Source organism: Lepidochelys kempii, chromosome 28 (genome assembly GCF_965140285.1).
Source record: "Lepidochelys kempii isolate rLepKem1 chromosome 28, rLepKem1.hap1, whole genome shotgun sequence".
NCBI lineage: Eukaryota > Metazoa > Chordata > Testudines > Cheloniidae > Lepidochelys > Lepidochelys kempii.
This window is the reverse complement of record NC_136407.1, coordinates 686,295-809,407: the sequence shown is the minus strand read 5'-3', so window position 1 is coordinate 809,407 and position 123,113 is coordinate 686,295. Positions and strand designations below refer to the sequence as shown.

Below are 123,113 nucleotides of genomic sequence, written 5' to 3'. Positions count from 1 at the left end.
ACGCGCTATCTCAGAGTCCCGCCGGCACCCGCCAGCTCCCCCCACGGCGCCCGCCAGCCCCCCACGATGCCTGCCAGCCCCCCACAGCATCGACTGCACCCGCCGGCACCCGCCAGCCCCCCACAATGCCTGCCAGCGCCCCCATGGCACCCGCCAGCCCCCCACGGCATCGACTGCACCCGCCAGCGCCCGCCAGCTCCCCACATGGCGCCCGCCAGCCCCCCATGATGCCTGCCAGCCCCCCACGGCATCGACTGCACCCGCCGGCGCCCGCCAGCCCCCCACGATGCCTGCCAGCCCCCCACAGCATCGACTGCACCCGCCGGCACCCGCCAGCCCCCCACGATGCCTGCCAGCGCCCCCATGGCGCCCGCCAGCCCCCCACGGCATCGACTGCACCTGCCGGCGCCCGCCAGCCCCCCACGATGCCTGCCAACCCCCCACAGCATCGACTGCACCCGCCGGCGCCCGCCAGCTCCCCCCATGGCGCCCGCCAGCCCCCCACAGCATTGACTGCACCCGCCGGCACCCGCCAGCCCCCCCACGATGCCTGCCAGCCCCCCCATGGCACCCGCCAGCCCCCCACGGCATCGACTGCACCCGCCGGCGCCCGCCAGCTCCCCCCACGGCGCCCGCCAGCCCCCCCACGATGCCTGCCAGCCCCCCACAGCATCGACTGCACCCGCCGGCACCCGCCAGCCCCCCACGATGCCTGCCAGCCCCCCCATGGCACCTGCCAGCCCCCCACGGCATCGACTGCACCCGCCAGCGCCTGCCAGCCCCCCCCCACGGCGCCCGCCAGCCCCCCATGATGCCTGCCAGCCCCCCACAGCATCGACTGCACCCGCCGGCACCCGCCAGCCCCCCACGATGCCTGCCAGCGCCCCCATGGCACCCGCCAGCCCCCCACGGCATCGACTGCACCCGCCGGCGCCCGCCAGCTCCCCCCATGGCGCCCGCCAGCCCCCCACAGCATCGACTGCACCCGCCGGCACCCGCCAGCCCCCCACGATGCCTGCCAGCGCCCCCATGGCACCCGCCAGCCCCCCACGGCATCGACTGCACCCGCCAGCGCCCGCCAGCTCCCCCCATGGCGCCCGCCAGCCCCCCACGATGCCTGCCAGCCCCCCACAGCATCGATTGCACCCGCCGGCACCCGCCAGCCCCCCACGATGCCTGCCAGCCCCCCCATGGCACCTGCCAGCCCCCCACGGCATCGACTGCACCCGCCAGCGCCTGCCAGCCCCCCCCACGGCGCCCGCCAGCCCCCATGATGCCTGCCAGCCCCCCACAGCATCGACTGCACCCGCCGGCACCCGCCAGCCCCCCACGATGCCTGCCAGCGCCCCCATGGCACCCGCCAGCCCCCCACGGCATCGACTGCACCCGCCAGCGCCCGCCAGCCCCCCACGATGCCTGCCAGCGCCCCCATGGCACCCGCCAGCCCCCCACGGCATCGACTGCACCCGGCAGCACCCGCCAGCCCCCCACGATGCCTGCCAGCGCCCCCATGGCACCCGCCAGCCCCCCACGGCATCGACTGCACCCGCCGGCGCCCGCCAGCTCCCCCCACGGCGCCCGCCAGCCCCCCCCACGATGCCTGCCAGCCCCCCACAGCATCGACTGCACCCGCCAGCGCCTGCCAGCCCCCCCACGGCGCCCGCCAGCCCCCCACGATGCCTGCCAGCCCCCCACAGCATCGACTGCACCCGCCGGCGCCCGCCAGCCCCCCCCATGGCGCCCGCCAGCCCCCCACGGCGCCCGCCAGCCCCCCACGGCATCGACTGCACCCGCCGGCACCCGCCAGCCCCCCACGATGCCTGACAGCCCCCCCATGGCACCCGCCAGCCCCCCACAGCATCGACTGCACCCGCCGGCACCCGCCAGCCCCCCACGATGCCTGCCAGCGCCCCCATGGCACCCGCCAGCCCCCCACGGCATCGACTGCACCCGCCAGCGCCCGCCAGCTCCCCCCACGGCGCCCGCCAGCCCCCCCACGATGCCTGCCAGCCCCCACAGCATCGACTGCACCCGCCAGCGCCTGCCAGCCCCCCCCACGGCGCCCGCCAGCCCCCCACGATGCCTGCCAGCCCCCCACAGCATCGACTGCACCCGCCGGCGCCCGCCAGCCCCCCCCATGGCGCCCGCCAGCCCCCCACGGCATCGACTGCACCCGCCGGCACCCGCCAGCCCCCCACGATGCCTGCCAGCCCCCCACGGCATCGACTGCACCCGCCAGCGCCTGCCAGCCCCCCCCCACGGCGCCCGCCAGCCCCCCACGATGCCTGCCAGCCCCCACAGCATCGACTGCACCCGCCGGCGCCCGCCAGCCCCCCCCATGGCGCCCGCCAGCCCCCCACGGCATCGACTGCACCCGCCGGCACCCGCCAGCCCCCCACGATGCCTGACAGCCCCCCAGAGCATCGACTGCACCCGCCGGCACCCGCCAGCCCCCCACGATGCCTGCCAGCCCCCCCATGGCACCCGCCAGCCCCCCAAGGCATCGACTGCACCCGCCGGCGCCCGCCAGCTCCCCCCATGGCGCCCGCCAGCCCCCCACGATGCCTGCCAGCCCCCCACGGCATCGACTGCACCCGCCAGCGCCCGCCAGCTCCCCCCACGGCACCCGCCAGCCCCCCACGATGCCTGCCAGCCCTCCACAGCATCGACTGCACCCGCCGGCACCTGCCAGCCCCCCACAATGCCTGCCAGCCCCCCCATGGCACCCGCCAGCCCCCCACGGCATTGACTGCACCCGCCGGCGCCCGCCAGCTCCCCCCATGGCGCCCGCCAGCCCCCCACGATGCCTGCCAGCCCCCCACGGCATCGACTGCACCCGCCGGCACCCGCCAGCCCCCCACGATGCCTGCCAGCCCCCCACGGCATCGACTGCACCCACCGGCACCTGCCAGCCCCCCCTACGGCGCCCGCCAGCCCCCCACGATGCCTGCCAGCCCCCCCATGGCGCCCGCCAGCCCCCCACGGCATCGACTGCACCCGCCGGCGCCTGCCAGCCCCCCACGATGCCTGCCAGCCCCCCACTGCATCGACTGCACCCACCAGCCCCCCACGATGCCTGCCAGCCCCCCACAGCATCGACTGCACCCGCCGGCAACCGCCAGCCCCCCACCACAGCACCCGCCAGCCCCCCATGGCGCCCGCCAGCCCCCCATGGCATCAACTGCACCCGCCAGCGCCCGCCAGCCCCCCCACGATGCCTGCCAGCCCCCCCCACAGCACCCGCCAGCCCCCCACCGCATCGACTGCACCCGCCAGCGCCCGCCAGCCCCCCCGGCGCCCGCCAGCCCCCCCGACGGCATCGACTGCACCCGCCGCCGGCCCGCCAGCCCCCCCCACGGCACCCGCCAGCCCCCCCCGGCATCGACTGCACCCGCCGGCGCCCGCCAGCCCCACCCACGGCGCCCGCCAGCCCCCCACGGCATCGACTGCACCCGCCGGCGCCCGACAGCCCCCCATGATGCCTGCCAGCCCCCCATGGCATCGACTGCACCCGCCGGCGCCTGCCAGCCCCCTCACAGCACCCGCCAGCCCCCCACGGCATCGACTGCACCCACGGGCACCCGCCAGCCCCCCCCGGCGCCCGCCAGCCTCACCCACGGCATCGACTGCACCCGCCGGCGCCCGCCAGCCCCCCACGGCATCGACTGCACCCGCCGGCACCTGCCAGCCCCCCCCACGGCACCCGCCAGCCCCCCGCGGAATCAACTGCACCCGCCGGCGCCTGCCAGCCCCCCACGATGCCTGCCAGCCCCCCACGGCATCGACTGCACCTGCCAGCCCCCCCCATGGCGCCCACCAGCCCCCCACGATGCCTGCCAGCCCCCCACAGCATCGACTGCACCCGCCGGCAACCGCCAGCCCCCCCCATGGCGCCAGCCAGCCCCCCACGGCATCGACTGCACCCACGGGCGCCCACCAGCCCCCCACGGCATCGACTGCACCCGCCAGCGCCCGCCAGCCCCCCCCACGGCGCCCGCCAGCCCCCTCCACGATGCCTGCCAGCCCCCACGGCATCGACTGCACCCGCCAGCGCCTGCCAGCCCCCCCCATGGCGCCCGCCAGCCCCCCACGATGCCTGCCAGCCCCCCACGGCGCCCGCCAGACTTCCATGGCATCGACTCCATCCGCCAGCGCCCGCCAGCCCCCCACGGCATCGACTGCACCCGCCGGCGCCCGCCAGCCCCCCACGGCATCGACTGCACCTGCCGGCACCCGCCAGCCCCCCACGGCATCGACTGCACCGGCTGACGGTGGACTGGGACCCCCAGCACCAACCAGCCCCGCCCGCGACAGAGAGTCAGCCCCCTGGACACAGCCCGCGCCTACCGCCAGCCCCCACAAGGACCCTGCAGAGGACTCTCGGCTGGGGGGCGATATGGGGCTGGACTCAGGGAGGGGGGTGTGGGGTGGCTCCTGCCTGGGGTTTTGTCGGCGGGGAGGGGAGGGGAGATTGCACCAGCACGGCCATAAAGGAGGGTTCAGAACTCAGGGGGGTTTGGTGTCTGACCGGGGGATCCGGGATCAGAACCAGTCGGGTTCCCCCCGGGCGCCAGTCCAGCCCCACGGCCCAGCTGGGGGGCGGGGCACTGACATGCCCTAGAGGCGCTGGGCGGGGGCTGTGGCTGGCAGGCGAGATCCTGGCGCCCAGCCCGGCCCGCACACAGAGCCGGCCCAGGCGGGGGAAGGGAGGCCGGGGCAGCAGCTCCCTGCGATACCCCTGGCAGGGCCAGGGCGGAGCTCGCGGCTGAATCCCCGCCCCCCGGCCCCCATTTGCTCAGCCCAGCGCCCTGCCCCCCAGCACAGGGGCTGGGAAAGAGCCGACAGATACAGGGTGCAGGCAGAAACGGGGCATGGCCTGCCCCAGAGGAACCCAGGAGTCCTGGCACCCAGCCCCCCCCACTCTAACCCACCAGACCCCACTCCCCTCCCAGAGCCAGGAGAGAACCCAGGAGTCCTGGCTCCCAGCCCCCCCCCCCCGCTCTAACCCACCAGCCCCACTCTCAGAGCCAGGGAGAGAACCCAGGAGTCCTGGCTCCCAGCCCCCCCCCCCGCTCTAACCCACCAGCCCCCACTCTCAGAGCCAGGGAGAGAACCCAGGAGTCCTGGCTCCCAGCTCCCCCCCCTCTAACCCACCAGCCCCCACTCCCCTCTCAGAGCCGGGGAGAGAACCCAGGAGTCCTGGCTCCCAGCCCTGCCCCCCAGCACAGGGGCTGGGAAAGAGCCGACAGATACAGGGTGCAGGCAGACACGGGGCATGGCCTGCCCCAGAGGAACCCAGGAGTCCTGGCTTCCAACCCCCCCCGCTCTAACCCACCAGCCCCCACTCCCCTCCCAGAGTCGGGGACAGAACCCAGGAGTCCTGGCACCCAGCCCCCCCACTCTAACCCACCAGCCCCCACTCCCCTCCCAGAGCCGGGGAGAGAACCCAGGCGTCCGGCTGGAATGACAGAGGCCGGGTGCGGGGTGCGATAGTTTATTCCGTCCATCGCCCGGGGTGGGGGGCGGCGTGTGGGTGGCGCCCCCCCTCAGGCGGCGGCGAAGCGCGGCAGCTGGTTGCCCAGGAGGACCTTCCGCTCCACGCCCTGCTCCGTGATGGCGGCCAGCCGGATCACCCCGCCGCTGGATCCGTCCCGGTCCATGGCCAACGCCAGCGCTGCAAGGGGAGGGGAGAGCAGAGCGCCGTCAGGGGGGAGGGGCGCACCCGGACTCCTGGGTCCCCCCCTCTGCCCAGCGGCTGGGAGGGGCGGGGGCAGGACGTACCGTTGGCCGTGAAGCTCAGACATTCCTCCTGGCTCATGCCCGGCTTGTAGGAGGCGTCGACGAAGCCGTAGACGTAGGAGCTGCCCGAGCCGCCCACCGAGAAGGGCTGACGGACCATCATCCCGCCCATGGGCACCGAGAACACCTGGGGAGAGAGAGACAGCGAGCACCTCTGGGGGGCGGCGGGCGACCCGGGGCCCCTCGCCGAGACGCGCCGTGCTCTGGGGCGGGGCGCCGGGCGACCCGGGGCCCCCTCGCCGAGACGCGCCGTGCTCTGGGGCGGGGCGCCGGGCGACCCGGGGCCCCTCGCCGAGACGCGCCGTGCTCTGGGGCGGGGCGCCGGGCGACCCGGGGCCCCTCGCCGAGACGCGCCGTGCTCTGGGGCGGGGCGCCGGGCGACCCGGGGCCCCTCGCCGAGACGCGCCGTGCTCTGGGGCGGGGCGCCGGGCGACCCGGGGCCCCTCGCCGAGACGCGCCCAGCTCTGGGGCGGGGCGCCGGGCGACCCGGGGCCCCGCGCCGAGACGCGCCCAGCTCTGGGGCGGGGCGCCGGGCGACCCGGGGCCCCGCGCCGAGACGCGCCCAGCTCTGGGGCGGGGCGCCGGGCGACCCGGGGCCCCGCGCCGAGACGCGCCCAGCTCTGGGGCGGGGCGCCGGGCGACCCGGGGCCCCGCGCCGAGACGCGCCCAGCTCTGGGGCGGGGCGCCGGGCGACCCGGGGCCCCGCGCCGAGACGCGCCCAGCTCTCGGGCGGGGCGCCGGGCGACCCGGGGCCCCGCGCCGAGACGCGCCCAGCTCTGGGGCGGGGCGCCGGGCGACCCGGGGCCCCGCGCCGAGACGCGCCCAGCTCTGGGGCGGGGCGCCGGGCGACCCGGGGCCCCGCGCCGAGACGCGCCCAGCTCTGGGGCGGGGCGCCGGGCGACCCGGGGCCCCGCGCCGAGACGCGCCCAGCTCTGGGGCGGGGCGCCGGGCGACCCGGGGCCCCGCGCCGAGACGCGCCCAGCTCTGGGGCGGGGCGCCGGGCGACCCGGGGCCCCTCGCCGAGACGCGCCCAGCTCTGGGGCGGGGCGCCGGGCGACCCGGGGCCCCTCGCCGAGACGCGGCCAGCTCTGGGGCGGGGCGCCGGGCGACCCGGGGCCCCTCGCCGAGACGCGCCGTGCTCTGGGGCGGGGCGCCGGGCGACCCGGGGCCCCGCGCCGAGACGCGCCCAGCTCTGGGGCGGGGCGCCGGGCGACCCGGGGCCCCGCGCCGAGACGCGCCCAGCTCTGGGGCGGGGCGCCGGGCGACCCGGGGCCCCGCGCCGAGACGCGCCCAGCTCTGGGGCGGGGCGCCGGGCGACCCGGGGCCCCGCGCCGAGACGCGCCCAGCTCTGGGGCGGGGCGCCGGGCGACCCGGGGCCCCGCGCCGAGACGCGCCCAGCTCTGGGGCGGGGCGCCGGGCGACCCGGGGCCCCGCGCCGAGACGCGCCCAGCTCTGGGGCGGGGCGCCGGGCGACCCGGGGCCCCCGCGCCGAGACGCGCCCAGCTCTGGGGCGGGGCGCCGGGCGACCCGGGGCCCCTCGCCGAGACGCGGCCAGCTCTGGGGCGGGGCGCCGGGCGACCCGGGGCCCCTCGCCGAGACGCGCCGTGCTCTGGGGCGGGGCGCCGGGCGACCCGGGGCCCCGCGCCGAGACGCGCCCAGCTCTGGGGCGGGGCGCCGGGCGACCCGGGGCCCCGCGCCGAGACGCGCCCAGCTCTGGGGCGGGGCGCCGGGCGACCCGGGGCCCCGCGCCGAGACGCGCCCAGCTCTGGGGCGGGGCGCCGGGCGACCCGGGGCCCCGCGCCGAGACGCGCCCAGCTCTGGGGCGGGGCGCCGGGCGACCCGGGGCCCCGCGCCGAGACGCGCCCAGCTCTGGGGCGGGGCGCCGGGCGACCCGGGGCCCCTCGCCGAGACGCGCCCAGCTCTGGGGCGGGGCGCCGGGCGACCCGGGGCCCCTCGCCGAGACGCGCCCAGCTCTGGGGCGGGGCGCCGGGCGACCCGGGGCCCCTCGCCGAGACGCGGCCAGCTCTGGGGCGGGGCGCCGGGCGACCCGGGGCCCCGCGCCGAGACGCGCCCAGCTCTGGGGCGGGGCGCCGGGCGACCCGGGGCCCCTCGCCGAGACGCGCCCAGCTCTGGGGCGGGGCGCCGGGCGACCCGGGGCCCCTCGCCGAGACGCGCCCAGCTCTGGGGCGGGGCGCCGGGCGACCCGGGGCCCCTCGCCGAGACGCGCCCAGCTCTGGGGCGGGGCGCCGGGCGACCCGGGGCCCCTCGCCGAGACGCGCCCAGCTCTGGGGCGGGGCGCCGGGCGACCCGGGGCCCCTCGCCCGGCGGGCGGCTGTTTCAGACGCGGCGCAGGGCTCTGGACAGGAAGTGAAGGACCCTGTATCTCAGGGACACTCCATGGGGGCAGAGATTGGAGGATGCAGAACGGAAGGGACATGGGGCCCAGGTGCCGGCCCTGCCTGCCAGGGGAGACCCCCCAGCGCCACCGGGAGCACCGGGGCAGCCCTGGCTCCGCAGCGCCCCCGGTGGCCGGGCCCCGGTACCCCGCCCGCCGGGCTCACCTGCCCCCCCTTGCGCCTGTCCCAGCCGGCGACGATGACGCTGGCCATGAGGTCCTCGCGGTACCGGTAACACATCTCCTTGAAGAGGCTGGCGGCCGTGTGCACCAGGGGCGGCTCGTCCAGCTCGATGCTGCGGGGCAGGGAACCGCCGTCAGGGGCCTGGCGGGCTGCGGGGGGCGGGCCTGTCCCCTCCAGCGGGTTTGGGGGGCCTGGCGGGCTCCGGGGGGCGGGAATGGGGCACGGGCCTGTCCCCTCCAGCGGGTGTGGGGGGCCTGGCGGGCTCCGGGGGGGGGCGGGGAATGGGGCACGGGGCCTGTCCCCTCTAGGGGGTGCCGACTCCCACCGGCCGCAGGGGGGCCTGGCAGGCTCAGGGGGGCGGGGCCAGTACCTGTGGAAGCCCAGCTGATAGGCCATGGTGTTGACGATGGTGGGCGGGGAATGGACCAGGGCTGAGGGGGCGGGGCCAGAGCCGGGGCGGGGCCAGTACCTGTGGAAGCCCAGCTGATAGGCCACAGCATCAGCGATGGCGGGCGGGGAATGGACCTGGGGCTGAGGGGGCAGGGCCAGGGACCAGGGGGCGGGGCCAGGGACCTGTGGAAGCCCAGCTGATAGGCCACGGCATCAGCGATGGCGGGCGGGGAATGGACCTGGGGCAGAGGGGGCGGGGCCAGGGACCCAGGGGGCGGGGCCAGGGGCCCAGGGGGCGGGGCTGGTACCTGTGGAAGCCCAGCTGATAGGCCACGGCATCGGTGATGGCGGGCGGGGAACGGACCTGGGGCAGAGGGGGCGGGGCCAGGGGCCCAGGGGGCGGGGCCGGTACCTGTGGAAGCCCAGCTGATAGGCCACGGCATCGGCAATGGCCTGGGTGTCGGCGGCGGAGCCGGAGCGGCAGCAGAAGATGCGCTCGTGGATTGGCGTCAGTTTGTCCGTCACCCGATTGGCTACGTAGGAGCTGCGGGAGGCGGAGCCGGATCATGCCCCGCCCCCGGGGACCCCCCCCTAACCCGGCCCCCGACACCCCCCCGAGCCCCGGGGACTCCCCCAACCCGGCCCCCGACACCCCCCCGAGCCCCGGGGACCCCCCCCAACCCGGCCCCCACTCCCCCCCCCCAGCCCCGGGGACCCCCCCCAACCCGGCCCCCACTCCCCCCCCCCAGCCCCGGGGACCCCCCCCAACCCGGCCCCCACTCCCCCCCCCCAGCCCCGGGGACCCCCCAACCCGGCCCCCACTCCCCCCCGAGCCCCGGGGACCCCCCCCAACCCGTCCCCCACTCCCCCCCCCGAGCCCCGGGGACCCCCCCAACCCGTCCCCCACTCCCCCCCCCGAGCCCCGGGGACCCCCCCCAACCCGTCCCCCACTCCCCCCCCCGAGCCCCGGGGACCCCCCCCAACCCGTCCCCCACTCCCCCCCCCGAGCCCCGGGGACCCCCCCCAACCCGTCCCCCACTCCCCCCCCGAGCCCCGGGGACCCCCCCCAACCCGTCCCCCACTCCCCCCCCCGAGCCCCGGGGACCCCCCCCAACCCGTCCCCCACTCCCCCCCCCGAGCCCCGGGGACCCCCCCCAACCCGTCCCCCACTCCCCCCCCCGAGCCCCGGGGACCCCCCAACCCGGCCCCCACTCCCCCCCCCCGAGCCCCGGGGACCCCCCCAACCCGGCCCCCACTCCCCCCCCCCGAGCCCCGGGGACCCCCCCCAACCCGGCCCCCACTCCCCCCCCCGAGCCCCGGGGACCCCCCCCAACCCGGCCCCCACTCCCCCCCCGAGCCCCGGGGACCCCCCCCAACCCGGCCCCCACTCCCCCCGAGCCCCCGGGGACCCCCCCAACCCGTCCCCCACTCCCCCCCCGAGCCCCGGGGACCCCCCCAACCCGTCCCCCACTCCCCCCCCGAGCCCCCGGGACCCCTAAGGTCACGAAGCCCCCGCGGACAGGGAGCTAGATCCAGCCGCCGACGGGAGCCCGCCCGCCCCTCGGACGCGGGCCCCGGGGGGGCCGGGGAGACCCCTTGCGAGAACGAGGGCCCGGCCCGGGCCTGAGACCGACACAAACCCATCGGCGGGGGGGGGGGGAGCTGCGGACCAGCCCCCCCGCCCCCCACCCCCCCGCCCCGCTCACCCCGTGGTGGTCCGGGAGTCGGCGCCGATCACGACCCCCCCGTCGAACTCCACGGCGATGATGGTCGTCTGGGGGGAGAAGGGGGAGTGAGTGCGGCCCCCGCCCCGGCCCCTGGGGGCCAGACAGCCCCGGGGGGGGGCCTTGAGTCCTCCTGAGACCCCCCCTCGCCCCACAACCCCCCCACGCACCTCCCACCCCCTCTGCCCCCTGTCCCCACCCCTCCAAACCCCCCCCGGGACTCCCCTCTGCCCCCCCAGGGGCCCCCCAAACACCCCCGCCTCCACCGTCCCCGCCCCTAACCCCCCCGGGGACCCCCCCCGCCCCCCTGCCCCCCCACCCCTAACCCCCCCGGGACCCCTCCTCGCCCCCCTGCCCCCCCCTCTGCCCCCCAACCCCCCGCCCCTAACCCCCCGGGACCCCTCCTCGCCCCCCTGCCCCCAACCCCCCCGCCCCTAACCCCCCGGGACCCCTCCTCGCCCCCCTGCCCCCCAACCCCCCTGCCCCTAACCCCCCCGGGACCCCTCCTCGCCCCTCCCACCCCCCCTGCCCCCCAAATCCCCCCGGGGACCCCTCCTCATCCCCCTGCCCCCCCTCTGCCCCCCAACCCCCCCGCCCCTAACCCCCCCGGGACCCCTCCTCGCCCCTCCCACCCCCTCTGCCCCCCAACCCCCCCCGCCCCTAACCCCCCCGGGACCCCTCCTCGCCCCTCCCAGCCCCTCTGCCCCCTAACCCCCCCGGGGACCCCTCCTCATCCCCCTGCCCCCCCTCTGCCCCCCAACCCCCCCCGCCCCTAACCCCCCCGGGGAACCCCCCGCCCCCCCGGGATCCTCCTCGCCCCTCCCAGCCCCCCGCCCCCTCTGCCCCCCCGGGGCCCCCCCGCTCACCCCGGTGCTCAGGGGCCGCCCCGCCCAGTCCGGGAACCGCCCCGCGGGCCCGACCCCGACCCCGGCCACCGCCGCCGCCGCCATGTTCCCCGGCACCGCGCGACACTGTCGCAAAACCGGCCCCTGCGCGCGGCGGGGAGGATGGCTAAGCGGTTTTACGACACTTCCCACTTACCCGACCCCCCACCGCGCGGCCTCGCTTTACGGCAGCGCGAGACGGCTCTTTTTTCTCCGGGCGGGGGAAGGGGAGGACGGCGACGCTTTACGGCAACGCGCAGCCCTCGCGGCTTTGCCGTTTTACGGCAGCCGTCGGCGTCGCGCTTTACGGCGGGGAGGGGCATTCCGCCTTCGCCCCGTCTTTCCGACACCTGGCCCTTGCGTCACAGCGCCGAGGCGGAGTTCACGACACATGGGGCGGTGCTGCTTTACGGCGGTGGGGCAGCCAGGCTCCGGCGTTGCTTTACGGCAGCGGGTCCGATCCCCCCTTGCGACGCCAGCCGGGTCCGCTTTACGGCAGAACGGCCGCCGCGCGGGCCCCGCGCCCCGTAACCTCTGGCGGTGACGTCAGCATTTGTGTCCCTGACGTCACCAGGCTAGATTACGTCACCGAGCACGTCGTCGCGGCGTGATGACATCACACCTCACATGTGATGTCACAGTGATGTCGCCAGTGAGCCTGGCATCACCGTGATGTCACCGTTGGGGCTGTGATGTCAGCGGGGCCAGGTATGACGTCATCACGTCACGAGTGATGTCACCACCCCCCTCCCTAGCGTCTGGGGAGCCCCGGCTGAGCCGCCCCCATCTCTGCCCCACGGCCCCACCCCCGCCCTGCGTCCCCCCCCGTCCCTGCCCCACGGCCCCACCCCCGCCCTGCGCCCCCCCCCGTCCCCGCCCCGCGGCCCCACCCCGCCCTGCGTCCCCCCCCAGCCCCGCCCCACGGCCCCACCCCCGCCCTGCGTCCCCCCCACCCCCGCCCCGCAGCCCCACCCCCGCCCTGCGTCCCCCCCGTCCCTGTCCCACGGCCCCACCCCCGCCCTGCATCCCGCCGTCCCTGCCCCACGGCCCCACCCCCGCCCTGCGTCCCCCCCCAGCCCCGCCCCACGGCCCCACCCCCGCCCTGCATCCCCCCCCAGCCCCACCCCGCGGCCCCACCCCCGCCCTGCGTCCCCCCCGTCCCTGCCCCACGGCCCCACCCCCGCCCTGCGTCCCCCCCCAGCCCCGCGGCCCCACCCTGCCCTGCGTCCCCCCCGTCCCTGCCCCACGGCCCCACCCCCGCCCTGCGTCCCCCCCGTCCCTGCCCCACAGCCCCACCCCCGCCCTGCATCCCCCCCCAGCCCCGCCCTGCGTCCCCCCCCAGCCCCGCCCTCCCCCGTCCCTGCCCCACGGCCCCACCCCCGCCCTGCATCCCCCCCCAGCCCCGCCCCGCGGCCCCACCCCCGCCCTGCGTCCCCCCCGTCCCTGCCCCTCGGTCCCACCCCCGCCCTGAATCCCCCCCGTCCCTGCCCCACAGCCCCACCCCCGCCCTGCGTCCCCCCCCAGCCCCGCCCCATGGCCCCACCCCCGCCCTGCGTCCCCCCCGTCCCTGCCCACGCCTGGCGGGGGCTGCTCAGTTCACGAAGGGCAGGAGGCAGCCGGGGAGCGCGGCGCCCGCAGGGGTCACACGGCCCCCCTGAGACCCCCCCCGTGTCGTGCCTGGGGCTGCCCTGCTTTTCCATGGGGTGGGGGGACCCCTACACGATACTCCCCCCGAGGAGGCCCAGAGACCGGCCTGGCTGGGCGGCGAAAAGCGTCTCGTGACAAAAGACTCCAGCCACCACGTCGAGCTCGGGGCGTCTCTTTACTTGGCCCCGTTTCCGGGGCTTCTGGTTCACAACCGCGCCCAGCGCCCTGCCCAGGAGAGCCCAGCCGGCGCCCCCTAGAGGGGACAGGCCCCTGCCCCATTTCCTGCCTCCCCCGAGCCAGCCAGTCCCTGCCCTAGGGCCGGGGGGAGCCGGCGCCCCCGAGAGGGGTCAGGCCCCTGCCCCATTCCCCGCCCCCCTGAGCCAGCCAGTCCCCGCCCTGGGGCCGGGGGGAGCCGGCGCCCCCTAGAGGGGACAGGCCCCGTGCCCCATTCCCCGCCCCCCTGAGCCAGCCAGTCCCTGCCCTGGGGCCGGGGGGAGCCGGCGCCCCCCAGAGGGGTCAGGCCCCTGCCCGTTCCCCGCCCCCCTGAGTCAGCCAGTCCCCCCACCCTGTCCTCTCCGGCGCCCCCCGGCGACCACTCAGGGCAGCTCCAAGAGGCCACGGGCGGCGTAGAGCCGCTGGGTGACGTTATAGACTCCGGCGATGACGCCGACCGCGTCCAGGAGCACGGCCCGGGCCTCCCGCTCCCCCTCGGCGCAGACGAGCCCGTACAGCTCCTGGCGCGAGGGCAGGGCCAGGAAGGCCAGCCCGGCCGCCTGGCGCACCCACCAGCTGTGGTACGGGGCCAGGGCCGCCTGGTAGGCCTCGGCGCAGAGCTGGGAGGGGTCTTCCTCCGGCCCACTGCGGCTCAACTTCCCCAGGAACAGCTCCAGCCACTTGAGGGCCCGGTGGAGGCGGAGCAGGGTCCGGCAGCCCGAGGGGGGCCGGCCCGGGGGCAGTGCCCGGAGCCCCACCAGGCTGCGCCGCAGCTCGAAGGCCACCATGGCCTGCAGGGTGCGGTAGTGAGGGGCGTGCGGCCCCGCACGGTGCCCCTGCAGGATCTCCATCTTCGTCTGCGTCTCCCGGGCCAGGAGGCCGAAGGCAGCCCCCAGAGTGTCTATCAGTCTGCGGGGGAGAGAGAGAGGGGACAGCTGAGCCCTGGCCCGGCGCCGAGATGCGGCCACCTCTGGGGCGGGGCGGCTGGTGACGCGGGGACCCCTCTCCCGGCGCCGAGATGCGGCCACCTCTGGGGCGGGGCGGCCGGTGACGCGGGGACCCCTCTCCCGGCACTGAGACGCGGCCAGCTCTGGGGCAGGGCTGCCGGTGACTTGGGGACCCCTCGCCCGGCGCTGAGATGCGGCCACCTCTGGGGCGGGGCGGCCGGTGACGCGGGGACCCCTCTCCCGGCACTGAGACGCGGCCAGCTCTGGGGCAGGGCGGCCGGTGACGCGGGGACCCCTCGCCCGGCGCTGAGACGCGGCCACCTCTGGGGCAGGGCTGCTGGTGACTTGGGGACCCCTCGCCCGGCGCTGAGATGCGGCCACCTCTGGGGCGGGGCGGCCGGTGACGCGGGGACCCCTCGCCCGGCGCTGAGATGCGGCCACCTCTGGGGCGGGGCGGCCGGTGACGCGGGGACCCCTCTCCCGGCGCCGAGATGCGGCCACCTCTGGGGTGGGACAGCCGGTTGTACGGGGATGGACTCACTTGATCAGTTCTTTCCAGCCAGCCAGATACTCTCCCAGCAGGATTTCTCCGTCCGGAGTCACGCAGGCCCTGAAGGACGCCAGGAGGCGGCTGATCTGGAAGGCCTGGCCTGGGCAGCGGGGGGCCCGGGCCGGAGGGGGGATCCCATGCCTGGGGAGGGGCAGCCGGGAGCCGCTCGTCCGGGCGAGAAGGGGCGGCTGCAGAGGGGACACAAAGCAGACAGGTTCTCTGTGGGGCAGGTGCCGGGGGGGGGGGGCGAGCAGGAGGGGGGTCGGGATCAGGAAGTGGGGCAGGTGGAATGGGGAGGATTTGGGGTAGGATCAGGGGAGGAGCCGAATTTGGGACGGGGGGCAGGAGTCAGGGCTGGGAGGGGGGCAGGGTTTGCGGGGGAGGAGGACAAGGGGGGGGTCTCACCTTCCCGTCCTCTTCGGAGGGGGGCGTCTCCCCTCTGCCCCCGAGCCAGCCACAGGGCCACCCGCCCCGAACGCAGGCCGAGAGGTGCACCTCTGCTATTCCGGGGGGGGAGGACAGAGCTCAGAGACGCGGACAGACGGACAGTGCCCCCCGCCCATTCCCAGTGGTCTCCCCAGTTTGCACGGGGGGGGGCGCACACGCTAACGACACGCATGACACACACGGGGAGCTGCAGGCCTCCGGGTTTGCACACGCGAACCACGCACAAGCCTGCGGCCGGTGTGCTCGGCACGGGGGCAGGCCACACGCTAAGAACACGCCTGGTACATATGACAGCCCGCGCCGCCCCGAGCGCAGCCCCCCCACCCCGCCGTCCCACGGACTGACACAATCCGCCCCCCACCATGCTCATACAGAGCCCGGGGGACCAGGGGGGAGCCCGTGGCTGGGGGGCCCGGGGAGGGGGGGTTGACGGGGGGAGCAGGTCTGTGGGGCCGTCCTGCTCCCTCCCGGAGCCAGAGGCCGGTGTGGGTGCTAGGCGGGGGGTGGGGGTTGCTGAGGGGGGTGTCACCCAGTGGGGGGCCTGAGGGGTGGGGGTTGCTGAGGGGGGGTGTCACCCAGTGGGGGGCCTGAGGGAACTGGAGCAAGTGGGGGGGGGGGAGTCACACAGGGCCAGAGGTCAGCAGGGTGAGGGAGGGGGCAGTGGGGAGGCAGGCGGAGTTTGGGGGGTCTATGGGGCACGTGGGGGGCGGGGCTGGGGCAGTGCGTGTCCGCTGGGGTGAGGGGGTCACTTGTGGAGCTGGCGGCTGGTGGGGGGCAGTGGGGTGGGGGGCAGCGGGGTGGGGGGGTCACTCACGGAGCCGGAGGCTGGAGAGGAAGAGGAGGCCAAGCACGGCCGCAGTGGGGAGCAGCAGCCACGGCAGCCGCTGGGGGCCCATCCCCGCACACCCCGGCCCCACGGCGCCCGGCCCCACGGCCCTGAGCCCTGCCCCAGCCCGGCCCAGCTGCTCACCAAAGATAAGGGCCTGTTATCTGGGGCGGGGCTCCCATCCCCCCCCCCGGAGAGCCCCCCCCAGCCCCCTCCCGAGGGGAAATGCCCCATGTCCCTGTACCCTGGCCAAAGCGGCACTGGGCGGGGGGCTGTCGCGGGCTCCCCTCAGCCCCATGGATCAAACCCAGGGTGGCTGGAGGCCAGATGGGGGGGCGGGGAGCTGGTCGGGTTAAAAATTAACAGCTGAAGGGACTTTGCCCGATGGAGCGGAATGGGGGGAATGTGGGGGGAGAAGAAGGCTGGAGTATGGGGGCTCCCAGCCCCCACTCCCCTCCCAGCGACGGGGAGAGAACCCAGGTGTCCTGGCTCCCAGCCCCCCTGCTCTAACCCACCACCCCCCACTCCCCCAGAGCCGGGGAGAGAACCCAGGAGTCCTGGCTCCCAGCCCCCCTGCTCTAACCCACCACCCCCCACTCCCCCAGAGCCGGGGAGAGAACCCAGGAGTCCTGGCTCCCAGCCCCCACTCCCCTCTCAGAGCCAGGGAGAGAACCCAGGCGTCCGGGCTCCCAGCCCCCCCTGCTCTAACCCACCAGCCCCCACTCGCCTCCCAGAGCCGGGGAGAGAACCCAGGAGCCCTGGCTCCCAGCCCTGCCCCCCAGCACAGGGGCTGGGAAAGAGCCGACAGATACAGGGTGCAGGCAGAAACGGGGCATGGCCTGCCCCAGAGGAACCCAGGAGTCCTGGCACCCTGCCCCCCCCCACTCTAACCCACCAGACCCCACTCCCCTCCCAGAGCCAGGGAGAGAACCCAGGAGTCCTGGCTCCCAGCCCCCCCCTGCTCTAACCCACCAGTCCCCACTCTCAGAGCCAGGGAGAGAACCCAGGAGTCCTGGCTCCCAGCTCCCCCGCCCTCTAACCCACCAGCCCCCACTCCCCTCTCAGAGCCGGGGAGAGAACCCAGGAGTCCCCAGTTGCACAGACTCACCCGGGGGCGGCAGCTGGGGGGCAGCGGGAGGGCAGGGGGGGGGCTGAGGTTCCCCGTTGCACAGACTCAGTCCCACAGGGGTTGGTTAAGGTTTTATTCAGCAATAGCCTAGCTCGGTGCGGGTGGGGGGCCGGGGGACGGTTAGCAGGGGCTGAGTGGGGTCAGCTCTCCAGCTGGCATGGGACAGCCAGGGTGGGGGCTGGGGGGGGCAGTGCAGGGGCGTTCCCGGTCCCCAGGCGGGGGTACGGGGGGGACCAGTGGGGGGGCCGGGGAGTCTCATTTGAAGCGGCGCTCCTCGCCGGCTCTCCTTCGGGGCGCTCTCTGCCAGGCTCCTGGAGGGGGTGGGGGTGGCCCCGGACGCCTGGGTTCCTGCTGCCCCCGCAGCCACCGCAGCCCCACGAGGAGGGAGACCCCCAGGCCGTAGAGGCAGCTGGCGGCCAGCGACCCCAGGTAGCACCACCAGGCCGTCATCAGGATCCGGCCCAGGCTGGGGGCCCCTGCGGGGGAGAGGGGACAGTTAGGGGGGGCTGTGGCTGTGACCCCAAAGCGGGCCCAGGGGGAGGGTTGGGGGTCCCGTACCGGTGCTCTGGGGGGCGGCGCTCCCCGCGGTCCCATTGCCGAGAGGGTCGGGCGGCGAGACAGGGTCTCTGGGGGATACCAAGCAACCTGTGGGTGTGGGGAGAGACGAATCGGGGGGTGAAATACCGTGGGGGGAAGGGGAGAGTTTGGGGGTTCGGGGGGGGTCTCACCTTGCCGCCCGGCCCCCTTCAGCTTGGCGCTGCTCTGCTGGACCCGGGTCTCGTGCTCCACCCGGCAGGTCACCCGGGCTCCGTCCAGCCAGGCCCGGGGCAGGAGGCTGAGCACGCTGGCGGCTCCTGCCCCATCCCGGCCCTCCGCCGGCGGGGAGGCCTCCCCAGGGCCCGGCTCCCGCCCGTCCACCTGCCAGCGCAGCCGGACCGGCTCCGGGGAGAACCCCCAGGCCAGGCACAGGAAGGCCGGGCCGGCCGCCCACGCCGGGCCCAGCAGCGCCACCTCCGGCGGGCGCTGCTTCCCGGGGTCACCTGGAACCGGAGAGGGGAGAGGGTCAGGGCGGGGGGCGGCATCGGTGGGGCTCGGTTCTAGGTGGGTCCTGGGCTGCTCTAGGGACTTGGGGCTTGGTTGTGTGTGGGATCAAGACTGGGTTCGGGGGGGCTCCCAGTGTCAGCCTTAGGCTGGATCGGACCCAGAATGGTTCGGCATGTTCTCTAGATCGTTTCGGGGTGGGTTCTAGATCAGCCCGAGGCATTTCCCCCCGGCACGGCCCCCACGAATCACGTGCCAGCTCCAGAACATTTCCACGGCTCTGAGCTGGAAGGGCTCTGGGCACGTTCCAGGTCGAGTCGCGGCAGGTTCTAGATCGATTCGGGGTGGGTTCTAGATTGGACATGGGTGTCCCTCCCCGCCCGGCCCCCACGAACCATGTGCCAGCTCCAGAACATTTCCACGGCTCTGAGCTGGGCACGTTCTAGGTCGAGTCGCGGCAGGTTCTAGATCGATTCGGGGTGGGTTCTAGATCGGACGTGGGTGTCCCTCCCCGCCCGGCCCCCACGAACCACGTGCCAGCTCCAGAACATTTCCACGGCTCTGAGCTGGGCACGTTCTAGGTCGAGTCGCGGCAGGCTCTAGATCGATTCGGGGTGGGTTCTAGATCGGACGTGGGTGTCCCTCCCCGCCCGGCCCCCACGAGCCATGTGCCAGCTCCAGAACATTTCCACGGCTCTGAGCTGGGCACGTTCTAGGTCGAGTCGCGGCAGGTTCTAGATCGATTCGGGGTGGGTTCTAGATCGGACGTGGGTGTCCCTCCCCGCCCGGCCCCCACGAACCACGTGCCAGCTCCAGAACATTTCCACGGCTCTGAGCTGGGCACGTTCCAGGTCGAGTCGCGGCAGGTTCTAGATCGATTCGGGGTGGGTTCTAGATCGGACGTGGGTGTCCCTCCCCGCCCGGCCCCCACGAACCATGTGCCAGCTCCAGAACATTTCCACGGCTCTGAGCTGGACACGAGCTAGGTCGAGTCGCGGCAGGTTCTAGATCGACTCCGGGCGGGTTCTCGATCGGCCGTGGGTCTTCCCCCCCCGCACCGCCCCCACTGACCGCCTGCCAGCTCCAGAACATTTCCGTGGCTGGCTCTAGATTGATTTGGGGGCGGGCTCTCATTGGCTCGCCCGCTCTCGCTCTCTCTCTTCCGGCCGCAGCCCCGGCCGGCCCTGGGGGGCGCCGCTCCGGAGCCCGCTCCGGAACCCGCTCCGGAACGCCCCGCCGGGCTCTAGCCGGGCTCCGGGCCGGTTCCGGCCTGCTCACCTCCCAGGAGCAGGCGGGTGCCCTCTCCGAAGAGGTACCGGTTGGCGTACCAGACGGCGCAGTAGTACGTGCCGGCATCGGCGGGCTTCGCGTTGCCGATGGTGAGGCTGAAGGAGTTGGTGGCGCGCTCCAGGTCGGCGATGAAGCGCTCGGAGACGCCGGCCCCGTAGACGGGCTTGTTCCCCCCGGCCCGGTGGCTCAGCAGGAAGACGGGGCCCTGCCCGGGGGCCTGGTGGTACCAGGACAGGACGTGGGTGGTGATGTTGCTCCCCGACATCCGGCAGCGGAGCCGCGGGATCTTCTCGTCCACCACGTGGGATGGGGACGGCTGGGTCAGCCGGAGCGGCTCCCCCAGGGCCCCTGCGGGGAGCGGAGAGGGGTGAGATGGGCCTTGGGGGGCATGGATTGGGGGGGCTCACACACAGACCCCGACACTCGCACACACAGCCACTCACTAGTGGGTCAGAGCAGGGGGGCTGGGAGCCCGGACGCCTGGGTTCTCTCCCCAGCTCTGGGAGGGGAGTGGGGGCTGGTGGGTCAGAGCAGGGGGGGCTGGGAGCCCGGACGCCTGGGTTCTCTCCCCGGCTCAGGGAGGGGAGCGGGGGCTGGTGGGTTTAGAGCAGGGGGGCTGGGAGCCCGGACGCCTGGGTTCTCTCCCCAGCTCAGGGAGGGGAGCGGGGCTGGGGGGGTTAGAGCAGGGGGGCTGGGAGCCCGGACGCCTGGGTTCTCTCCCTGGCTCTGGGAGGGCAGTGGGGGCTGGGAGCCCGGACGCCTGGGTTCTCTCCCCAGCTCAGGGAGGGGAGCGGGGGCTGGTGGGTTTAGAGCAGGGGGGCTGGGAGCCCGGACGCCTGGGTTCTCTCCCCGGCTCAGGGAGGGGAGCGGGGGCTGGTGGGTTTAGAGCAGGGGGGCTGGGAGCCCGGACGCCTGGGTTCTCTCCCCGGCTCAGGCTGGTGGGTTTAGAGCAGGGGGGCTGGGAGCCGGGACAGGGGGTAGGGGCCCGAGGAGCCGTTACACAGGGCGTGTGTTCAGGGCTGCAGGGCGAGCTCACTGCGCACCCACCTAACCCGCCCCCCGCCGCTTCGCACCCCCCCCCGCGAACCTACATCTGCTGAGCCAGCCCCTTCCAAACCCCACAAGAGTCCAGCCAACCGTGGGGGGGGGCAGGCGGGGGCGACGTGGGCAGCCCTGGTGCCTCCACAGACAGAGAGAGGGGGGTAGAGATATCGACGGGGTTCTCCAGCATCCGTCCGTCCATCCGCCTGACCCTCCTGCCAGCCTTCCCTATGTCCCCCCCATCCATCCGTCTGCCCGTCTGTCCATCCAGCCCTATGTCCCCCCATCCGTCCGTCCGTCCCTCCTTCCATCCTTCCCTATGGCTCCCCATCCGTCCGTCCGTCTGCCTGTCCCTCCATCCATCCAGCCCTATGTCCCCCCTACCATCCATCTGTCCGCCTGTCCACCCATCCCTATGTCCCCCCATCCATCCGTCCGTCCTCCTGCCCCTCCTTCCTTCCTTCCCTATGTCCCCGCATCCATCCGTCCATCCATCCATCCAGCCCTTTGTCCCCCCATCCATCCATCCATCTGTCCAGCCAGCCAGCCAGCCCTATGTATCCCCATCCTCCCATCTGTCCATTCTTCTCTATGTATCCCCATCCATCCATCCATCCATCCATCCATCCATCTGTCCCCCCACCCATCTGCCTGTCAGTCCATCCATCCAAGCCAGCCCTATGTACCCCCATCTGTCCGACCGCCCATCCATCCGTCCTCATGCACCCCCTCTATCCATCCCCATAAAGCACCCATCCATCTATGGCTCCCCATTTCCCTGCTGGGGTGGGCCGACTCCATTTGTTCCATCCAGGCGCTATCCATCCCTGGGGTGTCCCCTCCCCAACTCCCGATTCCCCAGGTTTGGGGCTCCCCTGCCCTGCAGCGGCCTCACCCCCGAAGCAGAGAACGAGGAGGAAAAGGCCCATCGGAAGCTCCATGGCACCTCGGTCCCCGGGCGATTCTGCCTCCGTGATGGCGTTATGGGGCGGGACCCATTTCCTGACCCCCCCACCAGGGACGGGGTGGGGGTGGGGGTGACGTCAGAGGCGGCAGCGGGATGGACCCATCTCAGATGCAGACTCACCTCCTTCCGGGTGCTTCTGCCGCATCCGTCGCAGGCCTGGGTGGGGCCCCGGGAAGGGGAAACCGAGGCACAGCGAGCTGCTGGAATGGGCACAGGGTCAGCTGGGAACAGGACCCAGGCCTGCTGAGCCCCAGCCGGGGGGGGGTCAGGACAAGGCCAGGCTGGTGACAGTCAGATCCCAGCCGGGTAGCGGGACGGCACAGACGCACCCTCAGCCGGCTACACCCCGCCGTCCGCTCGGCTACAGCTGCATCGGGGTGAGAGGGTCGGCAAGGGCTGTCAGCGTGTAAAAGAGACAAAGCCCCTTCACGCACACTTGCAAACATGCACGCTCGTGCGAGCAGGTTCACACGTGCGAGCAGATCTGCACACATGCAAACACACTTGTGCAAACAGATTCACACACACAGAGCCATGTACGCTCAGACTCCCCCTCCCCCTCTCCCCTCAAACTGCCTGGCACCCGTCGCGCTTGAAGCTGAGACCCAGGTGTGATCAGAGGGGCCCAATACCCCACCTCCCCCCCAGCCTGGGAGTGTGTAGCCCCCCCCACTGGGGCCACAGCTCCCGCCGCTGTCTGGGTCCGGCTGGGGGAGGGGAGGAGACCGGGTGGCTGGGGCCGTGGGGCCGATCCGGAGGGGACCTTGGGGCCGATCCGGGGAAGGGGAGGAGACCGGGTGGCTGGGGCCGTGGGGCCGATCCGGAGGGGACCGTGGGGCTGATCCAGGGGAGGGGAGGAGACCAGGTGGCTGGGGCCGTGGGGCCGATCCGGAGGGGGCCGTGGGGCCAATCCGGGGAAGGGGAGGAGCCCGGGTGGCTGGGGCCGTGGGGCCGATCCGGAGGGGACCTTGGGGCTGATCCAGGGGAGGGGAGGAGACTGGGTGGCTGGGGCCGATCTGGAGGGGACCTTGGGGCCGATCCGGGGAAGGGGAGGAGACCGGGTGGCTGGGGCCGTGGGGCCGATCCGGAGGGGACTGTGGGGCCGATCCGGGGAAGGGGAGGAGACCGGGTGGCTGGGGCCGTGGGGCTGATCTGGAGGGGACCTTGGGGCTGATCCAGGGGAGGGGAGGAGACCAGGTGGCTGGGGCCGTGGGGCCGATCCGGAGGGGACCTTGGGGCCGATCCGGGGAAGGGGAGGAGACCGGGTGGCTGGGGCCGTGGGGCCGATGTGGAGGGCAGCGGCGCGAAGCGTCCAGGCACAGCCCCCAGACAGACCCGGGCCCCGAATATCCCCTCCCTGCACCCACACGCCCGGCTGCTCTGGCGGCTTCTCCGGCGGCTCAGCCCAGCGCCCCTCGGGGGTCCCGGCCCCACGGCTGGCTGGAGAAGGGCCGGGGGGCACCCCAGGGACCCTCGCCGCGCCCGCTGGCATGTGACGGGGGCGCCCCGCGGGTCCCTGGGGTGCCCCGGCCGGAGTGGCCCCATCGCCCCTCGACCGGGGCGGGGAAGGAGGTGGCGTGTGGGGCGTGGGAAGGTCCAGCGCCCGGGGCACCATTTGCAGCAGTGAGACGGGGGGGACGAGCCCGGAGCCCCGTTGGCATCATGCCAGCGTTCCCGGCCCCGGGGGGGGGGAGCTGCCGGTCTGGGGGGGATACGGGGGGGGGCAGCCGTGTCTGAGCAGCGCGAATGCCCCACTTGCCACCTGGCTGCATCTCGGTGGTTTCCTCCTGGCCGGGTCTTTGCACCCTGCTCGGCGTGGGGGGGACGGGGGGCTGGCTGGGGAAGGCGGGGGGGCGGGGGGGGGAAGTGGTTGGTGGCTTTATCGCAAGCACCTCGTTATCAGGAAACGAGCAAGGCTGAATCAACAGCGATAAGGAGGCCGAAATCTCTCTCTCTCTCTCGCCCCCCGCCCGTCTCTGTTGCTGTGGGGCACCCTGCGGGCCCCTCTTCCCCTCCCATAGCTCCCCCCCGCCCCCCAACCCCGGTGTGTGTGTGGCTCAACACCAAGTCCCCCCCCCTCGGCCTTGCCGCTTCCTCACCCACTCCCTCCGTAAGTCACCCCCCCACACACACACCGTGCACCCCGACTCCCCGCCCCCCTCGGCCCTTCGGCTCCCCCAAGGCAATTCCCCCCTCCCCCCTGCCCATGTACCTCCCCCCCTAATTCACCTCCCCCCTCCCACACCGCAGCCCCCCTCGGGCGGAGATCTCAGCTGTTCAGATCCGTTAGCCATGCGGGGTCCCCCCCCCGCCTCTCAACCTGCAAGCTCCCCACAAACTCCCCCCCCCACGCCCCCCAGGATGGTAACAGCAGCTGCTATCAGACCCCCTCCCCCGCCCAGAGCTACGGGCTTGCCGAGAACCACTGAGGCAGGGGGCTGCGGGTCGGGAGTGAGGGGCACCCCCTGCAGCGGGGACACCGGGTCCACGGTGCAAGGGGGGCGGGAGGGGGACAGGGCGGCCTGGGTCACGGTGACCCCGCCCCGGGGAGATAAGGCCCCTGTGTGCCTTGGCGTTGGCCCAGGGACCAGCCGGGATACAAACGCCCCCTCGGCGCCCAGCCCGCAGACCCCGAGTCCGGCCACGGCCGCCATGCAGCTGCTGCTCGGTGCCCTGCTCTGCCTGTTGCTGGCCCCGGGGGCCGTGCCGGGGGGCCAGGCCGAGGCGCCCGCCTCCCGGCCCTACAACCAGGTCATCATGGCACCCAACGGGGCCCCGCGGGGGGCGTGGGGGCCTGTGGAGATGTGCCCCCCGGCCAGCTACGTCAACGGCTTCGCCTTGAAGGTAGCAGCCCCCCCCACCTGTACACCCCCCTTTTACATCCCCTGTCCCCCTCTGCCCCCAACAGCCCCCTTATTTCCCACCCCCATTTGCCTCCTCCCATCCCCCCTCTCAGTGCCCTCTCTCTGACCCTCGGGGCCCCCCCACCTCACCCCGTCTCTGCCCCCCCGCCCCCCAGGTGCACCCCTACCAGGGCGACGGGCCGGGGGAGGATGACACGGGGCTGAACGGGATCCGTCTGCACTGCTCCGACGGCTCCACCATCCAGTCCAGCGTGGGAGCGTGAGTACCGGACGCCTGGGTCCCTAACGGCAGCCCTGCACGGAGCCCCCCCTCCCCCGTACCCCACCAGCCATGGGCCTACCCCGCCTTGTGTCAGCCCCCAAGCGCTGGGCCCTTTCTGAGCCCCCCCCACCCCCGAGGAATCCCCCATCTGGAGAGGGAGGGAGGAACAGATGGGGGTCTGGGGACGGACATGGGGGTGAAGGGGGGAGGAAGGGATGGACAGATGGGTGGATGGGGGAGGGATGTGTAGACAGATGGGTGGGTTGATAGGTGGATGGGTGGATGGACGGATGGATGGACGGATGGGTAGGTGGGTGGATAGATGGATGGACGGGTGGGTGGGTAGGTGGGTGGAGGGATGGACAGACGGATGGATGCATGGGTGGGTAGGTGGGCCGAGGGATGGACGGACGGATGGGTGGGTAGGTGGGTGGGTGGATAGATGGACGGATGGGTGGACAGGTGGGTAGATGGTTGAGTGGGTGGATAGAGGGATGGACGGGTGGACAGGTGGGTAGATGGGTGGACAGGTGGGGGGATAGATGGATGGACGGACGGGTGGAGGAGTGGATGGAGAGACGGATGGTTGAGTGGGCGGGTGGGTGGTTAGATGGGTGGAGGGACGGACGGGTGGACAGGTGGGTGGGTGCAGGGACGGGTGGGTAGATGGGTGGAGAGATGGATGGACAGATGGGTGGACGGGTGGAGGGATGGATGGACAGACAAGTGGACAGGTGGCTGGATGGTTGAGTGGGAGGATGGGTGGATAGATGGATGGAGGGACGGACGGACGGGTGGGTGGATGGACGGACGGATGGATGCATGGGTGGGTAGGTGGGCTGAGGGATGGACAGACGGCTGGGTGGGTAGGTGGGTGGGTGGACGGATGGTTGGACAGGCGGGTAGACGGGTGGACAGGTGGGGGGATAGATGGACGGACGGGTGGACGGGTGGGTAAGTGGAGGGGTGGATGGAGAGATGGATGGTTGAGTGGGAGGATGGGTGGATAGATGGATGGAGGGACGGACGGACGGGTGGGTGGATGGACGGACGGATGGATGCATGGGTGGGTAGGTGGGCTGAGGGATGGACAGACGGCTGGGTGGGTAGGTGGGTGGGTGGACGGATGGTTGGACAGGTGGGTAGACGGGTGGACAGGTGGGGGGATAGATGGACGGACGGGTGGACGGGTGGGTAAGTGGAGGGGTGGATGGAGAGACGGATGGTTGAGTGGGAGGATGGGTGGATAGATGGATGGAGGGACGGACGGACGGGTGGGTGGATGGACGGACGGATGGATGCATGGGTGGGTAGGTGGGCTGAGGGATGGACAGACGGCTGGGTGGGTAGGTGGGTGGGTGGACGGATGGTTGGACAGGCGGGTAGACGGGTGGACAGGTGGGGGGATAGATGGACGGACGGGTGGGTAAGTGGAGGGGTGGATGGAGAGACGGATGGTTGAGTGGGAGGATGGGTGGATAGATGGATGGAGGGACGGACGGGTGGGTGGCTGGCTGGAGGGACGGGCGGACAGACGGATCTAACCCCTCCTCTCCCCCGCCCGGCTCAGCTGGGGCAGGTGGCTGGGCGCCCGGTACTGCCCCCGGGGCTACCTTCGGGCCTTCTCGCTGGGGGTGCAGCCGCGGCCGGACGCCGGGGACGACGTGGCCGCCACCGGCCTGCGCGTGGCCTGCTCCGACGGGGAGCTGCTGGCCGGGGACGCCGGGGGCCAGGAGGGGCCCTGGAGCCGCCCCTGCCTCTCCGGCTCTGTCTGCGGCCTCCAGACCCGGGTGGAGGAGCCCCGGGGCCAGCGGGGGGACAACACGGCCCTCAACGACGCCCGCTTCTTCTGCTGCCCCCCCTAGGGCCCCCCCCGGGGGCGCCCGCCCATTAAACCTGCCTCGCAGCCTCTTCCCAGCTGCCTCGTGTCTTTATTGGGGGCTGGGATTGTGGGGGGAGCCCGGCCTGCGGGGGGGGGGGGCGGGGGCGGCAGGCCCAGTGCACCGTGGGGGAGTGGGAGTGGGTCCTGGGGGGATCCGGGGTTCAATGGGGGGTCCCCAGTCCTGTGCCCCCTGGTGGGGGGAGGATTTGGAGTGGGTAGAGGGGAAGCCAGGCGGGGGAACCCGCTCAGCCCCCCAGCCCCTCTGCTGTCAATGTCCCAGTGTGGGGGGCCCCCCCAAATCAGGCTGCCTCTCAGCCTGTCCTTTGGGGGGCACCGTAGCCCCCCCCCCCGCCTGCTCCTGCTGGCGCCCTGGACCCAAACTCAGCTCCCTGCGGGGTGGGGGGGGGGTGTTCTGCCAGCGTCTGGCTGGGGTGCAACAGGGCAGCCTGCCTCAGTTTCCCAGAACGGCTCCCTTGTCTGACAGGACCCCCTCCTTGTGGGGCAGGCATGGGGCGAGTTGGTTTATTACCAAGCCAGAGGGCAAAATAATCCAGAACCGCCCCTTCCCCCCCGGCACAATGCGGCCTCCAGCCTCCCCTCCCGCGTGACGTCTTGTCTCCTGGCGCCCCATGCACCCCACTCCTGGGCTGTTCGTCCGCCCCCAGCCCCCCATGTTCCTCCCCCGCTTGGCCCCACCCCGCCCTGCCCGCGAGCCCCGCAGCTTCCCCCGCCCGGCTTCACGGGATCCCCTGCGGGCACCCTGGCTGGGCCGGGGTCTCTCCCGGGCCCACCTCCGCCCCGGCGTCGGGGTCGTACCTTTGAGCCCTGAAGTCTCCTGAGTTCCCGGCCCCGATTCACTGCGGCAGCTCGCTGGCCTTGCTCGGGACAAGTCAACCGCTCCAGCCCGGGTGCGGCTCCTAACAAGTTGCTAGCCCCAGCCCTCCGGGAGCTAGCCACCCGCTTCCCCAGCGTGAAACAGGTTGAGGGACCCGGCCCCGGGGGGCGGAGGGGGGGAGATTTCTTTCCCATGAACAGCTCAGCCGCTTGCCTGGCTACAAGGTCCACGTCTGGCTTCGACAAACCCAGGGAGTCCCCTCGCCCGGGACCCCCGGGGCCGCCACTCCCAGAGGGAATAATCCCCCCCCCGTTCTCTAGCCCGGAGCGACTCCCCGGCAGCCTGAAACAGGAGGGGTTAGTGAGCGTCTGAACCCAGCCCAGGAAACTCTCCGGGCCCCCAGGGGTAGTAAAATGCTATGTTGGTATTTTGGGCCGTTGACAATAAAACCTAACAATGTGGCATGTCTGAAATGTGCCGGTGTAGACGGATAAAGCATACGATGTACAAACTGTCCGGGTACACGCACCCCCGGGCGCAGAAGTGCCGGGCCCCAACGGGGAGGGTTAGACTCCCCGCTCCGCCCCGCCTGTCGGGGGGAAATTGCACCGGTGAATTTACCGGCGGCCGTAGAGGATCGAGCCCAAAAGGTAGGGGGCTCAGCGTCCCCCTCCTGCCCTGTCAGGCAGAGCTCTCAGATTTTGTGTACAGACGAGGACGGGCACGGGAGAGTTATAAAGGGAAAAGAGATTCAAAGATTTTCTCTGGGAGACCCAACTCTGAAGGGCAAATAGGGGTAGGGTGTCCCGATTTTATAGGGACAGTCCCGATTCGGGGGGCTTTTTATTATACAGGTACCTCCCACCCCCCACCTCCTGTCCCGATTTTTCAGACTTGCTGGCTGGTCACCCTGACTCGTGGAAGCACCTGGGTGGGAAATGTTTCAAGGGCAGCATGCCGCAGCCGAAACTGTAGTCAAGAGGTCGCGCCTTTGAAACCGATCTTGCTCTGGTCAGTCAGACTCAGACGGACAGAGGAGTCTGGGCAGCGTAGGATTTTGTGTGAGCGATTTCCCAGTTGTGAAAGAAAGGGACCAGGAGGGGTGGGGGTTGGTGGAGGCTCACCCTCCCGGCTATGGGAAAGGACAGTTCGGCGAGGAGAGCAGGATCAGGCCCAGACAAGCAGGCAGGCAACAGATAAAATAATTGGAAAACAAGTTGGGAGCCCTGAGGGCCCAGTGGCAAAAGTAAAAAATGTAAGTCCAGGCCTGGGGAGTTCAGAGCCCGGGGAGGAAACCTGGAGTCCTGAGCTGGCAGAGGACTCGCTCTGTGAAAACGTTAAAAAGGAAAAGTGTTATTAAAAAACCATAATTCTTGGTTTCTTTGCAGCCATTGTGATGGGCAAATGGGCCAAAGGAGTGTCTGTGAAGAAGCCAGGCACGGAGACAATCTGATTTAAAACAATTTAGTCAAATTTGCCAAAAGAACAGAAGGGAACTTCACTGCCCCCAGATGTATACAGGTGTAATAATGAAAGCCACGTAAGAGACGTTACAAAACCAGAACATGCGTGTGTAACTATATTGTGCAAATACGTGGCGCGTTTAGAACCGACAAACCAACACTCCCGGTTTGTAAAACTCATGTTCTGTAGGTTTCAGATGAATCGGTTTGGGCTGGTTTTTAAATAACACCGCTAAAATCCATTTGAACCTTTCACTCCAAGTTGCAAAACCAAAAAACACTTTTTGCCGGGCGAGTGATGTTTGGCTTGGGTGTTTGGTGTTTAACTCTCAAGGTACGTTAATGCTTTATACGTTTAATATTTTTTTAAAAGGCCACAGTCGTGGCTGCAGCAGGCCGTCAAAACCAGGAGAATGGGAAAAGATTCTAGAGTTGGGTTTTGGTAACAAAAGAGCAGATAAGAGGTGCAGTGAAAGACCGGGCCCCACGCTGAGCCTTAAGGCGGCTCTGTGTAATCAGACGGTCACTTGGATGAGGGTACATGGAAACTCTGTGAGTACAAAAGAACCAGTTACACCCTTATGTAAGACTCGCCATGGCTAATGTGATTAACCTATGGAAGGAAAGTGCCTTTTTCCCAGCACACGCGCAGGGTGTATTGTCGAAGGGGTAAAAGAAACGCGAAACCATTACAAACCGGGTCTGCTGTGGGAAACTGAGGCACGAACTCAAACACTAATGGAAAGCGTTTGGGCGCTAATTCAGGAACCGGGGTTCAAAGCAGCCGTGGACAAGGCACAGCGGGTGCTACCTCCGGTTACCTACCTGGGCGTCGTGGTGGTGGGAGACAGGTGGATCAGGGGAAGGTACGGGCACCTACTGATGCCCACTCCTGCTAGAAGGATTCCATTTTCTCCATGACTGGCTGGCAGGGAGTGAAATATTCCTTAAATATTGGCTGCATCATCTCCCAGCATCTTCTCCCCTGCATCTTCTGAGCGCTCTAGTTATCCGGGCGCTGAAAGTTCCCAGAAGCATTTATAAATGTGCTGAAATCACTCACCCCTTGTGGAAACTGCTAAAGCAAAAGACAGAATGGGAGTGGGGAACAGACTCGGCTTTAACCCTGCTCAAACAGACGGCTCTGTTTTCCCCTGTGTTTCCCTGATGAATTACACGCTTTTGTTATTCGTTTGGCAGCTAAATAACACGGCCTTGGCTGCTGCACTGTTACAAAATATTAAAAAAGGGAACCGACACGAATGTCCAGAGGTCACTGCCTTGGCAGACGCACCCCCACCAAAAAAATTAGATCCCGTGGGCCAAGAAAAGCACGTCTGGTTTACTGACGGGAGTGCATGGTAGTGAAAGGGAAAAGGTGTAAAATACCCGGCCCTTAACTTAGAAGAGGAAGTCATTCAGGGACGTCTGGATCATGGATCGTCTCGGGCTGTCGAGGCGTTTTAAGGCCATGTGAAAATCCCCCGCGGCCGGTGGATCTTTATGCTGACTGACGGTGATGGCTGTGTAAAAAGAAAATACAGTTTGGAATAGAGGATTGGTGTCGGAACGGGGAAAAGGCGGCGCATAAAGAAAAACCCTGCACAGTTCCGTACAAGGGAAGCGCGGGTCTGTGCTCACACGTCTAAACAATGCACCGGAGGGTAACCAAGAACCCGAAACAGCTAAAGGTGCGACGTGTAAAGGCACTCGGCACAGGAGCGGGTAGGGAGGGAACAATCGGGCGGCTACACTAACCCGAGAGCTTGACATAGCCGTTGTAATAGGCAGTCCGAAAAGGGACGTCCGTGCTGACACATCTGAGCCAACAAACGGCCCTACAGAAGGCCCGAACCGAGTTCCGGGAAACGCAGAGAGCCAGGAGTCAGCTGAGGCATGAAGGAGCGGGAAGGAGTTGAAGAAGGCTGAAGCAAGCAGCCGAATGGGAGAAGGATGTGAAAGCGTGAGTGCGAAACAGCGTGCGGTGTGCTCAGGGCAACGCTCGCCCTCCACACGGGCAACCCAGGAGGCGCCAAGGGCGGCTCGGGCCGCGGCCCAGGGTTCAAATCGATTTTTCAAATCCCAGCATTTATTGGTAATAATTCATGCCTTTGCAGGGTGGGCAGAGGCATTTCCCACGAAAAATAACAGCACCAGCGTAGTGGCCAAAAAGCTTTTTTACTGAGGTAGGGTGTAAATATGGCACCCCCGAGATAATGGCTTCGAACAACGGGAGGCGTCTTTATAAAGAAACTTCTTCCCCACAATAACACAAGGCTTAAAAATTAAACAAAGGCTCCAGATGCCATACCGGCCTCAGGCCAGGGAGCGGGGGAGCCGCCCTGTTAAGGAAGCACGCCAGGAGGTAGTGAATCACACAGAGAGAAAAAAAGCCGGCTAAATAAACAGCCTCTGATGTTGGTGGCCAGCCAGAGCAGTCACAGACTAAGACCAGAAATTCCACCCTTCCAGATTCTGTCTGGACACCCAGCGCCCCATGGCGGAGCCTCGCTACCCGGCGCAGGGTGAAAACGAAAGCGGTAACAGACCCGGCATAAGTATTTGCCACGGCCGGAAGAGTTACAGGAAAATGAAACCACCCTCCCGTATCGGGGTAATCCAGCCGTCGGACACAGGATTCGGAAACAAAGGCCCACAAAGGGCAGCCCCGTGGGAAACAGAGGACCAAGCCATGTACCTTAAAATGAAAGAGGGGGCCCCTCACTGGACTCCAAATGGGTAGACCCTTATTCCACCAGGGACCGCCTTAGCCCACTGGTAAAGCTAAGCCCACATTGAACAGGCTGGAAAAGGGAAACGGGTCCCACGTGTCGCAAATTCAGCGGTTTACAGCGATAATGATGTTTGGATTCTTTGCAGAAAAGGACGTCCCGGCACCCGAGCACAAGGCGCTGCTTTGCCACCGCAAATTTAATCCACAGAGAAAGAGACTCCGGTGTAAGGTCTGTCTCTACCTGCTTCTGGGAACCTTCAGCGCCCGGATAACTAGAGCGCTCAGAAGATGCAGGGGAGAAGACGCTGGGAGAAGACGCAGCCAATATTTAAGGAATATTTCACTCCCCGCCAGCCAGTCATGGATTCCTACCCGTGATCCTCGTGGCATATGCTGTGATAAAAGCAGTAGCCAGCTCTGAAAACCCTTAAAAAATACCAATGTGTGCACCGGGGAAGGGGAAGTGGGACTTAAAGTTCACCTTATAAACACCACAGGAATACCAAACCACTGGGAAATAGGGGTTAAAATAGAGGGTCCCTATGGGGATGCCATCTGACGTTCCAGCTACCCACAGTTCCCATATCCGTAAAATAAACCTGTTTAGGCAGGAACAATCCTGACCGTTCTTGTAAAGTACTGTCCAATACCCCGTAGCAAATGGGAACCTAAATGTTCACCCTACTCCCTTCCAGTTATAACGGCCTACATAAAAACACATCAACCCTCCAATGGCCGAGAAAAACGACGATGTAGCAGACGCCATATTAGGAGGAGTTAAATTTAAAGCCGGAATGATAAACAGTAGAGACCTGGAAGTCATGAAAAATAAGTTAAGTTTCTTGTCACAACTGCAAAAGCAGGCAAATAATCCTATAAATTTGCTCCAGGTAAAATTAAAAAAGAAAACGGCCATGGCCCTAAAATGTACCAAGATGCAAATTCTTCGTTTAGCATCAGTGGAGCACAAAAATGTTTTGGATAACAGCTGGGAATGTTCAGGTATTAACGCGTCTTTTAAAACATCACGAAAGATCCTCGGATTCTACAACAGACACAGAGGGGTACAGGGAAGCGGGTCATTCAAATATTACGTGCAAATAAAGACATGCTAAAAATCTCTAGGTCTGAAAAAGAACTGACAGCCTATCACGGATATGACATTTTTACAGCCTGGCCCCCCACCTCTTATGTTCCCCCCGTTACTAGCTGTGCTAACACTGTCCTGTGTTTGCTTGCTAGGAATGTGTTGTAAGTGCTGTTAAACCAAAAAAAAGTTTGTTAAATTACAGCCACAAGCTCAAATGGCCTCTCAGTCTATTGCTATGAAAGAGTTGCCTAAAATATGACCCACTCAAGAATTGTTCTTGACGGGTCAAAAGGGGGACATGTAGTAGTCAAATTTTATGTTTATATTTTATAGAATTTAAAATAAAAAATAATAACGTAGCATGTATTAATGTATGATTTGATCAAATGCTGTTCCACATCCAGGGGGGCTCTGCCTGTTCCCTCCCTCCAGCCCCGAGCCCCCCCCTGCTTCCCAGCTGGGCATCTCCTATCATCTCCCCCGAGCCCCGCCTCTGTCCATTGTCTTCTCTCCAGGTAAACAGGGTCGCCTGGGCCCCCTCTCCCCTCGTCTGTCCTCTGGCCCCCCTGGCTGGGACTGGCTGGTCAGGTCACCGGGGTCCTCTCCCCGCAGCCCATTGTCCCCCCACTGTCCCGAGCTGGGCCTCCCGGTCCCCAGGTCACCAGTCGCTAAGGTCTCCATTGTCCAGGCCATTGGCCGGGGTCCCAAGTTCCCTCGCCGGTCCTCTGTAACAACAAACTCTTCTCCCATCCCCTCATTAAACCAGTAACACCCAGGGAAACTGAGTCCCTCCCCCTCTGCATGCAAACCATTGGGAAAACAAGAAAACTTCATTTCAGGGGGCTAGACACAGGGAAGTCAGGGTGTGGGGAGGGGAGCGGGATACCTGTAAGTTTGGGGCAGAACTGAATTGTGGCTCGAATCTTTTCCTCTCGGATAAAATCATGTTGGAAGCAGTTAACTGGAAGCTGAATCGATCTGTCGGGCTTGCGCTAACAGTGGCTGAAAGACGAGGGCTGGGAAAATGGAAACCCGGCACCCGAGCACCGACTGGAGAGTGGCGCATCGCCAGCGTACTTTCAGCCACTGCGGAGAGGCTCGGGAACCTGAGCACAACTACCTCAGAGTTGTGGGATGTTTTCTGGGAAGAGCTTTCCCTTCCCGGGCCTGGGAGCGACTGCGCATTGGAAACGATCCCCGGCACGACCTGTAGCCCCATTGCATGACAACCAAATGCACCGGATCAGGGGGCAGGAGCCCTGGGAAATCACAGAGCAACGATGCGACCCAGCCCGGGAAACTCGGAGTCCCAGTTCTGCTGCGTGACCTCGGCCACGTCATTTTACAAAAGTCAAATTACAAAGGATGAAACTACACAGGATGAATACAAACAAATAACACAAGTATGTAGGGACAAGGCACTAAACGAGATCAAACGAGCTAGGGACATAGAAGGAAACAAGAAAACTTTCTACAAATACATGAGCAGCAAGAGGAAGAGACCAAGGACAGGGTAAGCCCGTTACTCAATGAGGGGGGAAAAGACAATAACAGAAAAGGTGGAAATGGCAGAGGTGCTGAATGACTTGTTTCGGTTTTCACCAAGAAGGTTGGTGGCGATTGGACATCTAACGTAGTGAATGCCGGTGAAAATGAGGTAGGATCAGAGTCTAAAATAAGGAAAGAACAAGTCAAAAATTACTTAGACAAGTTAGATGTCTTCAAATCACCAGGGCCTGATGAAATGCGTCCCAGAATACTCAAGGAGCTGACTGAGGAGATATCTGAGCCATTAGCGATTATCTTTGAAAAGTCATGGAAGACGGGAGACATTCCAGTGCCAATCTATAAAAAGGGAAATAAGGACAAACTGGGGAATTACAGACCAGTCAGCTTAACTTCTGTACCCGGAAAGACAATGGAGCAAATCATTAAGCAATCACTTTGCAAACACCTTGAAGATAATAAAGTGATAAGTAACAGTCAGCATGGATTTGTCAAGAACAAATCATGTCAAACCAAGCTGACAGCTTTCTCTGACAGGGTAACAAGCCTTGTGGCTGGGGGGAAGCGGTAGACGTGGTCTATCTTGGCTTTAGTAAGGCTTTTGATACTGTCTCGCGTGACCTTCTCATAAACAAACGAGGGAAATGCAACCTAGATGGAGCTACTATAAGGGGGGTGCAAAACTGGTTGGAAAACTGTTCCCAGAGAGTAGGAATCAGCGGTTCACAGTCAAGCTGGAAGAGCATAATGAGAGGGGTCTGGCAGGGATCAGTTCTGAGTCCGGTTCTGTTCAATATATTCATCGATGATTTAAATAATGGCATAGAGAGGACACTGATAAAGTTTGCGGACGACACCAAGCTGGGAGGGGTGGCGAGTGCTTTGGAGGACAGGATTAAAATTCAAAATGATCTGGACAAACCGGAGAAATGGTCTGAAGTAAATAGGATGAAATTTAATCAGGACAAATGCAAAGTACTCCCCCTAGGAAGGAACAATCAGTTACACACACACGCAATGGGAAAGGGCGGCCTAGGAAGGAACAATCAGTTACACACACACGCAATGGGAAAGGGCGGCCTAGGAAGGAACAATCAGTTACACACACACGCAATGGGAAAGGGCGGCCTAGGAAGGAACAATCAGTTACACACACACGCAATGGGAAAGGGCGGCCTAGGAAGGAGTACTGCGGAAAGGGATCCGGGGATCACAGGGGACCACAAGCTAAATATGAGTCAACAGGGTGACGCTGTTGCAAAACAATGTTGCATCATTCTGGGATGTCTTAGCAAGTGTGTTGTAAGCAAGACGCAGTAAGTAATTCTTCCACTCTGCTCCGGGCTGATTAGGCCTCAGCTGGAGGAGTGTGTCCAGTTCTGGGCGCCACGTTTCAGGAAACATGTGGACAAATTGCAGAAAGTCCAGAGAAGAGCAACACAAATGATGAAAGGTCTAGAAAACATGAGCGATGAGGGAAGATTGAAAAACTTGGGTTTGTTTAGTCTGGAGAAGAGAAGCCTGAGAGGGGACATGAGAACAGTTTTCAAGCGCATAAAAGGTTGTTACAAGGAGGGAGAAGAATTGTTCTTCTTAACCTCTGAGGCTAGGACAAGAAGCAGTGGGCTTAAATTGCAGCGAGGACGGTTTAGGTTGGACATTAGAAAAACTTCCTACCTGTCGGGGTGGTGAAGCCCTGGAATAAATTGCCCAGGGCGGTTGTGGGATCTCCATCATGGGGGATTTGTAAGAGCAGGTTGGACAAACACCCGTCAGGGATGGGCTAGAGAATCCTTAGTCCGGCCACGAGTGCAGGGGACGGGACGAGAGACCTCTCGAGGCCCCTTCCAGTTCTATGACTCTCTGATTCTGCTTTGCCTCCGTTTCCCCATGGGGAGAATGGTGTTCCCCTCCTTGGTAAAGTGCTTTGAGATCGGGCGGGAGTGACGGGCAGTTTAGCCCAGATTTGATGTCAAAGGAACTGATGACGCTTCGCAGCGTAAGCACGAGCAGGACCACACGCGGGGGGAGACGCTGCCGGGGAGACGTGTTTGTGAATGGATGTGCTGCAGTAGGGAGAGATCCTGAGACATAAGTGTCACGGGGTCCCCGGGCGATGCTCTGGAACTGCTCCCCATGAAGCCAGGCAGGACTCTGGGGGAGTCTCCTCTCGGGGAGCAGCCTGTCTGCAGGACACACAGCTCACCCGGCTTCCACCTTCCTGGGTCTGACCTCGGAGCCTTCAGCCTCCTCTGCCCCTCCGTGCGCTTCCCACAGCGAGTCCGCTCAGGCAGGGTCCTGGGGAAGCCAGAGGGTCCTGCCCCCCAACTCCGCAGTCAGCCGGGACTCTCCGCCAGCCAGTAACACAGAAGGTTTATTAGACGACAGGAACATGGTCTGACACAGAGCTTGCAGGTGCAGAGAACGGGACCCCTCAGCTGGGTCCATTTTGGGGGCAGTGAGCCAGACAACCACGTCTGCCCTTCACTCCATGTCCCAGCCAGCCCCAAACTGAAAACCCTCCAGCCCCCCCTCCTCTGGGCTTTGTTCCTTTCCCGGGCCAGGTGGTCACCTGATTCCTTTGTTCTCCAACCCTTTAGCTCTCACCTTGCAGGGGGGGAAGGGCCCAGGCCATCAGGTGCCAGGAAACAGGGTGTCGGCCATCCTCTGTGTCCAGACTCCTGCACACACCTGCCCTCTAGGGCTCTGCAATGATCATACACCCTTCTCCCACCCCCTAAATACTTAAGAACTGCCTAGAGGAAACTGAGGCACCCCCACACTATTCAGAGGAAACATTAAGAACAGTCCCACTTCGTCACAATAAGCCCTTGTATCAGAGGACTGGTATGAGGCAGGACTTGCCCACAGAATTGGGCAAGAACAGGGCTGATATTGCAGAAATTCACATTCCTCGGAAGTGCTAGTCACACGGCGCTGAGGGAAACACCTCCCGATATCGAGTGGTACCAGAGCATCCTGATAGCAAGGATGGGACAAAAACATTCCCCAGGGATAACAGGGGACACACTGACCCCGCCTCAAAGAGAAGGTCAGGATGGCAGTGTGATGAATAGAGATGTTTTGTTCGAACCAAGGTGGGGGGTGATAACTAGCCATGTCACGGGGGCAGTACATAACTTGTTTGTATCAGGGTACAAAGCTGTATCTCAGAGGGATTGACTTTGTCTGGCCTAGGGAGGAACGGAAAGCCCGGCTGTTCACTGAGCGGGTCATTGTTACAGGCATACATGTCTTAGCAGTCCGGGAGAGTCTGTGGGATATTAGTACCGGGCTTCGTCGGCAATAAACCTGGACGGGTGCCTTCGTCCCTGAACGGATCTTATGGTCATTGGGAAGTTCGCTCAAGGTCTGTGCAGGGCTAGGCCGACACACACATGCAGCCAAACATCGATCAACCTCTAATCACACCTGCTAACCCAAATGCGCTGGTGAATAGAGTTGGCACAAAACTTGCACTAACCCAGGTCAATTAAAGATCGACATCAAGAAGCTCATCTGAACGCACCAAAGCCACGGGATAAAGCATTACAGTGAACGTAGAACACTACCAGCGAGGGAGACAAATATTTCACAGTGGGCTCGTCAGTCCGGGACAGGCAGGCACTGGCTGGCTCAGTGGGGCAGGGAATGGGGCACGGAGCCAGAGGTTACTGCCTCTCTGATGCCTACCCCTTGATCTCTTCCAGCTGATCCTGGTCGATGCTTGAGCAGCCAGGGCCAGGCTGGTTCTCCACAGTCTCTCCTGCTTCGCTGGCCCAGCATCTGGAACCCGGTCGGACCGGTCCCTGCGACGTCCCCAGGCTTGTTCCTCGCTGCATTAATTAGCCAAGCGACTCCCATTCCCAAAGGAAGCCTCGTTTCACCGCCGGGCTGGGCCTGGGGCAGGATCATCGTCAGCCAGCCTCTAACGACGCCCTCCAGGTGGCCGAGGTTGGCTCAGGGTGTCACACGCGTTCCAGGCATCCGGGGTGTCTCTCCCCATGGCGTGGGACGCGGCTGCAATCCTCCCAGGTGTCTGTCACGGCCTCTGGTCCAGCCCCAGCCCTGCTCCCGGCTCTCCCCGCCGGTCCTGGCTCTCATTCACCTTAACCGCTCCCAGCACCACTCAACCCCTTCCGCGCCCGTCCCCCCGCAGAGCAGTCGCCTCCCTGCGTCCATTCAGGAGGCCCTCGTGGGGGGTTGGCTCACTGTGCCCGGCCCCGTGGGGCCCTGGCAGCGACAGATGGGGCACTTCACTGCCCGGAGCGGCGGTTTCAAGGCCACGCGGTGCAACGCTAGGAAAACTTGCAAAAAACCCACCGCCGATGTCAGGGTGGCGTCAACCAGGCTGTTCCTCTGCGTGCGAGCAAGTGCTGAGGCTTGGGAGAACTGCTGCGTGGCTCTTAGTGAGTTTGGTGATGCAGCTGTCTTTTGGGGGAAGCCCTTGCTGCCAGGAGGCCAGATTTCTCCTCGGGCCGGGGCTGGGGGGCCGAGTTGCTCCCTGGGAAGCGGGCGCTGGTGTCCGGGTGAGATTTCCGACGGAGGGGAATGGCCTTAGGCCCTGTTCCAGGGCAGGGTCTAGAGGGTGAAATACACCAGTTTGGAGCAGAAAGGGGGTAATATTTGCTCCCTGCGTAGGTACTTAGAGACGAGGATCAAGCCACCGCTTAGCCGTCCCTTTGTTATGGTGAGAGACAGCGGCCAGTGCCGGGTGCCCCAGAGGGAATGAACCGAACAGGGAATCATCCAGTGATCCATCATCCCCTGTCACCCATCCCCAGCTCCTGGCAAACACAGGCTAGGGACACCATCCTGGTAATAGCCATCGTTGGCTTGTGATCCACACCGCTCAGATCCAGTGCCCCGGTCTCTTCCTTATTCCCCTCTCCTCTGATTCTTTGGGTCATCTGCAAACTTTCTCCGGGGTGGTTTTATGTTTTCTTCTGGCTCTTCGAAAGCTGTCGGGCCAGGAACCAAGCCTTGCGGGCCCCCACTGGGAACACCCCGGCTCGCAATGATGGCCCATTTCCGATTCCGTTTGGAGATCCATCAGTTAGCCAGTTTTGAATCCATTTCCTCTGTTCATTCAAGGCCACTCTAGGTTCTCAATCTGAACGCCGTGAGGCACCCAGTCACACGCCTCCCAGCCATCTCTGTTCCTTACCACAACGCTATTATCTTGATCACCCAATTTTGTAATTACTCCGACAAAAAGCCCCAAAATAGCAGGACGGGCTCCACTTTCCACCTGCTCCTGCGGAGCGGTATTCACTGCATTACGCTCGCTTAATTCTTGATTAATTGAGTCCCTGTATCAGCTGCTCCATTATCTCACCCAGGAACTATGGCAGACAAAGAGGCCTATAATTATAACGAATGATGCTGATATCTGCGTGTACTAGGTGTTTCTGAGAAATGGGAAGGGTGGGGCAGCCGCCAGCCAACAGGGGAGAGAATATGTCAGGAGTGCAGAACGCAGGGATTGCGGCAATTTCAATGGGAACCAGCGGCATGACTCAGTTTCCCCACTTTAGTATGCATCGCCACCCGGCGGGTGCAAGGGAGTGAAGTGCCCTCCGGGAGGGAGACGTCAGTGGAGGTCACCCTGAACGGCTGCCTGGCTCTGGGAATGACCCCAGAGGTGCAGAGACATTGAACCCGTAATGGGCGGTAGGAGTGCGGGGCAGGGCGTGAGCAGACGGGCTTTGAAACCATGATGGTGCCCTGGGTGCGGCCACAATTTAACACTTGTCACTGATGGTGAATCCGCCGTGACTCTGGGGGACAAGCCCCCTTCACCGTTAGACGTTTTGCATTTTGTTTCCAGTCCGAATTCGCCTGGTTCCAAATCCCGGCCCGGGTGGGACCTGCCTCGGCCAGTCTGAGGAGCCCGTTGTGAACATTCGCTCCCCGCGCTGGCCCTCACAGCCCGGGATCAGTCACCCCTTCGCCGCCGCGCCGTGCAGCTAATTGAGCTCCTGGAGTCTCTCACTCGAAGGCAGGGTTTTGAATCCTTCTCGCGGCTCTTCTCTGACCCCTCTCCGATGTACTCGCCCCCCGGCGGGTCGCCTCTCTGCCCGAAGCGAGACTCCCGCTGACGCAGGCCAGGGTCGCATTCGCCCCTTTGCTCACAGCGTCGCGCCGGGAGCTCACGTTCCGCTGATTACCCACCACGCGCCCCCCAAATCTGCTTCAGAGCCGCTGCGCCCCCGGAGAGACTCCCCTTCGTTCCTTGTTGTGTACGTTGACATTTAACTGCATTCAAACCACAGTATGGGGCTGTGACCCACATCGCTCTGAACCGGGGACACGGCCTCTTCCTCATTTCCCACTCCTTATTTCCTACAGTGATGTAACGGCATAGTGGTGGGAGCGGTGGGATACCACGTCTGAACTGGCAAGAGTGGGGTCAGCGGTGGGATCCTGGTGCCGTAATGGCATAGTGGTGGGAGCAGTGGGATACTATGTCCCAAGAGGTAACCGTGGGATGCTGGCACCGTAAAGGCACCCTGGTGTCAGCGGGGACAGTTGCATCGTTTGGCATGAGGTCAGAGGTGTTGTCACATGACGTATTTGCTTTGGGTGTTTCCGAGAGTCGGGCCGATCAGCAGAGCCCTGGGTGGGTGGCGGCAGGAACCTTGCGCCATGCGCCCTGGGGAAGCCGGGGGCAGGATTAACCTAATGATAGCCTTGAACCTGAGCGAAGAGAAGGTGAGGCCGGCCCCTTTGCACTGCCCACACAGGCCGGAACCCAGCCCAGCCCACCCTCCCCCGGTATAAAACACCCCTGCCCCGTGCCAGGAGCTGCACATCTGCTGCGGGCTTCCTTCACTCACCTGCCCAGCCATGGATACCTCCCTGCATGCTACGCTTGGCCTTGTGCTCGTCTGCTGCCTCTGGGGCGCGTGGGCCCAGACCAAGATCGAAGTTACCAATGGAGGAATATGGGGCAAGTGGGGCGAGGAAGAGACCTGCCCCAACAAGAGCTTCGCCATTGGGTTCTCCATGAAGGTAAAGATTCACACCCACCAGCCCGGCTCCCCCTTACCCCACTCCCTGCCCCATTCACCCTCCCCATATCCACTGCTCCCTTCCCCAGCCCGGCTCCCCCTACCCCACAACCCTCAGCCCCTCTGCCCAATCTCCCCCTTTCCCCATGCCCCTCTGACCTCCATCTCCTTGTACTGAAGTGATGGGGGACCAGTCTAATGCCCAGGCTTGTTGCCCCCCACCCCCTATTGCAGGTGGAGCTGCCCCAGCTCTCTGGGGACGACACGTCGCTAAACGGGATCCGGCTGCTCTGCTCCAATGGCAGAACCATCCAGTCCAACGTGGGGCCGTGAGTACCGTGGGGAGGGGCCCAACGGAGGGTGCGGGCAGGTGGCTGAGGGGGCACCGGGCGCCGTGCACACGAGTGGAATACGGGTCTCACCAAGAGAGCTGGGGTGGGTGGGAGGTTAGCAGTGGCAGAGATGGGAGGGTGGCATCAACGGTGGGACACTGGTGTCAGCAGTGGGTTAGCGGCGGCAGGGGAGGGATCGTGGTGGTGACGGAGGGTTAGCGGTGGCAGGGGGGGGATCGTGGTGGTGACGGTGGGTTAGCGGTGAGAGGGGAGGGATCGTGGTGGTGACGGAGGGTTAGCGGTGGCAGGGGGGGGATCGTGGTGGTGACGGAGGGTTAGCGGTGAGAGGGGAGGGATCGTGGTGGTGACGGAGGGTTAGCGGTGGGAGCGGAGGGATCGTGGTGGTGACGGAGGGTTAGCGGTGGGAGCGGAGGGATCGTGGTGGTGACGGAGGGTTAGCGGCGGCAGGGGCGGGATCGTGGTGGTGACGGAGGGTTAGCGGTGGCAGGGGGGGGATCGTGGTGGTGACGGAGGGTTAGCGGTGGGAGCGGAGGGATCGTGGTGGTGACGGAGGGTTAGCGGTGGCAGGGGGGGGGATCGTGGTGGTGACGGAGGGTTAGCGGTGAGAGGGGAGGGATCGTGGTGGTGACGGAGGGTTAGCGGCGGCAGGGGCGGGATCGTGGTGGCGACGGAGGGTTAGCGGCAGCAGGGGAGGGATCGTGGTGGCGACGGAGGGTTAGCGGTGGCAGGGGAGGGATCGTGGTGGTGACGGAGGGTTAGCGGCGGCAGGGGGGGGATCGTGGTGGTGACGGAGGGTTAGCGGTGGGAGGGGAGGGATCGTGGTGGTGACGGAGGGTTAGCGGTGGCAGGGGAGGGATCGTGGTGGTGACGGAGGGTTAGCGGTGGCAGGGAGGGATCGTGGTGGTGACGGAGGGTTAGCGGCGGCAGGGGAGGGATCGTGGTGGTGACGGAGGGTTAGCGGTGGCTGCGGTGGGATCGTGGTGGTGACGGAGGGTTAGCGGCGGGAGGGGAGGGATCGTGGTGGTGACGGAGGGTTAGCGGCGGGAGGGGAGGGATCGTGGTGGTGACGGAGGGTTAGCGGCGGCAGGGGAGGGATCGTGGTGGTGACGGAGGGTTAGCGGTGGGAGGGGGGGGATCGTGGTGGTGACGGAGGGTTAGCGGTGAGAGGGGAGGGATCGTGGTGGTGACGGAGGGTTAGCGGTGAGAGGGGAGGGATCGTGGTGGTGACGGAGGGTTAGCGGCGGCAGGGGCGGGATCGTGGTGGCGACGGAGGGTTAGCGGCAGCAGGGGAGGGATCGTGGTGGCGACGGAGGGTTAGCGGTGGCAGGGGAGGGATCGTGGTGGTGACGGAGGGTTAGCGGCGGCAGGGGAGGGATCGTGGTGGTGACGGAGGGTTAGCGGTGGCTGCGGTGGGATCGTGGTGGTGACGGAGGGTTAGCGGCGGGAGGGGAGGGATCGTGGTGGTGACGGAGGGTTAGCGGCGGGAGGGGAGGGATCGTGGTGGTGACGGAGGGTTAGCGGCGGCAGGGGAGGGATCGTGGTGGTGACGGAGGGTTAGCGGTGGGAGGGGAGGGATCGTGGTGGTGACGGAGGGTTAGCGGTGTCAGGGGGGGGATCGTGGTGGTGACGGAGGGTTAGCGGTGGCAGGGGAGGGATCGTGGTGGTGACGGAGGGTTAGCGGTGGCAGGGGGGGGATCGTGGTGGTGACGGAGGGTTAGCGGCGGCAGGGGAGGGATCGTGGTGGTGACGGAGGGTTAGCGGTGGCTGCGGTGGGATCGTGGTGGTGACGGAGGGTTAGCGGTGAGAGGGGAGGGATCGTGGTGGTGACGGAGGGTTAGCCGTGGCAGGGGGGGGATCGTGGTGGTGACGGAGGGTTAGCGGTGGCAGGGGGGGGATCGTGGTGGTGACGGAGGGTTAGCGGTGAGAGGGGAGGGATCGTGGTGGTGACGGAGGGTTAGCGGTGGGAGGGGAGGGATCGTGGTGGTGACGGAGGGTTAGCGGCGGGAGGGGAGGGATCGTGGTGGTGACGGAGGGTTAGCGGTGAGAGGGGAGGGATCGTGGTCATGACGGAGGGTTAGCGGTGGGAGGGGAGGGATCGTGGTGGTGACGGAGGGTTAGCGGTGGCAGCGGTGGGATCGTGGTGGTGACGGAGGGTTAGCGGCGGGAGGGGAGGGATCGTGGTGGTGACGGAGGGTTAGCGGCGGGAGGGGAGGGATCGTGGTGGTGACGGAGGGTTAGCGGCGGCAGGGGAGGGATCGTGGTGGTGACGGAGGGTTAGCGGTGGCTGCGGTGGGATCGTGGTGGTGACGGAGGGTTAGCGGTGGGAGGGGAGGGATCGTGGTGGTGACGGAGGGTTAGCGGTGTCAGGGGGGGGATCGTGGTGGTGACGGAGGGTTAGCGGTGGCAGCGGAGGGATCGTGGTGGTGACGGAGGGTTAGCGGTGGGAGCGGAGGGATCGTGGTGGTGACGGAGGGTTAGCGGTGGCAGGGGAGGGATCGTGGTGGTGACGGAGGGTTAGCGGTGGCAGGGGAGGGATCGTGGTGGTGACGGAGGGTTAGCGGTGTCAGGGGAGGGATCGTGGTGGTGACGGAGGGTTAGCGGTGAGAGGGGAGGGATCGTGGTGGTGACGGAGGGTTAGCGGCGGCAGGGGAGGGATCGTGGTGGTGATGGAGGGTTAGCGGTGGCTGCGGTGGGATCGTGGTGGTGACAGAGGGTTAGCGGTGGCAGGGGAGGGATCGTGGTGGTGACAGAGTGTTAGCGGTGGCTGCGGTGGGATCGTGGTGGTGACAGAGGGTTAGCGGTGGCAGCGGTGGGATCCTGGTGGTGACGGAGGGTTAGCGGTGGGAGGGGAGGGATCGTGTTGGTGACGGAGGGTTAGCGGTGGGAGGGGAGGGATCGTGTTGGTGACGGAGGGTTAGTGGTGTCAGGGGAGGGATCGTGGTGGTGACAGAGGGTTAGCGGTGGGAGGGGAGGGATCGTGTTGGTGACGGAGGGTTAGCGGTGGGAGGGGAGGGATCGTGGTGGTGACGGAGGGTTAGCGGTGGGAGGGGAGGGATCGTGTTGGTGACGGAGGGTTAGTGGTGTCAGGGGAGGGATCGTGGTGGTGACGGAGGGTTAGCGGTGGGAGGGGAGGGATCGTGGTGGTGATGGAGGGTTAGCGGTGGCTGCGGTGGGATCGTGGTGGTGACAGAGGGTTAGCGGTGGCAGCGGTGGGATCCTGGTGGTGACGGAGGGTTAGCGGTGGGAGGGGAGGGATCGTGTTGGTGACGGAGGGTTAGCGGTGGGAGGGGAGGGATCGTGGTGGTGACGGAGGGTTAGTGGTGTCAGGGGAGGGATCGTGGTGGTGACAGAGGGTTAGCGGCGGCAGGGGAGGGATCGTGGTGGTGATGGAGGGTTAGCGGTGGCTGCGGTGGGATTGTGGTGGTGACAGAGGGTTAGCGGTGGCTGCGGTGGGATCGTGGTGGTGACAGAGGGTTAGCGGTGGCAGCGGTGGGATCCTGGTGGTGACGGAGGGTTAGCGGTGGGAGGGGAGGGATCGTGTTGGTGACGGAGGGTTAGCGGTGGGAGGGGAGGGATCGTGGTGGTGACGGAGGGTTAGTGGTGTCAGGGGAGGGATCGTGGTGGTGACAGAGGGTTAGCGGTGGGAGGGGAGGGATCGTGGTGGTGACGGAGGGTTAGCGGTGTTTGCGGTGGGATCGTGGTGGTGACAGAGGGTTAGCGGCGGCAGGGGAGGGATCGTGGTGGTGATGGAGGGTTAGCGGTGGCTGCGGTGGGATCGTGGTGGTGACAGAGGGTTAGCGGCGGCAGGGGAGGGATCGTGGTGGTGACAGAGGGTTAGCGGTGGTAGCGGTGGGATCCTGGTGGTGACGGAGGGTTAGCGGTGGGAGGGGAGGGATCGTGTTGGTGACGGAGGGTTAGTGGTGTCAGGGGAGGGATCGTGGTGGTGACAGAGGGTTAGCGGTGGGAGGGGAGGGATCGTGGTGGTGACGGAGGGTTAGCGGTGGCTGCGGTGGGATCGTGGTGGTGACAGAGGTTTAGCGGCGGCAGGGGAGGGATCGTGGTGGTGATGGAGGGTTAGCGGTGGCTGCGGTGGGATCGTGGTGGTGACAGAGGGTTAGCGGCGGCAGGGGAGGGATCGTGGTGGTGACAGAGGTTTAGCGGTGGTAGCGGTGGGATCCTGGTGGTGACGGAGGGTTCGTGGTGTCAGTAGTGGGATACTAGGGCAGCAGGCTCCCAGCCCAGAGCGGCAGAGGGGTGGCGGGAAAGCAGCACCCCCTGTGGCCTGTACCCAGCTGACCCCTTCTCTCCTCCCAGGTGGGGCTTCTGGACCCCCGTGATGAAATGCCCCTCGGGGCAGCGCCTAACCCAGTTCCGGCTGCGGGTGGAGTCGTGCCAGGGCCTCAAGGACGACACGGCCGCCAACAACATCGAGTTCGTCTGCACGGGTGGGGTGGAGCTGAAGGGGCACGGGCGGTGCTGGGGCAAGTGGGGCCCCCAGAGCCGCTCCTGCGGCCAGCGGGGCATCTGCACCCTCGCCACCAAGGTGGAGGCCCCCCAGGGCAAGGGGGACGACACGGCCCTGAACGACGTCTACTTCAAATGCTGCAGGCCCTAAACCCTGCCCCCCCCCCCGCCTCATTTCGACTGGTGGCCCCGGGTCTGGTGGGCGCTGACTGCTCCCCACTGCCCCCCTTAACCCTGCTACTCCCACTCCCCGCCTTCCCCCATGAACCCTGCTCCCGGCTATTGCCCCGCCAGCCCCTGTGTGCGACCCCCCCAATAAACAACGTACTTGGGACCCGAGCGGAACGGCCTCTGCCTCTCATTGGCCGGACGCAGCCCTCGCCAAAGGGCCCCCAGCTAAGGTGGGGGGGCAGAGGGTGGGAATTGGATGGCGGGGTGTAACGAGGCTGGTTCTGGCGGGACCCCACGAAGAGGCAGTCCCCACCATTCGGGACACATTGCTTCGAGCAGGGCAGTCACCGCCCCAGGCTGGGGGTTTCCCACCTCTAAGGCAAACCCAACCAGACAGGCAGAGAGGACTTCGGTCTCAGCCCGCTGGCTAACCACACGTCACACGAGCAATTCCCTCTGACACCCCAGTTTCCCAGTATCCCCACCAGGGCCCCTCGTTATGGGGACAGATGGTTGTGAAAACCAAAAACCCCAGTAAAAGAACAAAGGTTCCCTCGACCCCCAAAGGACCAAGCCCCAGACCCGGGTCAATGTACAGATCAGATCTTACCCGCAAATCACGCTGTGGCCAACCCTTTAGCATCTCAAATCTAGAGGTTTAGTCACAAGAGGAAAAGAGATCGATGAGTTGGGGAAAGGGAAGCTCTGACATCCAGGAACGGCCAAGTTCTCGGGTCAGGCTTGCGGCAGCGATGGACTAAACGGCAGGTTCAAATCCCGTCTCTGGAGAACATCCCCAGCTGGGAGGGGTCCTTGAGTCCTTGGGTCAGAGCGTCAGGGCAGCCAGGTCCCTCCGGAGGCCAGACGCAGGGCTGAAGACAGGATGGAGGAGCCGCAGCTGCTCTGTATACTCTCTTGCCATGTGGCCTCTGCTTTCTGTGTCCCGAGGCCAAGCTGCCCATCCCATGGCCTGGAAACCCCTCAGCGTTCGGTCCATGGGCTGGTCCCGGCACACCTGGCTGAGTCCCCAGGCGTGTCTGCCTGCTCTCCATGGGTCAGGGGTGTCGCTGATGGTCCTTAACGGGCCACCCAGCAGGCTCGGCCGAGCTGACCCCAACATGTCTGGGGGTCCCCCAGAAGCAGAGCACACGTTTGAAATACAGACAGGACAGAGCCAATATTCATAACTTCAACTTCAAAAATGATACCCACAGACAGACAGCATCACCCTAACCAGCCAGCCACCACCTCGTCTGAGACACCTCATTCGAGCCCCTTTATACAAGATTTGGTGCCACGACAGGACCTTGGCTGCAACAATGATCTCTACGGTCCCAGTTTAAGTCAATAACGTCACAGGGGGGTTGGGTGTGCAATTCCCTCACCCCCTGCAGACAGACTGCCTGGCTCAGGGGTGCCGGGAATGGAGCAGGGGCCTGTTCCCTCTAGGGAGCGCCGGCTTCCACCTGGCCCCAGGGCCAGGCTGGTTCTCCACAGTCTCTCCTGCTTTGCCGGCCCGGCGTCTGGAACCCGGTCGGACCGGTCCCTGCGACGTCCCCAGGCTTGTTCCTCGCTGCGTTAATTAGCCGAGCGACTCCCGTTCCCGAAGGAAGCCTCGTTTCACCGCCAGGCCGGGCCTGGGGCAGGATCATCGTCAGCCAGCCTCTAACGACGCCCTCCAGGTGGCCGAGGTTGGCTCAGGGTGTCACACGCGTTCCAGGCATCCGGGGTGTCTCTCCCCATGGCGTGGGACGCGGCTGCAATCCTCCCAGGTGTCTGTCACGGCCTCTGGTCCAGCCCCAGCCCTGCTCCCGGCTCTCCCCGCCGGTCCTGGCTCTCATTCACCTTAACCGCTCCCAGCACCACTCAACCCCTTCCGCGCCCGTCCCCCCGCAGAGCGGTCGCCTCCCTGCGTCCATTCAGGAGGCCCTCGTGGGGGGTTGGCTCACTGTGCCCGGCCCCGTGGGGCCCTGGCAGCGACAGATGGGGCACTTCACTGCCCGGAGCGGCGGTTTCAAGGCCACGCGGTGCAACGCTAGGAAAACTTGCAAAAAACCCACCGCCGATGTCAGGGTGGCGTCAATCAGGCTGTTCCTCTGCGTGCGAGCAAGTGCTGAGGCTTGGGAGAACTGCTGCGTGGCTCTTAGTGAGTTTGGTGATGCAGCTGTCTTTTGGGGGAAGCCCTTGCTGCCAGGAGGCCAGATTTCTCCTCGGGCCGGGGCTGGGGGGCCGAGTTGCTCCCTGGGAAGCGGGCGCTGGTGTCCGGGTGAGATTTCCGACGGAGGGGAATGGCCTTAGGCCCTGTTCCAGGGCAGGGTCTAGAGGGTGAAATACACCAGTTTGGAGCAGAAAGGGGGTAATATTTGCTCCCTGCGTAGGTACTTAGAGACGAGGATCAAGCCACCGCTTAGCCGTCCCTTTGTTATGGTGAGAGACAGCGGCCAGTGCCGGGTGCCCCAGAGGGAATGAACCGAACAGGGAATCATCCAGTGATCCATCATCCCCTGTCACCCATCCCCAGCTCCTGGCAAACACAGGCTAGGGACACCATCCTGGTAATAGCCATCGTTGGCTTGTGATCCACACCGCTCAGATCCAGTGCCCCTGTCATAAATATAAAGGGAAGGGTAAACCCCTTTAAAATCATAGAATCATAGAATCATAGAATATCAGGGTTGGAAGGGACCCCAGAAGGTCATCTAGTCCAACCCCCTGCTCAAAGCAGGACCAATTCCCAGTTAAATCATCCCAGCCAGGGCTTTGTCAAGCCTGACCTTAAAAACCTCTAAGGAAGGAGATTCCACCACCTCCCTAAGTAACGCATTCCAGTGTTTCACCACCCTCCTAGTGAAAAAGTTTTTCCTAATATCCAACCTAAACCTCCCCCACTGCAACTTGAGACCATTACTCCTCGTTCTGTCATCTGCCACCCCTGAGAACAGTCTAGAGCCATCCTCTTTGGAACCCCCTTTCAGGTAGTTGAAAGCAGCTATCAATCCCTCCTGGCCAGAGGAAAAATCCTCTCACCTGTAAAGGGTTAAGAAGCTAAAGGTAACTTCGCTGGCACCTGACCAAATTGACCAATGAGGAGACAAGATACTTTCAAAAGCTGGGCGGAGGGAGAGAAACAAAGGGTCTGTGTCTGTCTGTATGCTGGTTTTGCCGGGGATAGACCAGGAATGGAGTCTTAGAACTTTTAGTAAGTAATCTAGCTAGGTACGTGTTAGATTATGATTTCTTTAAATGGCTGAGAAAAGAATTGTGCTGAATAGAATGAATATTCCTGTCTGTGTGTCTTTTTTGTAACTTAAGGTTTTGCCTAGAGGGATTCTCTATGTTCTGAATCTAATTACGCTGTAAGGTATCTACCATCCTGATTTTACAGAGGTGATTCCTTTTTACTTCTATTAAAAGTCTTGTAAGAAAACTGAATGTTTTTTCATTGTTCTAAGATCCAAGGGTTTGGGTCTGTGGTCACCTATGCAAATTGGTGAGGATTTTTACCAAACCTTCCCCAGGAAGTGGGGTGCAAGGGTTGGGAGGATTTTGGGGGGAAAGACGTGTCCAAACTACGTTTCCCAGTAAACCCAGTTAAAGTTTGGTGGTGGCAGTGGAGATCCAGGGTCAAAGGATAAAATTAATTTGTACCATGGGGAAGTTTTAACCTAAGCTGGTGAAAGTAATCTTAGGAGGTTTTCATGAAGGTCCTGCACATCTGTACTCTAGAGTTCAGAGTGGGGAAGGAACCTTGACAGCCCCGGCCTCTTCCTTATTCCCCTCTCCTCTGATTCTTTGGGTCATCTGCAAACTTTCTCCAGAGTGGTTTTATGTTTTCTTCCGGCTCTTCGATAAGTGGTTAACTAGCGTCGGGCCAGGACCCGAGCCCTATGGGACCCCACTGGAAACGGCTCGCCGACGATGGCCCATTTCCGATTCCGTTCGGAGATCCATCAGTTAACCAGTTTTGAATCTGTTTCCTCTGTTCCTTTGAGGCCGGCCTAGTTCCTCAGTCCGAAGGCGGTGCGGCCCACAGTCACACGCCTCCCAGCCATCTCTGTTCATTACCGCAGCGCTATTATCTTGATCACCCGATTTTGTAATCGCTCTGGCGAAAGGCCCCATTTTCCACTGTGACGGTGCTGTCCGTGGGAGCCAGCTGAGGTGACTCAATCAGGGCGTACTGCAAGGGCCGGGTTCAGTACACAGGGGTTCCCTCTCACCAAAGCAAATGCAAAACTGGCTCGAGCCCCCACCCAGTGACCTGGGAAAATCTTACCCACCCCCGGGCGCCTCAAAGAGGCAATACTTCCCTTCTCGCAAGCACAGAGTCTCGGTGGAGCAGAGAATCTTTAATAACATGAGGTAAACGACATCAGCATTAAATTGGGGAAACACCCCAACTAGGGTTCATCAACCAAACCATGAGCAAAGACCCACCCCAGCACATTGGGCCGCGTCCTTTCCCTCGGGTTCTTGAGTCCCAGAACCCAACCGTCTCTTGAGTCCAGCAACCCACAAATCACCCAAAGTCCAAAAAGCCCAGCCCCAGAGTTCAAAAGTTCATCTGCAGAGTGTTACTCCCCAGTCCGGCTAAAAATGTGCCTGTGTGTGGGGGGGAAAGAGGTAAGGGGCACCTTCCGTGACCCGACGCTGACTGCCCCGCAGGGCTCCGCCGTCTCACGAACGCTCCGCCAGCCTATCCACGAACAGCACCGCTGCACGCTCGATCCTCCGGCTCCCCACCACTCGACACAGCGCTCGGTGATTTCAGCTCATAGCCGTGGGACCCTTAGTGCTGGTGCACCATGAGGCCAAAGTGAAGTCAGCACAGTACCTGTCGCAAGACTCTTAATAGACCCAAATTTAGCTCTGGCATTCCACAGATATAGCCAGCAGATCGAGGGACGTGATCCTTCCCCTCTATTCGACATGGGTGAGGCCTCATCTGGAGTACTGTGTCCAGTTTTGGGCGTCACACGACAAGAAGGATGTGGATAAATTGGAAAACGTCCAGCGAAGGGCAACAAAAATGATTAGGGGGCTGGAACACATGACTTACGAGGAGAGGCTGAGGGAACTGGGATTGTTTAGTCTTCAGAAGAGAAGAATGAGGGGGATTTGATAGCTGCTTTCAACTACCTGAAAGGGGGTTCCAAAGAGGATGGTTCTAGACTATTTTCAGTGATAACAGATGACAGGACAAGGAGTGATGGTCTCAAGTTGCAGTGGGGGAGGTTTAGGTTGGATATTAGGAAAAACTTTTTCACTAGGAGGGTGGTGAAACACTGGAATGCGTTACCTAGGGAGGTGGTGGAATCTCCTTCCTTAGAAGTTTTTAAGATCAGGCTTGACAAAGCCCTGGCTGGGATGATTTAATTGGGGATTGATCCTGCTTTGAGCAGGGGGTTGGACTAGATACCTCCTGAGGTCCCTTCTAACCCTGATATTCTATGAGTGGGGAGAGACAGAGGCGCAATTGGTGTTTCAAGCCCTCACAAAGGGGCCCATATCACCAGGTACTAATACCTGTCCCAAGCCTCTCTCCATTCACAGACTTTTCGAACCCATGTCCCTTGCCTAGCGAGTGCTACTTAGTTGATGGTGAGTCCCTCCATCATAACAAAAGGCCAAGTACAGTTCCAAGCACAGTTCCCATAATCAGGGTAATAACAATTTATTCTTCCTGCTCCAATAACAGAGACACTGGGGATCCAACAGCAGCCAAAGTGACCGTTTGGGCAGCTGTGGCCTCATTTTAGGCGGGGTGGGTGTGCCTATGCAAATGAGATTGGCCCCTGAAGTTCTTTTCTACAACTTGCCACACCTCACCACCAGATGTCAGGGTGGAGCTCATCCTGACTCTGCTTACACTTAGATTTCCCCAAACAGCCTCTCTATCACCTCCCTGGGTCCTCAGGAGTCCAAACAACGCAGTTCCCTTCAAGTGCCCGGCCTCCGGCCAGACACGCACCTCAGAGATGATGAGGGTTACTGAAAATCTTCTCTCCTCTTGGAAAAGAAACGGGTCTTCCGACCCCAAAGGATCAGGCCCCAGAGCCAGGTCCAGTGATAACTTAGATCTTACCCACGCTCGAGTCAATTCTTGTTAACGAAACTAACATGTATTAAAAAAGAAAAGAGAGGAAGAGTGGGTGGAAAGATCACTCTACAAACAGACTTGAGTTCAATTCTGGAGGTTCAGATACACGGCAGAGATGAGCTTGCAGTTGACAAAAGTCCTTTTAGAAATCGCCCAGGGGTGATCGTCCAATGTCCATATTCAGAGTGACTAGGGATCTCAATCCTTATGGCTCAGGGTTTCCCCCTCTTGAAGCCCAAAGCAGATCTGAGATGAAGAAGGATCCTGTCCCAGGGTCTTTATACATTTCCAGCAGCCTTTCAGCCTGAGAAAGCAACTGGCTTGACTTTCCTTCTCCCAAACATCCTGGCAATTAGCCTAGGGTAATTTATCCATTACACAGTTCAGATCCAGGTTATGACAACCTTCCAAGAGACATAGACAATGAAATTATTTCACTCAAGTGTCTTCCTAAATGTTTTAATTTTGATCTTTGATCTTTGAATCAAAGCCATGGGAATAGACAAGTCTCGTCTGCTCCCATCAGGAGCCCAGAGCCAGCACCTCCCCTTCTCTCTCTCACCAGGCCAGCTGCATTTCAAACCTCTGTTCCTTTCCATTGTTGGGCCCTGGGTCAGGTCAGTCTGGGAGTTAATTAACTCTTTCTGGCCCCGTTCACCGTTCAATGGATATTATATTACACTCAGCACGTCACACCCACCCAGCCACGCGGGGTGGCATTCATTGCATTCCACATTCTTGATTAATTGACTCCCCATATCAGCCGCTCCATTATCTCGCCCTGGATCTATGGCAGACGAAGAGGCCTATAATTATAACGAATGATGTTCATATCTGCATGTACTGGGTGTTTCCAAGAAATGCGAAGCTGGGCAACCGCCAGCCAACAGGGGAGAGAATATGTCAGGAGTGCAGAACGCAGGGATTGTGGCATTTTCAGAGTGAACCGGACCGTGACTCAGTTTCCCCACTTTAGTATGCATTGCCACCCGGCAGGTGCAAAGGAGTGAAGTGCCCCCCAGGAGGGAGACGTCGGTGGAGGTCACCCCGAACGGCTGCCTGGCTCTGGGAATGACCCCAGAGGTACAGAGACACTGAACCCATAAAGGGCGGTAGGGGCAGCAGGGCCGGGCGTGAGCAGACGGGCTTTGAAATTCTGCTGGTGCCCCGGGAGCGGCCATAATTTAACACTTGTCACTGATGGCGAACTTGGGGACAAGCCCCCCTCACCGTTAGACATTTTGCATCTTGTTTCCAGTCCGAATTCGCCTGGTTCCAACTCCCGGCCCGGGTGGGACCTGCCTCGGCCAGTGTGAGGAGCCCGTTGTGAACATTCGCTCCCTGCGCCGGCCCTCACAGCCCGGGATCAGTCACCCCTTCGCCGCCGCGCCGTGCAGCTAATTGAGCTCCTGGAGTCTCTCACTCGAAGGCAGGGTTTTGAATCCTTCTCGCGGCTCTTCTCTGACCCCTCTCCGATGTACTCGCCCCCCGGCGGGTCGCCTCTCTGCCCGACGCGAGACTCCCGCTGACGCAGGCCAGGGTCGTATTCGCCCCTTTGCTCACAGCGTCGCGCCGGGAGCTCACGTTCCGCTGATTACCCACCACGCGCCCCCCAAATCTGCTTCAGAGCCGCTGCGCCCCCGGAGAGACTCCCCCGGCCCCTGTGTAGGGCTGACGCGCTTCGTTTCTTGTTGTGTACGTTGACATTCAAACCACAGTATGGGGCTGTGACCCACATCGCTCTGAACCGGGGACACGGCCTCTTCCTCATTTCCCACTCCTTATTTCCTACAGTGATGTAACGGCATAGTGGTGGGAGCGGTGGGATACCACGTCTGAACTGGCAAGAGTGGGGTCAGCGGTGGGATCCTGGTGCCGTAAGGGCATAGTGGTGGGAGCGGTGGGATACTATGTCCCAAGAGGTAACCGTGGGATGCTGGCACCGTAAAGGCACCCTGGTGTCAGCGGGGACAGTTGCATCGTTTGGCATGAGGTCGGAGGTGTTCTCACATGACGTATTTGCTTTGGGTGTTTCCAAGAGTCGGGCCGATCAGCAGAGCCCCTGGGTGGGTGGCGGCAGGAACCTTGCGCCATGCGCGCTGGGGAAGCCGGGGGCAGGATTAACCTAATGATAGCCTTGAACCTGAGCAAAGGGAAGGTGACACCAGCCAACGGAGGGTGTGGGCAGGTGGCTGAGGGGGCACCGGGTGCCGTGCGCACGAGTGGAATTCGGGTCTCACCAAGAGAGCTGGGGTGGGTGGGAGGTTAGCAGTGGCAGAGATGGGAGGGTGGCATCAACGGTGGGACATTGGTGTCAGCAGTGGGTTAGCGGTGGCAGGGGCGGGATCGTGGTGGTGATGGAGGCTTAGCGGTGGCTGCGGTGGGATCGTGGTGGTGACGGAGGGTTAGCGGTGGGAGGGGAGGGATCGTGGTGGTGACGGAGGGTTAGCGGTGGCAGGGGGGGGATCGTGGTGGTGACGGAGGGTTAGCGGTGGGAGGGGAGGGATCGTGATGGTGACGGAGGGTTAGCGGTGGCAGGGGAGGGATCGTGGTGGTGACGGAGGGTTAGCGGTGAGAGGGGAGGGATCGTGGTGGTGACGGAGGGTTAGCGGTGGCAGCAGTGGGATCGTGGTGGTGACGGAGGGTTAGTGGTGTCAGGGGAGGGATCGTGGTGGTGACGGAGGGTTAGCGGCAGCAGGGGACGGATCGTGGTGGTGACGGAGGGTTAGCGGTGGCAGGGGAGGGATCGTGGTGGTGACGGAGGGTTAGCGGTGAGAGGGGAGGGATCGTGGTGGTGACGGAGGGTTAGCGGTGAGAGGGGAGGGATCGTGGTGGTGACGGAGGGTTAGCGGTGTCAGGGGAGGGATCGTGGTGGTGACGGAGGGTTAGCGGTGGGAGCGGAGGGATCGTGGTGGTGACGGAGGGTTAGCGGTGGCTGCGGTGGGATCGTGGTGGTGACAGAGGGTTAGCGGTGGCAGGGGAGGGATCGTGGTGGTGACGGAGGGTTAGCGGTGAGAGGGGAGGGATCGTGGTGGTGACGGAGGGTTAGCGGTGGCAGCAGTGGGATCGTGGTGGTGACGGAGGGTTAGTGGTGTCAGGGGAGGGATCGTGGTGGTGACGGAGGGTTAGCGGCAGCAGGGGACGGATCGTGGTGGTGACGGAGGGTTAGCGGTGGCAGGGGAGGGATCGTGGTGGTGACGGAGGGTTAGCGGTGAGAGGGGAGGGATCGTGGTGGTGACGGAGGGTTAGCGGTGAGAGGGGAGGGATCGTGGTGGTGACGGAGGGTTAGCGGTGTCAGGGGAGGGATCGTGGTGGTGACGGAGGGTTAGCGGTGGGAGCGGAGGGATCGTGGTGGTGACGGAGGGTTAGCGGTGGCTGCGGTGGGATCGTGGTGGTGACGGAGGGTTAGCGGCGGCAGGGGAGGGATCGTGGTGGTGACGGAGGGTTAGCGGTGAGAGGGGAGGGATCGTGGTGGTGACGGAGGGTTAGCGGTGAGAGGGGAGGGATCGTGGTGGTGACGGAGGGTTAGCGGTGGCTGCGGTGGGATCGTGGTGGTGACGGAGGGTTAGCGGCGTCAGGGGAGGGATCGTGGTGGTGGCGGAGGGTTAGCAGTGGGAGCGGAGGGATCGTGGTGGTGACGGAGGGTTAGCGGTGAGAGGGGAGGGATCGTGGTGGTGACAGAGGGTTAGTGGTGTCAGGGGAGGGATCGTGGTGGTGACGGAGGGTTAGCGGTGGCTGCGGTGGGATCGTGGTGGTGACGGAGGGTTAGCGGTGGCAGGGAGGGATCGTGGTGGTGACGGAGGGTTAGCGGTGGGAGCGGAGGGATCGTGGTGGTGACGGAGGGTTAGCGGTGGCAGGGGAGGGATCGTGGTGGTGACGGAGGGTTAGCGGTGGGAGCGGAGGGATCGTGGTGGTGACGGAGGGTTAGCGGTGGCAGGGGGGGGATCGTGGTGGTGACGGAGGGTTAGTGGTGTCAGGGGAGGGATCGTGGTGGTGACAGAGGGTTAGCGGTGGCAGGGGAGGGATCGTGGTGGTGACAGAGGGTTAGCGGTGGCTGCGGTGGGATCGTGGTGGTGACGGAGGGTTAGCGGCGGCAGGGGAGGGATCGTGGTGGTGACGGAGGGTTAGCGGTGGGAGGGGAGGGATCGTGGTGGTGACGGAGGGTTAGCGGTGGCAGGGGAGGGATCGTGGTGGTGGCGGAGGGTTAGCGGCGGCAGGGGAGGGATCGTGGTGGTGACGGAGGGTTAGCGGTGGGAGGGGAGGGATCGTGGTGGTGACGGAGGGTTAGCGGTGTCAGGGGAGGGATCGTGGTGGTGACAGAGGGTTAGCGGTGGGAGGGGAGGGATCGTGGTGGTGACGGAGGGTTAGCGGTGTCAGGGGAGGGATCGTGGTGGTGACGGAGGGTTAGCGGTGGGAGGGGAGGGATCGTGGTGGTGACGGAGGGTTAGCGGTGGCAGGGGGGGGATCGTGGTTGTGACGGAGGGTTAGCGGTGTCAGGGGAGGGATCGTGGTGGTGACAGAGGGTTAGCGGTGGGAGGGGAGGGATCGTGGTGGTGACGGAGGGTTAGCGGTGGCAGGGGAGGGATCGTGGTGGTGACGGAGGGTTAGCGGTGGCAGGGGGGGGATCGTGGTGGTGACGGAGGGTTAGCGGTGGCAGGGGAGGGATCGTGGTGGTGACGGAGGGTTAGCGGTGAGAGGGGAGGGATCGTGGTGGTGACGGAGGGTTAGCGGTGGGAGCGGAGGGATCGTGGTGGTGACGGAGGGTTAGCGGCGGCAGGGGAGGGATCGTGGTGGTGACAGAGGGTTAGCGGTGGGAGGGGAGGGATCGTGGTGGTGACAGAGGGTTAGCGGTGGGAGCGGAGGGATCGTGGTGGTGACGGAGGGTTAGCGGTGGCAGGGGAGGGATCGTGGTGGTGACAGAGGGTTAGCGGTGGGAGGGGAGGGATCGTGGTGGTGACGGAGGGTTAGCGGTGAGAGGGGAGGGATCGTGGTGGTGACGGAGGGTTAGCGGTGGGAGCGGAGGGATCGTGGTGGTGACGGAGGGTTAGCGGTGGCAGGGGAGGGATCGTGGTGGTGACAGAGGGTTAGCGGTGGCAGGGGAGGGATCGTGGTGGTGACGGAGGGTTAGCGGCGGCAGGGGAGGGATCGTGGTGGTGACGGAGGGTTAGCGGTGGCTGCGGTGGGATCGTGGTGGTGACGGAGGGTTAGCGGCGGCAGGGGAGGGATCGTGGTGGTGACGGAGGGTTAGCGGTGTCAGGGGAGGGATCGTGGTGGTGACAGAGGGTTAGCGGTGAGAGGGGAGGGATCGTGGTGGTGACGGAGGGTTAGCGGTGGCAGGGGAGGGATCGTGGTGGTGACGGAGGGTTAGCGGTGGCAGGGGGGGGATCGTGGTGGTGACGGAGGGTTAGCGGTGGCAGGGGAGGGATCGTGGTGGTGACGGAGGGTTAGCGGTGAGAGGGGAGGGATCGTGGTGGTGACGGAGGGTTAGCGGTGGGAGCGGAGGGATCGTGGTGGTGACGGAGGGTTAGCGGCGGCAGGGGAGGGATCGTGGTGGTGACAGAGGGTTAGCGGTGGGAGGGGAGGGATCGTGGTGGTGACAGAGGGTTAGCGGTGGGAGCGGAGGGATCGTGGTGGTGACGGAGGGTTAGCGGTGGCAGGGGAGGGATCGTGGTGGTGACAGAGGGTTAGCGGTGGGAGGGGAGGGATCGTGGTGGTGACGGAGGGTTAGCGGTGAGAGGGGAGGGATCGTGGTGGTGACGGAGGGTTAGCGGTGGGAGCGGAGGGATCGTGGTGGTGACGGAGGGTTAGCGGTGGCAGGGGAGGGATCGTGGTGGTGACAGAGGGTTAGCGGTGGCAGGGGAGGGATCGTGGTGGTGACGGAGGGTTAGCGGCGGCAGGGGAGGGATCGTGGTGGTGACGGAGGGTTAGCGGTGGCTGCGGTGGGATCGTGGTGGTGACGGAGGGTTAGCGGCGGCAGGGGAGGGATCGTGGTGGTGACGGAGGGTTAGCGGTGTCAGGGGAGGGATCGTGGTGGTGACAGAGGGTTAGCGGTGAGAGGGGAGGGATCGTGGTGGTGACGGAGGGTTAGCGGTGAGAGGGGAGGGATCGTGGTGGTGACGGAGGGTTAGCGGTGAGAGGGGAGGGATCGTGGTGGTGACGGAGGGTTAGCGGTGAGAGGGGAGGGATCGTGGTGGTGACGGAGGGTTAGCGGTGGCTGCGGTGAGATCGTGGTGGTGACGGAGGGTTAGCGGTGGCAGGGGAGGGATCGTGGTGGTGACGGAGGGTTAGCGGTGGCTGCGGTGGGATCGTGGTGGTGACGGAGGGTTAGCGGTGGCAGGGGAGGGATCGTGGTGGTGGCGGAGGGTTAGCAGTGGGAGCGGAGGGATCGTGGTGGTGACGGAGGGTTAGCGGTGGCAGGGGAGGGATCGTGGTGGTGGCGGAGGGTTAGCGGTGGGAGGGGAGGGATCGTGGTGGTGACGGAGGGTTAGCGGTGGGAGCGGAGGGATCGTGGTGGTGACAGAGGGTTAGCGGTGGGAGGGGAGGGATCGTGGTGGTGACAGAGGGTTAGTGGTGTCAGGGGAGGGATCGTGGTGGTGACGGAGGGTTAGCGGCGGCAGGGGAGGGATCGTGGTGGTGACAGAGGTTTAGCGGTGGCAGGGGAGGGATCGTGGTGGTGGCGGAGGGTTAGCAGTGGGAGCGGAGGGATCGTGGTGGTGACGGAGGGTTAGCGGTGAGAGGGGAGGGATCGTGGTGGTGACAGAGGGTTAGCGGTGGCTGCGGTGGGATCGTGGTGGTGACAGAGGGTTAGCGGTGGGAAGGGAGGGATCGTGGTGGTGACAGAGGGTTAGTGGTGTCAGGGGAGGGATCGTGGTGGTGACGGAGGGTTAGCGGTGGCAGGGGGGGGATCGTGGTGGTGACGGAGGGTTAGCGGTGGCAGGGGGGGGATCGTGGTGGTGACGGAGGGTTAGCGGTGTCAGGGGAGGGATCGTGGTGGTGACGGAGGGTTAGCGGTGGCAGGGGAGGGATCGTGGTGGTGACGGAGGGTTAGCGGCGGCAGGGGAGGGATCGTGGTGGTGATGGAGGGTTAGCGGTGGGAGGGGAGGGATCGTGGTGGTGACGGAGGGTTAGCGGTGAGAGGGGAGGGATCGTGGTGGTGACGGAGGGTTAGCGGTGGCAGGGGAGGGATCGCGGTGGTGATGGAGGGTTAGCGGTGGCTGCGGTGGGATCGTGGTGGTGACGGAGGGTTAGCGGTGGGAGGGGAGGGATCGTGGTGGTGACGGAGGGTTAGCGGCGGCAGGGGGGGGATCGCGGTGGTGATGGAGGGTTAGCGGTGGCAGGGGGGGGATCGTGGTGGTGACGGAGGGTTAGCGGTGGGAGGGGAGGGATCGTGGTGGTGACGGAGGGTTAGCGGTGGCTGCGGTGGGATCGTGGTGGTGACGGAGGGTTAGCGGCGGCAGGGGAGGGATCGTGGTGGTGACAGAGGTTTAGCGGCGGCAGGGGAGGGATCGTGGTGGTGACGGAGGGTTAGCGGTGAGAGGGGAGGGATCGTGGTGGTGACGGAGGGTTAGCGGTGGCTGCGGTGAGATCGTGGTGGTGACGGAGGGTTAGCGGTGGCAGGGGAGGGATCGTGGTGGTGACGGAGGGTTAGCGGTGGCTGCGGTGGGATCGTGGTGGTGACGGAGGGTTAGCGGTGGCAGGGGAGGGATCGTGGTGGTGGCGGAGGGTTAGCAGTGGGAGCGGAGGGATCGTGGTGGTGACGGAGGGTTAGCGGTGAGAGGGGAGGGATCGTGGTGGTGACAGAGGGTTAGCGGTGGCTGCGGTGGGATCGTGGTGGTGACAGAGGGTTAGCGGTGGGAGGGGAGGGATCGTGGTGGTGACAGAGGGTTAGTGGTGTCAGGGGAGGGATCGTGGTGGTGACGGAGGGTTAGCGGTGGCAGGGGGGGGATCGTGGTGGTGACGGAGGGTTAGCGGTGGCAGGGGGGGGATCGTGGTGGTGACGGAGGGTTAGCGGTGTCAGGGGAGGGATCGTGGTGGTGACTGAGGGTTAGCGGTGGCTGCGGTGGGATCGTGGTGGTGACGGAGGGTTAGCGGTGGCAGGGGAGGGATCGTGGTGGTGACGGAGGGTTAGCGGCGGCAGGGGAGGGATCGTGGTGGTGATGGAGGGTTAGCGGTGGGAGGGGAGGGATCGTGGTGGTGACGGAGGGTTAGCGGTGAGAGGGGAGGGATCGTGGTGGTGACGGAGGGTTAGCGGTGGCAGGGGAGGGATCGCGGTGGTGATGGAGGGTTAGCGGTGGCTGCGGTGGGATCGTGGTGGTGACGGAGGGTTAGCGGTGGGAGGGGAGGGATCGTGGTGGTGACGGAGGGTTAGCGGTGGCAGGGGGGGGATCGTGGTGGTGACAGAGGGTTAGCGGTGGCAGGGGAGGGATCGTGGTGGTGACAGAGGGTTAGCGGTGGGAGGGGAGGGATCGTGGTGGTGACGGAGGGTTAGTGGTGTCAGGGGAGGGATCGTGGTGGTGACGGAGGGTTAGCGGTGGGAGGGGAGGGATCGTGGTGGTGACGGAGGGTTAGCGGCGGCAGGGGAGGGATCGTGGTGGTGACGGAGGGTTAGCGGTGGCAGGGGGGGATCGTGGTGGTGACGGAGGGTTAGCGGTGGCTGCGGTGGGATCGTGGTGGTGACAGAGGGTTAGCGGTGGGAGCGGAGGGATCGTGGTGGTGACGGAGGGTTAGCGGTGAGAGGGGAGGGATCGTGGTGGTGACGGAGGGTTAGCGGTGGCAGGGGAGGGATCGTGGTGGTGGCGGAGGGTTAGCGGCGGCAGGGGAGGGATCGTGGTGGTGACGGAGGGTTAGCGGTGAGAGGGGAGGGATCGTGGTGGTGACGGAGGGTTAGCGGTGGCAGGGGAGGGATCGTGGTGGTGACGGAGGGTTAGCGGTGGGAGCGGTGGGATCGTGGTGGTGACGGAGGGTTAGCGGTGGGAGCGGTGGGATCGTGGTGGTGACGGAGGGTTAGCGGTGGCAGGGGAGGGATCGTGGTGGTGACGGAGGGTTAGCGGTGGGAGGGGAGGGATCGTGGTGGTGACGGAGGGTTAGCGGTGGCAGGGGAGGGATCGTGGTGGTGACGGAGGGTTAGCGGTGGCAGGGGAGGGATCGTGGTGGTGACGGAGGGTTAGCGGTGAGAGGGGAGGGATCGTGGTGGTGACGGAGGGTTAGCGGTGAGAGGGGAGGGATCGTGGTGGTGACGGAGGGTTAGCGGTGGGAGGGGAGGGATCGTGGTGGTGACGGAGGGTTAGCGGTGGGAGGGGAGGGATCGTGGTGGTGACGGAGGGTTAGCGGTGAGAGGGGAGGGATCGTGGTGGTGACGGAGGGTTAGCGGTGAGAGGGGAGGGATCGTGGTGGTGACGGAGGGTTAGCGGTGGCAGGGGAGGGATCGTGGTGGTGACGGAGGGTTAGCGGTGGGAGCGGAGGGATCGTGGTGGTGGCGGAGGGTTAGCGGTGGGAGCGGAGGGATCGTGGTGGTGACAGAGGGTTAGCGGTGGCAGGGGTGGGATCGTGGTGGTGACGGAGGGTTAGCGGTGGCAGGGGAGGGATCGTGGTGGTGACGGAGGGTTAGCGGTGAGAGGGGAGGGATCGTGGTGGTGACGGAGGGTTAGCGGTGGCAGGGGGGGGATCGTGGTGGTGACGGAGGGTTAGCGGTGGGAGGGGAGGGATCGTGATGGTGACGGAGGGTTAGCGGTGGCAGGGGAGGGATCGTGGTGGTGACGGAGGGTTAGCGGTGAGAGGGGAGGGATCGTGGTGGTGACGGAGGGTTAGCGGTGGGAGCGGTGGGATCGTGGTGGTGACGGAGGGTTAGCGGTGGGAGCGGTGGGATCGTGGTGGTGACGGAGGGTTAGCGGTGGCAGGGGAGGGATCGTGGTGGTGACGGAGGGTTAGCGGTGAGAGGGCAGGGATCGTGGTGGTGACGGAGGGTTAGCGGTGGCAGCAGTGGGATCGTGGTGGTGACGGAGGGTTAGCGGTGAGAGGGGAGGGATCGTGGTGGTGACAGAGGTTTAGCGGTGGCAGGGGAGGGATCGTGGTGGTGACGGAGGGTTAGCGGTGAGAGGGGAGGGATCGTGGTGGTGACGGAGGGTTAGCGGTGGGAGCGGAGGGATCGTGGTGGTGGCGGAGGGTTAGCGGTGGGAGCGGAGGGATCGTGGTGGTGATGGAGGGTTAGCGGTGGGAGCGGAGGGATCGTGGTGGTGACGGAGGGTTAGCGGTGGCAGGGGAGGGATCGTGGTGGTGACGGAGGGTTAGCGGTGGCAGGGGAGGGATCGTGGTGGTGATGGAGGGTTAGCGGTGGCAGGGGAGGGATCGTGGTGGTGACGGAGGGTTAGCGGTGGGAGCGGAGGGATCGTGGTGGTGATGGAGGGTTAGCGGTGGCAGGGGAGGGATCGTGGTGGTGATGGAGGGTTAGCGGTGGCTGCGGTGGGATCGTGGTGGTGACGGAGGGTTAGCGGTGTCAGGGGAGGGATCGTGGTGGTGACGGAGGGTTAGCGGTGGCAGGGGAGGGATCGTGGTGGTGACGGAGGGTTAGCGGTGGCAGGGGAGGGATCGTGGTGGTGATGGAGGGTTAGCGGTGGCTGTGGTGGGATCGTGGTGGTGACGGAGGGTTAGCGGTGGCAGCAGTGGGATTGTGGTGGTGACAGAGGGTTAGCGGTGAGAGGGGAGGGATCGTGGTGGTGACGGAGGGTTAGCGGTGAGAGGGGAGGGATCGTGGTGGTGACGGAGGGTTAGCGGTGGCAGGGGAGGGATCGTGGTGGTGACGGAGGGTTAGCGGTGGCAGGGGGGGATCGTGGTGGTGATGGAGGGTTAGCGGTGGCTGCGGTGGGATCGTGGTGGTGACGGAGGGTTAGCGGTGAGAGGGGAGGGATCGTGGTGGTGACGGAGGGTTAGCGGTGGCTGCGGTGGGATCGTGGTGGTGACGGAGGGTTAGCGGTGAGAGGGGAGGGATCGTGGTGGTGACGGAGGGTTAGCGGTGGGAGGGGAGGGATCGTGGTGGTGGCGGAGGGTTAGCGGTGGCTGCGGTGGGATCATGGTGGTGACGGAGGGTTAGCGGTGGCTGCGGTGGGATCGTGGTGGTGACGGAGGGTTAGCGGTGGCAGGGGAGGGATCGTGGTGGTGACGGAGGGTTAGCGGTGGGAGGGGAGGGATCGTGGTGGTGATGGAGGGTTAGCGGTGGCAGGGGAGGGATCGTGGTGGTGACGGAGGGTTAGCGGTGAGAGGGGAGGGATCGTGGTGGTGACGGAGGGTTAGCGGTGGCTGCGGTGGGATCGTGGTCATGACGGAGGGTTAGCGGTGAGAGGGGAGGGATCGTGGTGGTGACGGAGGGTTAGCGGTGGCAGGGGTGGGATCGTGGTGGTGACGGAGGGTTAGCGGTGAGAGGGGAGGGATCGTGGTGGTGACGGAGGGTTAGCGGTGAGAGGGGAGGGATCGTGGTGGTGATGGAGGGTTAGCGGTGGCAGCGGTGGGATCGTGGTGGTGACGGAGGGTTAGCGGTGAGAGGGGAGGGATCGTGGTGGTGATGGAGGGTTAGCGGTGGCTGCGGTGGGATCGTGGTGGTGATGGAGGGTTAGCGGTGGGATCGGTGGGATCGTGGTGGTGACGGAGGGTTAGCGGTGGGAGGGGAGGGATCGTGGTGGTGACGGAGGGTTAGCGGTGGGAGGGGAGGGATCGTGGTGGTGGCGGAGGGTTAGCGGTGAGAGGGGAGGGATCGTGGTCATGACGGAGGGTTAGCGGTGGCTGCGGTGGTATCGTGGTGGTGACGGAGGGTTAGCGGTGGCAGGGGAGGGATCGTGGTGGTGACGGAGGGTTAGCGGTGGCAGGGGAGGGATCGTGGTGGTGACGGAGGGTTAGCGGTGGCTGAGGTGGGATCGTGGTCATGACGGAGGGTTAGCGGTGGGAGGGGAGGGATCGTGGTGGTGACGGAGGGTTAGCGGTGGGAGGGGAGGGATCGTGGTGGTGGCGGAGGGTTAGCGGTGAGAGGGGAGGGATCGTGGTCATGACGGAGGGTTAGCGGTGGCTGCGGTGGGATCGTGGTGGTGACGGAGGGTTAGCGGTGGCAGGGGAGGGATCGTGGTGGTGACGGAGGGTTAGCGGTGGCAGGGGAGGGATTGTGGTGGTGACGGAGGGTTAGCGGTGGCTGAGGTGGGATCGTGGTCATGACGGAGGGTTAGCGGTGGGAGCGGAGGGATCGTGGTGGTGACGGAGGGTTAGCGGCGGCAGGGGAGGGATCGTGGTGGTGACGGAGGGTTAGCGGTGAGAGGGGAGGGATCGTGGTCATGACGGAGGGTTAGCGGTGGCTGCGGTGGGATCGTGGTGGTGACGGAGGGTTAGCGGTGGCAGGGGAGGGATCGTGGTGGTGACGGAGGGTTAGCGGTGGGAGCGGAGGGATCGTGGTGGTGACGAAGGGTTAGCGGTGGGAGGGGAGGGATCGTGGTCATGACGGAGGGTTAGCGGTGGCTGCGGTGGGATCGTGGTGGTGACGGAGGGTTAGCGGTGGCAGGGGAGGGATCGTGGTGGTGACGGAGGGTTAGCGGTGGGAGCGGAGGGATCGTGGTGGTGACGGAGGGTTAGCGGTGGCTGCGGTGGGATCGTGGTGGTGATGGAGGGTTAGCGGTGAGAGGGGAGGGATCGTGGTGGTGACGGAGGGTTAGCGGTGGCAGGGGAGGGATCGTGGTGGTGACGGAGGGTTAGCGGTGGCAGGGGAGGGATCGTGGTGGTGACGGAGGGTTAGCGGTGGGAGGGGAGGGATCGTGGTGGTGACGGAGGGTTAGCGGTGGCAGGGGAGGGATCGTGGTGGTGACGGAGGGTTAGCGGTGAGAGGGGAGGGATCGTGGTGGTGACGGAGGGTTAGCGGTGTCAGGGGAGGGATCGTGGTGGTGACGGAGGGTTAGCGGTGTCAGGGGAGGGATCGTGGTGGTGACGGAGGGTTAGCGGCGGCAGGGGAGGGATCGTGGTGGTGACGGAGGGTTAGCGGTGGGAGGGGAGGGATCGTGGTGGTGACGGAGGGTTAGCGGTGGGAGGGGAGGGATCGTGGTGGTGACGGAGGGTTAGCGGTGAGAGGGGAGGGATCGTGGTGGTGACGGAGGGTTAGCGGTGGCAGGGGAGGGATCGTGGTGGTGATGGAGGGTTAGCGGTGGCAGCGGAGGGATCGTGGTGGTGACGGAGGGTTAGCGGTGAGAGGGGAGGGATCGTGGTGGTGACGGAGGGTTAGCGGTGGGAGGGGAGGGATCGTGGTGGTGGCGGAGGGTTAGCGGTGGCTGCGGTGGGATCGTGGTGGTGACGGAGGGTTAGCGGTGGCTGCGGTGGGATCGTGGTGGTGACGGAGGGTTAGCGGTGAGAGGGGAGGGATCGTGGTGGTGACGGAGGGTTAGCGGTGAGAGGGGAGGGATCGTGGTGGTGGCGGAGGGTTAGCGGTGAGAGGGGAGGGATCGTGGTGGTGGCGGAGGGTTAGCGGTGAGAGGGGAGGGATCGTGGTGGTGACGGAGGGTTAGCGGTGGGAGGGGAGGGATCGTGGTGGTGGCGGAGGGTTAGCGGTGGCTGCGGTGGGATCGTGGTGGTGACGGAGGGTTAGCGGTGGCTGCGGTGGGATCGTGGTGGTGACGGAGGGTTAGCGGTGAGAGGGGAGGGATCGTGGTGGTGACGGAGGGTTAGCGGTGGGAGGGGAGGGATCGTGGTGGTGGCGGAGGGTTAGCGGTGGCTGCGGTGGGATCGTGGTGGTGACGGAGGGTTAGCGGTGAGAGGGGAGGGATCGTGGTGGTGACAGAGGGTTAGCGGTGAGAGGGGAGGGATCGTGGTGGTGATGGAGGGTTAGCGGTGGCAGGGGGCGGATCGTGGTGGTGACGGAGGGTTAGCGGTGAGAGGGGAGGGATCGTGGTGGTGACGGAGGGTTAGTGGTGTCAGGGGAGGGGTCGTGGTGGTGACGGAGGGTTAGCGGTGGGAGGGGAGGGATCGTGGTGGTGGCGGAGGGTTAGCGGTGGCTGCGGTGGGATCATGGTGGTGACGGAGGGTTAGCGGTGGCTGCGGTGGGATCGTGGTGGTGACGGAGGGTTAGCGGTGAGAGGGGAGGGATCGTGGTGGTGATGGAGGGTTAGCGGTGGGAGGGGAGGGATCGTGGTGGTGGCGGAGGGTTAGCGGTGGCAGCAGTGGGATTGTGGTGGTGACAGAGGGTTAGCGGTGGCAGGGGAGGGATCGTGGTGGTGGCGGAGGGTTAGCGGTGGCTGCGGTGGGATCGTGGTGGTGACGGAGGGTTAGCGGTGGCTGCGGTGGGATCGTGGTGGTGACGGAGGGTTAGCGGTGAGAGGGGAGGGATCGTGGTGGTGACGGAGGGTTAGCGGTGAGAGGGGAGGGATCGTGGTGGTGGCGGAGGGTTAGCGGTGGCTGCGGTGGGATCGTGGTCATGACGGAGGGTTAGCGGTGGGAGCGGTGGGATCGTGGTGGTGACAGTGGGCTGGTGGTGTCAGCAGTGGGATACTAGGGCAGCAGGCTCCCAGCCGTTTTCTCCTCCCAGGTGGGGCTCCTGGGGCCCAGTGATGAAATGCCCCTCGGGGCAGCGTCTGAACCAGTTCCGGCTGCGGGTGGAGCTGTGCCAGGGCCTCAAGGACGACACGGCCGCCGACAACATCGAGTTTGTCTGCACGGGTGGGGCGGAGCTGCGGGGGCAGGGGCGGTGCTGGGGAAGTGGGGCCCCCAGAGCCGCTCCTGCGGCCAGCGGGGCATCTGCACCCTCGACACCAAGGTGGAGGCCGCCCCAGGGATGGGGGACGACACGGCCCTGAACGACGTCTACTTCAAATGCTGCAGCCCCCTAACCCTGCCCCCCACCTCCACCCAGCCCCCCACCTCAACGAAGCTCCCCCCCACAACGAAGCTCCCCCCCACCACAACCCTGCCCCCTCCACGCCAACCCAGACCCCCTGCTCCTCACCCCAGACCCTCAGCACCAGGTCGTCTGGTGGGCGCGGACCGCTCCCCATTGCCCCCCCAATCCCTCCTACTCACACTCCCCGCCCCCCCCCACGAACCCTGCTCCCAGCTGCTGCCCCGCCAGCCCCTGTGTGTGTGACCCCCCCAGGAAACGACTTACTGGGGACCTGAGCGGAATGGCGTCTGCCTCTCGTTGGCCGGACCCGGGCAATGGGGCAGGGGGTGTCGCTCCCCCCAGCTAAGCTGGGGCAGAGAGTGGGAATTAGAGACCCAACCCCCCCACCCAATCCAATTCCCTCACCCCCACCTCCCCAAACAGACTGCCTGGCTCAATGGGGCGGGGAATGGGGAGCGGGACCTGTCCCCTCTAGGGGGCACCGGCTCCCATCTGGCCCCAGGGCAAGGACTGGCTGGCTTGGGGGGCAAGAGGGAATCTGCGGGAGGGGCATGGGGGACAGGGTTGTACCCACATCAAGGGCCCTGTGGGGGAGAGCAGCCCCCTTCACTGAGCCCCCGAGCTCTGCCCCGATCCCCCCCAGCGCTAACCCCCTCCCCTGGCCCCCCCGCGCTCTTGCATAGGGCTCTGCCCCACTTCCCACCATCCCCCTCCCCAAATCCGTCCCTCCCACCTCCCCGCCAGCCCTTCCTTCAAGACCTAGGGGGCAAGGTCAGACCCCGAGGAGTCCGGACCCCCACCCGAAGCCCCCTCCGCCCAACTGCCCCATCCCGAATTTGGTGTCCCCCCCACATCGCGCTCCCAATGAAACCCGCATGCGCCAGGAAGGAACAGGGGGGCTCTTTAATCCGCTGGGTGGGTGGGGGCAGGAACAAGCTGGAGGGCTGGGGGGTGAGGGGGGCTGAGAGCTTCAAATCGGGAGAGCGAGGTCTGGGGGGGGCCCAGCTGGAGCCCCCACCATAAAGGGCCCAGGCATCCCACAGTCACTGAGCCCCAGGGACCTTCACCCCCTGCCCCCCGAGATGGACAGACAGACGGGGAGTGCATGACAAGGAGTGAAAGAGCCCCCCCCGAAAGAGCCCCCCAGAAATGGGTTTTCGGGGTCTCTCGGCAGCTCAGAGGCCTTCGCCCTGCGGGAGGGGAACCAGAGATGCCGTAAGTTAGTGACCAGGTATTTATCCAGCCCCCCCGGGTGCCCCAAACCAGGTATTTACCCAGCCCCCCGGGTGCCCCCAAACCGGGTATTCCCCCAGCCCCCCACAAACCCCAAACTGGGTATTTCCCCAGGCCCTTGGGTGGCCCCAAACCGGGTGCTTACCCAGCTCCCCGTGAGCCCCAAACCGGGTCTTTACCCAGCCCCTTGGGTGCCCCCGAACAGGGTATTCCCCCAGACCCCGCAAGTCCTGAACCGGGAATTCCCCCAGCCCCCTGGGTGCCCCCGAACCGGGTATTCCCCCAGCCCCCCGGGTGCTCCCCCAGTCCCCCACAAACCCCAAACCGGGTATTCCCCCAGCCCCCCACGAGCCCCGGACCGGGTATTCCCCCAGCCCCCCAGGTGCCCCCGAACCGGGTATTCCCCCAGCCCCCCGCGAGCCCTGAACCGGGTATTCCCCCAGCCCCAGGCGTCTCTCACCTGGCGCTCGGCCGGCTTGCGGCAGTCCCCGCACAGGGTGCCCAGCAGCCCGTTGACCACCTGCACGGCGCACAGGGCCAGCTCCAGGGCCCCCAGCCCCAGGGTGATGGAGAACAGGACCACGTGCCAGAGCACCCCCCGGGGGGGGTTCACACACAGCCCCCACAGCGTCCGGTTCGCCAGGTAGTTCTCGCTGCGGGAGTCGGGGGGGGGGACGGGGACACACGGTCAGGGTGATCGCAGCTCGGGGAGCAGAGCCGGGGGGGCGGGCGGCGTGATTCTGGGGGGCCAAGATCAGGGAGGGGGGCAGGGAGTGGAATCGGAATTGGGGGCCGGGAGTGGTGGGGGAGGAGGCGTGGGAGTTGGGGCGCTGTCTTTATGAACCCCCACCCCTGCCTCGGTTTCCCCAGGGTGTTCCTGTTGGCCCTGGGGTGAGGGGGGAGTGAGGGAAGGGGTGCACATTGCCCGGGGGGGGGGAAGGCTTGGGGGCCAGGCCTGGGTCTATGGGGTGGGGGGACCTGGATCAAGGGAGGGGGGGCAGGATTTCTGAGAACGGTGGAAGGGGCAGGAGTCAGACTGAGGTAAGGGGGCTGGGGATGGAAGTTGGGGGGCTAGGGATTTGCGGGGCTGGGCAGGTCAGGGTTAGGATTGTGGGGGGCTGGGAGGGGGTTAGGGTTCTGGGGGTCAGGCTGTGGGGCTCCCAGCTCCCGGGGCTCCCCGGGGTTATTATGGGATGGGGCAGGCCCCCCCCTCCTTACCTGATGTCCTGGAAGGGCGACCCCCATGTCCCCTCAGAGTCCTCGCAGAGGGGCCCATTGGCCAGGCCAGTGGCGGACACGACCAGGCAGTAAAACCCCCCCAGGACGCCCCACAGCGAGCAGAACACGGAGCGCAGCATCTGTGGGGGGAAACGGGGTGGGGTGAGGGCAGGAAGCGACCCCCCCGCCCCCTCCCCACAGCCTCCCCCACCTCATCCCTTACAGTCCCCACACTATCCCCCAGACCCTCCCCTGCCCCCCACCCGCCCCAGGAAGGAGGGTTCAAGGGGGAGGGGGGGTCCGTACCCGGCACCGGTTCCCGCAGCATCCGACTCCACAGCAGCCCTTCCCCCCGGCGCGGATGGCCGAGAGCCCGGGGCAGAGAACCTGAAATGGGGGGCGGGGGGGACACGTCAAAACCAGCAGCCCATAACGCCCCCCCCCACCATCAGTCCCACGGGCCCATCCAGTGTCAGGCAGTTCCCCAGGCCCCTCCCGGGTCGCTGCGTCACTGGCATCAGGCCGATAAGGCCCCGTTATCAGGCTCCTGATAACCGCAGCCCGGAGCAAAGGGCAACCGGGGTGCGCTTGATCGAAGCTAGCAGGGGGGAGGGGGAAGTGCCGGCATGGGATCCCCCCCCTCCAGGCCCCAGCCCAGAGTAGGGACAGCGCCCTCCCCGTCACACAGAGCCCCCCTCCCTGAGACCCCCCGCCCCTCCAGTCCCGCCCACCCCGCAGTCAACACGATTCTCCGCAGGGAAGGGACCACATGTAAGGAGGCCTAAGTGCACCTCAGTTTCCCTCTGGGCTCTGCCTTGCTGTGCCCCGAGCATCCCAGTGGGGAGCAGAGGTGCTGGAAGAGACACGGGGCAGCCAACCCCACCAAGCCACCTGCCGCCGAGAGCTTTCCTCCCCGCCCGCCCCCACTGCTCTGCAGGGAAACCGAGGAAGGTCCCTGAGCCGGAGGACCAAAAGGCCAGGCAGCTGGGTTAAGAGGGAAGCTCTCCGGAGATGGCATGGGCGCTGACTCTGGTTTGAGACCTAGCCCGCCCTCCCCCGCACTTCCGTCCACACACAAATCTGGGGCGGCGAGCACTCCGGGCCCGGGTCCTGGGGGGCTATCCCAGGAGCCTGCGTCCTGCTGCGATCTGGATCAGAGTCTCACCCAGGGGTCTGGCTCGGTGGGACCCAGCCTGGCACGCTGCAGGGTTCCCCCAAGGGGCAGTTTAAAAGCCAGGCCATAGTGCCGAGTCTGTGGACCCGGGCCACCCCGTCCTCTGGGGCGTCGTCATCGGTGACAAGAACTTGCCCGGCAGATACGTGGCTGGCCGGCGACCAACAGAACGGAGGTGGTTGGGTGGAGCCATCGACCCTGGGGTGGGCGTGCCCAGAAAAGGGCCGGTCAGGGCGCAGTTGGTGCCAGCGGTGGGATATAGGCCTGCAGCGGAAACCAGCCCAAGGAGCGTTTCCGCGCAAGGCATCTAGGGGTGGGGATGCCTTTGGGTCCTCGTCCAACGCCGTGCCCCCATCACCGATTCACAGGCTCCGTGCCACGCCCCGGCCTTTACCCAGTCTCCTGGGAGCAGCTCCGTGACCCCCCCACCCCCCCATGTCTGCTCCCGCCAGCTGGGGGCAGACGCTTGCCCAAGGAGGGGCGGGCGAAGGAGTCAAGGTTCAGTCCTCGGAGCTTCTCCGCCTCTCAGCCCCGGGTCTCCCCGGGAGGATACCCGGCGACGCCGTCTCCCCCCACGGCTTGCACACACCGGTTACCGGCTGTGGCCGCGTCCTAGTACACAGGGCCGCTGAGCGACGTGTACCCCAGAGCAACCCCCCCCGGCGATCGCCAGCAGCACCCGGGGAAGGGGGGCAGAGAGACCTGGGGCGGGGAGGGAGGGAAGGGGGGCAGGGATGGAGGGCCAGGTAGACAAACAGGTTGGAACATGGCATGCGGGGAAGCAGGACAGACGGGGGGACGCGGCGCGGGGGGGCAGGCGGACAGGGGGACCCGACGGCCTGGACAGACGGACAGAAAGTCCCCCCCGCCCGCCTGCCCGCCGCCCCACTCACCATGAGCCCCCCGCCGGCCAGGCCGCCCATCAGCCAGACCTGCAGGCTGAGGTGCTCGGTCCAGCCCGTCTCCCCGTTGGGGAAGATCAGCAGGATGTTGGCCACGATGCAGCCCAGGGCCATGGGCACCAGCGCCAGCCCCACCAGCCGCGAGCAGCACCCCGTGCACATGGCTCGGGGAGGGGCGGGACGTCTCTGCCCGGAGCCGGAGGATTCGGGGGGCCGCTGCCCGGAGCTGGAGGATTTTGGGGGGGGGGCCGCTGCCCGGAGCCGGAGGATTTTGCGGGGGGGGCCGCTGCCCGGAGCTGGAGGATTTTGCGGGGGCCGCTGCCTGGAGCCGGAGGATTCGGGGGGGGCCGCTGCCCGGAGCCGGAGGATTTTGTGGGGGGGCCGCTGCCCGGAGCCGGAGGATTTTTGGGGGGGGCCGCTGCCCGGAGCCGGAGGATTTTGGGGGGGGGGGGCGCTGCCCGGAGCCGGAGGATTTTGGGGGGGGGGCCGCTGCCCGGAGCCGGAGGATTCAGGGGGGGGCCGCTGCCCGGAGCCGGAGGATTTTGTGGGGGGGGCCGCTGCCCGGAGCCGGAGGATTTTTGGGGGGGGGCCGCTGCCCGGAGCCGGAGGATTTTGGGGGGGGGGGGCGCTGCCCGGAGCCGGAGGATTTTGGGGGGGGGGCCGCTGCCCGGAGCCGGAGGATTCAGGGGGGGGCCGCTGCCCGGAGCCGGAGGACTCCCAGCCGCGTCTCCCGGGCCCAGGGCTGTTTGCTCTGTGATAAGCCGGGCAAAGGGCTGGGTTGGATGCGACGTCACCGACCCCCCCAGTGCCAGGGGAAGAGTCGCGGCTCGGCCTTGGAGCCGGGGAGGGGGAAGGGAGGGGGGAGCCGGTGCCTGGCCCGGCCGGGGCCGGGGCCGGGGCCAGGGGGGGGGTGACGTCAATGCCAGGGGAGGGGGGCCAGGACCGGCTCATCCCCAGGGCGGGGGGAGGGGGACCCCAGGTCGGACAGTAACGAGGCGCAGGCTCCATTAGCCGGGGCGGGTTTATTAGTGTGTCCCCCCCGCCGCCACCCCCCTCATTTGTGGCGGCGGCCGCCACGGTTCTGCCGCTTCTCCTTGCGGCGGGCGCGGGCCGGGCCGGGCTCCGGGTGGGCGGGGCTGGGGGCGGGGGGCGGGGCCGGCCCCGGGGGCTGCCGCGGCCCCCCCGCCCCCCCCCTTGTACAGCAGGTGGAAGATGAAGGCGTTGGAGTACCTGGGGGGGGAAGGATACAGGGGTCAGAGGTCACAGCAATGGTGGGCAATGGGGGTCAGAGGTCATTGGTGGGGGGGTCCAGGGGTCAGGAGGAGCCAAAATACAGAGGTGAGGGTCAATAGGTCAGAGGTCATGTCATTGGTTGGCGCCATGGCAGGGGTTAAAGGTCATGGAGAGGGGCAGGAGGTCAAAGGCCATTGCAAGGGGTGCAGTGACACCGGGGTCAGAGGTCACGACAATGTGACGGGGGTCGGAGGTCACATGGATGGCGGATGACCTGGGTCAAAGGACATTCTGGCAAGGCCAAGGGAAGGGTCACTGGTGTTGGGGGTCAGAGGTCACGCTAATGAGAACAAGGGGCCAGAGGTCATTCCAGCATGCGAGGGGGGTCAGAGGTCGCTCCAGCGTGTAATGGGGGTCAGAGGTCACACTAAAAGGGTGTGGGGTCAGAGGTCACTCGTGACGTACAAGGGGTCATAGCGCCACAGGGGCCAGAGGTCAGGTCACGGGGCGAATGACCGTGGGGTCACACCAAGGGCCGGGGTCAGAGGTCGCCCTACGGCAACCACAGGGGTCAGAGGTCATGTTAGCATCCGCCCCCTCCCCCGCTGATGCCCGCCGGCCCCCTGGCACCCACCAGGGCATGGCGTTGTCGACGCCGGCCTGGCGGAAGGGCGAGCGGAAGGGGTTGACGTGGGGCGGGCCGGTGCTGCCCCCCGTCGCCATGGAGACCGTGGCCTCGTCCACCGCGCAGCTGTACTCGCTGCACTCCGTGAAGTAGGCCGGGACCCGGAGCGCCTGCGCGGGAGACAGAGACATGGGGACCCAGGCGTCTGGGGCCGGAGCCGGAGCCGCCGGGGACCCAGGCATCCGGGTCCGGAGCCGCCAGGGACCCAGGCATCCGGGGCCGGAGCCGCCAGGGACCCAGGCATCCGGGGCCGGAGCCGCCAGGGACCCAGGCGTGCGGGGCCGGAGCCGCCAGGGACCCAGGCGTGCGGGGCCGGAGCCGCCAGGGACCCAGGCGTGCGGGGCCGGAGCCGCCAGGGACCCAGGCGTCCGGGGCCGGAACTGGAGCTGCCGGGGACCCAGGCGTCCGGGGCTAGAGCCGCCGGGAATCCAGGCGTCCGGGGCCGGAGCCGCCAGGAATCCAGGCGTGCGGGGCCGGAGCCGCCAGGGACCCAGGTGTCCGGGGCCGGAACTGGAGCTGCCGGGGACCCAGGCGTCCGGGGCCGGAGCCGCCAGGAATCCAGGCGTGCGGGGCCGGAGCCACCAGGGACCCAGGCGTGCGGGGCCGGAGCCGGAGCCGCCGGGGACCCAGGCGTCCGGGGCCGGAGCCGCCGGGAATCCAGGCGTGCAGGTCCGGAGCCACCAGGGACCCAGGCATCCGGGGCCGGAGCCGCCGGGAATCTAGGCGTGCGGGTCCGGAGCCACCAGGGACCCAGGCGTCCAGGGCCGGAGCCGGAGCCGCCGGGGACCCAGGCGTACGGGGCCGGAGCCTGGGGGTGCGGCAGGAAGAGAGGAGTTTGGGGTGCTGCGGGACGAGGGGAGCTTTGGGGGGGGCCGTGGGTCGGGGGCACCCACCTGCAGGCGGGGCAGGGCACTGAGCCAGGTGTCCTTCAGTGCAAAGCCGGAATTGAACCCTGAGAAATAACGGGGGGAGGGGGCTCAGGGGTCGGCCACAAATGAGGGGACCCCCCCCGCTGCTGCCCCGGGGGGACCCCCCTCCTCCCTCGGGGAACCCCTCCCCTCACTGTCAGCCCTCCCCGCCCCTGGGGCCCCACCCCCATGCAGTGGGGTTCCCCATGTGCCCCCCCCTAGAGAGCTCCCTCTCCCCTCCCTGCCACACAGCCCCCCCAGGTCCCCCCTTGAGCCCCTCCCCCCCGACAGCCGCCCAGGGTCCCCCCTCCCTGGCCTGAGCCCCTCCCCCCCGACAACCCCCCAGAGTCCCCCCTCCCGGGCCTGAGCCCCTCCCCCCCGACAGCCGCCCAGGGTCCCCCCTCCCTGGCCTGAGCCCCTCCCCCTGGGCTCCCCCCCAGCCAGGACCCCCGTGGGGGGACACTCACCGATGACCAGGTCGGGTCTGGGACCCTGCAGCAGGGGGGTGGGCTGGGCGCAGAATTTCAGCTGCAGCCCCCCCCGCCCCCCCTTGGCCTTGGGGGCCGGGCCGGGCCAGGCGCGCACCCCCTGCGTCTCCTGGGGGGGGGGGGGAAGAGATATGGGGGGATGATCAGCCATGGGGGGGTGAGCCTCCCCCCGCCCCCACCGGACCCCCCCTCACCGTTCTCTGCAGCAGGAGCTGCTGCCCGTCGGCCTCGGGGGGCAGGACGCCCCCCAGAAACAGGAGCTCCAGCCACACGTGGGGCAGCAGTACGGACAGCTCCTGGGGGGCCCAAAGGAGAGGAGGGGGTCACAGCAAGCCCCGCACAGCCCCACGGCGCCCCCCATACCCACCAGAGCACAGCCCTGCCCCACGGCGCCCCCTGCCCCCCCATACCCGGCAGAGCACAGCCCTGCCCCACGGCGCCCCCTGCCCCCCATACCCACCAGAGCACAGCCCTGCCCCACGGCGCCCCCTGCCCCCCCATACCCGGCAGAGCACAGCCCTGCCCCACGGAGCCATCTGCCCCCCCACCCGCCAGAGCTGAGCCCTGCCCCACGGCGCCCCCTGCCCCCCATACCCGCCAGAGCTGAGCCCCGACACACGGCACCCCCTGCCCCCCTCATACCCGCCAGAGCACAGCCCTGCCCCACGGCGCCCCCTGCCCCCCCATACCCGGCAGAGCACAGCCCCGCCCCACGGCGCCCCCTGCCCCCCCCACCGCACCCCCTGCCCCCCCCACCAGAGCACAGCCCTGCCCCACAGCACCCCTGCCCCCCCCTACCCGCCAGAGCACAGCCCCACCCCACAGCGCCCCCTGCCCCCCCTACCCGCCAGAGCGCAGCCCTGCCCCACGGCGCCATCTGCCCCCCCATACCCGCCAGAGCTGAGCCCTGACCCATGGTGCCCCCTGCCCCCCCCATACCCGCCAGAGCTGAGCCCTGACCCATGGCGCCCCCTGACCCCCCCATACCCGCCAGAGCACAGCTCTGCCCCACGGCGCCCCCTGCCCCCCCCATACCCGCCAGAGCTGAGCCCTGCCCCACGGCGCCCCCTGACCCCCCCATATCCGCCAGAGCACAGCCCTGACCCATGGCGCCCCCTGCCCCCCCACACCTGGCAGAGCATGGCCCTGCCCCACGGCGCCCCCTGCCCCCCCATACCTGGCAGAGCATGGCCCTGCCCCACGGCGCCCCCTGCCCCCCCATACCCGCCAGAGCACAGCCCTGCCCCACGGTGCCCCCTCCCCCCCATACCCGCCAGAGTTGAGCCCTGCCCCACGGCGCCCCCTCCCCCCCATACCCGGCAGAGCACAGCCCCGCCCCACGGAGCCCCCTGTCCCCCCACCCGCCAGAGCACAGCCCTGACCCATGGCGCCCCCTGCCCCCCCATATCCGCCAGAGCTGAGCCCTGACCCATGGCGCCCCCTGCCCCCCCATACCCGCCAGAGCTGAGCCCTGACCCACGGGGCCCCCTGCCCCCCCATACCCGCCAGAGCTGAGCCCTGACCCACGGCGCCCCCTGCCCCCCCCATACCCGCCAGAGCTGAGTCCTGACCCACGGCGCCCCCTGCCCCCCCCTACCCGCCAGAGTACAGCCCTGACCCACGGCGCCCCCTGCCCCCCCCACCCGCCAGAGCACAGCCCTGACCCACGGCGCCCCCTGCCCCCCCCACCCGCCAGAGCACAGCCCTGCCCACGGCGCCCCCTGCCCCCCCCACCCGCCAGAGCGCAGCCCTGCCCACGGCGCCATCTGCCCCCCCATACCCGCCAGAGCTGAGCCCTGACCCATGGCGCCCCTGCCCCCCCCTACCAGCCAGAGCACAGCTCTGCCCCACGGCGCCATCTGCCCCCCCATACGCGCCAGAGCTGAGCCCTGACCCATGGCGCCCCCTGCCCCCCCCTACCCGCCAGAGCACAGCTCTGCCCCACGGCGCCCCCTGCCCCCCCCACCCGCCAGAGCACAGCCCTGCCTCACGGCGCCCCCTGACCCCCCATACCCTCAGTGCCCAGCCCCCATGCCCCAGCCCCCACCACCCCGTCGCCCCCCACGCACCCAGAAGAGGGGGGCCATGTCCGACTCCTTCCCCGTCTCCACGATGTGAATCTTCAGCGACTGTTTGTTCAGGATGTTCAGCTCCGGGACTGGGGGGGTCAGAGGAATGGGGGGGTCAGAGGGGGGCAGGGGACCCCCCCCGTTTCCCAGACCCGCCCCAGGACTGGGGCTCCCCACCCCTGCCCAGATGGTGACGCCAGCTTCCCAGCCCCCCCCATCCCTCCCCCGCGGAGGGACCCCCCCCCGCCCCCCGGGACCCCCCCCACTCACAGTGCCGGGGGGCCAGCTGGGTGACGATGTAATAGACGCTCAGGGGGTAGCTGAGCAGCACGGCCAGGGGGGAGCCCAGCGGGAGCCCCCGCCACGCGTAGTACTCCCGCCACGAGCCTGGGGGGACACGGGGGTCAGGGGCGCCGGGGGGCAGCCCCCCGCCGAGCTGCGACTGCCCCTCCCTGCCTGCGGGACCAGCCCCAGCCCTGACATGGGGCCAGCCCCGCCCCCAGCCGCCACTGGCCCCGCCCCAGCTGCCACTGGCCCCGCCCCAGCTGCCACTGGCCCCGCCCCTCCTCCCAGCTGCCACTGGCTCCTCCCCCAGCCGCCACTGGCCCCGCCCCTCCTCCCAGCTGCCACTGGCCCCGCCCCCTCCTCCCAGCCGCCACTGGCCCCGCCCCCTCCTCCCAGCCGCCACTGGCCCCGCCCCCTCCTCCCAGCCGCCACTGGCCCCGCCCCCCTCCTCCCAGCTGCCACTGGCCCCGCCCCTCCTCCCAGCCGCCACTGGCCCCGCCCCCTACTCCCAGCTGCCACTGGCTCCTCCCCCAGCCGCCACTGGCCCCGCCCCTCCTCCCAGCCGCCACTGGCCCCGCCCCCTCCTCCCAGCTGCCACTGGCCCCGCCCCCAGCTGCCACTGGCCCCGCCCCCCAGCCGCCACTGGCCCCGCCCCTCCTCCCAGCCGCCACTGGCCCCGCCCCCCTCCTCCCAGCCGCCACTGGCCCCGCCCCTCCTCCCAGCCGCCACTGGCCCCGCCCCCTACTCCCAGCCGCCACTGGCCCCGCCCCTCCTCCCAGCTGCCACTGGCCCCGCCCCCAGCCGCCACTGGCCCCGCCCCTCCTCCCAGCTGCCACTGGCCCCGCCCCTCCTCCCAGTTCCCACTGGCCCCGCCCCCTCCTCCCAGCTGCCACTGGCCCCGCCCCCAGCTGCCACTGGCCCCGCCCCCTCCTCCCAGCTGCCACTGGCTCCTCCCCCAGCTGCCACTGCCCCCCCCCGCTGCGAACCTCCCCCCCGCTATTACCCGCCCCTGCCCCCATCTCACTGAAATAGGTCCTGGGTGCAGGGGGCTCTGGGGAGGTGGGGGGCAGGGCCGCTCCCCCCTCCGGCCTCAGCGCTTCGAAGGGGTTACCTGGGGGGGGAGGGAAAGGGGGTGTTAGTGGGGGGATGGGAGCCGGCACCCCCTAGAGGGGACAGGCCCCAGCCCCCCCCGCCCGTCCCCGCTCACCGCTCTGCAGGGGGCCGGGTGTCCAGTCCTTTCTGCCCCCCAGCCCCACACCGTAGTCGGGGGCCCGGACCAGCATGCTCTCGTGGGCCCAGTACCCCCGGGTCAGCCCCCGCGCGGCCAGGAACCCCTCCTTGTTGAACCCGTCGCCGGTCACCTCTGCAAGGCAGACGGGGGGGGGACCCCCGATAAGCCCCAGCTCTTCGCCGGAGGGGGGCCCCCCCCGCCGCCCCCCGCCCCGGGGCTCACCGGCGGCGAAGCTGAAGGGCAGGTCGGCCAGCTGGCGGGCGCGGGCCACGTACCCGGCCATGCGGGGGCACCAGGCCCGGTGGGCCGCGTCCTCGGGGCTGCGGGCCCAGTCCGCGGCCCGGCACCGCTCGGAGCAGTACAGAACGGCCCGGCACTGCTGGCTGCGGGGGGGAGGGTGACGGGGGGGGCTCAGAGCCAGCCTGGGCCCCCCCCCGGTACCCAGCTGCCCCCCGCCCCGCCCCCCGGCCGCTGCTCACCAGGGCGCCAGCCGCCCCTGGAAGCCGTGGCTCTTGCACACGTGGCAGGCTCGCACGCGCATGGAGGGGAAGGTGAAGGCGGGTCGCGGCCCCCAGCCCCGCATGGGCCCCGGGCTCAGCCGCACCCCGAGCCGGGGCAGCAGGGGCTCCAGCGACCTGCGGGGAGAGCCGGGGGGGGGGGGCTCAGCGGGGCGGGGGACGGGCACGGAGCCCCCCCCCCGCCCACTGTCTCACACTCACTTGTGCAAGGCGGGGTCCCCCACGGCCAGCAGCCGGGGCCGGCGGGGCTCCCCCGCCCCCAGCGGGCAGGCCATGCTCCGGCCCAGCAGCTCCAGGGCCAGCTGCTCCAGCGGGGGGGGCGCGGCCGGCTGGGGGGGGGGCCCCGGCCCCCAGCTGGAAATCCAGGCCCATCACCGTCCCGTGCTCGTCCGTCACCAGCAGGAGGCGCTGCACATGCACCAGGGCCTGGCCTGGGGGGGGCGGCAGAGGTGAGGCCGGCTGGGGGGGTGGGCACAGCCCTGGGTGTGGGGCAGGGGATGGGTCCCGCGGGGGTGGGCAGATGGGGGGAAGAGGGGGTGTCTGGCAGGGTGGGGCGCAGCGGGACAGACAGAGGAGGGGGAGGGGGACTGGCGGGGAGCCCAGGGGGCCAGGCGCTGGCTTGGGGGAGGGGGAGGCAGGGGATGGGGGGCCCAGCAGGGGAACCCCAGGGGCCTGGCGGTAGGTTGGGGGAGGGGGAGTCAGGGACGGGAGGCCCGGTGGTGGGTCGGGGGGCCAGGGGCCAGGCAGGGGAGCCCCACAGGGACGGGGGCCCGGTGGTAGGTTGGGGGAGGGGGAGTCAGGGACGGGAGGCCCGGTGGTGGGTCGGGGGGCCAGGGGCCAGGCAGGGGAGCCCCACAGGGACGGGGGCCCAGCAGTGGGTCGGGCGGCTGGGGGCCAGGCAGGGGAGCCCCACAGGGACGGGGGCCCGGCGGTGGGTTGCGGGGACGGGGGCCAGGCAGGGGAGCCCCACAGGGAAGGGGGCCCGGCGGCGGGTCGGGGGGCCGGGGGCCAGGCAGGGGAGCCCCACAGGGACGGGGGCCCGGCGGTGGGTTGCGGGGACGGGGGCCAGGCAGGGGAGCCCCACAGGGAAGGGGGCCCGGCGGCGGGTCGGGGGGCCGGGGGCCAGGCAGGGGAGCCCCACAGGGCCGGGGGCCCGGCGGTGGGTCGGGGGGCCGGGGGCCAGGCAGGGGAGCCCCACAGGGCTGGGGGCCCGGCGGTGGGTCGGGGGAGGCAGGGATGGGGGGGCCCGGCGGCGGGTCGGGGGGCCGGGGGCCAGGGGCCCGGCGGCGGGTCGGGGGGCCGGGGGCCAGGCAGGGGAGCCCCACAGGGCTGGGGGCCCGGCGGTGGGTCGGGGGAGGCAGGGATGGGGGGGCCCGGCGGCGGGTCGGGGGGCCGGGGGCCAGGCAGGGGAGCCCCACAGGGACGGGGGCCCGGCGGCGGGTCGGGGGGCCGGGGGCCAGGCAGGGGAGCCCCACAGGGACGGGGGCCCGGCGGCGGGTCGGGGGGGCCGGGGGCCCGGCGGCGGGTCGGGGGGTACCTGTCTCCGGCCCCTCGTCCTCCTCGTCCAGGCGCAGGAAGGTGACCGTCCGCTGCAGGTCCCGCAGTTGCAGGGCGTCCTCCCCGCAGAGCCGCCCCCGGGCCCCCCCCCGGGCCCCCCCCGGCAGCGCCAAGCCCAGGGCCAGCCGGGGGTTGGGCAGCACGTGCAGCAGCCAGAGGGCGGGGTCGGGGGGCAGGCGCCGGACGTGCCCCTCCTGCCGGCGCTGCTGATGCCCGTCCCGGGGGCCCCCGGCCTGCACCCGGTGCCACCCCAGGAGCAGCTCTGCCAGGTCCAGCACCTCGGCCCGGTACCCCCGTCACGAACTCCATCCTGGGGGGCTGGAGGGTTAGAGCGGGGAGCCCACGGACCCCTGCCCTGCGCCCCCAAACCCCCGCCCTGCGCCCCCAAACCCACACCCTGCACCCCCAAACCCCCGCCCTAGTACCCCGTCACAAACTCCATCCTGGGGGGCTGGAGGGTTAGAGCGGGGAGCCCACGGACCCCCGCCCTGTGCCCCCAGACCCCCGCCCTGCACCCCCAAACCCGCGCCCTGCACCCCCTAACCCGCGCCCTGCGCCCCCTAACCCCCGCCCTGCACCCCCAAACCCGCACCCTGCGCCCCCAAACCCCCGCCCTAGTACCCCATCACGAACTCCATCCTGGGGGGCCGGGGGGTTAGAGCGGGGAGCCCACGGAACCCCGCCCTGCGCCCCCAGACCCCCGCCCTGCACCCCCAACCCCCCGCCCTAGTACCCCCGTCACGAACTCCATCCTGGGGGGCCGGGGGGTTAGAGCGGGGAGCCCACGGACCCCCGCCCTGCGCCCCCAAACCCCCACCCTGCACCCCCAAACCCCCACCCTGCGCCCCCAGACCCCCGCCCTGCGCCCCCAGACCCGCACCCTGCACCCCCAAATGCCCGCCCCGGTACCCCATCATGAACTCCATCCTGGGGGGCCGGGGGGTTAGAGCGGGGAGCCCCCAAACCCGCACCCTGCGCCCCCAGACCCCTGCCCTGCACCCCCAAACCCCCGCCCTGGTACCCCGTCACGAACTCCATCCTGGGGGGCCGGGGGGTTAGAGCGGGGAGCCCCCAGACCCCCGCCCTGCACCCCCCAAACCCACACCCTGCGCCCCCAAACCTGCACCCTGCACCCCCAAACCCCCGCCATGCGCCCCCAAACCCCCGCCCTGGTACCCCATCACGAACTCCATCCTGGGGGGCCAGGGGGTTAGAGCGGGGAGCCCCCAGACCCCCACCCTGCACACCCAAACCCGCACCCTGCACCCCCAAACCCCCGCCCTGCACCCCCAAATGCCCGCCCCGGTACCCCGTCACGAACTCCATCCTGGGGGGCCGGGGGGTTAGAGCAGGGAGCCCCCAGACCCCGCCCTGCGCCCCCAAACCCCCGCCCCGGTACCCCCGTCACGAACTCCATCCTGGGGGGGCCGGGGGGTTAGAGCAGGGAGCCCCCAGACCCCCGCCCTGCACCCTCAAACCCGCACCCTGCGTCCCCAAACCCCCGCCCTGCACCCCCAAACGCCTGCCTCGGTACCTCGTCACGAACTCCATCCTGGGGGGCCGGGGGGTTAGAGCAGGGAGTCCCCAAACCCCCGCCCTGCACCCCCAAACCCGCACCTTGTGCCCCCAAACCCCTGCCCCGGTACCCCGTCATGAACTCCATCCTGGGGGGCCGGGGGGTTAGAGCAGGGAGCCCCCAAACCCGCACCCTGCGCCCCCAACCCCCTGCCCCGGTACCCCGTCACGAACTCCATCCTGGGGGGCTGGGGGGTTGGAGCAGGGAGCCCCCCAAACCCCCACCATGCGCCCCCAAACCCCCGCCCCGGTACCCCGTCACGAACTCCATCCTGGGGGGTTGGGGGGTTAGAGCAGGGAACCCCCCAAACCCGCACCCTGCGCCCCCAAATCCACGCCCCGGTACCCCATCACGAACTCCATCCTGGGGGGCCCGGGGGTTAGAGCAAGGAGCCCCCCAAACCCACACCCTGCACCCCCAAACCTGCACCCTGCGCCCCCAAACCCACGCCCCGGTATCCCGTCACGAACTCCATCCTGGGAGGCCGGGGGGTTAGAGCAGGGAGCCCCCCAAACCCTCGCCCTGCACCCCTAAACCTGCACCCTGCACCCCCAACCTCCTACCCCGGTATCCCATCATGAACTCCATCCTGGGGGCCGGGGTAGTTAGAGCAGGGAGCCCCCCAAACCCGCATCCTGCACCCCCAAACCCCCGCCCCGGTACCCCGTCACAAACTCCATCCTTGGGGGCCGGGGGGTTAGAGCAGGGAGCCCCCAGACCCCCACCCTGCACCCCCAAACCTCCACCCTGCACCCCCAAACTCCCAGCCAAGTACCTGGTCACGAACTCCATCCTGGGGGGTTAGAGCAGGAAGCCCCCCAAACCTCCATCCTCTGCCCCCCACCCTGTTACCCAGTCCTGAATTCATTCCTGGGGGGCTGAGACACCCCCTAGGCCCCCCGACCCCCTCCCACCTCCTGTGCCCCCCATTTCACTATCCTTGACCCCCATCCTAGCACCCCTGCCCCCTCCCAGCCCTGCTGAAGAAAGTCCTCCCAGATTCCTGGACCCTGACCCTCTGGACCCCCTGAACTGCCCGACCCTCCCAATGCTGCCCCCCACCCCTCGAAATAACCCCAATCCAGCCCTGCCCCCCTCCATCGCCCCAGCCCCCTCCCCCCACCGTACCTGCTTCCTCCAGCTGATTTGAAGGTAAATACCCGGGCGCCCCGAGATTCCACTGTGACATCACGGGGTTCCGGCTCCCCGGGGAACCCCCTCCCCCGCCCTGCCCCAGCTCGCGCCACCCCCAGATTCCCGCCCCCCTCACTCCTCTGGGGCCCCCTAGGGGTGAGCACGCTGCACTGCCCTCCCGGATGCCTGGGTCCCATCTCCCCTCCCCCACCACCCCCTGGGGTGGGCACCCTGCCCTGCCCTGCTGGACGCCTGGGTCCCATCTCCCCTGCCCAGGGGTGAGCACCCTGCTCTGCCCTCCCGGACGCCTGGGTCCCATCTCCCCTGCCCAGGGGTGAGCACCCTGCTCTGCCCTCCCGGACGCCTGGGTCCCATCTCCCCTCCCCCACCACCCCCTGGGGTGGGCACCCTGCCCTGCCCTGCCGGACGCCTGGGTCCCTATTCCCAGTGAACAGTTCGCTCTCCACTTCGCCACATAATATTTAATGCCCCTTCGCCCTCCTGCCCCCGAAGGGCGGCCAACGTCGCCCTCCCCTCCCAGAATCCTTTGCAGCGCCGGCCTTGTCCTCTTCCCAGCATGCCTTGCGTCTCGCTCGCTCAGCCCAGCCACCTCCCCAGAGCCAGCCCCAGGGCGAGGCCGAGGGGCCGCCACGGGCAGGGGCGGGGCCCCCCGCCTCCGGTGACCCCCGGCTCCGCCTTCGGGGGGCTGGGCGTGGCCTGCTGGGGCCTCAGGGGTCTCCCCGCGGCGGCGGTGGCCTCGTCCATCCAGGCCCGGTAGTTGGCCACGCGGGTGTAGACGCCCGGGCGCTGGGGCCGCCCGCAGCCCCGGCCCCAGCTCACGATGCCCACCTGGTACCAGGGGGAGCCCCGGGGGGCCTGGCACTGCAGGGGCCCCCCGCTGTCACCCTGAAACGAGAGGCCGGGTCAGCCAACCGAGGAGGAAAACGCAGCAGCAAGAAACCGAGAGGCCGAAGGAAGGAGGAAAGGGATCGACTCCCGAGCGAGGCCGCAAGGAGCCGGAAAAGCAGGAAGGAAAGGAGGCGAGGAAGGAAGGAGACGAGCCAAGCGGGGAAGGAGCAGACGGGTCAATTAGCAATTATCTGAGGAGGGGGAAAGCAAAAGGAGGAAAGGAGTCAAGGGAGGCGAAAACGAACCCACAAGAAAATCGAGGCCACGAACAAGCCCACGGGAGGAAACGACGGCGAAACGGAGGAAGGCGAAAAGGGGGCGATGAACGAAGCTTGGAAGGAGAGGGCGGGTCACAGAGAAAGCGAAGGAACGAGACGCCGGAGAAAACACGAGACCGCGCCAGCGAGAGCCAAGAAACCGACGAGGGAGGCAGCGAAGGGAGGAGGGAGGGAGGACGCGGAGGAGGAAGGACGGGGAGGAAAGAGGAAGCGAAGGGGGAAGGAGGAAGGAAGGATGCGGAGGAGGAAGGACTCGGAGGAAAGAGGAAGCGAGGGAGGAAGCGATGGGGGAAGGAGGCAGCGAAGGGGGAAGGAGGAAGGAAGGATGCGGAGGAGGAAGGACTCGGAGGAAAGAGGAAGCGAGGGAGGAAGCGATGGGGGAAGGAGGCAGCGAAGGGGGAAGGAGGAAGGAAGGACGCGGAGGAGGAAGGAAGGAAGGAAAGAGGAAGCGAGGGAGGAAGGAGGCAGCGAAGGGGGAAGAAGGAAGCGAGGGGCGAAGGACAGGGAGAGGGAAGAGAAGGAGGAAGGAGGGAGGAGGGAGGAAGGACGCGGAGGAGGAAGGACTCGGAGGAAAGAGGAAGCGAGGGAGGAAGCGATGGGGGAAGGAGGCAGCGAAGGGGGAAGGAGGAAGGAAGGACGCGGAGGAGGAAGGAAGGAAGGAAAGAGGAAGCGAGGGAGGAAGGAGGCAGCGAAGGGGGAAGAAGGAAGCGAGGGGCGAAGGACAGGGAGAGGGAAGAGAAGGAGGAAGGAGGGAGGAGGGAGGAAGGACGCGGAGGAGGAAGGACTCGGAGGAAAGAGGAAGCGAGGGAGGAAGCGATGGGGGAAGGAGGCAGCGAAGGGGGAAGGAGGAAGGAAGGACGCGGAGGAGGAAGGAAGGAAGGAAAGGAAGCGAGGGAGGAAGCGATGGGGGAAGGAGGCAGCGAAGGGGGAAGGAGGAAGGAAGGACGCGGAGGAGGAAGGAAGGAAGGAAAGAGGAAGCGAGGGAGGAAGCGATGGGGGAAGGAGGCAGCGAAGGGAGGAGGGAGGGAGGACGCGGAGGAGGAAGGAAGGAAGGAAAGAGGAAGCGAGGAAGGAAGCGATGGGGGAAGGAGGCAGCGAAGGGGGAAGGAGGAAGGAAGGATGCGGAGGAGGAAGGAAGGAAGGAAAGAGGAAGCGAGGGAGGAAGCGATGGGGGAAGGAGGCAGCGAAGGGAGGAGGGAGGGAGGACGCGGAGGAGGAAGGAAGGAAGGAAAGAGGAAGCGAGGAAGGAAGCGATGGAGGAAGGAGGCAGCGAAGGGGGAAGGAGGAAGGAAGGATGTGGAGGAGGAAGGAAGGATGCGGAGGAGGAAGGAAGGAAGGAAAGAAAGAGGAAGCGAGGGAGGAAGCGATGGGGGAAGGAGGCAGTGAAGGGGGAAGGAGGAAGGAAGGAAGGAAAGAGGAAGCGAGGGGGGAGGGAGGAAGCGAGGGGCGAAGGACGGGCAGGAGGAAGCAAGGGGGGCAGGACGGGCAGGAGGAAGGGGGGCAGGAGGAAGCGAGGGGGGCAGGAGGAAGCGAGGGGGGCAGGATGGGCAGGAGGAAGCGAGGGGGCAGGAGGAAGCGAGGGGGCAGGACGGGCAGGAGGAAGGGGGGCAGGAGGAAGCGAGGGGGCAGGAGGAAGCGAGGGGGGCAGGAGGAAGCGAGGGGGGCAGGACAGGCAGGGGGCAGCGACCCCAGCAGGGAGGTGCCAGGCGGGGGCAGGATGGGAAGGAAGCCGCCTTCGCGGGGAACGGGGCAGACGGGGCCGCGTGAAGGACGAAGCCCCGGGGGGGGGGTCCCCGGCCCAGGGGACATGAGGGTGTCGGGGGATGTCGGGGGTGCAGTTGGGGGCCTTCAGGGGGGGTCTGTGCAGCGGCCTGGGGGGGGTCCTGCTCCCTGTGGGTGGGTGGGGCAATGGCTGAGCCTCACCCCATTGGGGGGGAGTTGGGGGAGGGGGCCCTGGGCGGGGGGAGGGGATGGGCGGGGGAGGGGCTGAGGGGAAAGGGGGTTCTGGGTGGGGGGCCCTCACCTGGCAGGCGTCCCGGCCGCCCTCCTCGAGCCCGGCACAGACCATGTTTTGGGTCAGGGCCCCCATCCACCACATGCAGCGTAGCCAGTCGAGGATCCGCACGCCGGCCTCCCGCAGCACCCCCCGACACCCGCTCCTGCCCTGCGAGAGACGGCACCGCAGCCTGGGCCGGAGCCCCCGGGGACACCCCCCTGCCGGACCCCCCCAGCCAGCCACCCCCCCAGACCAAGCCCCCCATGGAAACCCTCCCCAGCCACACGCCCTCCTGTGACGCAGCGGGACTGTTCTTCATGTTTCCTTTGAATCGTGTGGGGCTGCCTCAGTTTCCCCTAGGCAGTTCTTAAGTCTCTAGGGGGTGGGGTAAGGGTGCATGATCATTGCAGAGCCCTAGAGGGCAGGTGTGTGCAGGGGTCTGGACACAGAGAATGGCCGACACCCTGTTTCCTGGCCACGGATGGCCTGGGCCCTTCCCCCCTGCGAGGTGAGAGCTAAAGGGTTGGAGAACAAAGGGATCAGGTGACCTCCTGGCCCGGGAAAGGGGACAAAGCCCAGAGGAGGAGGGGCTGGAGGGAGATTCAGTTGGGGGCTGGCTGGAGACATGGAGTGAAGGGCAGACGGGGTTGTCTGGGTCACTGCCCCCCAGAATGGACCCAGCTGAGGGGTCCCGTTCTCTGCACCCACAAGCTCTGTGTTAGACCATGTCCCTGTCGTCTAATAAACCTTCTGTGTTACTGGCTGGCTGAGAGTCCCGTCTGACTGTGGAGTTGGGGGGCAGGACCCTCTGGCCCCCCAGGACCCCGCCTGGGTGGACGCGCTGCGGGGGAAGCGCCCGGAGGGGCAGGGGGGCTGGAGGCTCCGAGGTCAGACCCAGGAAGGTGGAAGCCGGGTGAGCTGTGTGTCCTGCAGACAGGCTGCTCCCCGAGAGGAGACTCCCCCAGAGTCCTGCCTGGCTTCGTAGGGAGCAGGTCCAGAGCATCGCCCGGGGACCCCGGGACACCCTGCAGCCCCCCCAGCCCCAGCCGGACCCCCCGAGGGCCCAGGCCCCCACTCACCGTACTCCGTGGTGCCCCACCCGGCCACGAAGCAGCTGCCCCACTGCCCAGCGTCCTCCTCCTCGTCCAGCTCCCCGGGCAGGCAGACGAGGCCGAGGCCCCGGCCGGGGGCCAGGGGCCGGCTCACTCTGAGATAGCGCGTTCCGAGTCGTACGTGGTGCGGCTGTAGCTGGGGTGGGACAGGATCCGCCGAACCCGCCGGGTGACGCCGCCCACGCCCAGGGTCACGCTGCCGGCCGCCACCCTCACGTCCTGGGGCCTGGGCAGGGGCAGAGGGATGGCGCCCCTCACTCCCGACCCCCAGCCCCTGTTTCCCCAGCCCTGCCCCCCCAGCCCCACCGGCGCCCCTCACTCCCGACCCCAGCCCCTGTTACCCCAGCCCTGCCCCCCCCAGGCCCACCAGCACCCCTCACTCCTGACCCCCAGCCCCTGTTTCCCCAGCCCTGCCCCCCACAGCCCTCCGGCGCCCCTCACTCCCGACCCGCAGCCCCTGTTACCCCAGCCCTGCCCCCCAGTGCCCCTCACTCCCGACCCACAGCCCCTGTTACCCCAGCCCTGCCCCCCCCAGCGCCCCTCACTCCCGACCCGCAGCCCCTGTTTCCCAGCCCTGCCCCCCCAGCCCCACCGGCGCCCCTCACTCCCGACCCCCAGCCCCTGTTACCCCAGCCCTGCCCCCCAGCGCCCCTCACTCCCGACCCCCAGCCCCTGTTACCCCAGCCCTGCCCCCCCAGCGCCCCTCACTCCCGACCCGCAGCCCCTGTTACCCCAGCCCTGCCCCCCCAGTGCCCTCACTCCCGACCCCCAGCCCCTGTTACCCCAGCCCTGCCCCCCCCAGGCCCACCAGCACCCCTCACTCCTGACCCCCAGCCCCTGTTTCCCCAGCCCTGCCCCCCAGCCCCACCGGCGCCCCTCACTCCCGACCCGCAGCCCCTGTTCCCCCAGCCCTGCCCCCCAGCCCACCGGCGCCCCTCACTCCCGACCCCCAGCCCCTGTTCCCCCAGCCCTGCCCCCCCAGCACCCCTCACTCCCGACCCCCAGCCCCTGTTTCCCCAGCCCTGCCCCCCCAGCGCCCTCACTCCCGACCCCCAGCCCCTGTTACCCAGCCCTGCCCCCCAGCGCCCTCACTCCCGACCCCCAGCCCCTGTTTCCCCAGCCCTGCCCCCCCAGCGCCCCTCACTCCCGACCCCCAGCCCCTGTTACCCCAGCCCTGCCCCCCCAGCGCCCCTCACTCCCGACCCCCAGCCCCTGTTTCCCCAGCCCTGCCCCCCCCAGCACCACCGGTGCCCCTCACTCCCGACCCACAGCCCCTGTTTCCCCAGCCCTGCCCCCCAACACCACCGGTGCCCCTCACTCCCGACCCACAGCCCCTGTTTCCCAGCCCTGCCCCCCCAGCCCCGCCAGCGCCCCTCACTCCCGACCCACAGCCCCTGTTTCCCCAGCCCTGCCCCCCAGCCCCGCCAGCGCCCCTCACTCCCGACCCCAGCCCCTGTTACCCCAGCCCTGCCCCCCCAGCGCCCTCACTCCCGACCCCCAGCCCCTGTTTCCCCAGCCCTGCCCCCCCAGCGCCCCTCACTCCCGACCCCCAGCCCCTGTTACCCAGCCCTGCCCCCCAGCGCCCCTCACTCCCGACCCCCAGCCCCTGTTACCCCAGCCCTGCCCCCCAGCACCACCGGTGCCCCTCACTCCCGACCCACAGCCCCTGTTTCCCCAGCCCTGCCCCCCCAGCCCCGCCAGCGCCCCTCCCTCCCGACCCCCAGCCCCTGTTTCCCAGCCCTGCCCCCCCAGCGCCCCTCACTCCCGACCCCCAGCCCCTGTTTCCCCAGCCCTGCCCCCCCAGCGCCCCTCACTCCCGACCCCCAGCCCCTGTTTCCCCAGCCCTGCCCCCCCAGCACCACCGGTGCCCTCACTCCCGACCCCAGCCCCTGTTTCCCCAGCCCTGCCCCCCCAGCGCCCCTCACTCCCGACCCCCAGCCCCTGTTTCCCCAGCCCTGCCCCCCAGCACCACCGGTGCCCCTCACTCCCGACCCACAGCCCTGTTTCCCCAGCCCTGCCCCCCCAGCCCCGCCAGCGCCCCTCACTCCCGACCCACAGCCCCTGTTTCCCCAGCCCTGCCCCCCCAGCGCCCCTCACTCCCGACCCCCAGCCCTGTTTCCCAGCCCTGCCCCCCAGCGCCCCTCACTCCCGACCCCCAGCCCCTGTTTCCCCAGCCCTGCCCCCCCAGCACCACCGGTGCCCCTCACTCCCGACCCCCAGCCCCTGTTTCCCCAGCCCTGCCCCCCCAGCACCACCGGTGCCCCTCACTCCCGACCCACAGCCCCTGTTTCCCCAGCCCTGCCCCCCCAGCCCCGCCAGCGCCCCTCACTCCCGACCCCCAGCCCCTGTTTCCCCAGCCCTGCCCCCCCAGCGCCCCTCACTCCCGACCCCAGCCCCTGTTTCCCCAGCCCTGCCCCCCCAGCGCCCCTCACTCCCGACCCACAGCCCCTGTTTCCCCAGCCCTGCCCCCCCAGCGCCCCTCACTCCCGACCCCAGCCCTGTTTCCCCAGCCCTGCCCCCCCAAGCCCCGCCAGCGCCCCTCCCTCCCGACCCCCAGCCCCTGTTTCCCAGCCCTGCCCCCCCAGCGCCCCTCACTCCCGACCCCCAGCCCCTGTTTCCCCAGCCCTGCCCCCCAGCGCCCCTCACTCCCGACCCCCAGCCCCTGTTTCCCCAGCCCTGCCCCCCCAGCACCACCGTGCCCCTCACTCCCGACCCCCAGCCCCTGTTTCCCCAGCCCTGCCCCCCCAGCGCCCCTCACTCCCGACCCCCAGCCCCTGTTTCCCCAGCCCTGCCCCCCCAGCACCACCGGTGCCCCTCACTCCCGACCCACAGCCCCTGTTTCCCCAGCCCTGCCCCCCAGCCCCGCCAGCGCCCCTCACTCCCGACCCACAGCCCTGTTACCCCAGCCCTGCCCCCCAGCGCCCCTCCCTCCCGACCCCCAGCCCCTGTTTCCCCAGCCCTGCCCCCCCAGCGCCCCTCACTCCCGACCCCCAGCCCCTGTTTCCCAGCCCTGCCCCCCCAGCGCCCCTCACTCCCGACCCCAGCCCCTGTTTCCCCAGCCCTGCCCCCCAGCACCACCGGTGCCCCTCACTCCCGACCCACAGCCCTGTTTCCCCAGCCCTGCCCCCCCAGCCCCGCCAGCGCCCCTCACTCCCGACCCCCAGCCCCTGTTTCCCCAGCCCTGCCCCCCAGCGCCCCTCACTCCCGACCCCCAGCCCCTGTTTCCCCAGCCCTGCCCCCCCAGCGCCCCTCACTCCCGACCCACAGCCCCTGTTTCCCCAGCCTGCCCCCCCAGCGCCCCTCACTCCCGACCCCCAGCCCCTGTTTCCCCAGCCCTGCCCCCCAGCACCACCGGTGCCCCTCACTCCCGACCCACAGCCCCTGTTACCCCAGCCCTGCCCCCCCAGGCCCACCAGCACCCCTCACTCCTGACCCGCAGCCCCTGTTTCCCCAGCCCTGCCCCCCCCAGCGCCCCTCACTCCCGACCCACAGCCCGTTTCCCCAGCCCTGCCCCCCCAGCCCCGCCAGCGCCCCTCACTCCCGACCCCCAGCCCCTGTTACCCCAGCCCTGCCCCCCCCAGGCCCACCAGCGCCCCTCACTCCCGACCCGCAGCCCCTGTTACCCCAGCCCTGCCCCCCCAGTGCCCCTCACTCCCGACCCACAGCCCCTGTTTCCTCAGCCCTGCTCCCCCAGCGCCCCTCACTCCCGACCCCAGCCCCTGTTACCCCAGCCCTGCCCCCCCAGCGCCCCTCACTCCCGACCCCCAGCCCCTGTTACCCCAGCCCTGCCCCGCCAGCGCCCCTCACTCCCGACCCGCAGCCCCCTTACCGGATGTCGTGGAAGCAGTGGGCCGCGCTCAGCACCCACCAGGAGTGTATGACGCTCCCCCCACAGAAGTGGTGCCCTTGGGTCTGGATACTCACAATCCAGGGCCATTCCCCGGGGCGGCTTTTCTGCCCCCCGATGATGCGGGGCACGGGGGAGGTGCTGAGGCTGTCGTATCCCGGCCGGAAGCCACAGCCTGGGGAGACAGAGCCCCGGTTAGAGACATTCGCCCCCCTCTGCCTGCCAGCCCCCCATCCCTTCCCAGAGCTGGGAGAGAACCCAGGAGTCCTGGCTCCCAGCCCCCCCTGCTCTCACCCACCAGCCCCCACTCGCCTCCCAGAGCCAGGGAGAGAACCCAGGAGTCCTGGCTCCCAGCCCCCCCTGCTCTCACCCACCAGCCCCCACTCCCCTCCCAGAGCCGGGGAGAGAACCCAGGAGTCCTGGCCCCCAGCCTTCACATCTGCTGCTCCTATAGCCAGCCCATTTAATGCCTGTGGCAGGTCTCCCCCCCCCCCCGCCCCGTCCCCGTTCCCTGGATGACATCACAGCGCCGCATGTGTGACATCAGAGTCCGCCGTGACATCACAGGCAGCCAAAGCCTGGGAGGGGAGGGGTTGCCCTGTCCTGGACCCAGCCCCCTTCTGGGGCAGGGGGGAGGGCACGATTGGGGGAGGGGCACCTTCCCCCCCTTCAAACCCCCCCCGCACCACCTGTCACCCAGACGCCCGTGGCCCCAAGGAGGAGGAGGTCCAGCAGTAGCCAGGCTGCCATTGGCTGCCCCCAGCCGCGGGAGAGGCGGTGGCTGGGTGCAGGGGGAGGAGCTGCCCGCCGTGACATCACAGTAGCGCTGGTGATGACATCACAGTGACATTTAAAGGGCCGCGCGCACACACACGCTCCCCCTCCCTGGCCCCAGGTGCCCCTTCGCCCCGCTCTTCCTCCGGCCCCGCAGCAAGGGGGCCCAGGAGAGACAGCAGACCCCCGAGAGGGGCCGGCGCATTGCAAGGAGATCCCCCCCGGCCGAGAGAGCACGGGGAGGGGGAGGGGGGGCGCGTCTCGGGGTCCGGGACGGGGGCGGGTTAAGAATTTTTTAAAAATCTGTCTCTACTGTAATGTTCAGAGTTGCAGGAAGGACTCCCAGTCTCTGGCCCCCCCGCCCCAGGCCCTCGGCCCCCAGTTCCCTCTCCCCCCGGCTTCCGGGCGTTCACGGTCGCTGCCCGGCCGCAGGTCTCCCCCGCGTTCCCAAGGCCATTTCATTGCTCCGGGACAGTTCCCGGAACGTTTCCAAAACCTCCCCATTCCCCCACTTGGGGCGGGGACGGGGGGCAGGACGCCCGGTGACCAAGTGGGGGTTTCCCCAGTGTTACGTGGTATGCGAGTCGCGCTGGTTTGCCTGAAGGCGGTGTGTGCCTCAGTTTCCCTGGGTTCCCGACAGCTCATAAGCGTCCCCGCCCCCCAGCCAGTGAGAGTTAGGGGCCGAGGAGGCCGCAAACCCCACCAGGGAGCCCTTGGCAACTTTCCAGAGCTTGGAGCGTTGGGCCCAGCGTGACCGGAAACCACAACACTTCCTTTCCTCGCTCCCCTTTAAACACAAACCGGGTTTGGACAAACTCGCTCCCCCTGCCCCCCCAGCACAACGCAGGCCTGGGCCCCCTTACCCCTGTCCGTGTCCCTCCCTCCCCGGACCTGGCTCTGGGGGGCAGGGATAGGGGCAAGGGGGGACGCAAGGTAAAAATCACTCTGAGATAGCGCGTAATCTGGGGACCCCTGTAATAAATAATCAATGGGCAGCGTGGCCTAGTGGGCAGAGCACGCGAGAGACCTTCACGGGCCTCAGTTTCCCCGTCTGTGACATGGGGCTAATGATTCCCACCTGCTTTGTAAAGTGCGTTGAGATCTCCAGAGGGAAGGGCTGCATCGGAGGCGGCAGATCCTCTAAGACAGTGGCCGACACCCTGTCCCCTGAGGGCCTGGGCCCCTGTCATGGACTCCCAGGTCGTGCCCACTCTTGGCCCCGTGCGGTCCGTGGGGGGAACCCCCTTCAGCGCGACAGCCCTTCTCTCGGGGGTCCACTCTCTTGGCGGTCCAGCCCCTCCACCTCCTGGAGCCGCACCTCTCGGAGCCTTAGCCTGCCTGTCTCTGCCATGGGCCCCCTCAGAGAGTCCCCTCGCTCGGGACCCCCGGGGCCTCCATTCCCAGGGGGAATAATGCCCCTGTTCTCTAGACTGGAGCGACTCCCAGCCAGCGTAAAACAGGAGGGGTTAGTGAGCGTCTGAACCCAGCCCAGGAAACTCTCTGGGCCTCAGCCTGGCCTCCCTCAGCACAGCATATCTAGGTCTGTCCCGCATCCAGGGGGGCTCTGGGGGCTCCCTCTCTCCAGCCCCGAGCCCCCCTGCTTCCCAGCTGGGCATCTGCTATCACCAGCCTCAAGCCCCCCCCCCCGTCCATTGTCTCCTCTCTAGGTAAACAGGGTCGCCTGGGCCCCCTCTCCCCTCATCTGTCCTCTGGCCCCCCTGGCTGGGACCGGCTGGTCAGGTCACTGGGTCCATCCCACTGGCCAGACCCGGCTGGGACTCCTGAACTGGGCCTCCCGGCCACCACGTCACCAGTCGCTGGGGTCTCCATTCTCGTCGCCCAATCGCTGGGGTCTCCATTCTCCAGGCCATCGGCCGCGGTCCCAAGTTCCCTCGCCCATCGTCTGCAGCAACAAACTCCCTCTCCCCTCCCCTCGTTAAACCCACAACAGCCAGGGAAACTGAGTCCCACCCCCTCCGCATGCAGCCCCCCCACTTCGTCACAGCCCCTCCCCTGCAAGGTGCCAACTGAAGGGGCTGGAGAACCAGGAAGGGGAAGCCGGGTGAGCTGTGTGTCCTTCCCAGAGAGGAGACTGCCCCAGAGTCCTGCCGGGCTTAGAGCATCGCCCAGGGACCCCGTGACACCAAGCTGACGCCAAGCTTTCCACAGGGTAACAAGCCTTGTGGATAGAGGGGAAGTGGTAGACGTGACTTTAGTAAGGTTTTTGATACTGGCTCCCATGACCCTCTCATAAACGAACGGGAACTGCGAGTGCAGAGAGGAGTTCTCCGTGGTTCGCAGTCAGGCTGGAAGGGCACGAGAGGGGTCCCACATGGATCGGTTCTGGTCAATAATAGCATAGAGAGGACACTGATAAAGTTTGCAGATGACACCAAGCTGGGAGGGGTTGCGAGTGCTTTGGAGGATAGGATTAAAATCAAAATGATCTGGAAAAACCGCAGAAATGGTCTGAAGTAATAGGATGAAATTCAATCAGGACAAATGCAAATTACTCCACTTAGGGAGGAACAAACAAAAATAAGAGAAATGACGCCTAGGAAGGAGTACTGGGGAAAGGGATCTGGGGCTCACAGTGGACCACAAGCTAAATATGAGTCAACAGGGTGACGCTGTCGCAAAACAAGCCAACATCGTTCTGGGCTGTATTAGCAGGAGCGCTGTAAGCAACACCCAAGAAGTATTCTTCTGCTCTGCTCCCGGCTGATTAGGCCTCAGCTGGAGGAGTGTATCCAGTTCTGGGCGCCACGTTTCAGGAAAGAGGTGGACAAGTTGGAGAGAGTCCAGAGAAGAGCAACACAAATGATGAAAGGTCTAGAAAACATGAGCGATGAGGGAAGATTGAAAAACTTGGGTTTGTTTAGTCTGGAGAAGAGAAGCCTGAGAGGGGACATGAGAACAGTTTTCAAGCGCATAAAAGGTTGTTACAAGGAGGGAGAAGAATTGTTCTTCTTAACCTCTGAGGCTAGGACAAGAAGCAGTGGGCTTAAATTGCAGCGAGGACGGTTTAGGTTGGACATTAGAAAAACTTCCTACCTGTCGGGGTGGTGAAGCCCTGGAATAAATTGCCCAGGGCGGTTGTGGGATCTCCATCATGGGGGATTTGTAGAGCAGGTTGGACAAACCCGTCAGGGATGGGCTAGAGAATCCTTAGTCCGGCCACGAGTGCAGGGGACGGGACGAGAGACCTCTCGAGGCCCCTTCCAGTTCTGTGACTCTCTGATTCGAAATTGCTGAGTTAAATCGCTTTAAACCAACCCACCCCTGCTCCCCCCGGCCTGCGAACTCCCCTTGGGTCCCTGCTCCCCACCCCGACCCAGGATGGTTCTACTAATCTGCCCCCAATCCCAGCCCCCCTTGCCCCCAGCAGGGTGTATCTTTCCCCGCACACGCAGCAGGCAGGGAACCGGGCAGGCCATGGGGCCCTGCTATGGGGAAAACAGCCCCTTCCCGGTGGAGGGGAAAGAGGGGGGCGAGACAGAAGATTGGGGGGGGCTGGCTTGGGGGCCCAGCTGCCATGGCGGGTTTTCTCTCCGGCCAATAACCACCTCCGCAGCCGGCTCCGTCTGCCGCCCCAGTTAGTCACAGAAAAGCCCCAGGAAAAAAAAGTGAGAACATGCAACGGAAACAAAACAACACAGCAACCCCCCCTCCCCCTCCAGCCCCCCCCCCCCCGGGACTATTTAAAGCAACAACTGCCTGGACCCAAGGCCTTCCTCTATCCTGCCTCCAGTCCCCAAACCCAGCCAGATTCCCACAGTCTGCAAATCCAGATGGGGCTTTTTCTGGGTGTGTGGTGTGGGGGGGGGCCAGGGGGGCTGCAGAAGTAAGGGGGGGCAGGGGCCAGGCCAGCCTTGCTCCTCTGTAACCCTCATACAGGGGCAGGGGGGCTGAGGCCAATTTGGGGGTGACTGTAGCCCCACCCCCAAGCGCCACCCTGATTGGGAAGCTCACAACACCACGGGGGGAGGGGGGATGCTCAGCGTCCTGCCAAGGGGGTTGGGTGGGGTGGGAAGGGAGTGGGGGGAAGGGTACGGGGAGGGGGGGCTGGGGTCATCCATGAGGTCTGGGGCAGATCTGCAGGGTAATAAGGGGGCAGTTGTGGGAGTGTCCAGGGGGCAGGAAGTTGGGGGGCAGGCCCCAGGGGCGCTGGAGTCCGGGGTGGGGGCTGCAGGGACCGGGGGAGGGGGATCCCCCAGGCAGGGAGCGAGACGCACCCGCCTCCTCCCGGGCCAGGACCCGCCCAGCCCGGAAAACCCCGGCCAGGTCCCTGTCCCGGGCGGTTTCGGTCCGTGCCCGGCCCCATGGCGGCGACCCCCGGCCCGGGAGCGACCCCTCCTGCTGCTGCTGCTGCTGCTGCTGGGCCCCCCGCCGGGTAAGAGCCCCCCAGCTGCCCCCCGCGACCCCCAACTGCGCCCCCGGCCCCCCGTCTCCAGCTGCGCCCCGCGTCCCCCTCGACTGCGCCCCCGGCCCCCCCGTCTCCAGCTGCCCCCCCGCGACCCCCAACTGCGCCCCCGGCCCCCCGTCTCCAGCTGCGCCCCGCGTCCCCCTCGACTGCGCCGCGCCCCCCCGTCTCCAGCTGCGCCCCCGCGTCCCCCCCAACTGCGCCCCGGCCCCCCGTCTCCAGCTGCCCCCCGCAACCCCCAACTGCGCCCCCGGCCCCCCCGTCTCCAGCTGCCCCCCGCAACCCCCAACTGCGCCCCCGGCCCCCCGTCTCCAGCTGCGCCCCGCGTCCCCCCAACTGCGCCCCCGGCCCCCCGTCTCCAGCTGCCCCCCGCAACCCCCAACTGCCCCCCCGGCCCCCCGTCTCCAGCTGCCCCCCGCGACCCCCAACTGCGCCCCGGCCCCCCGTCTCCAGCTGCGTCCCGCGTCCCCCTCGACTGCGCCCCCGGCCCCCCGTCTCCAGCTGCCCCCGCAACCCCCAACTGCGCCCCCGGCCCCCCGTCTCCAGCTGCGCCCCGCGTCCCCCTCGACTGCGCCCCCGGCCCCCCGTCTCCAGCTGCCCCCCGCAACCCCCAACTGCGCCCCCGGCCCCCCGTCTCCAGCTGCGCCCCGCGTCCCCCTCGACTGCGCCCCCGGCCCCCGTCTCAGCTGCGCCCCGCGTCCCCCCCAACTGCGCCCCCGGCCCCCCGTCTCCAGCTGCCCCCCGCGACCCCAACTGCGCCCCCGGCCCCCCGTCTCCGCTGCCACCCCGCGTCCCCCTCGACTGCGCCCCCGGCCCCCGTCTCCAGCTGCCCCCGCAACCCCCAACTGCGCCCCCGGCCCCCCGTCTCCAGCTGCGCCCCGCGTCCCCCTCGACTGCGCCCCCGGCCCCCCGTCTCCAGCTGCGCCCCGCGTCCCCCTCGACCGCGCCCCCAGCCCCCCGTCTCCAGCTGCCCCCCGCGACCCCCAACTGCGCCCCCGGCCCCCCGTCTCCAGCTGCGCCCCGCGTCCCCCCCAACTGCGCCCCCGGCCCCCCGTCTCCAGCTGCCCCCCGCAACCCCCAACTGCGCCCCCCCGGCCCCCCGTCTCCAGCTGCACCCCGCGTCCCCTCGACTGCGCCCCCGGCCCCCGTCTCCAGCTGCCCCCCGCAACCCCCAACTGCGCCCCCGGCCCCCGTCTCCAGCTGCCCCCGCAACCCCCAACTGTGCCCCCGGCCCCCGTCTCCAGCTGCGCCCCGCGTCCCCCTCGATTGCGCCCCCGGCCCCCCATCTCCAGCTGCCCCCCGCGACCCCAAACTGCGCCCACCGGCCCCCCGTCTCCAGCTGCGCCCCGCGTCCCCCTCAACTGCGCCGCGCCCCCCCCGGTCCCCAGCTCCCACCGCGCCCCCCTCCCAGCTGCGCCCCCCCCCCGGTCCCCCAGCTCCCCCCGCGCCCCCCCTCCCCAGCTGCGCCCCGCGCCTGGCCCCATCTCCTCGCGCGGCTCCGCGGGGGAGGGCAACAGGCTGAGAGCCGCCCCCGCCCGGTGGGGTTCTGGGCTAAACACCCCCCTACTGACCCCCCCATACAGCGCCCCCCCCTTGCATCGAGGCGTGTGACCCCCCCACCCCTGCGGCCCCCGGGGCTGAGCCTCATTTCGGCTGCTTCAGCTGGGACCCCCGCACGTCTCCCGCCCCTGGGGGGCCTGGGACCCCCCCAGATCTCTCCCTTGTGGGGCTGGGCTGGCGGGACCCACCCACCCTATGCCCAGCGGGCCCCGGTGGCAGACCCCTAACCCCAGGTGTGTCCCCCGCTCGCAGCCTGGGGGAACGAGGGGGGCGCGCTCGGGGTCTGCAAATGCCAGAGGCTGAGGACGCCCCCCGGGCGGCTCCGGGACCTCGCCGACAGGGTGAAGGGCTACGAGGCCTGCGGCGGGCACCTCGTCCGGTACGTACCCCCCCCCCGGCCATAATACCCCTGCTGCCCCCCGGGCCATAATACCCCTCCCCGCCCCCGCCGGGCCAGAGCGCCCCCCGGGCCATAATACCCCTGCTGCCCCCCCGCCGGGCCAGAGCGCCCCCCCCGGGCCATAATACCCTGCTGCCCCCCCGCCAGGCCAGAGCGCCCCCCCCGGGCCATAATGCCCCTGCTGCCCCCCCCCCGCCGGGCCAGAGCCGCCCCCCGGGCCATAATACCCCTGCTGCCCCCCCCGGGCCATAATACCCCTCCCCGCCCCCCGCTGGGCCAGAGCGCCCCCCCGGGCCATAGTACACCTGCTGCCCCCCCGCCCGGCCAGAGCGCCCCCCGGGCCATAATGCCCCTGCTGCCCCCCCGCCGGGCCAGAGCGCCCCCCCTGGGCCATAATGCCCCTGCTGCCCCCCCCCCGGGCCAGAGCGCCCCCCGGGCCATAATGCCCCTGCTGCCCCCCCTGCCGGGCCAGAGCGCCCCCCTGGGCCATAATACCCCTGCTGCCCCCTCGCCAGCCCAGAACGCCCCCGCCAGCCCTGAATAGCCCTGCTGCCCCCCCGCCGGCCCAGAACGCCCCCCGCCAGCCCTGAATAGCCCTGCTGCCCCCCCCCGCCGGGCCAGAGCGCCCCCCCCGGGCCATAATGCCCCTGCTGCCCCCCCTGCCGGGCCAGAGCGCCCCCGGGCCATAATGCCCCTGCTGCCCCCCCGCCGCCCCCCACGGGCCAGAGCGCCCCCCCGGGCCATAATACCCCTGCTGCCCCCCGCCAGCCCAGAACGCCCCCCGCCAGCCCTGAATAGCCCTGCTGCCCCCCGCCGGCCCAGAATGCCCCCCAGCCGATGACAAAAGTTTCTCCATTAATTCCAGACACCCCGTTTCCTGGTGCTGCAAATTCCAGTCCCAGCCCCACCAGCAAACCCTCTCCGGTGCTCCCCCTGCCAGCCCCCCAATCCCCAGCCAACCCCTCCCCCTGCCAGGCCCCCTGATCCTCCTGCCAACCCCACCCCCCCACCAGCCCCCGCGACCTGCTCCCACCAAACCCTCCTCCCGCCCCCCCCAGGTCCACCCCGCCAACGTTTCCCCCCACCAGCCCCCAGATACCAGCCAACCCCCCATCCCTCCCCACCAGCCCTTCTGGCTCCCCCCCAGCAGCTAGCCTCACCGCCCCTGCCATGGGGCGGGGCCAGGCCAGACCCCCCCTCATTTCTGCCCCCCAGGTTCGAGCTGCCCCGTGTACAGATCTGTGGGCTGGACAGCGCCGACTGGGTGATCCAGCTCCGACTCTGAGATAGCTCTGGGAGAACAAAGGTGGGTCCGACCCCCAACCCCTCCCCCCAGCCGCTGCCCCCCCCGGGTTATGTGGGGGCTGCTCTCCCTCCCCCCTGTAAAAAGGGGTCCCCTGATGGAGCTGGGATCTGGGTGCACCCCTTGAGGGTCCCCATCCAGTACTCCCTGCTCTGGGGTTTGGGGGGGACCCAGATCCTACAGCTTCCCCCTGAGTGGTTGTGGGGCGGGTCTGACGGGCCAAGGAAGTGGGGATCCCTGTGGGGGAGCACAGGGGAAGAGGGGGAGACCCTGCGCCTGGGTGAGGCGGGCAGGGCAGAGATGGCAGTGGGGGGCTGCTGGGGGGTGGAGTGGACTCTGTTGGGGGGCAGGGGGGGCGAGGGCCCTCCCGTCTGGCCCAGCCAGGTCACAAACTCACCGTGTCCTGCAGAAGCCGGAAGGATTGATGCCCGCCAAGGGGGCGGGGGCCGGCCCCGAACCCCACCAACGCTCCCCTGCCCCCCAACACCCGGCCCCCCATGCCCAGTGCGGCGCGACCCCTGGAGCCCCAGGGACTCACAGACGGACCCCCGGAGCGGCATGGCCCCCCAGAGCCACACGGCCCCCCAGAGCCCCAGGGACTTACAGACGGACCCCCGCAGCGGCACGGACCCCCAGAGCCCCAGGACTCACAGACGGACCCCCGCAGCGGCACAGCCCCCCAGAGCCCCAGGGACTCACAGACGGACCCCCGCAGCGGCACGGACCCCCAGAGCCGCACAGACCCACGGCCAGACCCACAAATGAAGCCCTGGCCACCGGTGAGCTCACAGCTGGGATTCCCCATGAGGGGGACTCTCCGTGGGGCAGGGATCCCTGCCCCCCTGGTTTCTAACCCCCTCCCCCTTTGTCGTGCAGACCCCGTTGGGGGGCCCAGCCTGGCGCCCCAGCAGGGGGAGGGAGCGGCCGATGGGCCCCCCCCCCGCTCAGCCCCGTCCCTACCTCACAGCCGTGCTGGTGCTGCTGGGCACCACCCTGGGGCTGCTGGGGGGCCTGACCTACGTGCTCTGCCGGCGGAGCCAGCGGCCCCCCAGCCACCCGGCCCCCCGCCCCGAGACCCAGGTAAGCGGCGCAACGGGGTTGGGGGGGCCCTGCTTCCCTGGGGGACTGGCTATTTACCCTGGCTCTCTGCCCCCCGCACCCTCCACGGCCGATCCACCCCCCCACCCCCGATCTGTGCCCCTGGCATTCCCCCCCCCAGCTAATCCACCCCCATCCCTGAGTCCCTCCAGCTCATTTTCTCAGACACCCCCCCACCATGCCCCATCTCTGCCCAGCCTCGTCCCCCCACCTCTGTGCCCCCCGACTAATCCCCCGGACCCAAGGCGTGAGGGTCGTTTCTCCTCCTAATTTACGCCCCCCCCAATGCCCGCTCTCCTCCTAGCTGTGGGAGCTCCCGGAGCGGGCCCTGGCCGTGCTGGCTTGGGGGTCCTCGGTTTGCTCTAACCCCCCCCTCCCGTTTTATCCCCCCCCAGGCACCGAGACACTGTACCACTCCTGCGAGCTGGGATGACGGACGGCGCCCCCCCAAACCTGGACCCCAGCACCCCGATCCCCACTGTGCTTTCTTGGGGTGGGGAGGTGGGGGGTGATGGTATGCAGGGAAGGGCAAGGAGGGGGTGACTTTGGGGGTCTAATGCCCCGGCCCCCCCCACTGCATGAAGGACCCTGGCTCCGGGGGGCCCCGCAGAGCTGTCCCCCCCCGCACTAAGCTAATCTCTAACCACAGAGGAGGTACTCTGGGAGACACCTGCCAGTCCTGCCCCCCCAGAGCCCCACTAATTTATTCCCCGGGGTGGCCTGCTCCCAGCCCCCCCTTGTACAATGTGCCAGTGCTTTAATACAGAAGTTTGTACAAGGCTGCGACTGGTTATTAATGGGGGGGCACAGTTTTGGGGCTCCCCCCGCAGCCCCCAGATCCCTGCATTTCTGCCGGGGTAGGGGGGTCTCTCCGAGGTTTCTGCACCCAGGCTGGGAGTCGGGGGAGGGGGGAACACCTGGAACTGGCCTGAACCCCCAGCATGCAAGGGGGGCCCCCCCCAGAGACTGATGTGGGTGCAGCTCTGGAGAGAGGACACCCCCCCCGCCCCCCAGACACTTTCACTTCCTCTGTGCGGAGGCTGGCGGGGGGGCTGGATCGGTGTGGAAACAGGGCGCGTGTGGAGGGGGGTGGGATTTACACCGGGGGGAGACCCACGGGGGGGGCTCCCTCCTCTGGCACGTCCAGTCATGGGGCTCCCCCAAGGCCAGCTCCTGCCCCATCCACACCCCGTCCCCCGAACAGAGGTCCTCAGTGTGGGGCAATCTGGGTTTTTCCCCTTTTATTTAACAAGGGCAGTAGGAAAAACAGTCCCCCCCCCGCCGGTGGCCCCCCCGGCGCTGAGAGCCGGTGGGTCAGACCGTGTTCCCGGTGCGCCCGGGGTGGGGCGGGGCCCGGCCGCCGTGTCGCTCCTGGGTCCCCCCGGAGCGTGTCCCGCCTTCTCACGTGCCCGGCCGGTCACGCGTGTGGCAAGCGGCTCCGCGCTCCCCCCGGCCGCCGTCCCGTGCTCCTGGCGTGTTCCCACGGGGGGGGCTCGGCGAGCTCCGGCGGGCCGGGGGGCGCCCCCTATTGCTCCAGCATGTGCTCGCAGGTGCGGGCCAGCTCTCCAGCTTGACCCGGGCGTAGTCGACCCGGTTCAGCGCCATCTGGCAGCCCTTGCGGGCCGAGTAGCTGGAGCCCTCGTGGGGCTGCCCCGTGGCCACCTGTGGGGGGGGGGGGGGAGACAGCAGAGATGGGGGGTGAGCCTGAGCGCCCCAGCCGGCCCCGCCCCCCTGCGCCGGACCCGCCCCCCTGACCTGGGTGAGGTAGCGGATCTGGCCCGACAGCTCCGACTCCACCTTCTGCACGGAGGCGGTGAACTGGGCGGCCTGGCGCTCGAGCAGCCGCTCGGTCGGCTTCTCCTTCGACAGCTCCAGGATCACGTTCCCTGGGGGGCGGCGGGGGGGGTGAGGGGTGCCCCGATAACCCCCCCCCTTCCCTGGGGCGAGCCTCGTCCCAAAGCGCCCCCCTGTTCCGGGCCTGACTCGCCGGCACCCCTGTCCCCGAACGCCCCTGGCATCCCCCCCGGGGATCCCCAGCAACCCTCCCCCCCGAACGCCCCTGGCATCCCCCCCGGGGATCCCCCAGCAACCCTCCCCCCGAACGCCCCTGGCATCCCCCCGGGGATCCCCCAGCACCCTCCCCCCCGAAAGCCCCTGGCAACCGCCCAGGGATCCCCCAGCACCCTCCCCCCCGAACGCCCCTGGCATCCCCCCGGGGATCCCCCAGCAACCCTCCCCCCGAAAGCCCCTGGCAACCGCCCAGGGGATCCCCCAGCACCCTCCCCCCGAACGCCCCTGGCATCCCCCCGGGGATCCCCAGCAACCCTCCCCCCCGAAAGCCCCTGGCATCCCCCCCGGGGATCCCCAGCAATAACCCTCCTCCCCGAAAGCCCCTGGCATCCCCTGGGGGTCCCCCAGCACCCTCCCCCCCAAAAGCCCCTGGCAACTGCCCAGGGGATCCCCCAGCACCCTCCCCCCCGAACGACCCTGGCATCCCCCCGGGGATCCCCCAGCAACCCTCCCCCCGAACGCCCCTGGCAACCGCCCAGGGATCCCCCAGCACCCTCCCCCCAAAAGCCCCTGGCATCCCCCTGGGGATCCCCAGCAACCCTCCCCCCCGAACGCCCCTGGCAACCGCCCAGGGGATCCCCCAGCACCCTCCCCCCCGAACGCCCTGGCAACTGCCCAGGGGATCCCCCAGCAACCTCCCCCCGGGGATCCCCCAGCACCCTTCCCCCCAAAAGCCCCTGGCACCCCTTCCCCTATCCATGACCTCCAGCCACAACTTTCTACTCCCACAAACCCAATACCCTAGCCACGCCCTTCTCCCAGACCACGCCCTTCCCCAGGCCCCGCCCCCGGGTCACCACAGTCCCCCTCCCTCGCCAGCTCTCCCTCCCCTCACGCACTTCCACTGGGCTGGGGCAGGGGGTGCAGGCTCTGGGGTGGGGCCGGGGATGAGGGGTTTGGGGTGCAGGAGGGGGCTCTGGGGTTGCGGGGGCTCAGGGCTGGGGGTTAGGATGCAGGAGGGGGCTCTGGGTTTGGGGGGCTCAGGGCTGGGGGTTGGGGTGCAGGAGGGGGTTCTGGGTTTGGGGGGGCTTGGGGTGCAGGAGGGGGCTCTGGGTTGGGGGGGCTCTGGGGTTGGGGTGCAGGAGGGGGCTCCGGGGTTGGGGCGGCTCGGGGCTGGGGGTTGGGGTGCAGGAGGGGGCTCTGGGGTTGGGGGGTTAAGGGTGGGGGTTGGGGTACAGGAGGGGGCTCTGGGTTGGGGGGGCTCAGGGCTGGGGGTTCGGGTGCAGGAGGGGGCTCTGGGTTTGGGGGGGCTCGGGGCTGGGGTTGGGGTGCAGGAGGGGGCTCTGGGTTTGGGGGCTCAGGGCTGCAGGCTCTGGGTTTGGGGGGGCTCAGGGCCTGGGGTGCAGGAGGGGGTTCTGGGTTTGGGGGGGCTTGGGGTGCAGGAGGGGACTCTGGGTTGGGGGGCTCTGGGTTGGGGTGCAGGAGGGGCTCCGGGGTTGGGGCGGCTCGGGGCTGGGGGTTGGGGTGCAGGAGGGGGCTCTGGGTTGGGGGGGCTCAGGGCTGGGGGTTGGGGTGCAGGAGGGGGCTCTGGGATTGGGGGGCTTGGGGTTGGGGTGCAGGAGGGGGCTCGGGGTGCAGGGGGGGCTCTGGGTTTGGGGGGGCTCGGGGCTGGGGGTGCAGGAGGGGGCTCTGGGATTGGGGGGCTCGGGGTTGGGGTGCAGGAGGGGGCTCTGGGTTTGGGGGGGTTCAGGGCTGGGGTACAGGAGGGGGCTCTGCCCCCCGCCTGACTCGCCGCACCCCACTGCAGCTCCCCACCCCTGCAGCCTGACCCCGCCCCCAAACGTTAGCCCCGCCCCTGCCCTGCAGCCTGGCCCCTCCCACCCGAGGCGCCCAAAACAGCAAATGGGGGGAGACCGTGGCCCCGCCCCCAGCCACACTCGGCCGTTGGCCCCGCCCCGCCCCGACGCGCGCTCGGCCGTTGGCCCCGCCCCGCGCTCTGCAGCCAGGCCCCGCCCCGACGCGCGCTCGGCCGTTGGCCCCGCCCCTACCCGCGCTCTGGAGCGAGGCGCCGATCTCGCGCTCCAGCTCCTCCAGCACCCGCAGCCGCTCGTTGGCCACGCTGTAGGTGGCCATGGCCCCGCGCGCGCCGCCGCCCCGCCCTGCTGCTCGCGGCGCATGCGCCGGCCGGGCTCCGCCCCCTCCTCCCCGGCGCTACATCTGCCGGCGCCGGCGCACGTGACCCGGAAGCGATGGAGGGGGCGGGGCCCGGCCCGGCCTGGAGGCGCCACGTGCGCCGGAGCTAGAGCGGCGGAGCGCGAGACGCGGCGGCTGCGGGGCCTGGTGCAGAGCCGTGAGCCGGGGGGGCGGAGCCTCAGCGGGGGCGGGGCCGGGTGCAGAGTCGAGAGCGGGGGGGCGGGGCCGAGCAGTGAGTGGGGGCGGGGCCTCAGCGGGGGGCGGGGCCTGGGGCCAAGCCGTGAGCGGGGGGCGGGGCCTGGTGCAGAGCCGGGGGCGGGGCCTCAGCTGGGGGCGGGGCCTGGGGCCAAGCCGTGAGCGGGGCCTGGTACAGGGCCCTGAGCGGGGGCGGGGCCTCGGCTGGGGCGGGGCCTCGGCTGGGGGCGGGGCCTCGGCTGGGGGCGGGGCCTGGGGCCAAGCCGTGAGCGGGGGCGGGGCCTGGTACAGAGTCCTGAGCGGGGGCGGGGCCTGGTACAGAGCCGGGGGCGGGGCCTCGGCTGGGGGCGGGGCCTGGGGCAGAGTCGTGAGCGGGGGCGGGGCCTCCGGCCGAGCAGGGGCGGGGCCAGTCGCACAGCGGGGGGCGGAGCCTCAGGTGGGAAATCCAGAGGCCTGACCCCGCCCCCACGCCCCTCCCAGCGCCAAGGAGGGAACCCAGGCGTCCGGGCTCCCAGCCCCTCCCCCTCCTTCCCTACAGATGAGAGACTCTCGGAGCGCCGGGACCTGGAGCGGCTGTTGGCAGAGACCCTCCGGCTGGAGCCGGGGCCCCAGGCACCCAGGTGGAGCCGGGGCCACCACCCCCTGCTCCGGGGGCTGCGGGTCGGGAGCGGCTGCAGGGGCTGCGGGTCGGGAGTGAGGGGCACCGGCAGGGCTGGGGGGGCAGGGCTGGGGGCTGCGAGTCGGGAGTGGGGGGCACCGGCAGGGCAGGGGGCCGTGGGTCGGAGTGAGGGGCACCGGCAGGGCTGGGGGGCAGGGCTGGGGGCTGGCAGGGGCTGGGGGTCGGGAGTGGGGGGCACCGGCAGGGCTGGGGGGGCAGGGCTGGGGCTGGGGGTCGGGAGTGGGGGGCACCGGCAGGGCTGGGGGTGCAGGGCTGGGGGCTGGCAGGGGCTGCAAGTCGGGAGTGGGGGGCACCGGCAGGGCAGGGGGCCGTGGGTCGGGAGTGAGGGGCACCGGCAGGGCTGGGGGGCAGGGCTGGGGGCTGGCAGGGGGCCGTGGGTCGGGAGTGAGGGGCACCGGCAGGGCTGGGGGGGGCAGGGCTGGGGGCTGCGAGTCGGGAGTGGGGGGCACTGGCAGGGCTGGGGGCCGTGGGTGGGGAGTGGGGGGCACCGGCAGGGCTGGGGGGGCAGGGGCTGGGGGCTGCGAGTCGGGAGTGGGGGGCACTGGCAGGGCTGGGGGCCGTGGGTCGGGAGTGAGGGGCACCGGCAGGGCTGGGGGGGCAGGGCTGGGGGCTGCGAGTCGGAGTGGGGGGCACCGGCAGGGCTGGGGGGGCAGGGCTGGGGGCTGCGAGTCGGGAGTGGGGGGCAGGGCTGGGGGCTGGCAGGGGGCCGTGGGTCGGGAGTGAGGGGCACCGGCAGGGCTGGGGGGGGCTCTGACCCACTCCCCCTTTATGCCCCCCAGGGCCCCCCTGGAGCTGGCGTCTCTGCGGCTGCAGCACGCGGTCGAGCTGGCAGAGCTGCGGGGGGCTCAGGAGGAGGTGAGCCGGGGGGGGGCGCTGTGGGGGGGGAGCAGCATCCGTGGGACTAACCCCCCCCCGTGTCTCCCCCCCCCCCGTAGCTGGCCCAGAGCGTGGCCCACCTGAGCGATGCCCTGAACCACAGCGAGGCCGAATGCCAGGAGCACCGGGCCAGGTGAGCCCCAATCCCCCCCCACCCCGTCCCCCCTCCACGGCCCTCTGGGGCCCCCCCATCCCGCCCCGTCCTCGGGGCTCTAACGCCGGCGTGTGTCTGCCCAGGGCGGGGCGCTGTGCCCGGGAGCTGGCGGGGCTCGCGGGGCGCTGCCAGGAGCTGCAGGCCCGGCTGTGGAGCGGGGCCAGAGGCCGAGGGGCTGCGGGCGGCCCTGGGGGCGGCGCTGCGGGCCCGGGACCAGCTGGAGGCCCGGTGGGTGCAGGAGAAGCAGCTGGAGGCCCAGAGGGTGAACGAGACCAATGCCCGGGAGGAGAGGTGAGCCCCACGGCCCCCCTAGGGCCACCTGCCCTGAGCACCGACAGCCTGGGCAAGGAGAGGAGGGGTGACCCCCCTGTGCCCCCCCAGGCTGGGCACCCCCCTACCGGTCTGTCTGTGCCCCGCCCGCAGGTACCAGAACCAGGTGTCCCGGCTGCGCAGAAGCTGGAGAGGCTACGGCTGGGAGCAGCAGCTGGGTAACGACCCCCCCATTTCGTGCCTCCACCCTCCTGCCTTGGCATGGCCCCCCCTTTCCCCATGGACATCACCCCCGCCCCCCAGATACCCCGCGCTCAGATTCCCTCCGCCCCCGCCACGCCCAGCTGGGCTGGTGGCTGCCCGGACACCCCACCCCAGAGACAGCTGCATTTGGGGGCCTGGCGAGCAACCCTCCCCCGGGCAGGCCCAGGCTGGGAGGGAGGGGCAGGGTGTGCACCCTAAATTAACACCCTTTCCCCCTCCAGACCCCCCTGGCTGGCCGCTGAGCTGGTGACGAGCGAAAGCAGCTGTAACACGTCCTGCGAGGAGCTGGTGAGAGGGGAGTGGGGGCTGGGGGGTCAGAGCAGGGGGGGCTGGGAGCCCGGACACCTGGGTTCTCTCCCCAGCCTTGGGAGGGCAGTGGGGGCTGGGAGCCCGGACACCTGGGTTCTCTCCCCAGCTCTGGGAGGGCAGTGGGGGCTGGGAGCCAGGACTCCTGGGTTCTGTCCCCAGGGTCAGGAGGATTGTGGGGTCCCAGGGGTCTCACTGTTTCTCTTCTGTCCCCCCCAGGCAGTGGTGGGGCTGGGCCCCAGGGGCAGCTCATCCCCTGGGAGAGGAGGAGAAATGGAGGGTGAAGGACCAGGTAAGAGGGGGAGACCAGTGAGGCCCCTGGTCGCCCCCCCCCCCGCACTGTCAGCACCCCTGCTGGCCCCCTTTCTCCCAGCTGGGTTTTCACCCACATTGTCCCCCCGCCCCTTTGTTGTTCCAGACCCGGCGCCCGGACCCGCTGCGGAGCTGGACAGAGATGCCCCCTAAGCAGCTGCACCGGGGACCCCCCGCTCCTGGAACATTGGGAGGGGAGGGGTCTGGCATAGATCTCCCCCCCGCCCCAAGGCTCATTAACCCAGCCCTTGTATGCAAACGCTGCCTTGTGCTGATGTCCACATTTGAATATGCATTGTGCTCATTTGCATAATGCTCCCTGTCCCCTGGAGAGGCTGCCTGGTGTGTACCCCCCCACGCGGGGCGCTCTAGCCCTGCGGAGCTGCTCTCTAGGGTTGTGGGGCACTGTCTAGGCCTAAGGCTGTGGGGGGCCCCCTCTACAGCTGGGGGCGGCTACACTCTAGCCCAGATCTCTGTGGTCAGGGATCCCTGGCATCCTCTGTAGCCGAGATGCGCCCACCTCTGGGGCGGGGCGGCTGGCGCCAAGCTCTGCAACACGAACCACCCCAGACACCAGTTGATATTTTCTTACTTGGCCCAGGGCTCTGCGAGAGCCACCCCCCCCCCACCTCCCGCCCTACATATGGCTACAGCGCGACTGTCACAAAACCCCAAAATCCCCGACCCCCAGCACGAGCATCCGCAGGCCCCCACCCAGGGGGGGCGCCAGGTCCTGACTCCACCCACACCAGGCAGGGGCCCCCAGAGCAGATATGGGGGGCAGGGGCCCCCCCAGAATGAAAACAGGTGTAAAAGTCCACGGATAGATGAACAGGGGCCGTGGGCGTCTAAGCAGCAATAATGCCCAGAGAGGAGTCCAGTGCTTTTCACTGGGGGGGTTGTGGGGGGAGCTGCCCCCCAGGAGTGGGGGGCAGGGGTTACCCCTTCCAGAGCTCAGGAGGGAGCAATGGTTAAAATCTTGGGGGGGGGGAGAAAAAGGGACCCCCAAGTTAATGACATTTAAAAGCCAGACCTGGTTCTGGGGGCCCCCCTGTACAGCAGTGAGATAGGGGGCTTAGTGGGGACCCCCCTCACCGGGGGGGCAACGCAGCATAAAAAGCCTAAACAGACAGTTAAAATCCACACACCCCCAATCAAGGGCAGGCCCCAACTCTGCTACGGGGAGGGGGGTCAGCTGCCCAGCTCCCTCCCCACCCTCAGAAATGGTCATCGTCCTGGTCGTCCTTGACTTCCCCCTTGAGCCGCAGGCGGGCGAAATCCTCGAAGACGATGTCGTCGTCCTGGCCATAGCTGAGGGGTGGGACGGATGTGGGGTTAAGGAGGGGGCTGCTCCCTGGCCCCACCCCCCCAACCAGCCTGCATGAGGCAGTCCCGCACATGTGGGACCCCCAGGGGACACTGGGGTGGGGACTGGTCCCTGCCCCAATTTAGGACCCCCCCCCCCGCTGCTCTGGGGATACACCCCTCTTATCCCCCATTTATTGGGGCAGACACGGATAAAGCTACCCTAGTCCCTCCCACAGGCCCCTCCCAACACCGGGTGCGGCCGGGAGGACTCCCTGGGAGGTGTGGGGGACATGGGGGGGCTCTTACTGGGTTTCAAATTCGATGAGGTTGGTGTCGACGGGCACGTCCATCTCTGGGACAACTGCAGGGAGGGGAGAAAAAATCATTAATCCTCCCCGCCAGGCAACCTGGTGCCCCTCGCCCAGCGCCGAGATGCGGCCACCTCTGGGGCGGGGCGGCGGGTGACCCGGGGACTCCTCACCTGGCGCAGAGATGCGCCCACCTCTGGGGTGGGGCGGCCGGTGACCCAGGGACCCCTCGCCTGGCGCTGAGATGCGCCCACCTCTGGGGCGGGGCGGCCGGTGACCCGGGGACCCCTCGCCTGGCGCAGAGATGCGCCCACCTCTGGGGCGGGGCGGCCGGTGACCCGGGGACCCCTCGCCTGGCGCAGAGATGCGCCCACCTCTGGGGCGGGGCACTGGGTGACCCAGGGGCTCTGTTTAACCCTTACCTGACTGGGGCCGTGCCAGTGCGAACGCCTCGCGGGGCTCGGGGTGCATTAGGACGAAGGCAGCTCCACGGACACGTCGCTGCGGGGAGAGCGAAGGGGACAGTGAGAGGGGGGCAGGGTTAAGGGGAAACCGGGGGTAGGGGGGGCAAGACGGGACATGTGAGCAGGTACTTACCCCCCCCGCAAGACAACCAGCTTCACCTTCACACGGTAGGAGACCAGAATCCCCAGCACCTCCTTGTTCGCCCCCTCCTTGACTCTGAAACAGAGCGCGGGGTCGGAATGCGCCCACCTCTGGGGCGGGGCGGCCGGCACCCCGGGGTCCCCTCGCCCGGCCCGAGACGCGGCCACTTCTGGGGTGGGGCACTCTGAGATAGCGCGTGGTCCCCTCGCCCGGCCCCGAGACGCGGCCACTTCTGGGGTGGGGCGGCCGGGGGCCCAGGGTCCCCTCGCCCGGTGCCGAGACGCGGCCACCTCTGGGGCGGGGCAGCCGGGGACCCGGCCCCGAGACGCGGCCACCTCTGGGGCGGGGCGGCCGGCGCCCCGGGGTCCCCTCGCCCAGCGCCGAGACGCGGCCACCTCGGGGCAGGGCAGCCGGGGACCCGGCCCCGAGACGCGGCCACCTCGGGCAGGGCAGCCGGGGACCCGGCCCCGAGACGCGGCCACCTCTGGGGCGGGGCAGCCGGGGGCCCAGGGTCCCCTCGCCCGGCGCCAAGACGCGGCCACCTCTGGGGCAGGGCAGCCGGGGACCCGGCCCCGAGACGCGGCCACCTCTGGGGCGGGGCGGCCGGGGACCCAGCGATGGGCCCAGGGAATGGGTGTAGACGCGCCCCCCCGGAGCCCCCCTCACATGGTGCTGGAGGCCAGGTTGGTGTCCTCGTGTTTGAGTTTCCCGTCCAGCGCCAGGCCCCGCTTCTCCCGGTTCTGGCTCAGCAGCGGCGTCAGGGTGTAAACCCGGCAGAACGTGGAGCTGGGCGACACCTGGTCACTGGGCGCAGAGCGGGTGGGGGGTGAGCAGGCGGGACCCCAACTAATCAGGGACCCCCCCCACGCCCCACCGCCCGGGCCCCCTCCCCGCCCCCCCCGGCCAGGGCCCCTCCCCCCACGCCACCCCCGGGCCCCTCCCCGCCCCCCCCGGCCAGGGCCCCTCCCCCTGGGCCCCCTCCCGGCGGGCCCCCTCCCCGCCCCCCCGGCCAGGGACCCTCCCCCTACGCCACCCCCGGGCCCCTCCCCGGGCCCCCCGGCCAGGGCCCCTCCCCCCCACGCCACCCCCGGGCCCCTCCCCGGGCCCCCGGCCCCTCCCCGGGCCCCCGGCCAGGGACCCCCCCCAAAGGGCCAGGTTGTTCCTCCGGGACCCCCCCAGTGCAGCCCCAGCCTGCGCCCACCCCGGGTCTCTGTGCCGGGGGGGGGTCACTCACTCTTGCTCGGTCTGGGCCACCGGACACTTGTACTGGGCCGTGCTAAAGAGGCAGATGTCTGCGTATTGTCGCACTGCGGGGGGGGAGGGGGGGGGGATCAGAGGGGGGGCACAGGCAGTCCCCCCCCCCGACATGCTGCCCCCCCCCCGGCCCAGGGCCCTAACCTCCCCAGTGCAGGGGGTGCATATCTCCCCCCCGTACATGACCCCCCCCAAGTGTACAACCTCCCCTACTCCCCCCAGCACGCGTCTGCCCCCATCAGCCCCCCCCCACGTACAATCCCACCCCCCTGCCCCCCAGGACGCACCCGAAACTTTGATCTTCTTCACGCTCTTGCTGGAGTTGTTCGTCACGTGGACGTTCACGCTGATGGGCTCCCCGTGGTAATAGAGCTGGGGGGTCACACGGGGGGGGGTCAGTGCGAGGCCCCCCCCAGTACCTTCCCCCCCCCCCGCGTCAGGGCCCCACGGCCTCCCCCCGTCCACGTCCCATCCCCCAGATCCAGCTCCCCGTGCCCCCCAGATCCCTCCCACGTCCCGTCCCCCGGATCCAGCTCCCCGTGCCCCCCAGATCCCTTCCCCCAGATCCAGCTCCCCATGCCCCCCGCGGACCCCCAGATCCTCCCCACGTCCCGTCCCCCAGATCCAGCTCCCCGTGCCCCCCAGATCCAGCTCCCTGTGCCCCCCGCGGACCCCCAGATCCTCCCCACGTCCCGTCCCCCAGATCCAGCTCCCCGTGCCCCCCACAGCTCCCCAGATCCCCCCCACGTCCTGTCCCCCGGATCCAGCTCCCCGCGCCCCCTCCAGCCCCCCACCTCCTTGTCCAGCGAGGCCTCCAGGTGCAGGGACCGGTCCGACATGAGGAAGTGCCGGGTGGTCTCGGCCGTGGGCTGGGGGCCTGGCCTTCTCGGGGGCGTACTGCACCTTCCGGATCACCAGCCGCACCGAGTTCCTGGGGGAGAGGGGAGTCAGAGCCCGCCAGGACGCCTGGGTTCTCTCCCCGGCTCCGGGAGGGGAGTGGGGCCTGGTGGGTCAGAGCAGGGGGGGGGCTGGGAGCCAGGACGCCTGGGTTCTCTCCCTGGCTCCGGGAGGGGAGTGGGGCCTGGTGGGTCAGAGCAGGGGGGGCTGGGAGCCAGGACGCCTGGGTTCTCTCCCTGGCTCTGGGAGGGGAGTGGGGCCTGGTGGGTCAGAGCAGGGGGGGCTGGGAGCCCGGACACCTGGGTTCTCTCCCGGCTCTGGGAGGGGAGTGACGGCTGGTGGGTCAGAGCAGGGGGGACTGGGAGCCAGGACTCCTGGGTTCTCGCTCTGGGAGGGCAGTGAGGGCTGGTGGGTTAGAGCGGGGGGGGCTCGGAGCCCGGACTCCTGGGTTCTCTCCCCGGCTCTGGGAGGGCAGGGGGTCTCGCTCGCTGCCTGTCTGCAGCCTCGGCTGCGCGCGGGGGGCTCACCCTGGGGTCACTCTGAGATAGCGCGTTAGCACAGAAAGCTCGGATCTCAAAATCGACCCGCACGCCTGAGAGTGTGGGAAAGACCCCATGAGCCTGGCGCCCCTCCCTCCCGACCCACAGCCCCCCCCCAGGGCTGCCGGGGCCCCTCCCTCCCGACCCACAGCCCCCCCCCAGGCCTGCCGGGGCCCCTCCCTCCCGACCCCCGCGTCCGTACCTTGCCCGTGTCCTCTGGGCCGGGCTGGAGCGTCACGGAGCAGGGCAGGTTCTGTGGGATCTGAGACACAGGGTGTATTAAATGGGGTTCCCCAGTGGGCGGGGTCTCACCGTGCCGGCGAAGGGGGGGGCCTTGGGGGATTTAGGGACCCAGGGGAGGGTCTCACCGTGAAGGCGAAGGGGGGGATTTAGGGGCGGGGGGGTCTCACCGTGAAGGCAAAGGGGGGGATTTAGGGGCGGGGGGTCTCACCGTGACGGCGAAGGGGGGGTCTCACCGTGACGGCGAAGGGGGGGGTCTCACCGTGACGGCGAAGGGGGGGGTCTCACCGTGACGGCGAAGGGGGGCGTTGGAGGATTTAGGGGAGGGGTCTCACCGTGAAGGCGAAGGGGGGGGATTTAGGGGCGGGGGGTCTCACCGTGAAGGCGAAGGGGGGGGATTTAGGGGCGGGGGGTCTCACCGTGAAGGCGAAGGGGGGGATTTAGGGGAGGGGGGTCTCACCGTGAAGGCGAAGGGGGGCGTTGGGGGGATTTAGGGCGGGGGGTCTCACCGTGAAGGCGAAGGGGGAGCGTTGGGGGGATTTAGGGGAGGGGGGTCTCACCGTGCCGGCGAAGGGGGGGATTTAGGGGAGGGGGGTCTCACCGTGAAGGCGAGGGGGGGGCGTTGGGGGGATTTAGGGACGGGGTCTCACCGTGAAGGCGAAGGGGGGGAGCGTTGGGGGGATTTAGGGACGGGGGTCTCACCGTGCCGGCGAAGGGGGGGGCGTTGGGGGATTTAGGGACGGGGGTCTCACCGTGAAGGCGAAGGGGGGGATTTAGGGGAGGGGGTCTCACCGTGACGGCGAAGGGGGGGGGTCTCACCGTGACGGCGAAGGGGGGGGGTCTCACCGTGACGGCGAAGGGGGGATTTAGGGGCGGGGGTCTCACCGTGAAGGCAAAGGGGGGGATTTAGGGGCAGGGGGTCTCACCGTGAAGGCGAAGGGGGGGGATTTAGGGGCGGGGGGTCTCACCGTGAAGGCGAAGGGGGGGATTTAGGGGCGGGGGGTCTCACCGTGACGGCGAAGGGGGGGCGTTGGGAGGATTTAGGGGAGGGGGTCTCACCGTGAAGGCGAAGGGGGGGGGATTTAGGGGCGGGGGGTCTCACCGTGAAGGCAAACGGGGGGATTTAGGGAGGGGGGTCTCACCGTGAAGGCGAAGGGGGGGCGTTGGGGGATTTAGGGACGGGGGTCTCACCGTGAAGGCGAAGGGGGGGGCGTTGGGGGGATTTAGGGACGGGGGTCCTCACCGTGAAGGCGAAGGGGGGGGCGTTGGGGGATTTAGGGAGGGGGTCTCACGTGAAGGCGAAGGGGGGGGCGTTGGGGGATTTAGGGAGGGGGGTCTCACCGTGAAGGCGAAGGGGGAGCGTTGGGGGGGATTTAGGGACGGGGGTCTCACCGTGAAGGCGAAGGGGGAGCGTTGGGGGGGATTTAGGGACGGGGGTCTCACCGTGCCGGCGAAGGGGGGGGTCTCACCGTGAAGGCGAAGGGGGGGATTTAGGGACGGGGGGTCTCACCGTGAAGGCGAAGGGGTGGGCGTTGGGGGGGGATTTAGGGACGGGGGTCTCACCATGAAGGCGAAGGGGGGGGTCTCACCGTGAAGGCGAAGGGGGGGATTTAGGGACGGGGGGTCTCACCGTGAAGGCGAAGGGGTGGGCGTTGGGGGGGGATTTAGGGACGGGGTCTCACCATGAAGGCGACAGGGGGGGGTCTCACCGTGCCGGCGAAGGGGGAGCGTTGGGGGGATTTAGGGAGGGGGTCTCACCGTGCCGGCGAAGGGGGGGGGTCTCACCGTGAAGGCGAAGGGGGGGATTTAGGACGGGGGTCTCACCGTGAAGGCAAAGGGGGGAGCGTTGGGGGGATTTAGGGACGGGGGTCTCACCGTGCCGGGTGAAGGGGGGGGCGTTGGGGGATTTAGGGACGGGGGTCTCACCGTGCCGGCGAAGGGGGGGGTCTCACCGTGAAGGCGAAGGGGTGGGCGTTGGGCCCCAGCTTGCGCAGCAGCCGCTCCTGCAGGCGGGTGGGGGGGCGCCGTTCCTCGGGCGGGGGGGGGCACGGCCTGGCAGGTGGCCGCGAACAGGTCCCTTGCGGAACGACAGGCCCAGCACGTCCAGGTCCTCGCGCCCGTAGCGGAAGGCGCAGGTCAGCGTCACAAACACTGCGGGGCGGGAGGGGGGACGGGACACAAGGTGGGGGGGTGAGGGGAGGGGCCTCGGCCAGCTCCGCCCCCCCCCCACTCTCTCCCGGGGAAGCCGAGAGGGGGCGACCGGAGCGGGACGTTTTCACGGCCCGGGGGGGTGGGGGGTTTCGGCGCCACGGCGCTGTGCGCAGAGTTCCTGCCCCCCGCAGATTTCTTCGCCTCCCCGCAGCGAAAGGCCGTGGGGAAGCCGCGAGAGCGGTCACGTGGCCCCCCCCAGCCCCAGCGGTATGTTTCGGGGGCCCAGGGCCGGCGGCAGGGAGGCGAATCACTGTGGGGCAGGGGGCGGGACTGGAAAGACCCGGCTGGTCGTCCCAGCTGGGCTGGGCTGGGCTGGGGGGGGGGGGGGGGGAACGCGACTTCCTCGTTCCCTGCACAGCATCCGGGGTGGGGTCGAACCCACCCCACATTGCTCCCCCCGGCTGCAGGAAGCTCTGCAAACTCTCCACCCCCCACTTCCTGCACCCACGGCTCCTCAGCTGCAAGGGGAGGGATCCCTGTACAGGGAGCTGCTGCCCCGTGTGTCCAGACCCCCTCCTCCCCAGACCCTCCGCCGAGCCCCCCCCCCCCCCGCCCGATGAGCCGCCCACACCCAGATCCCCAGCCCACGGAGCCCCCCACAGCCAGGCCCCCTGCCGAGCTCTATCCCCCCCCCCCCGCCCGCAGAGTCCCAGGGCTGTTGCCCCGAGAACCCCCGACAAGCCCCTGTGCGGGGGGGAGGGGGAGCTGCAGGGGGTCTCCCACCTCCGTGCAGCCCATGGCCTGGGCTCCCCAGCGCCAGGCTGGAGCCTCCCCATTTAGTTGCCAGATGAAAGGTGCAGAACGTCGTTTTGCTGCGGGGAGGCGAAGAAATCTGCGGGGGGGGGGGGCGCGAACTCTGCGCACGCGTCATGGCGCACCCCCCCCCCCCCCGAGACCGGTGACCTTTTCCCATGGGCATTACTTTGCTCCTGGCTCCTTTCCCCCGGGACGCTGACAGCCCCGGGGGGGGGCTGAACGATCAGGTCTGGGTCAAATGAGGGGGTGGAGCCAGGAATGCCCCCGAACCCCACTGGGGCAGAGCCGCCCTACGCCCCTTCTTACCTTTCCGATCCTTCAGGTACTCAGGGTCACCAGCACCACGCCATCTGCACGGGAACCGGGGCGGCGGTAAGAACGGGGCAGGACCCCACTGCCCCCTAGTTATCCCCCAAGCCCCACCGCCTGCCCCCCCAGAGCCACCTGCCCCCCCAAACCCCAGCCCCCCACTACTCCCCAGAGCACCCCAGCCCTCCTTTCCCCAATCCCATGGCCAGCCCCCCAGCTCCCCGCCTCAACTCACCCACAGGGTCCACCCGGTCCAGGTGATCCACGAAGTCCCGCTTGCCAGATAGACGGTGAGCTGTGGGGACAGATGGACATGGGGGTCGGGGGGGGGGGGAGACGGACAAGGGGGTCGGGGGCACATGCCCCCCCCTTCCGCAGGGAACTGGCCCCTTCACAGCACCCCGGGAGGGGACCGGTCCCAGCTCGGCGGAGGGGTCTCCCAGCTCAAGGCTCCTCTGATGCAGGTTGCCAGAGCCCCCCAAGTAACGCCCCCCAGGCCCCTGCTGCCCCCGGTTACCTGGGTCCCCAGCTGTTTCCTGAACACCTGGAGCCTCGGGACACCTCGCAGCAAATCCTGTCCAGCTCGAGGGGCTCCATGGCCCCCCCGACGCGCCCCCTGCCCCTTTCCGGAGCCTGTTTATCGGCCGGCTCCCAACTCCCCCCCACACGCCGGGACTCTGCTGGGGGGCCCCCAGGGACAGGGGAAGCCAATCAGGAGGCGGGGGGGGGGGGCAGGTGCGTGGAGACCCAATGTAAACAAACCGTCGCTGGGGGGTGGGGTGGGGGAGGGTTAACCCTTTGCTACCCGGAGCTGACGGGGTCCGTCTCCCCACACCAGAACCTGAGGCGACCTCCCGTTCCCCCCCAAATACCATGGAGCAGAGACCCCCCCCCCCAACACATCCCCCCCTCCACACACACTCTCCTGGGCCCAGCCTCCGCCGCCCCCAGGTTCTCTGTGCACAAGCCGTGCGAGGACTGGGCGCTCACTAGCGCGTGCAAAGACCGTGCAACGGGGGGAGAACAGCATCCCCGAGTCAGCGTATGAGGGAGGAAACCAGGCAGGGGAGGGATCGCAACAGGAAACCAAAGGGGGGAGCAACCATGTCACACACCCACAGCCCGAGGCTGGGGGGGGGCAGGGGCTGCGGGTCGGGAGTGAGGGGCACCGGCAGGAGCTGGGGGGGCACCGGCAGGGCTGGAGGGGGCAGGGGCTGTGGGTCAGGAGGGAGGGGCACCGGCAAAGCTGGGGGAGCAGAGCTGGGCTGGCAGGGGGCTGCGGGTCGGGAGTGAGGGACTCCGGCAGGGCTGGGGGGGCAGGGGCTGCGGGTCGGGAGTGAGGGGCACCAGCAAGAGCTGGGGGGGGTAGGGGAAACGGGGGGCACAGGCAGGACTGGGGGGGCACCCGGGCTGTCACTCACCTTGCAGTTGGGACTCGATTTCTTGAAGACCCTGGGGGAGGAATCGGGGGGGAGACGGGTCAGAATCGACTGGTAGAAACCCCCCCAAAAAAACCCAACGTCCCCCGGGGCTGACCTTTGACCCCTGACCCCCCAGCAGAGGGTTTAACTCTTGGGGGGGCATCCAACACCCCCCCAGCTCAAGGCTAAGCTGGTTGCCATGGAAACAGGATCCAGGCCAGGTGTCCTGGAGTCACCCCAGCAACGGGAGCCGCTGGGGGGTCGGGGGGGGGGGGAACGGGACACGCTTGTTCCCCCGGGGGGGGGCAGGAGCAACCCAGTCCCCCCCAGCAACCCGTCCCTGGTCCCCCAGATACAGGCCTGACCCACACGGCCTATTTCCCGGGTGTGGGGCAGGGACCCCCGACCCCAGCCCTGGGAACCCCTCCCCCTTTGCTCCAGCCCAGAGGAGGAGCACTGATGGGAGGGTGGGGGGCCCCCCCATCTCTGCCCATGGGGGGTCCCCACTCAGCCCCGTTCTCAGCGGGGGGGCGCAGAATGGGACTCAGGACCCTCCCCCTACATTTGGTCCTGTCTGGGAGGGGCTTCAGAGCTGGTCTCCCCCCGCTCCCCCCCAACCCCCAGGTTGCTATGGAAACTGCCAGGCCCAAGCCCCAGGCAGGGGGCACAGATGAGGGACCGTGCACTGGGGAGGGGCTGCGGTGGGGGGCAGGGCTGGGATGGGGGGCAGGGCTGAGGGGCCCGCATGGGGGGGCGGGGGGCGAGCAGAAGCTGGGGACACGTCTCTGACAGGACGTGGCAATTCCTGTTTTGTTTCCTCGGCAGGATACTGGGAGGAAGTCCCAGGGGGTGCGGGGGGGGGGACGGGACGCCGGTGACAGCTGTGGGGGGGTTCTCCGTGCACCCCGGCACTCCAGCGTCCTGCTACTCGGCCCCGATCCCGAGCCCCCTCCACGGCCCCTGGGGGATGGGAGGGAGTCAGGCCCCCCCCAACACAGGTGCCCGCACAAGGAGCCGCTCCGCCCCAGAGCTGGCTGCACCTCCAGTCCGGAGCTGCTGGGGGCCACAATGGCTGCTGCTGGTGAAGCACAGGGGGAGGGGCATCTGGGCCCCCCCACTCCCCTCCCCCCCCCCATCTTCTCCCACCCCCCCTGCGAGGCAGTTACTGATATCCGACCGCTGCGCTCTGCGGCTTTTCACTTCCTCTTTCTGACCCGCCCCGGAGCATCCCCATGGCCCCAATGGCCCCAGAGCCCAGGGCTGGGGGGCAGGGGCTGCGGGGCGGGAGCGAGGGGCACCGGGGCGGGAGCGAGGGGCACCGGGGCGGGAGCGAGGGGCGGAGCGAGGGGGGGGGCAGGGGCTGCGGGGCGGGAGCGAGGGGGGGGGCAGGGGCTGCGGGGCGGGAGCGAGGGGCACCGGCGGGGCTGGGGGGGGGGCAGGGGCACCGGGGGGGGAGCGAGGGGCACCGGCAGGGCTGGGGGGGGGCAGGGGCTGCGGGGCGGGAGCAAGGGCGGGCAGGGGCTGCGGGGCGGGAGCGAGGGGCGGGCAGGGGCTGCGGGGCGGGAGCGAGGGCACCGGCGGGGCTGGGGGGCGGGAGCGAGGGGCACCGGCGGGGCTGGGGGGCGGGAGCGAGGGGGCACCGGCGGGGCTGGGGGGCGGGGAGCGAGGGGCACTGGCGGGGCTGGGGGGCGGGAGCGAGGGGGCACCGGGGCGGGAGCGAGGGGCACCGGGGCGGGGCTGGGGGGGACCCCAGGGGGTAACAGGGAGGGGCTCAGCCCCATCTCTCCTCCCCACCAACCCTTACGGCCGGGGCAATAAACCCCAGACAATCAACGCCCTCAACAAATATCCCAGACAGGGGCCAGCCCCACCCCGGGCACCCCCAGGGCAGAGTCCTCCCCCCCCAGATTGGCTCGGGTGGGGGGGCACATACTATGGGCTGGGGCCCTGAACCCCTCTGGAGGGAGCCCCCCCCAAAGGCCCGAAAGGACCCAGGCGTCCTGGACCGAAGTGACACTGTCCTGAGATGCCCCAGGAACCCAGGTGTCCGGGGATGTCGCTGGGAAGCCGGTTCCCGCCTCGCCCCGATTAGCTGCACTGGGGGCGGGGGGGGGCTGTCTTGGTCTCCCCAGGCCTGACCCACATCCTGGCACCAGGGCCAGCCCCCCTCCCCCCCAGAGTACAGGTGAACCCAGCACTCCTGGGGTCTCTCCCCCTGCTAGGAGGGGAGCGGGGGCTGGGGGGTTACAGCCTGGGTTCTCTCCCGGGCTCTGGGAGGGGAGCGGGGGCTGGGGGGTTAGATGGGGGGGCTGGGAGCCCGGACGCCTGGGTTCTCTACCTGGCTCTGGGAGGGGAGGAGGAGGGGTTGGATGGGGGGGGCTGGGAGCCCGGACGCCCTGGGTTCTCTTCCCGGCTCTGGGAGGGGAGCGGGGGCTGGTGGGGGGAGCTCGGACGCCTGGGTTCTCTGCCCCCCGCTCTGGGAGGGGAGCGGGGCCTGGAGCGGGGGGGGGGGGGGGCTGGGAGCCAGGACTCCTGGGTTCTCTACCTGGCTCTGGGAGGGGAGGGGGGACTGGGGGGTTGGATGGGGGGGGGGCTGGGAGCCCGGACGCCTGGGTTTCTCTGCCCGGCTCTGGGAATGGGGCTGACCTGCCCCACTGCCACCTCCCCCCCCCCCACGCCCGGCCCCCACCTGGTCCCCGCCTTCTCCCCCCATGCCGGCTCCGGGGGGGGCCGCTGCACGCGCCGCGCTAGGCTCGGGGGCTCGCGTCCAGGGTCCGGGCAGCAGGCAGCGGGCGCGGGACCCGAGTGAAGCCATGGCCAGCCCCGGGTCACGTGGGGGGGGGGAGACGCAGCCAATCAGGGGCGCGCCCGGGAGGAGGCGGAAAAGGGGGGGGAAGAGACGTCAAGGGGGGGGGGTGTTGCTACTGCAACCTTGTGGCGAGCGAGGGGAATGACCCCCCCGGCCCTGCGTGCTCGCGCCCCCCCCCCACGCCCCCCCCGGCCCTGGCGTGCTCCGCGCTCCCCCCCCTCGCCACCCGCCCCCCCCGGCCCTGTGTGCACCGGGCCCCCCCCATGCTACTGCCCCCCCCCCGGCCCTGTGTGCACCGGGCCCCCCCCATGCTACTGCCCCCCCCGGCCCTGGGTGCTCCGCGCCCCCCCCCACGCCACCGCCCCCCCCGGCCCTGTGTGCACCGGGCCCCCCCCATGCTACTGCCCCCCCCGGCCCTGTGTGCACCGGCCCCCCCCATGCTACTGCCCCCCCCGGCCCTGGTGCTCCGCGCCCCCCCCCCCCCCCACGCCACCGCCCCCCCGGCCCTGTGTGCACCGGGCCCCCCCCCATGCTACTGCCCCCCCCGGCCCTGCGTGCTCCGCGCCCCCCCCCGGCCCTGGGTGCTCCGCGCCCCCCCCCACGCCCCCCGCCCCCCGCCCCTGGGTGCTCCGCGCCCCCCCCCACGCCCCCCCACGCCCTGCGTGCTCCGCGCCCCCCCCTCGCCACCGCCCCCCCGGCCCTGTGTGCACCGGGCCCCCCCCCCATGCTACTGCCCCCCCCGGCCCTGCGTGCTCCGCGCCCCCCCCGGCCTGGGTGCTCCGCGCCCCCCCACGCCCCCGCCCCCCGCCCCTGGGTGCTCCGCGCCCCCCCCCCACGCCACCGCCCCCCCCCGGCCCTGCGTGCTCCGCGCCCCCCCCGGCCCTGGGTGCTCCGCGCCCACGCCCCCGCCCCCGCCCCTGGAGCTCCGCGCCCCCCCCACGCCACCGCCCCCCCCCGGCCCTGTGTGCACCGGGCCCCCCCCCATGCTACTGCCCCCCCCGGCCCTGCCGGCACCGCGCCCCCCCCAGCCCCGCCTGCAACATGCCCTCGCAGGGAGAAGCATGCGGCCTGTCCCCGCAGCCGCGCCTGCCCACGGCCCTGCTCCCTGCATGGTCTGCAGAGACGGGGGCCCCACACCACCCAGGCCCGCTTCCCCCCCGCCCCAGGCCAGGCATGGACCCTGCCGCACCCCCCCGGCCCTGCCCCATGCACTCCCCCCCGCCCCGGGCCAGGCATGGACCCTGCCGCGCCCCCCGGCCCTGCCCCATGCACTCCCCCCCCCGCCCCATGCAGGCATGGACCCTGCCGCGCCCCCCGGCTCTGCCCCATGCACTCCCTCCCCCCCCGCCCCGGGCCAGGCATGGACCCTGCCGCGACCCCCGGCTCTGCCCCATGCACTCCCCCCCGTCCCGGGCCAGGCATGGACCCTGCCGCGCCCCCCCGGCCCTGCCCCATGCACTCCCCCCCGCCCCGGCCAGGCATGGACCCTGCCGCGCCCCCCGGCCTGCCCCATGCACTCCCCCCCCCCCGCCCCGGGCCAGGCATGGACCCTGCCGTAGCCCCCCGGCTCTGCCCCATACATCTCCTCCCCCCCCCCCGCCCCGGGCCAGGCATGGACCCTGGCCCTGCCCCACGCCCGGAAACCGTCCGCTGTGGCTTGTCCCCACGGAAGTTGCCCAACGAGCTGTGAAAGCAAAATCGAGAGCCGGACTTGGGGCTTCTCTTCCGGGCTTGGCGTCGGCCCCAGACTGCCAGGCCTCTCCCGGGCGGGGAAGTTGTGACTGGGCCCTGGCTCTGCAAGACCCCCGGGAAATTCTCCGCCTCTGGAGGCCCCCGAGCTGACGGAGCTCACCCAGGGCGGGGGGCTCAGCGTCTGCCACCCACCCCCCAGCCATCCCAGCTCCTGGGCGTGGGCAGCGGGGAGCTGCTCGGACCCCCGGCTGCCCTGGGACCGAGCCCCCACCCCCACCGGGAGAGAGTGCCCCGGCCTCTGCCCCTTTTAATCACCCAGCTCCCTCGCCAGCCCCAGCCCCACCCCAGTGTGCACGGCCCTTTCCAGCCCCCACCCCTCGAGGCGGGCGGGCACAGCGGTTTCCAGGACCCTCCGATTGAGACCGATGGGCCGGGAGGTTTCCTGGATGCCCCCCCCGAAGCAGGTGCACAGGGTGGTATCCAGGCCCTGCCCCTTGATTGAGGTGGGGGCACTCTGAGATAGCGCGT

At 68.4% G+C, this 123,113-nt stretch overlaps 11 protein-coding genes and 1 long non-coding RNA gene across 18 annotated transcripts; 4 read left to right on the top strand and 8 right to left on the bottom strand.

Moving 5' to 3' along the window:
* Positions 1-5,478: 5,478 nt before the first annotated feature.
* PSMB6 (proteasome 20S subunit beta 6) lies at positions 5,479-11,478 on the bottom strand. Its single transcript, XM_078850865.1, has 6 exons — positions 11,359-11,478; positions 10,475-10,542; positions 9,181-9,312; positions 8,361-8,490; positions 5,782-5,926; positions 5,479-5,674 (listed from the first exon to the last, which is right to left on the bottom strand). The coding sequence occupies exons 1-6, from the start codon at positions 11,440-11,442 to the stop codon at positions 5,547-5,549; spliced, it is 687 nt and encodes a 228-aa protein (XP_078706991.1). The 5' UTR covers positions 11,443-11,478; the 3' UTR covers positions 5,479-5,546.
* A 2,098-nt stretch (positions 11,479-13,576) lies between these two features.
* GLTPD2 (glycolipid transfer protein domain containing 2) lies at positions 13,577-16,415 on the bottom strand. 3 transcript variants are annotated; one of them, XM_078850891.1, is made up of 4 exons: positions 15,995-16,153; positions 15,139-15,233; positions 14,725-14,921; positions 13,577-14,145 (listed from the first exon to the last, which is right to left on the bottom strand). In XM_078850891.1, the coding sequence occupies exons 1-4, from the start codon at positions 16,074-16,076 to the stop codon at positions 13,620-13,622; spliced, it is 900 nt and encodes a 299-aa protein (XP_078707017.1). In that variant the 5' UTR covers positions 16,077-16,153; the 3' UTR covers positions 13,577-13,619. The 3 variants fall into 3 exon arrangements, with proteins under 3 accessions (XP_078707017.1, XP_078707018.1, XP_078707016.1); XM_078850892.1 differs by having other exon boundaries at positions 15,139-15,230; XM_078850890.1 differs by lacking the exon at positions 15,139-15,233 and having other exon boundaries at positions 15,995-16,415.
* Positions 16,416-19,419: 3,004 nt separating this feature from the next.
* Positions 19,420-21,619, bottom strand: LOC140904132 (immunoglobulin lambda variable 5-39). The gene is made up of 2 exons (XM_078850802.1): positions 21,595-21,619; positions 19,420-19,814 (listed from the first exon to the last, which is right to left on the bottom strand). Exons 1-2 carry the CDS (start codon positions 21,617-21,619, stop codon positions 19,420-19,422), a joined length of 420 nt encoding a protein of 139 aa, XP_078706928.1.
* A 1,973-nt stretch (positions 21,620-23,592) lies between these two features.
* On the top strand, positions 23,593-26,511 carry LOC140904174 (vitelline membrane outer layer protein 1). The gene is made up of 3 exons (XM_073326498.1): positions 23,593-24,318; positions 24,494-24,597; positions 26,171-26,511. Exons 1-3 carry the CDS (start codon positions 23,767-23,769, stop codon positions 26,463-26,465), a joined length of 951 nt encoding a protein of 316 aa, XP_073182599.1. The 5' UTR covers positions 23,593-23,766; the 3' UTR covers positions 26,466-26,511.
* Positions 26,512-40,959: 14,448 nt separating this feature from the next.
* Positions 40,960-46,091, top strand: LOC140904286 (vitelline membrane outer layer protein 1). Its single transcript, XM_073326776.1, has 3 exons — positions 40,960-41,124; positions 41,358-41,452; positions 45,791-46,091. Exons 1-3 carry the CDS (start codon positions 40,960-40,962, stop codon positions 46,089-46,091), a joined length of 561 nt encoding a protein of 186 aa, XP_073182877.1.
* Positions 46,092-67,949: 21,858 nt separating this feature from the next.
* On the bottom strand, positions 67,950-72,125 carry TM4SF5 (transmembrane 4 L six family member 5). The gene is made up of 5 exons (XM_078850888.1): positions 71,584-72,125; positions 69,823-69,903; positions 69,517-69,656; positions 68,759-68,951; positions 67,950-68,255 (listed from the first exon to the last, which is right to left on the bottom strand). The coding sequence occupies exons 1-5, from the start codon at positions 71,752-71,754 to the stop codon at positions 68,241-68,243; spliced, it is 600 nt and encodes a 199-aa protein (XP_078707014.1). The 5' UTR covers positions 71,755-72,125; the 3' UTR covers positions 67,950-68,240.
* Positions 72,126-72,555: 430 nt separating this feature from the next.
* On the bottom strand, positions 72,556-80,859 carry ZMYND15 (zinc finger MYND-type containing 15; the record flags this gene model as incomplete). Its single annotated transcript, XM_078850801.1, is given in 15 exon segments — positions 72,556-72,767; positions 72,769-72,822; positions 73,460-73,620; positions 74,404-74,462; positions 74,886-75,006; positions 75,086-75,202; positions 76,976-77,064; positions 77,246-77,362; positions 78,285-78,371; positions 78,468-78,623; positions 78,714-78,874; positions 78,971-79,126; positions 79,211-79,324; positions 79,326-79,440; positions 80,547-80,859. Coding segments are annotated over 15 exon segments (1,941 nt in total), but the record flags the coding sequence as incomplete, so codon positions are not given.
* A 2,910-nt stretch (positions 80,860-83,769) lies between these two features.
* On the bottom strand, positions 83,770-93,788 carry LOC144929926 (serine protease 55-like). Its single transcript, XM_078850800.1, has 6 exons — positions 93,271-93,788; positions 92,108-92,244; positions 91,401-91,593; positions 87,666-87,797; positions 86,487-86,649; positions 83,770-84,182 (listed from the first exon to the last, which is right to left on the bottom strand). Exons 2-6 carry the CDS (start codon positions 92,232-92,234, stop codon positions 83,874-83,876), a joined length of 924 nt encoding a protein of 307 aa, XP_078706926.1. The 5' UTR covers positions 92,235-92,244; positions 93,271-93,788; the 3' UTR covers positions 83,770-83,873.
* A 2,613-nt stretch (positions 93,789-96,401) lies between these two features.
* On the top strand, positions 96,402-99,853 carry LOC144929937 (uncharacterized). Its single transcript, XR_013635095.1, has 3 exons — positions 96,402-96,585; positions 98,428-98,554; positions 99,791-99,853. It is a non-coding gene; the product is annotated as an uncharacterized LOC144929937 (long non-coding RNA).
* Positions 99,854-99,863: 10 nt separating this feature from the next.
* On the top strand, positions 99,864-109,225 carry LOC144929935 (uncharacterized). 5 transcript variants are annotated; one of them, XM_078850824.1, is made up of 10 exons: positions 99,864-99,881; positions 100,288-100,657; positions 100,755-100,958; positions 101,372-101,490; positions 105,913-105,994; positions 106,833-106,908; positions 106,989-107,062; positions 107,507-107,571; positions 107,839-107,905; positions 108,143-108,215. In XM_078850824.1, the coding sequence occupies exons 4-9, from the start codon at positions 101,406-101,408 to the stop codon at positions 107,865-107,867; spliced, it is 411 nt and encodes a 136-aa protein (XP_078706950.1). In that variant the 5' UTR covers positions 99,864-99,881; positions 100,288-100,657; positions 100,755-100,958; positions 101,372-101,405; the 3' UTR covers positions 107,868-107,905; positions 108,143-108,215. The 5 variants fall into 5 exon arrangements, with proteins under 5 accessions (XP_078706950.1, XP_078706951.1, XP_078706949.1 ...); XM_078850825.1 differs by lacking the exon at positions 100,755-100,958; XM_078850823.1 differs by lacking the exons at positions 99,864-99,881; positions 100,288-100,657; positions 100,755-100,958; positions 101,372-101,490 and adding an exon at positions 105,024-105,336.
* MED11 (mediator complex subunit 11) lies at positions 102,487-105,271 on the bottom strand. Its single transcript, XM_078850828.1, is given in 4 exon segments — positions 102,487-102,542; positions 102,545-102,638; positions 102,732-102,862; positions 105,035-105,271. Coding segments are annotated over 4 exon segments (351 nt in total). The 5' UTR covers positions 105,120-105,271; the 3' UTR covers positions 102,487-102,501.
* Positions 108,850-120,996, bottom strand: ARRB2 (arrestin beta 2). The gene is given in 20 exon segments (XM_078850799.1): positions 108,850-109,546; positions 109,850-109,904; positions 110,274-110,330; positions 110,333-110,352; positions 110,449-110,532; positions 111,124-111,261; positions 111,692-111,764; positions 111,999-112,083; positions 112,506-112,589; positions 112,591-112,716; positions 113,147-113,200; positions 113,350-113,409; positions 115,340-115,427; positions 115,429-115,463; positions 115,465-115,538; positions 116,661-116,690; positions 116,693-116,704; positions 116,899-116,958; positions 118,085-118,115; positions 120,774-120,996. Coding segments are annotated over 20 exon segments (1,386 nt in total). The 5' UTR covers positions 120,900-120,996; the 3' UTR covers positions 108,850-109,452.
* Positions 120,997-123,113: the final 2,117 nt, after the last annotated feature.

Coding starts and splice junctions, on each gene's coding strand:
- LOC140904132 (XM_078850802.1), bottom strand. CDS start 21,619: ATGCGGCAGAAGCACCCGGAAGGAG. Junction 19,815..21,594: donor GCAGAAGCACCCGGAAGGAG/GTGAGTCTGCAT, acceptor CGCTCCCCGCAG/GGGCCCTGGGGGAGCCGCTC.
- TM4SF5 (XM_078850888.1), bottom strand. CDS start 71,754: ATGTGCACGGGGTGCTGCTCGCGGCTGGTGGGGCTGGCGCTGGTGCCC. Junction 69,904..71,583: donor TGGCCGGCGGGGGGCTCATG/GTGAGTGGGGCG, acceptor CCCCCATTTCAG/GTTCTCTGCCCCGGGCTCTC. Junction 69,657..69,822: donor GCTGCGGGAACCGGTGCCGG/GTACGGACCCCC, acceptor TTCCCCCCACAG/ATGCTGCGCTCCGTGTTCTG.
- LOC140904174 (XM_073326498.1), top strand. CDS start 23,767: ATGCGGGGTCCCCCCCCCGCCTCTCAACCTGCAAGCTCCCCACAAACT. Junction 24,319..24,493: donor TCAACGGCTTCGCCTTGAAG/GTAGCAGCCCCC, acceptor CCCGCCCCCCAG/GTGCACCCCTACCAGGGCGA. Junction 24,598..26,170: donor ATCCAGTCCAGCGTGGGAGC/GTGAGTACCGGA, acceptor CGCCCGGCTCAG/CTGGGGCAGGTGGCTGGGCG.
- LOC140904286 (XM_073326776.1), top strand. CDS start 40,960: ATGGATACCTCCCTGCATGCTACGCTTGGCCTTGTGCTCGTCTGCTGC. Junction 41,125..41,357: donor CCATTGGGTTCTCCATGAAG/GTAAAGATTCAC, acceptor CCCCTATTGCAG/GTGGAGCTGCCCCAGCTCTC. Junction 41,453..45,790: donor ATCCAGTCCAACGTGGGGCC/GTGAGTACCGTG, acceptor CTCTCCTCCCAG/GTGGGGCTTCTGGACCCCCG.
- PSMB6 (XM_078850865.1), bottom strand. CDS start 11,442: ATGGCGGCGGCGGCGGTGGCCGGGGTCGGGGTCGGGCCCGCGGGGCGG. Junction 10,543..11,358: donor GGCGGCCCCTGAGCACCGGG/GTGAGCGGGGGG, acceptor TTCTCCCCCCAG/ACGACCATCATCGCCGTGGA. Junction 5,927..8,360: donor ACAGGCGCAAGGGGGGGCAG/GTGAGCCCGGCG, acceptor CTCTCTCCCCAG/GTGTTCTCGGTGCCCATGGG.
- LOC144929926 (XM_078850800.1), bottom strand. CDS start 92,234: ATGTCACGGCGGGCAGCTCCTCCCCCTGCACCCAGCCACCGCCTCTCC. Junction 91,594..92,107: donor CACGGGCGTCTGGGTGACAG/GTGGTGCGGGGG, acceptor CTGTCTCCCCAG/GCTGTGGCTTCCGGCCGGGA. Junction 87,798..91,400: donor CACTGCTTCCACGACATCCG/GTAAGGGGGCTG, acceptor GCCCCTGCCCAG/GCCCCAGGACGTGAGGGTGG.
- LOC144929935 (XM_078850823.1), top strand. CDS start 105,162: ATGCGCCGGCCGGGCTCCGCCCCCTCCTCCCCGGCGCTACATCTGCCG. Junction 105,337..105,912: donor GCGGGGCCTGGTGCAGAGCC/GTGAGCCGGGGG, acceptor CCTTCCCTACAG/ATGAGAGACTCTCGGAGCGC. Junction 107,572..107,838: donor CGGCTGGGAGCAGCAGCTGG/GTAACGACCCCC, acceptor TTCCCCCTCCAG/ACCCCCCTGGCTGGCCGCTG.
- GLTPD2 (XM_078850890.1), bottom strand. CDS start 16,240: ATGGGGCATTTCCCCTCGGGAGGGGGCTGGGGGGGGCTCTCCGGGGGG. Junction 14,922..15,994: donor CCTCTCCAGCCTCCGGCTCC/GTGAGTGACCCC, acceptor TCCCCTCTGCAG/CCGCCCCTTCTCGCCCGGAC. Junction 14,146..14,724: donor GGCTGGAAAGAACTGATCAA/GTGAGTCCATCC, acceptor TCTCCCCCGCAG/ACTGATAGACACTCTGGGGG.